At 28.0% G+C, this 116,118-nt stretch overlaps 4 protein-coding genes across 4 annotated transcripts; 2 read left to right on the forward strand and 2 right to left on the reverse strand.

Moving 5' to 3' along the window:
• The first annotated feature begins 14,016 nt into the window (after positions 1–14,016).
• On the forward strand, positions 14,017–53,039 carry LOC113555478 (protein kinase C). Its single transcript, XM_026959801.2, has 16 exons — positions 14,017–15,117; positions 33,886–33,946; positions 34,081–34,240; positions 38,240–38,271; positions 42,680–42,753; positions 43,187–43,328; positions 43,431–43,549; positions 44,852–45,005; positions 45,091–45,236; positions 45,334–45,459; positions 45,554–45,708; positions 47,863–48,001; positions 48,077–48,265; positions 48,387–48,533; positions 48,657–48,875; positions 49,548–53,039. Exons 1-15 carry the CDS (start codon positions 14,713–14,715, stop codon positions 48,840–48,842), a joined length of 2,235 nt encoding a protein of 744 aa, XP_026815602.1. The 5' UTR covers positions 14,017–14,712; the 3' UTR covers positions 48,843–48,875; positions 49,548–53,039.
• Positions 53,040–59,434: 6,395 nt separating this feature from the next.
• Positions 59,435–68,475, reverse strand: LOC113557952 (protein argonaute-2-like). Its single transcript, XM_026963491.1, has 17 exons — positions 68,260–68,475; positions 68,058–68,189; positions 67,796–67,970; positions 67,511–67,733; positions 67,303–67,450; positions 66,459–66,716; positions 66,191–66,336; positions 66,009–66,079; positions 65,832–65,945; positions 65,591–65,757; positions 65,330–65,514; positions 64,973–65,069; positions 63,936–64,042; positions 63,741–63,870; positions 63,473–63,672; positions 61,686–61,755; positions 59,435–59,455 (listed from the first exon to the last, which is right to left on the reverse strand). Exons 1-17 carry the CDS (start codon positions 68,458–68,460, stop codon positions 59,435–59,437), a joined length of 2,445 nt encoding a protein of 814 aa, XP_026819292.1. The 5' UTR covers positions 68,461–68,475.
• Positions 68,476–72,896: 4,421 nt separating this feature from the next.
• On the forward strand, positions 72,897–75,108 carry LOC113558997 (cell wall protein DAN4-like). The gene is made up of 3 exons (XM_026964588.1): positions 72,897–73,024; positions 73,121–73,543; positions 74,974–75,108. Exons 1-3 carry the CDS (start codon positions 72,955–72,957, stop codon positions 75,042–75,044), a joined length of 564 nt encoding a protein of 187 aa, XP_026820389.1. The 5' UTR covers positions 72,897–72,954; the 3' UTR covers positions 75,045–75,108.
• A 9,601-nt stretch (positions 75,109–84,709) lies between these two features.
• Positions 84,710–91,855, reverse strand: LOC113557951 (putative inhibitor of apoptosis). The gene is made up of 7 exons (XM_026963490.1): positions 91,754–91,855; positions 87,822–88,040; positions 87,539–87,761; positions 86,879–87,091; positions 86,619–86,812; positions 86,478–86,554; positions 84,710–85,181 (listed from the first exon to the last, which is right to left on the reverse strand). Exons 1-7 carry the CDS (start codon positions 91,853–91,855, stop codon positions 84,710–84,712), a joined length of 1,500 nt encoding a protein of 499 aa, XP_026819291.1.
• Between the last annotated feature and the right edge of the window lie 24,263 nt (positions 91,856–116,118).

The following is a 116,118-nucleotide window of genomic DNA, read 5'->3' on the forward strand; positions in this document are numbered from 1 at the left end:
ACGTAGACCACGGGATTTTCCTTATTTATTTTAAATTATATTATGTACCGACGGGACGTCAGATGTCCCAATCGACAAGATTCAAAAGTACGCATTTGTCTTGTAAAGTAAAAAAAACACCAATTTAAATTTCTTTCTCGAATAGTCGTTTTATATAGCAAAAATAGCAGTGCCTTAAATAGTGTGTTTACTGTGTTTTAGAGCAGAGCTGCTCAAAGTGAGCAGTACGAAATGTTCATTTTTATGTGTGTTTGTTAAACACGCAACGTTCAATAAGATATTGAAATTATTAGATAAAAGTATAAAACGTCAAGTCTTACAATTTCAATATATTTTTTTAAATTTGTTGTTTTTAAAATGTAGTTATATTCAACCTTCCATTAATATTTGTGACATGATACCTACACGTATGCGTATAGTAATAGTAGATTTTAAGTTAATGGATTTTAGTAACTAGCTATCGGGAGTCCTCGGGGATTTCTATAATTGCGGAGAAAAAACTTTGCTCAGATGTACTAAAAATTCTATTAAAAATTCAAATGTGAAAACTTCTTAATCTAACCGTAGTGTGTATGTATTAATATTTAATTGAATATTTTCATTTAGTGTATGACTGTAGAAGTAGGCTACTAGTAGGCGTATATCCTCGCTCTTCGAGATGCAATTTCACACTAGAACCTAAATAATAATAATTATTTTAATTTCTGTTAATATTTAGAGTAGATCTCCGCGTAAAATTAAAAATATTTACTTATCCAATATACCATTGATTATAAGTATTATTAAAATCAATCCTACGACCATTTGTAGCGGAATTCATATCATTCAACATAGATATGCGTACATAGGTTTAATTATACGAGCAAATAACGCCATTCTGCTAGAAACCATGACAAAATTATCCACCAAGAATGATTTTATGGTCTTTTGATAAAAAAAATATAATGAAAGCCTCTAGTTTTATGATTTAAAAAAAAATACAAAAAGTAATATACTTATACTTATTGCAATATGGTCTATGAAAATGATGACAACAAGTGTAATCAAATTTCTTAATAAAACCTTGCCTATAGTTAGGCAATATTTATGAGTTTTAGTTAAATTAAATTGTTACGAAATATAATAAGTAATATAATTAGGGGGAGCCACAATAATAGAGCAACAATATATAACTATAAACCTATAGCAAAATAGCAAAGTGATGTGCAGTACCTACGAAATTTTTGATATTTTTAGGTATAATGCAAATAATACAACTGAATAGCTGAACGGTGACTGTTTTAACGCACACGAAGTTACAATAATTTAGGCGAGTGTAATAGACATATAGGATCACTTTTTTACTCGCAAATCGTGCACTAGGTCACTTCAAGATGTCGTACCATGTGTTATACATATTATAGACATATATATAGTTACATCTCAAGCGTTATCCGCACTTATCATCGATCACGCTGCAATAAACGTATACGAGTATAATATATGAACATCGGTAATATATATCGTCGAGATCCTTTTTATTTTTACTGCATTTGGGGCAGTGCTTTAAATCTGACAGCCTTTTAAAACCGTTTAAATATGACGTCACTTTGTATATACCGCATATACAGGCAGGATATCATATTTAATAAATGTTTGTAAGACATAGTGCTGTTATATATTAGTACCTATATTTTTTCCCTTTAAACAAGACCAATATTTATTTAGTAATTAACACAGAGTATATCTTGGCCAACAATTTGACGGCGCGCGACGTCTTTGTTGGCCCTTCATAAATTATATAATTATATTGTACACACTACAGTATAAATAATACACATATTATACGATATACCTAAATAGTGCGCCGTCCTTCAAGTACTTCGAGGGTAGAAAAAACTATTCATTCGATGGCCACGTAATAATATATACGTATATTGTACTTAAGTTATATTATCAATATTATATATATATATATTGTGGGGTATAACAATACATTGACGGTAGAAAGGAAAATGGGCGTAAGCGTCAATTTATCAATTTTACAGGAGAGCCAAAAAATCAATTTTTTTCTACTTTTTTTAATTTTGAAGCCGTTTAAAATAATTTCATTGAATTTTCACCAAAACAAATTCTTTAGATATTACTATTCTTAATGAATTGGCATCATATAAAATAGTGGTTGTTATTTTTTTTTACCTAAAAAGTTAGGTTTTATATTTTTTTTGGTGCTTACGCCAAACATTTTTTGAGAATATGGTGCTTACGCATCATTTTTGTTACAAATCTGAATTAGGGTGGTTACAATTATCATATCATAAAATAAAATAATAATTATGATTACACGTTCTACACGATTTTAGTGTAAATATATTAACTAATAACTCATGTGGTAATTAAAATAATTTTCAGATATCAATAAAACTGATAAAACCCATAATATCAATAATTATAAACATCTGTGGTGGTTACGCCCATTTTTAAATTGCTTAAAGTTGTTGGCGCTTACGCTTATTAGTTGGCTCATACGCCTTAATTTAATATTAATTTGTTAGATGGTGCTTACGCCTTAAACTATCGATTATTTTATCATCGATCATAACTATGTCAATAATCAAGATATCGGTAATCGGGTGGGTACAATTGATGTAGAATTATGTCGTTTATGCCTTAGTGCAGAAAACCGATTTTCGTCAAAAATGTCGCTTACGCCATTTTTCCTTTCCACCGTCGATATATATATATATATATATATAGAGAGAGAGAGAGAGAGAGAAAGAGAGTGGCGCGATGAGTAATACGCCTCAGGCTCGTGATTATGCAAAGAGCCCGTCATTTGAAAATATAATCAAAGCGGTTTTAATAATACTTTTAAAAAATGATTATTATTCCATTTTATAGTGTGATTATTTTCTTGTCGTAAGTAATTTAATACAACTAAACTATAACACAATATACTTCAAATTTAAACTTTTCACTGCCTGTTCGTCTTATAGTCATTCAATATAAATAATAATATAGTTATAGTTATAGTCACCAATAGAAAAAATAAAATGTTAACAAATACGGGTGGCTTAGTATTATTTTTAATTGAACCTGAAACAGCTTGGAAGGTGACTTTGAAGAAATCAGTAGAAACAAAAGTTAGAAAAAAGTGATTTTAAAAATATTTCACAATAAACTTTTTTTTTTAGTATTTTAAATTCGAGCGTACCTAGCTTATCACTTAAAACTGATTAGTGATTACCTATACAAAATACAAGAATAACAACGATATGCTTTTTTTGTAAATATTGTATGTGAATGATAAGTAGTTGAAATATCCTTCAATTTCTGACTTAGAGGATGGTTTATGATACGTAGTAAACTGGACCTTTTTTGTACTTTTGAGAGGTAAAAATAAAAAATTTCCAGTATCTTTTAAAATAATAGGAAAATGTAAACAAATTAAGGAAAACGGGAATTTGTCTGCAAAATTAGTTTTTAACAAAATGTTTTTTTTTTCTATAACTAAAAACAAATAACAGTGGATACTTGAATTTTTCATTAAATGTTTATATCAGCGTACATCATACAATTTAAAAAATATTTTAAGTCTTTTTTGGCTATATAAATAGTTCAAATAGGCATGAACATTTTCGATTTATTTTAGATTTTTTTTTTTCAATTACTTGCTTATTTTTAATAAAATATTTGTCTGCATAAAAACTTTTGAATAATGTAAAAAACTTTTTTGTAGTAAAAAATATATAAAATGTTCAGTTTTTATAATTTAAGTTTGGAAAATTAATACAAGATTCCTCATAATAAGTACGAGTAGTTCATACTATAAACATTGATTATATAATAGTCCCCAACCAAAATTTTATATAAAGTATATAAACACAATTATTTATATAGTTCTTTGAAGTAAAATTAGGACGAAATTACATATTTGAACGATGAATAACGATGTTAATTATTTTGTTTTATAATTCTAAAACATTATTCATGGCTCGCGAGTTGTAGGAACTTAAACTTTTACGTTCATCATAAATTTTATTTTATGCAATGACATTTTAAAAGTATGTAGATTAATTATACCTATTTTGATATCACCTATTTATACTGTTAACCAATTCACACTAATTTACCGTATGGTAGCATTGACTTAAAAAATAATAATGATAATACAATAATGGTTTTTAAATATGTATTATTATAATAATCGATTATTATTAATAAAAATAAATGCAATATTATTGGTAAAAATGGAATCAACTTACCGTATAATAAACAACTTTAATAGCTATATCAAAAAACATGTCATGAAATAAATAACTTGGTGAATAGCAATATCTGAAATTCTGAAGATTAACTCACCGTTGTTTTCAGATTTTCGTATACAATATTACAATGATACAACATTTAATTCAAATTTAACACGCCCCTTATACTGCACTAGTGCAGTGACCCATTCTACACTTACTGTGTCTGTACAGCTGAGTGGTACCGAATGGTACCTACCTACTTGACCACCTTTTAAATTTTATTGTATATTTTTGCTATTATAATAAAAAAAAAGAAAGTATCTCATATCATTTTTTGAGAAGGCAAAGTTTATATTAAGAATTCATGAAAAAAATATAGCATACTGATTTTTTTTTATCATGGACATTGTAAATCCTGTAATACGTCACTATATTATATAATTAAAAACTATAATTATGATATTTTGGAATTTCGGCTGTATGTACACATTAAGAAGTTAAGACATATTTTGGTCAACTATGCAAGTGCATATATTTATATACTGAATAATCGATTTATAATTTATCGTTGTATACTCAAAGTGTCATCACTTTATAACGAATTAATGATTTTGCATTATGCAACTTTTCAATTTACAGTTAGATAACTAGGTGAGTATACTATAGGTATGCATTTTACTAGAATGTGATATTAATATATACCTACCAAACATGTTACCTACTAAGTATTAACTAAATTAAATTAATAACTTAAGAAGTGTCTTATGGTGTTAAAACTTTTTTTTAAAATTAAAATAACGCTTCTTGTTGTAAATCATTAAGGAAAATATGTTTTTGAGTCATGGATCTTATTTAAGTACTTATTAAGGATAATTGATTATTAATCGATGATTGCCAATAACCTTAGAAGATATGAAGGCTATTGACTATATTATAATAAATATTTTAAAACTATAGTAGATGAATAGATGATAGTTAATTAATTACTTATAGTTTAGTATATATAGTATAGTTTATTTTTTATTAAAGTATAGTATAAATAACTATAATGACATAGACAGTATAGGTACCTAACTAATATTAATTGTTTAAAATTGTATAACTATAAAAATTATTCGAGTATAATAAATATAGATACCTAATTTACTAAATTGTGCATTTATTTTATATATATTTTTTTTTTATATAAAACCATCATAATATTCTTGAATATTATCATAACTCATAAGCACCAAACGATAAATATTTAAAAAACGAAGAAGTTTAAATTTTGATTTATATCCGTCAACGTTTTCAATAAATTCATCTGATTAACAATTTACAGTAGAAAAAGATATTGAGTGTTGAATAAAAAATAAGCTTATATCACAATCTGACACTCTTTGGGTTGTATAAAAAAAAACCAAAGTATTTAAAAACATGATCTTGAAAATAAATACTAAAATAGTAAAATTCCATAAATTATAATTTTAATAAAGAATAATGAGTAAATAAAATGCTTGGTGAATAACCCTGTATATAATATTGGTAGGTAAACGGAAGTGATTAGAGATAGAGGGTTAACAAAATAAGTGCCTTAGAAAAAAGGCATTGAGTGAACTTTGACAGGGTTATTCCTTTTGTAAACACGAACCATACGTATATACTTAATAGTCAATATAAGTCCTGCGATAATGAGAAATTACTATATTATGATAGATTGATAGCTTCGTAACATAAATAAACCTATTAATTATTTTAATTCTCAGTTTTATTTTGTTTATTTACGAGTACTTATAAAATATTATTTGTGTTACCTAGCTATAATATTATATCGCATTTAGTTTAATGTATGTATAGTGAAACCTTCACTAACGGATACCTCCCAGTAGCGGATGATTTCTTGGGGACGTGGACATTTTCATTATTTTTCAATGTAAAAACCTCCAAATAGCGGACACCTATTAAAAAAAAAAAAAATTATGAATAACGGAATAAGGAAATATCTATGCAAAACCAGTATTTGACAAAATCGATTATTTTTTTTTTTAGTACCATGACTCAAAAACGAATTACCGTAGATACTTGAAATTTTAACAAAATATGTTAGCATTTCCAATATTTGAAATAATTTTATAAATATTTTATTTTTGAGTTTTTTTATAAACATTTGGGGTCTTCAATCTTTTTTCTTCAAATGTTGATAACATTTTTATGTTTCAGGATGGTTAAAAATTGAATATAAGATTCCTTATGACAGTTGTAACTTCTATAAATAGTTAATTTACCAAATTGTCGTATACAATGATTTAACAATGAATTTAAATTAAACACATTTACACGTCATCCATATTACAATGGTCCACTCGACAGTTGCTCGAAGCCCGACTGTTATTGTTTTATCTTTTGAATTCTTTAAAAGAAAACTGGGTGTTGTATTGATATTATATAATGTTTTAAATGTTAACAGTAGTATTTGTTATATTTTATTTTACTAATTTATCAATTTTTAAAACACTATAGGTATTTTAATTTAACATAGTGCATTTTTTTTTCCTTTAATACATTTAACAGTTGTCAAAAATGTACTCCCTCTGAATAGCGGACGCCTCCGAATAGTGGACAAAATTTCAGTTGCCGAGAGTGTCCGCTATCCGGAGATTTCACTGTATATATTTATACTATAAATTTATAGGTGTGTTTTTATATATTGCAATTTATATTTAATTTTATAAATCAGCTCACAATTTTTATTCTGACATATAAATTAATACGTTATTAGTACCAAATAATTACCATAGTTCTACATGTATTATCTATACATACAAATTAAATTACATAAAAGTCCTAAATTGTGGTAAGACTACCGACGAGAGTGATTTATTAATTAATTTATATATTTAATACCTATGGACTACGGTATAGAACTATAGAAGTACGTATAAGTGTATATGATGACTCTATTATTATTATTTTCTATTACTGAAAGTATTTAATAAATAACTCTGTATTTATTAATTTATTTTTTTTATCAATTAATTAAACATGATTACCTAGTATTATCTTAAGTGAATTATCTTTTATAATTTTTCTTATTTTGTTGGAGTTTATAAGGTATTACCCAATAAATGATAAATAATTACCTTTTAAATTATAAGCCTACATGAATAATTATTATTTTATTAACTTAACTAGTTACTTTTATACTTTACCTAAATACTACTTAATCAGATTTATAATGTATAGTTTAATAACCTAAGTTTTTCCAGTTAAAATTATGTTTATCCATATCGATATCTATACCTAGTACCTACTATAACTTACTATCAACTATATGTAAAAAAAGGTAGTATGTTAAAAAAAAATTAAAAGTTGATTTAAAACGCATTTTTAAATAATGACGATAAACAATAGTCTTAAATAAAATAAGGAAAAAATAATTATTGGTTCAATAATAACTTTGTAGATAACATAAAATTAGATTAATTGCTTAAATTGCTTAAACCATTATTACACTACTATGATGTTCAATAAGAAATAAGAATAGTAGGATGAAATTTTTAACAAAATCATTAATTATTTAAAAAATTAGGAGTTACACAGACATTTAACTGATATGTAACCCGTGGGTGGTAATTAAAAATGAATTAACCTTTTTCTAAAGTAAGTTAAATTAATATTTTTCTTAGTATTAACTTTAAACTTTTAGAGTTTAATATTATAATATTATTAACTTATAACTTAACGTTCACAACGTTGACTTCGTAAATATTTTCATTAACTATATAGTTCACATTTACAAATATATTATCGTTCATACACCAGTCACCAGACCATTGCGACAATGCAATCATTTAGATTAGGTAAACTAGGTACATATCTTCCTCCCTAAGTTTCTGTTAGGCAATTGTTCCTCCTGCAAAAAAGTTTGCTAATTGCAATAGTTGCACTGTACACATAACTAATGTATATTTGACTGTAAAGTGCAAGCCGTATGTCGGCAAATTATCAAAATATTATGTTTAAAGAACGGATTTAAATGCTCTAAAAAACAAGAAAAATGTCTTAAAAAAATACGATTTAATGCACTCGTAACAGGCATTTTTTAAAAAAAACATTATTTAATTATTTACATTTTTATTCTTAGGTATTAATTATTCGTATTATTTTCATCATCTTCTAGTTCTCATATCTTCTTTTTACTTTAAAAATTATTTCAAAAAATGAATATACAATTTAGATAAATAATATTTTGTGTTTTATAATAACTTTGTATAATCAGGGCAATCAGGTGCTGCTTAATTTTTATCGAATTTTATCAATTCTTATAAAATGACTTAAAAACATAAAAAAATGCACTAAAAATGTCAAAAACTGCAAAAAAAAAATAAAAAATAAAAGTTACATTTTTTAATTCCTCGATGTACGATATGAACTTTGTGCTTGGAAATCAAAGTTTTCGGACATTCAGAAAAAAGTACACTTTGCATTTAAATCCATTACCTAATTATGTTATTTGTACTTATACAGTTATATACGTATACATTATACTTATACCTATAACTAGAGCAGAGAATTTTAAAATTCTACGATTATCTATGTTCGAAAAAAAATATTATCTGCTATTATACAACTTCACTGTATATATATATTATATATATACGTCGCATACCTACTAATTATGTGTATATTATATTACCTATATATATATATTATGTACCTATATATTACCTGCAGTAATAATTATACGCGAATACTTGATCTATATTTTACATTCAGCCGCAGTGTATAATAATCGTTATAATAAATTGGTCGGTTCGCTGTTGTGGCGGCTGGGGGTATAGCGTTATTTTGTATAGCTGGGTCAATTATTGTCGCAGCAGCTGCTGCAGTGGCATAATAATATTTGGAGCACGACACGGGTGGGCCAATACAATAAGACGTCGATATATATACACGAGAGTATATACAAGTGTGATCTGTGTTTGCTCGCAAATATAAATAGGTGAATTAGGTAACGTGCGCGCGGCGACCCACCCACACGAACTTAAAAAATATTTTCTCGCAGCGGGTTTTATTAATACTATATATATATATATGCTCAAGAAGGTACCTATAATCTATAAATAGGTACACGCAACGTCAATCACCAATAATATCATGTAATATAAATAATTCATAATAATATAATAGGTATTATACATTTTTATTTTATACCTATTGATTATTGTATGCATTGTGCATTATACCTATAAAATAGTAATAAATACCTATAATTTAGCGTCCTGGAATCTGCTTTGTAGTTACATTGACGTGTCATTTTATAAGATTTTTCGCTATTACCGAAAGTATTAGGCATATAGGTAGATATTTGGTTGGGGAGGGTTAGCACTTTTCAAAAATAAAAATGGCCTGCACTCCAATTGGCGATTACTATACTTAGCACTTGCATAATTCACGAATGTACTTTCGTGCATTTTGATTTAAGTTATAGGGGATATGAGTATTCCTGGCGCCAAAGCCAATAGAATGTCTCCGACTCCAGTCTGACTGTGCGTATGTTCACAATGTTAATTTTTAACATACATTAGACGATGAGCAGAGAAAGAGGATACAGCATAGGTTCACATAGAAAAGAGTTAGCTTCCTTGGCCATATTACTATATTAGGTATAACTTATAATATATTAAATGTATTCATCATCTGTGTTCTAATGCTGTATATTAAAAGCATGCGTATTAAAATGCTAAAATGTTTGGATTATAAAAACACTTTCACCGTACAATTATAATAGTGATAATTGAGTTATAAGGTTATAACTTAAAAATCATAGTACAATTATTGCAAAGATTAAAAACGAAAAATAAGGATCTAAATAGATTTTTAAAGGTGGTGACGAAAGATATGAATTGTTGACTATTCTCAAAGTCTCAGACTACGTTATAAGTTTATAATCAAAGTATATAATATATTAATAAGTATATATTTTTGTACTTACACGCAGATGCTATCTAATTATAATAAAGTATATGTCATTAATCGTGTTTAAGGGAAATTTGTATAATCACGTATTACGTATTGCATACATTATTTTTAGGTTTAGGATTTCAATAAGCTTAATTTTGGATGTTATTCTACGCAATATTCGTTTCATAACATATAGGTTTACGCAAATTATGTATTTTAAATCAGGATAAGAAGTTTTATTTTGTATGGTTAGACTATTTTAAATTTTAAGGTAATTTCTTTATTTTATAGAACATTCTAGAGTTTTTGGGACATTTAACACTGAAATCCGTTATTTTTTAAGTTTATTTTCTAAGATTTTTACTTTCAAAAACAAATTATTTCTAACGTACTAACAAGGTGTTTTACCTGATTGAATAGTATTAATCGTATTTTTTTAACGGATTGTATGACATAAAATACTAAAATATAGATTACAAGTGCGATAGAAATAATTAAATAAGAATAATATTTTCTTTTACAGATTAAAAGTACATTCAAAAGATTTGAAATGGAGCAGGGTAGCACCATTTTGAAACAAAACTAAAATTGTTAAAAAAATTAACTATTTAAGCTACATTATTTTAAATTTTTAGGAAATTTTTAGGACATTACATTTAGAGTCATAATATTATCACTTATCTTAGAGCGTAAAACACACAGTAATGTTGGTAAATATACAAGTTCGCGGATTAAGGATCGATTGAGCCCCAGGACACTATAAACTTAGTAGGCCCCTTAAAACTTCAACTTCAATAAAATTGTATGACTACATATTTTTAAAGACTGTTTATTATTGTATAATTTTGTACAATACAAAAAAAATATATATATAAGGCTATATAAATTAATAATTATGTAATAATTATTATACACATATTATATATATATATATATATAAAAACACTGTATTTGTTATTAAAGAATTATAACTTGCATTTTCCCTTTGCTTTTTCTTTTAAAAATTGTTATATAGGTAGTTTCATTGAAATCAATTAATTGCAAAATATCATTGTCTGATTAGGTACAATATCATTAATTATGTTAAATTTTCTTGAGGCTGGATTGTTTAATATTTATTTTTTTTCTTGCTAACTTGGAAAATATTCTTTTGGCCGAACAATTGGCCACTGGAATAGTTAAATATAAGAGCAATTAAAATATTTGGGAATACTTCCTGCAATGATTTTTTGTAAAACTATTTTATTATTATTTATGGGTATAACTCATACGAATATATCAAGAATACTGAATACCTAATAATATCAATTAATAATTATTAGAATACCAATTTAATATTTAGTAATTTTTCGTGATATAAAACTAAGAACATTTTTATTTTATAATTATTAATTACCTATTATCATATCCACTAAAATAACTTTTTTTTAAACTATTTTATACGCATTAAGAAAATATATATTTTGGAGATAAAGATGGGTCCTTAAAATGAATGGGGCCCGGGACCGTACCCCCTTGCGGCCTTGCTCCCCTTAATCTGGGCTTGTAAATATGCTTTTATTACTTTATTATATATATATATTATCAATCAACTTTACTTTTATGAAAAAATAAAAATCACAAAAAAAAAGTATTGATATCGTGAGTTTGTAAACGAAAAATAATGAGAAATCATTAGAAAAAAATAAGTCAAAACAACGAGGAAGGCATATGACACCATCGTCCTCCCTCTCAGGAGCGTGCCCCTGGACTAAGAGCTAGTTACTGCAGGTTTATTGGAATATAAATATTAGTTATTCTTATTTATACTGTGTAGTTAGCGGTGGCGGTAAAACGGGGGCGATGAGGGGATAGATCCCGCCATGAAATTTTATCTTCAATATTTATAATTATAATAATTAAATTTATGTACATTTTACTATAATGTTAATGTATTACATTTTGTAACCTCACCTGACAAAATCATTTGACCGCCACTGGCAGTTAGGTGTATTATAATTTTAGAATTCTTAGACTAATAGCTAAATTTTAAATGTTAAACTGTTGAATCAATTTAACGTAGTAATTAATCTACAATAAGGTGTATCATTATGCGTGTATACTGTAGTAGGTACTGTAATAAAATACATCCATTTTCTAGAAGAGTCGTTATGTTTCTCATATCGGGTTTTAAAAACTTGATAAGCTCATGTCCCCCCCCCAATTGGATTAATTTTCCTGTATTATACTACATTAGTGCCCACTGGAACACCAATGACTTAAACATAGGTCTGACTCGGCCTTGGTCTATCGTGGCAGTTAAATATTGTCGTGCGTATCAGTCGTATCACATCATACGGAGTGAACGCTAGGGCGAAACATTGCGTTTTACACAGAGAGTCTTACTCTAAATTCTAATGAGACCCACGTCGGGCCCTTTGTGCGTTTTTGGACGTTGACCCTACACACACACGTAAACAACACGTCCCCTGCAATTCCTCGTATAATATACGCGACATTAAGACGTAGTATATAATATAGAAGACGTAATTTGCAAGACACACAAATATTTATATTATTTTTATGACATCGCATGCTTTCATAAATATATGTTACATAATAATATTATATATAGCGTATAGGTACACAGGAAACGGGTCGAGTTAAGCGAACTGCACATTTGGTCGTATTTCCTGCTGCCCTGCAATTTGGCCGTACGTATATTATGTAATAATAATAATAATAATAATAATAATAATCTGTAGGTACAGCAGACCGACGACCGTCATAATAGTATATAATATTGAGGGTTTTATAATACACACACGCACACACATATAAGTAGTGTTTGTATTTTTAACGATCCGCGTAGCACAAAATTGCCATTCGCGCCCGCCTAACCTGAGTATAGCGTAAATTTAATATGGGCGTATATATACACGTCAAGTCGGAAGATCGGCGGTCGCGGGATCGGGTTTCTGTTGTGTTTTCGGCTTTTGCGCGCGCGTCTTCGCTAATTGTTTTCCGAGCTCCGAGGCCAAGACGACAATATTATTATGTAGCGACGACGACCTCCCGCAATACATAATGTTGTATACACGCGCGCGCGCACGCACCCGCCCGCCAGCCCGCTCTCGTGCGTCATCGGACGGTCGAAAAATATTACGCAATCCAAACACGGCCGTCGTCGCTAAGTTGTTTGCACAAACCCGATCGTCAAATTTTTTTTCTCCCAAAGGGTGTCTCGCTCGTGCGGCGGCGTTGTTATTATTATCATCATCATCGTCATCATCATTATTATTATTAATATAGGTACACGCGCGTCTTTGTGCAACGTCTGTTCATAATGAAATTGGCGCCATGCGACGTGAATCGGCGTGGCGCCCGCCGCCGTTTCAGACGGACGACGACGGCGGCCCGAGCTTCCGCACCGTCGTCGTGTCGCTAAGCGCGGCGGCGGCGGTGTCGGCGGTGTCGGACCGGCGGTGCGGCCGAAACTCAGCTGTTCGCATTATCAAATTAGAGCGCCGCCCCGAACGCGCGTCCCGCGGCAGTTGTCACTACTGAGGCGGCCGTGGTGTGCGTGCGTGAGCGCGCGGAATCGATACTATCGCCGATAATATGTCTCGTACCCCTCCCGTAGCCGTCGCGCGCGTACGCGGTTTTCGATTGTCCGGGGCGGCGGTGGCGCGGCCGGCGGAGTGACGGCGGCGGAATCGAACATCGAAATCGTCGATTGCCGTGTGGCGCGTCGGCACCGCTTACGCGTAATCCGGCGACCGGGCGGGGAATACCGGAAAAACGTACCGCAAACATCGATAGGCGACGGCGCCCGTAACGCGCGAGTGTGCCGCCGCCGCGGACGAGTGTGTGTGCGGTGAGTAGGAAAAAAAGGATGTGACCGGAGCATTACGAAAATGGGCGCTCGCGGTTGATGTCGGTCGGTCGGTCGGAGCAGCAGCAGCAGCAGCAGCTATTATCAATTCAGTCGCCGCGTTCTTTGTACCACCGCCGCCGCCACCGCTCCTCCAGAGACCGCCGACGTACGTCTACGTACGCGGCCGCCGCGGTTAGTAGTCGGACGGCAGACAATGGTGCGTTACGTCCGCCGCCGCCGTCGTTGAATGTCGCGCGCGATATTTTAATATTATTATTATTATTATAATATTATTAAAAATAAATTATTCTCTCGCGTCGTTTGCCGCCGAGAAGAGGGCCGCGCGCGCCGTCCACAGCACTCTTACAGCAATTCAATCGTAACCGTCGGTCGGGTTTGAAAGCACAGAAGAAAAAAAAAAATAAATAAATAAATAATTAATAACTAAATAACTGCAATTAATTTACACACCGTCTTCGTGTCGTAATATCTATACACCTACCCTGCATATACTGCTGCCCGCCAATACGTTTATTTCTACGACAATAATAATAATATTAAACGTTGTACCCGAAAATATTATTACATTCAAGTATAATATTTCATGGTCGGTTGCGCCTGAGGAGGTAAGGTGTCGTTGGATTTAAATTTATTCTCCCCGTCCGTCGTCGAACCCGCACCATGATCGGCGTCGAGAAGAAGGACGACGGCGACCGTTCGACCGTGTCGATGGACCAGACGTTTACGGGCACCATACGCATCAAGCTCTGCGAGGCGTCCGGCCTGCGGCCCACCGACCTGCAGACCCGTCTCAAGAACATGTCTTTTGTGAAGTCCGAAGATCCGTTGCTGGACGCCTACGTCAGCATCGACGTCGACGACAACATACTGCTCCGGTCGTCTACAGTGCCCAAAACCTATGATCCCGTCTGGAACGAGTATTTCACCCAGGACGTCCAGGACGCCAACCGATTGGGCTTGACAGTGTTCCACGATGCTGTCATCGAAGACTTGTTTGTGGCCAATTGTAAGCTGTCGTTCAGTGAACTCATTCAACGTGAAATTTCAGAGGATCAAGAATTCTGGGTATGTAATTTTCACTTTGTATTATGTTATAATAATTGGGTAGTATGATTTTTGTTTAAATACTTAATAATAATTCATTTGAATAAATTGAATACTGGATCTAATCATAACTTCTATTAGGTTTAGTATTATGTATTTTTATTTCTACAACCAGAAATTATATTTTTTTGTTAGGTATGAGTTGAATTTCAACAATTATAGATAAGTGGAAGAATAGAATGAATTATTTACCGGATTTCTATCAGTGTTGTTGCTTATGCATGCAAGTATTTAAATAACATTGCCATCATCTACTTCATTACCTAATATTATAGAAAAAGTGATGTAACCTATATGATTTCTATAACTTGCCTAATATTTATTTTATAATGTGTATGTAGATTTTGATTTTAATAAATAATATTTTATTACTGTTATGATTTGTCTATTGTTTTGATATTAAAGTATATTAAATTAAAACACTACTAAGAAGTTTTATCTCGAGTTTTATAAAAAATCATTTAGGCCAATATTAATTTTTCTGTATTCTAGAGTTGCATGAAAAACATCTCTTGTATTGTCTATGTGCATTGTGCTTGTTTTTGGTTTAAAAAGTAACTTTAATATATATATATATATATATACTAATATGAATATGTATAAATTAACTTATATACTGATATACAATTTGCTGAATATTAACTAAAAGTGTCATAATAACATGTAGTACTTGTCTGTTAAACCTATAACATAAAAGCTGATAATTAGTTGAATAATAAAAAAAAGTTTTTATGTAAAATATTTTGTCAAAAAAAAAAAGTAATTTAAAACTATCTAAATTTGTTTTATTCCATAAGCCGTATAGGTAAATTTTTACCGTTTTATGATTTAAAAGACCCAAATTTATAGCTGATAAATATATTAATTTTAATCATTTTATTAGTTGTATGAAAATGTATGTGTTTTATTCTCAAAATGTAATACCTCGATATTAATTACCTTGGTCTCTGATACTGTAAACTTATATAATAGTTATAATCAATCATATAATTGTAGAACAAATATCAATTTTTATTTAAAAAACATAACTGATTCATTATTATATTAAAAATAAACTAAATACATTGCTTGAATAAATTAATTTTGGGTGAGCAATTTTTGTTATGTACCTACCAATATTTTTTTTACTTGTCAAGAATGTATCGGATACATTTAAAAAGAGACCGATACTTCAGACATTTCAAAACACATCTATAGGTATTTTGTGTGATGTATAGGTATACATATAGTCTCCAGTTCAATTTTTCACTAATTTTGTTTTTAATAACCAATTTAATATAACTAATAATTCAAGTAGGTACATAATTAATAAAACTTATATTAATAATAATTAACAGTTTTTATATTTAATTACCTTTGTTGCTTTAAAAATTAGAGATTATTAAAACATAATATTTATTGATCTACAATATGTGTTTTACCTACTTATTGTGCCTATTACTTATTTATAAAAAAGGTTAAGTGGATGTCTTGCAATTGGTTTCAATGTTACCCTCTTACATTTAGTAAAATCAATAATAGTTTCTTTAATTTTTAACATAATATACAGTCAGAGAGGTTGCCACTTTAAAATTATAATTTTGGTATTGTAGCTATAACCCCGGCTATTACCATTTGATTAATAAAATAAACAAACACCCATAAAAAAATAGAGCTAGTATACTATTATAGGTTAATATACAAATAATCTTATTTTATAGTTATTATTAATAATTAACTTAAGATGAATTGTATGGTTATTCTTAATTCTGTGACAAAGATTTTTGTTTTATGCATTTGTTTTCTACATAAAATAACTATTTTTTATGAGCTTAAAATCAAAAGTATAATATTATACTAATAATGATTATAAGCTATTTTCAAATGAGTATAGTTGAAAATTGTTAGTAATTACCTCTAATTGGTATCTGATATATTTAATAATTTAATATTATAAGAATATATGTATTCAATTTCCTTGCATACCTACAAAAATTAACACAGATGATTGATTTTTTTTGACATAAGATGATATTTATTTATTAAATACATACAATTATATCCATAGGAATTGTATACTTTTTTTATTGCTCTTTTAAATAATGTTTGTGTTTTTATTTATAATTCTTTATTTTGGTAGACTTTATTATTACTTATAGTTTACTTCTTATTATTAATCGTATCCAATATACGAGTACATCAATTAATAGCTACTCACTAGTGAAATTAGACTTAAATATATATGTATTTAATTATTGTACATTTAATTTAAAATAATAAAATTTGGCTATAAATTCAATTTTTAAAACATAAAAACATATTAAGTTAGAGTACCTATAATTTTCTTTTATTATTTTAGGTTTCAAAATTAGATGAAATGGCCTATAATTTAGGGATACCTAACATATAAACATTTTTCTTATTAAAATCTATCTTTTTTGTTATTTTTGTCATATTTTTAAATTTATAATACTTTTTCTTAGTATATGAGTCAATAATAGTTTTTAATTTAGGAGTTTTGCCAATATTTAATATTTTATGGGTTTCAAAATTTATAAGTAAGAAAAATATTACAAATTGTAAACATTAAACAAAATAAATATTTTAGATGAAATAAAATTATATATCTAGTTATAATGATATTTATATATTATGACTTTTAAGTATGTATACAAATAAGTAAGTACTTATTAATATACTTGTATTTTTAAAATATATCTATATGAAGTTCTAATCAATTAAACACTGTCAACCATGTAAACACTTTTGAACTTCATTAAGGTTGTTGTTGATAATTGATAAATTAAATTAAACAACTTGATTGAGTTATACTTATACCAGTTGTACCAATAAATATACCTATACACAATAATTAATAGTATAAATATCAAAGCTACAAGTGTTTAAGTTAATTGTTTTAATTATAGTATTTTATTACCTAATAACATTAATATGTAATTAATATTACAAAATATGTACTTTGAAACATATGATTTATTAATACTTGCGCCTATCATAATTCATAGCATGTTATTATTTAACGTACCTACCTTCCTATTATTTATTTGTAGTAGATAAAAATATTTTAAAGATGATGATATGATATTATTTTTAAGTAAGTACTAGGTAGGATACATACTATAGGTACTATATGTGTTGAATGTCCAATGTTTAAATACATAGCTGGGCTATCTAAAAATAGTATAGCACTCATTAATTATTTTCATTATTATATGTATATAAATATTGTTTACCCACAATATATTGAATATAAAAAAAAAAATGGATCTATGATTCACTCATAATAGAAAGAACAAATTAAAAATATTTTTTTATTTATATTTTCCTTTCCAAGATGAATTAAATTTATAATTATTTACAATTAATTGAAAAATCATTTTTTTTTTCGTATTTAGTATTTGTTTTAGCTATTAAATAATAACTTTTTAATAATTGCGTGGTCAATTAATTAAATTTGTGTTTGAAAATGACTAACTATTAACTAATTAGGTATTAGTTAACTTAGTATTGGAGTAAACTTGATAAGTATGTACTCATTGATTAAATTATAAATGATAAAAATATCACATTCCTATTATTTATATATAAATAAATAAATAAATACCTAATATATTTACTTATATATAGATAATTGTGTTTCCTTTTTTTAATATTTATTAATAATAATTATTTAATTAAAAATATTTCATAAACTTAGTGTAATCATTAGTAAATGTGTACAATTTAATAATCATCTTTTGTATCGGTTCATTGAAATCAAGAGGGGTTCAAGTTTTAGGATGTATTATTCAAATGTAATTTTTGTAATTACTGGATAGGTACATGCTTTTGAATAAAAGTTCCAAAAGTTGCACTAATTTAGCTCCTTTAAAAATAATTTAAATATGTTTTTTTTAAAGAGGTATTGTTATATATTTAATCATAGTTACCCATTCATCAATACCCATGACATCCTATACATTTGATTAAAAAAAAAAAAATGATAGTTTTATCTTTCCGCTAATATTGTTTCATAAGTTTAACAGCAGTGTCTATCTAAGTTTTTATAAGAAATTTATAAATTTGAATTTATTAAAAATGTGTTTTTTTGATAATATTTGTAGTTTAATTCTACTTATTTGTCTTGTGGTTTTTTTAAGACTTAACTTATAATCGAGTAAACCGATCTCTTTTAAACATTTAAAATATTATTTGAGTTCGATGATTTATCATTCTTTTCATATTATTTAACATGAAAACAACTTGATCTTGAGCGAGGGCCAAGTGTAAAGCGAGACGAATGTCTGGGGATCCTCGTAATCTATATAATAATTACTATCTTTTTTTCAAAGACGATATTTTTGCTGATCGCGTTGAAGTTCGATAAAAAATAACCAAAAAGTTTTTTTTAATTGATATTAAAGATTTGAAAAAAAAAGTTTAATATAATATAACTTATTTAAATGAAGTCAATACAGTTCAATCTTAAAATAATATCGTCTATAAAATTTCTTTTGCTACCCTATTAACAAGAAAAAACAAATTAACTCTTTGCCATAAAATCGTTTGATAGTACATAGTTAGCAAAATGTAGCAAAAGTGTACGACGTACCTATATAATATTATTAGAACCTTCAGAAGAAATTGATACTCAAAATTGAGATAAAAATATGTTATCATGCATAAATATGTTTTACAGTAGGTATTCGATTTTTATTTTTTGTGACATGTATGTTACATATTCAGTTAAAAAAATCGAATGTCTAGAAGCAACAAGGTGATAACTTGTCACTCTATCTATGCCTTTTTCAAATTATTCAAACGCATTTTTGATACGTTTTCTTTTATGTGAGGTATCATTTATTATCAAATAGGATTTATACCTACCTACTTCGATGTATTCAGTTATTTCTACTACAATTTGGGCGTGCCTATTATTATTATCTATTTTGTGTTGGATTTGATTTCATTGAGAAATTTAAAAAAATAAATCCACTTTTAGTAAAAGTGTAAAGCATTTATGTTGCATTACCTATTAATAAGTTCGTTGTTATTATTTTGAAAAATTCATAAAAAAATACTTTCAATGGTTTCTCGAAATTAGTTTTCTTGAAATTAATTATAAACATATTTCATAAGTAATAATGAAATTGAATAAATGAAATGACTGTTTATCGATTTTAACAAAAATTAAATGGCTTCATTCATATTGGTTTTGACAGAATTGATGTTTGAAAAAACTGTTACTTATATTTCAAAAGTAAATGATTAATATGTCGTGAATGCAGAATAAATTTTTCATAGATTTTTTAAATTGTGGTTTTATATAGCTTCGCGTTATTTTATGCGTTGTGCTTTTTATAAATTAATTGCAGTTCCGAGAAATACATTTTTATTTAAAAGAAAACACCTAAACCACTGCTGTGAATAATTTTAAACATCGAAGTATGGCTGTTTAACTTGAATGCAAAATTAGTTGGATGGTTAGGCAGGTATTATAGACTGCAAAATTGAAGATTTCCATTCCGTCGATTTTGATTTTTTTATAACTCCAATAAAAGTTCTCTTTTTTATTTTTTACGATATCTTAATTTTTTTACTCAATATAAAATCCACCCTCTCTTTGACAAAACTTACTTGGACTGAATCTAAAATTATTATTGATCTTTATCAACCGCAATAAAGTATAAACTAACTGCATAATTCATTTACTAAAAAAAAAAAAAAAAAATATGAAAACATGACTGCTTCGTTCCTGGAAAAAAAGTGCGGAAAGATAGGTAAAATCATGGAAATGTCAGGAAAGTTGATTATTTTACTAGAAATTTGAAATAATTCTCAGCATAATTTTGATTTTCTTTTAGGTAGGTAATAATTATTATTATTTTTATGCACGCACGTGTGTGTACTATTTTCTGTAGAATACCACGCTTTTGAATGTATATATATTTTTATATCATTTTTTGTGCTAAGTAAGTAGATACTACTTTATATTATACAATATTATGTATTTATGTATACATAATGATTAGGTTACAATAATAATTTACTAATATATGTTCCTCGGTTCTTATCTTCGCCATAATTGTAAGCATGTTTACGGTGTGTAGCTAAAATATATTATACATAATGCATGATTATAATATGTATGTAGCTAACATGGCATTGTATTACTTTATGTAATAAGTCTACTGTAGGGACTATACACGTAGAATATCTTCATGTTTGGAAGGTTCCTTTGATGCTTATGCGCATGCGGTCAATTCCCAAAAGGTTTGCGTGTAACACGAAAAAGCTATACTTACGAGAAAAATCTTCTGTACATAATTGGGCCTATGATAAAAACAAACGACTAAAAACTCGACATATTATTATATTTATTATTTTGCTTAGATTACCCACTCATACGGATAAAAGTCATCCTCTTATAAAATAGGCCTCTGCACGTACTTGTTACGCTGTTTATATTGCATTCGTGTACAATGTACATAATATACTATAGTGTTTGTCTCGATTGGTATGTTAACACTTATTAAAATATTTGCTCCGAAAAAATTGCGATCTAATTGGGAAATAGCTGGTATTATAAATAGGTGGATTCAAAAGCGTCGAAATTCTGAAAAAGTAATTACAAACAAGTAAAAAGGAAGCGAACTACTACATTCGTTTTGACAGTTGCCTACCTAGTTTTTTGCACGTTATTTACGAGTCCAAGGGCGTACATCATCAGATGGTGGCAAGAAGGGTAGCAATCCATCTCTTATATAGATATATATACATATATAGATAGATCGAAACGTATTTCAGTAATTTCTTCTGTCGCTGTTCTGTTATTTTAAAAGTAAACAATGGAGTTAAAAAAAAAAAAAAAAACAAGCAGTCAATAATATTTGTCTGTCTACACTCAACACTATATATAATGACTATATACATATTAAGTATTATATATATTATATATAGGTACCTACCTATAAGGCTATAAGAAATGTTTAAAGCCGTGAATTTTCGAACACATTTCAGAGTATAATGTAATCAGCAAAATCGTTTGGTAACACATTTTTCTAGGTTTTTTTCGGTGCACTGGAGTTTTATTTTTCGTTATTCTTATTTTATTTACTTGCCACCTCAGATTGGCGACTTGTCCTTAGGTGAATATAGCCGGTTAGGCTATATAATTAATAGGTATAATATATTATTATATTATACCTATTAATTATTATGTAATTATTGAGTTGATCGGTAGAACAAAATTTAAAACAAATTAAAAATTATGTGGTTTTGTTATTTTTTACAAACGATTTTTATGACATTTAAAATTTCTTAAGCGTGCAGTTGTATACAAACAAGAAAATCAATTATATACTTTAACGTCCAGAGCTTTTTTTCTTGTAGGTTATGGTACTTGGTGCTTATTTATTTTTTGAAAATGTCAGTGGTTGAATCATTGAATTCAGTTTACTATACTTAATCAACTTTGGTGCTCTAGCTAATTGTAATGGTCTTTTACTGCAATTTCAACTTCTTTGTACCCTTTAATCGAGAATCTTATATGTAGCAAAAAATAAAATTTTTCACTTATTTTTAGAATATAGATACCTACAAAACTTACTGCTACCTAAGCATTTATTTTAATTTATTAATGAATTTACTGAAATAATTGTAGTACACCAAAGTTCTGCCAACAAAATCCATTATAAAAATAAATCATCATTAAAAAAAATAAAGTTGAATTTTTTTGGTGCAACTATAAGTGCTTGAGACATTTAAATTATCATAAAAAATTTACCATAAGGTAAATAATTACCGTAAAAACAAAGCGGCCTTTTTTCATTTTTTGAAATTCCGATTTATCAATTTGCGTCCATATATATTCATTAAAAATCCATGCACAAGATGTACATAATGTGAAAATATATAATAAACAATTAATATATATATATATTTTGTATGAGAGTATGATGATTGTTTCAACAATATTTGATAACACACATAATTATTGTGACTCAATTGTGAAAAAATAATTGAGGCGTTTTAAAAACAATTAATCAATTGATCTTAAGCAATTTTTAAAATATTTTGGAAAACGTCTGCAAGCACAGAAAATATTTTCATTCAACTGCAGACATAGTTTTTAAATTTCCTGATTGGATAATGTTGATTTGTTGTATTATTAGCTGTAGTAAAGGTATCTGAAAATTTAATTTAAAAATGCTAATAATATATAGCAGTAATTCATTAAGGACAACGACTACTATAGAATGTAGGCCAATAATACGTCTTAAAATAGTGTTTTCATAAAATCAACAATGGTATTATATCGACTCAATTGGTAATTGCGGAAACGAAAGTCACGATTGACAGACTGACGTTACGAGGCGCGGTTTACTCGGTTTATTATAATCATTGCTGTGTTTCAAACGAGAACCCTAAAAGTGCGAAATAATATTTTTCTTTATTTTCCAAACCTGTATAATAATATGTAACCAGCGTCAGACTGCGAATAAAAACTGTTCGTTTTCCGAGATCATTCTGCATGAAAATAATTTTTTCCAAAGTCAACATTAAGATTTTCTCGGAAATCCCGCGGCCGCCGACTGTTACTGAATTAAATTAAATTTGATTGAAATTATGACAACGGGATAAAAATCACCGTATTCGATGAACGATTTTGAACGGAACTATAGGCGAAAAAATCGGGCTTTGCCTGCATTTTTCTTTAAACGTTTTCGTCTTTCCTCGCGCTCGGGTATGTATGCTGTGTGACATTTGAAAAATAACCTCTTCAAAAATATCATTTATACTTGATTTCCGATCGTTTAAGGTGCTTCGTGTAACTTTTTGAATACTCTTAAATGTTCACGGAAAAATAAAATAAAAATAAAAACGGCAGTAAAACCAATACAACAAATATATCGCGTTGTAAAATCAATAACTTCTTTGTTGTGTCCCTTTAATTCAGATTAAAAAAAGGTGCTTTTTGTTCCTTTAAAACGTGTTTTACAATAACGGTTAAACAACTAACAAGAAAAATTATAAATTATTTTGCGTTCCGCTTTTTTTTTTTGCTTAATAGTGGTGTTTTATCATTAAAATTATGTACATACTTACTATTATATTCTTGAACTTAATTTTTTTTTTTTTTACTGCTCTCTAGTTCGAATTAGGTGTTTCTTTATCATATTTTAATCCATTTTTAAGGAAGATCGGTTCATTTTTCCATTAGGCTTAAACGAATCCATGTAAAATTAACTTCAGTGGAAGTGTTGTTTGACATTTAAATCGTTTTTTATATAAAAAATATGCTACTATTTAATTTACATTTTAAATTTTATTTTAGAACAAAAACGTACCTACTTATTTTGATTCGTAGGCAATATACAGGGATTTTATGTTGTCGATATAATTTCATTAATTCCTAAATAAATAACACGATATTGAATCCATGTATTATCTCGTCTATAATTCGTGTATATTATACTTATAGTTTGAGAAGTATAGGTGGTGTGTGTGTGTGTGTGTGTATACATCAAAGTAATTTTGTTTTTAATTCCGTGTTGTATAAAAAAATATCCCTACGAGTGAACTGTAGCCGATTTATAATTAAAATCAAATGCTAAATTTATATCGAAAGGTAAACAAAAGACCATTATTGTATAGGTATATATTATTATCGATGTGTATATTATACCTTTTGTCTCTTCGGAAAAAAATAAATCTCTATCCATTACTGTATGCGTGTACCGTACATACTCCATGCGAACATGGCGAATAAATCGATTGAGACCCAACAGCCTTCAATATCACATCCCAATACAAAAATACTATTTTATCGTTGAATTTGCATTCGTTTACGCTGTCAATCAATGAAGTTTCTATATCCCTTTTGCAAGATTTTTTTAAAAGGTCAATAAAATTTAGTGGCACGCGAATACACACATATTGAAAGGGGTTAACGGTTAAGAATAATGTTTTGAATTGTAAAATGTTTCTTGTGACCTTTATTACTACAAAATATAACAACACAGCGCAGCATCTCGAATACCTTTGGAACGGAACGCATGTAGGTTGTAGGTTGGGGGTAGGTACATTCCATTCCTGCTCGCAAACTTCATAATTTATTGTTTATGTTTTATTCATCGCAATATGAAATATAATATATAATACGAGTTACGGTGTGTAAATATTTAAGAAAAATCTTGTAGATAAATGCAAAGACTAATTTATAATTTTATTTAGAACATTAAATATATTATATATTTGTGAATAAAATAAACGTCGAGTTAAATGATAAAAAAAATTAATAATTTAAAAACAATTCGACACTCGGATAAAATATCTAAGTAATAACTATGTGGAGGATTTGTTATTGGATCTGTCCGTTCGTAATTTTGATGGAACAGTACGCTGTTAATATTGTTAACGGAAAAAAAATTTCTAATTCCAATATATTATTTGAACTTTAAAGTTGATTTTTTTATCTTCATAACAATGAAACATGAAAAAAAATATACATTACAGTTGAAACACGTTTTATGCATATTTTTATCAGTATAGAGTATAATAATATAATTTCTCTTCTCGTAAGTTTTTTTTCTTGTTTTAATAATAATATTTGGAAAATATGATTTTCGTTTTTATTATTTCATGTCATAATATCGTCTATAATTATGTTTCAGCCATGTCATCATAACTGCAGCACGGTAGCAGTAAAATTCACAAATACGTGCTAGCTATATTCTTATATTCGTGGCCAACCAGGCTTTAAAAATGTACATTGTACACTATATTTATAGCCATGTAGAAATAAGAAATGTGGTTTTATATGGTTATTGGACTGAACCACGTACTTTATTTTGTAATAATCAATCTGATACAAAATTAAATTTATTAAAATCGGCCATGCCCCGCTGGGAATATTCCTGGTTTCCCGGCGGCCCAGTTCAATTCAGAATTAAATTTTATTGTATTATCGGGAATCGGGGTATACAGTAATATGATTAAAAATATCGATTCATTATTTTATATATTTTTACAATATTAATTTAAAAACAAATAGCAAGTTTATGAAAATATTAATACTTTTTAGACATAAAACTTTTTAAAATTAGTAATTAGTATAAAAACTTCAGGTTCTGTTGGTATAAGGTATTTATCTTGGTTATAACTTTGCGTTTCAAAGTTTTGACGAATGTTATTAATTTAGTAGAAGTTCCAATAACTATATAATATGGTCTACACTCGTGATCATGTTCTGATTTATATTATTATCCATGTATATCAGCTTGATACTATATTTAAATTTAACTAAGATTAAGTTGCTCATAATTCGTTGAATTTGCAGTGGTTCTAAAAGCTAAAAGTTCAAAATTGCCGGATCAAAACTTTAACCCTTTGCGTTCAAAAACAATGTTTCATTAAAAGTTTTACTTTTAGACCGCGTTTATTCGCAGTCATAATCAAATAGGTCTGTATATGCTTACATGTATATGTATACGACATACTCAAATTTCTGCATTAATTAATATTCATGTTAGGTAACATCTATTATGAGGTGTACGAATATTTTCAAGTGATGTAAGTACTATAATACCTATTATAGAGTTTGAAGTTCGATAGTTGTTTCAAAAATGTCAATTGATTGTGTAGGTTTTGTTTTTAACTGATTCAACTTGATATCTGGGAAAATGGGTATATTATAATCACTCGAACGGACCAGGGGGCAAACGTTATTTCACTAATACACATTTTTACTCTCATTGATAATGTTATATATAAAATTGAACCCAATTTACACTTTGAACCGTGTATCCGTTATATCGATCACTTATCGTGGAAAACTCAAAAGCCGAATAATTGCATATACGTATTATAAACGTTTCGAATGGATTAGTTTTTTAAACGCTTTGGAAAAAAAAAATAAAAATTCACAAAGTTTATTAATTACGACCATAAATATTTAATTTAAATTCGTATAATCAAAATGCTCGAACTTGCCTACCGCTAGCGTATTCGGCGTGGTTTTTCTTCTCGTATATTTCGTGTTTTTCGCAAAATAATAAAAGTTTGACAATTCTGACACGATCAAAGCGTAGAATTTGTACATTAAATTCCAGATCAAAGATCAAGGTTGTACGTGAATACTTTTGGAGAACTTAAACTATAATATTGTATACCGGCACACCGCGGTGTAAATGTACAAAGGGTAGGTAGGTAGGTATATCTATACGTATATTCTGCTAAGAAATAATAAACTGTGCGTAGACACACCCAATTTTATAAAACTAATTAAAATAACAGATTTCAATTTAATCACGTTAAATATATTATAATTTTTAATAATTATTGTTGTTTCGCCGGCGTATATTATGTATTATACTTACGGGATAATATCTCTCATTATTTCGTTTGAATAATGAATTTATTTTTCAGTGTAAACTTATACTATAAGGTCCATATTTTCAATTTGTTACTAAAATATAAATATCAAGGCTAATTATTTATTCTTTAAGAATGGTTTTGCAAAAATACGAAATAGATATATTGTATATTTAGTTGAGCATTTTTAATAGATTAATATTAGTCACTACGATTTGCAAGTCATCGCAGCACCCATATATCTTCTAAAACCCAATACCACCATGAATCTATTGCTTTTATTACACGCATTACGCTATAATTCAAAAACTGTTCATTTAAATTTCGATTTGTATAGATACACAAACATATTCCAAAAAGTCACACTGTAAAAAATGCACAGAAATAAAGTATTATATGATCATTTTTATTCGAAAAAATGTACTTGTTTCGCCGCACTTGTTGTAGGGTGAGCGTTGAATGATGGTGGTTATAAAAAATCCAAATATTTTTAAAGAACGGTCTTATTAATATAGTGTTCTTAAATATTTCAATAACTAGAATTTTAATAAGTGCATTGTTAAAGGAAAAATGGCGGTGGATGTTAGGAAAGGTGAGAGGGGTGAGCATATTTGGCGAAAATAACCCCGTGTACGATATTTTATACACAACTACAGCGACGAACTGCAACCCAATTAGCCGGATCTACGACATGGAAAACGAATCCGCGTTCATTTTACAACGCAGTTTTGCGCGAATTGCGTCTCTGTCGTTTTAACGGCGCGTCGTATATAATACAGTTGTAGTTGTCTGAACGTTTTTATTAAATAATAACCTATAGCCTACGTAAGCTCCGCGCACAAGACTTCGCGCAGAGGTCGACGGCAGCGAGCCGCAGCTTTTCCGAAAAGTTATGTGCGCGCGCTTGCGTCAAAATTAAGGGTAGTTGTTATTATATTATGTACTGCGTTATTTTGTATACCGTTATTAATTATTTTCATCGCGCTCGGCTATGTTTGTTTTATAATTATTATTATTATGATTATGTACAGATTTCGTGCAGGCGAAATTAAATAAGTAAACTGCGTGCAAAACACTAAAAACGGATCGAACGCCGGTCCCGACCGGTATACGAGTAGTCCGCCTATATATTATATATATATAAATTGCACAGCCGTGCAGTGACAAATCATACGGTGACGTATCCAGAAGGGGGTGTAAGGGGTTTACCCCCCCTCTACGGAAAATTGTTAAACAATTAAATAATAGCTAAATGTTCAAATATTGTATAAGAATAAAACACAATAATTTAAAAATCATTACAAACAATAACTGAACTATTGTGTATCGTATGGAATAAAATCTTTTTCAGATAAAATGTGTTGCCCGTACAGCCCTTTTAGATTAAATTCCCAGCGGTCAAAAATATTACTACATAATATTAGATTCCTGTGAAATGTTTGGTATAATATTACGTTTACACTGCCGCGCCTATACCCGTATTGCATGATACATTGATACAGTTTATTTAATAATAATACCCATTGCTGTATCGATATCTTACGATTTCCAATTTATTTAAACTGAGTGTATTTTCGAATTTTGATAGCGTTTTTCATAATGACATTGTCGGTGTTGAAATGTTAACGCAGTCAGTCAGCAGTCCGTAGTGATTATACACCAATCGCGGAATGACTGTTGTAGTGTTGTGATTTGTATTAACGTTTCATTATATTTTATAATTGAATACGTTCAGTAAAATGAGCAAAGAATTAAAGAACAACATTTTAGTAGATGAACTTGCCAAAACGTTGAAACGAAAAATTAATATACATTTATAGTTTTGAAAAAGATAAATATTTACATATTTAAACTTCTACTATAATCGTAAAAAAATAGTAAAAAAAAGTAATAAAATGTATAATTATAATAAAAACCACACAAAATGCAATACAATTTAAAATGATACATTTTTCAACCCCCCTCTCTCCAAAAAAATCTGAATACGCTACTGATATTATATTTATGTACTCGTACATTTCACGATAAAATATTATTATTACGATTATACAATAAACTATATAAAAGCACGCTTTTATTATATGCCCGGAGGCTGCGCCGTATCATATAATAATCTTCCGTTTGTGTATTTATTCGTATAAGTAGGTTTATTCGTTTCGATATGTATATAAAACACGTGATACGGTGGTTATTATTTGTTTAATTAATTGTGTCCGCTATAATTTAAAATCCACTTACCGCAAAGTAAATATACTATCAAGTAGATAATGACGATGGCGGGGTGCAATCGGTTTACCAGCTAATGATAATTATAATATTATTGATATCATTATTATAAATATTGCCTGGTCGAAATACTCTCTACGGGTTATCTTCACGGCCTCGGTATCAGGGGAGAGGGTGTTATCCTCCCCTATTTGTAACCCCCCTTGTTCACACCCTATTCATAGCACAGATTTTTAATATTTAATGCGTGTATCTATCATAATATAAAACGCGTAAAAGATGTTCTATGTGTCCAAATGCGTATATATTATGCGATAAAATTTGAAAAATAAAATGATATCACGCGTGCATGAGGCCTGTCATTATACAAGTTTTTATCGATGCGGGAAATTACAGATTTATTATTGATTGCCTCCATAATGTAGTATAACATTTTTATTTACTTTTTTTATTATTATTATTAGTAATGTGTTATTGCTCGTTCTCAAATTATCAAAACCTTATTTGATGTGTAAAAATGAAATAAAAAATAGTCGTAATTATTTATTTTTAATATTGCCTCTCCGTCCACCCTTAAAATTGAGTTTGACCCTTCCCGACTCTACTGTCTCTACTGAAGATAATATATTAATCGCGGAACGTAGTAAGTTATATATACTATCGAAATAACGCGTGTTTATACCTACGCTATACTCGTGTGCTTTAATTAATTTAATATACATATATCTAAAAGTTTTATGGAGCTACTATGAACTTAACACGGTGAAAAAAAGTCAATTAATTTTGTTTATAATTACCTATTGGGTCACAAGTATAGTGTGTGATTGTGCAGATACTTTCAAATAATTTTTGTTTATTTTTGTTTAAAATCGTGTGTAAAGCATGACGGTCTACCGCAGCAGCATAATCATTAATCATATTATATAATATAGACCAGTATTAGACGAATTATTATTTAACCATCGTTGATTTTAACTTAACATATTAATTTTGAAGTTAACTCAAAAACCCAAGTTATTATGACAATGGTCACTTAAGCTAGTTAAATTAGTAAGTTGATTACAAAATTAACATTAACCAACTATAACTAGGTTAGAACGTTTTAAGCAAACAACTTTTTAACTACCTAGTTAATATATACCCACGTTACCCACGTTTGAGTATTACACCCATGGCCTACGTGTAACGCGCCGATATATTTTAAAAGGTTATTTCGCGTCAAAGTTTTAAATTTAAATTAATAATGAAAAAATACGTCGAGATTACCATTTGTAAATAAATTGTTGAATTAGTTTTGATACGCCTACACGCAGACGGGCGCAGCGCGTGTGGGGTTTACGTTTACTCGCTTTTAGAACACGAGAGAATATATAGGAAATTACATAGCAAATTCTGAACGTACTAAAAAGTTGAATAATTTTGCAGAGGAATGCACATTGCGCGTACCTACATTACATCGTAATATTTACACCCACAGATTTAGTACATATTATTCTAAGTGAATTCAATTCAATTTACTTAAAAATGTAATTGTAACTGTTTTCAACAGGTTAACTAAATTCTTGTTAAATATTGGTACTTAATATTTTAAATTCCAATTCGGTTATTTTGTTCTTGCAAATAAAATTCCAAATGAGTTATTAAGCAAAAAAAGAAAAACTTAATTTGGAACTTAAATAAATATTTTACACAGACAGATGAATTTATTATAAACAGTTTAATAAATTTGTTGGTATTTGTAGTATTTGCTTGCATATTTAGTCTACACGTTTTTTAACTTTATCGCCGTTCACTAAATAAATGATTAAAAATATACTGGCTAGTGATGCTTTTCAATTAAAATTCTGACGTATTGTGTATAAATAAATAATAATGTATTAAAAAAAAAATTATTACAACGTAAATTTGAAAAACGTAGATTTTTAGAAATTGTTCAAAATTGAAATATAAAAATTAAATTATGTCAATCGAATTGTATCGAAATAATAATAATATGACCGACGGGAGTATAAAAAATATCTATAAGTTTATTTAAAGGTTATCGCTCAAAATTTCATAGAAATGTAATATAAAAGTTCGTAAATATTGCGTACCAAACAACTTAAAACGAAAACATTTTTTTTTTTTTTAATTTTATAATATTATGAATATAGCATATAATGTGATGTATATTGTTTATTCGTTTTAAGAAAATTGTTAAATCATTTTTCGTCGGATTGGTCGCCGTAGGTACGTACTATATTAGGTATATATAGGTGCGCATTTTATATCATCATTTTCGATATAATAATATATATTTTGTTGTCGGGAGGGGAGACATCGATTGTACCCACGTATATTCGTTTCGCAGCTGATAATAATGAATATATTTTGTGTCAATAAAAACGTAATCCGTTTAAATGAAATCGACCACTGCAGTTACCGTATATTATGTACATTAGCAGTAAGTATATATATATATTATTTAATCAGACATACCAATGATGCGTGTGTATAGAATATAACATACACGCTGACGTACTACACTGGAGTGGGTGGACTATAATATAGTTGCTCGATGTTATAATTAAATGTACAAGTGACAGAACACAGCTTACGAAAACGATTCTGGGCGGGAATGTTTTTATTGTACTCTGCCAAGCAAGCAAATGGACTTATTCTCTAAATAAAGTCTTCAGATTTTTTCTCTCAAAAATAACCAGGCAAATAATCTACCCCGGCGATCTAATTAAAATTTTTATTTGTTATTTCAAAAATGTCTTTTTTATAGGGGAATAGGGGATTAACGCGTAGTGAAAACGAAAGCCGAATTTGATTACCTACCCAGCAAATCCAAAACACTTAAAACCCTGTCGAGTAAACACTGTCAAATTATAATATTAACCCTTTGACCTGAATTTCAATATATTTTATGGTTATTGCTTTCTGATCTATTGACAGCCATATTATCTTTTATCAGCGTATACGATTTTCGACTGATTAATTCGCTTTAGAAAATAATTGAAGTACACAGCCATATTAAGAATTGACTGATTTAAGATTATTTTCAGATAAAAAAAAAACTAATTATGTAAATTGATTTTGTGAAAAAAAAAATAGCACTGTTGAAAATATAAAAAAAATCAAAATATTTCACCTCGAGAAAAAATACCAAAATCAAATTTAAGTTTTCAACGAGTATTATGTGATCATAAAAATATTTTTTTTAAATTTTTGTTTGTACATTTTTCAAATGACAACAATATAAAATATAATACATTAATTATTGAAAATGAGTTGTTGATTGAAACGTCGCAGAGTATCGATAAAAATGTCGAATTTAAAACATTATTTCGACGTATATTATTAGTTGATATTCGCTGCTTAAAGACATCCGTTAAAAAGAAACGAGATCAATTTGAGGAAAATGTCATTAGAGATTTTGGTCTGACACTATTTTATGTCAGCGATTATGTCACGATTAAATGTTACGTCACGTTGCTTAAATTTTCTTCCATCCGAGAACGAACGACGGAAGATCTTAAATAAACCACAGCCAATCACATCGGTGTATATATCAACTCGGTCTAATATTTTCAATCTCAGTTTTTTCGTACTCGCAAAGTATTTGATCGACGTTTTGAATTCACAGCGTATCATCAATAAATAATATTATTAAAAACCATATAGATGTGTTTTCACTTTTAGTCGTTCTACATATTATGTATGAGCTTTCAGCTACCGTATAGTGTTCTTAAAATTGTGATATTGGGAAATTTGATTTATTGATATTTATGACTAGTATTGTATTAATTTAAGTACTAACTGAATAAGGTTATTCATTTAAAATTAAACAGTTCATAGTTCATACTATATTACTTAAAATAATTTATAATAGAATATATTAACGTTTAATTCGTTATTATATTTTCATAAAATATTGTTTCGTATTTTCGACGGTTTGATCTTGTCTTTTGTTGTTAAAAGTTGAAATACGTTTTAAATTATTGTATAATTAATAAAATATATTAAAAATGAACATATTTAATATACTTTATTACGTTTTTAAATATCTTATCTTATCTTATCGGATACAAATTTTAAATATATTTTTTTTAAGTAAAATTTTTATTTTTTGTTTTTTATATATAATTATTATTTTTGTTATAGGTGCATTTAGAACCTCAAGGAAAATTGCATCTCCGAATAGATCTGAAATGGAATTCAAAAGGTAAACATGTTGTATTAATTAAATCTTTCCAAGTAATTTTTCACACATTTACAAGACATAATTTTTAAATTAAAAAATTTAAATTTAAAATTATTATTAGTCTTCAATACTTATATTAGAAATAAATTTATTAGATTTACCAGTTCGTCCGTTAGAATTCAAAGAACGACAAGGCCTATTGAATCGAAGACGTGGTGCCATGAGGAGACGAGTACATCAAGTGAATGGACATAAGTTTATGGCGACATTCCTCAGACAGCCAACGTTTTGTTCACATTGCAGGAATTTCATATGGTAATTATTGCACTATTTAATAATTTAGGTATTAAAAATGAATATAACGTATAATTACTGTAGGTACTGTCGCGGTAAAATCTTACAAATGATAACCTCTTTTTATTTATGAAATGTGTTTAAACTATAAAAAACATTTTAAAAAAAATTGTTAATAATCACAAATATCTGTCAAAAGAAAAGCATATTTCGATAAATAATTGCTTTGTATCTTAAAATTTTATGAACTTATATGAACGTGCGATTTCAGTAAAATAATGTTAAGTTTCATTAAAATGTCAATATTGTGATGATTGTGTTTTACAAAATAATTGTTTACAATTATTATTCAGACGATAGAATTTTGCGATTTGTAATAGGAATATCTAAATTTAACTCGATAACATATAATTTATTTTAAGTAAAAATAAAATTTGAATTTTATTACTTTCATTTAATTATTTTCTTATTATTCGACGCGTAGGTACTTACTATGGTTTCTGTTGAACAGCAGGTCATCTCTGATTTCTCTGTTCTTTATTTGTATGCTTCATGAATTGCATTTATAAAACTGAATAAAAGTCTAATTTTGCTACATATTTATTTTTTTATAAAATAAATCGTTATTTTAGGTTTTAACCAAATTAAGCCCTTTTTAAGAATATATATGAAAAAAAATATTTATGTAAACACCTGTTTAGATTATTTATAATTCCCAGAAAATAAACTATGATGGACTTATCAATGTCTATATCAACATACATTTTCAATGTATCAAGTATAACTAATGCATCTTAACGTCTATACTATTTCTGCTACACTGTAATTATTATATATTATTATTATATATTTTTAAACTTATATTTTCCATATATATTCATTAAATTTTGTAAGAATCGATATTTAAACTCGCGACGTTTCCATCATATATAATAGGATTTGTACATTAAAAATAAATTCAACTTGATAACCTTTATAAAATGTTTTAAATATTTGTTTTATGTTAAATATATATTTTTAAAATATCATCAAGTACTAAATTGTATTTTCATTATTACAAACGTTTTGTCCACTGCAGAGTTATTTATCGTAAAAACGTTGTTATACACAGCTATCGTATTGCTATCACCTTTGTTTATATATTTTTCGTGAAACTCAATTAAATCGTTCTGTTAAATATAATTGCAGATCAGTCGTGTATCCGCGGTACCATGCATTATACTTATAATTTATCATTTGTAGTTTCTACTTATAAATGGAGAACAGTTATGTGATTAGTTGATTTTTGTATTTAAATTCATTCTTTACTACACATTAGGCGCATCGTTCGTATAATAATAATAATAACAAAAATAGATAAATAAAAAGAAGTAAAAACCAACTTACTATTCATTATTAGCTTGGTGCATATAACTGGGTCACAGGCATTTTTTCATTTAACATCAGTGTCTATTTTATTTACTGATAAATGTAGGTCATAATACTATAACGATCAAACTACAATTTTAAGCTTTTATAAGTATATCAGACTATTATTTAAATGGTATATTCTTCTATATTTTAAAACCATTATGTACAATAATATTAGGGACCATAGACTGTACATTTTAATTTTAATAATATGTAAAATATTTTACGAGCATATAGCATAGATTGTCGTCATGCTTGTGTCGCGATAACAAAGCCATCGAATTAAAACTTAAAATAACATTTTTGAAATTTGTTTGATTCCAAACAATTTATTCCTGGTAGGTACATCCAAAATTACGTTTATGTATATAATATTATGATGATAGGTACAAAAGCATTCTACAAACATAAAAGATAGGTACATAACATTATTATATATGACATTACAGACACACAGTAAAGTGCTTTAATGGCATTCAACGCAAGATAAAGAATAAAAATATGTTAAACAGCCGTCAATTTGTATAATAATATATAAGCTTATAATATACTTTAATTACGAGTTTATATTTTGGTTTTGTTCGTTCGCTATTACTGTACTTAAAATAGGTCAACAGACATATTAGATAATATTAATTATACAGTGGATACCTTGTATTCCAAAAGAACTTATAATATATATAAAATAATAACAGTCTTTTATCAAAAATATGTATTTTGTATTATTGAGTAATTGTTATTGTAAGAATTGGATTTTAATGTCGAGAAACGTAGAAAAATAAAAAATATCACATAAAATAGTATACATTTATTTGAGCGATTTAATAGAAATGTCAACAACATCACTCAATTTTGTTTAAAAATCGTGAAAATAAATATACAGTGAAATTATTAACATATTTCAATACTTTTTAACACGAAAAACTAAACTTAACATTTTGAATAATTAACTGTCTAATTTATACATTTTTTTTTAAACTTTAAGTCAGCGCTATAAAAACCGAAAAAAATGTCACGAATAATATTTGTGTAATCTAACACTGCTCTAAAATTCTAATGAAATTCTTATTCATCGCATTATCATCGCAGTTTTAAATTATTTGTTTTATTATAATTAATGATTTGCCTCTTCTAATAAAAAAAAAAACTTGAAAATACTCAGTTTTTTTTTAAAAATATATTTGTTCAATTCAAAATATAATATTACTGCTCAATTATTACATAGGATAAAAATATATTCTAAATATTTCGAAAATATTTTAATGCGAAAAAATGCAAATAAGTCAGACTGAAACATATAGTTATATTTATACAGAATTATATCACTAGGTACAGAATGATTAAAAAAAAACCTCAGCGCATCAAAATTCCATAGCGCCGATTATTGTTATAAACTAAATTTAAAATCATATATTCCCGTGTCTGGTAAGTCGTAAGTATCATCGATGATCAACGAATAAAAACTAAGTAATAAGACGTATTATAGGTATACACCGATCGCTATAGGTACCTATAAGAAATCTTTATGTTGGGAATAATAGGTATTCACACATCATAAGTATAATCATAATATTATAATAGCTTTTAACTATGGTGATCTGTTATTTGAAATATATATATAAATAGGGTTGTTCCTTTGACAATAAGTTTATTCATACTCTGATTTTCCTAATGAACTTACTTTGATTTTTTTTTTTGTGCGATTTAAAAGTGTCCTCTATGAGCTTCTATTTTGAAAATGTTGACGTATCTAAATTGAAATTTAAACGAGTTGTTTCTGATTTATTATCTCTATCTATGTAGGCACTAACGATTAAAGCCCACAACGGTTTTGCATAAAATAAAAAATAAATGTAATATATTTTACTGTAATACATACATTAAATTGTATAATAATTTACTATAAATTATACATTTTTAATTAACTTATCTTAACTATTATAATTTTAAAATCATCATAGCCTCCATATCTACATATCTACTAAATCAATTACTATAAACTATTATATACTTAGTAATTAAAGTTTAATAACTCTAAAAATATCGTCTGGATTTCGATTTATATACACATAGGTACATTTAAAAATAAGACTATTCTGAAGTTTAAATAAACTTAAAAAATTTAAAAATCATAATTTGAATATATTCATTATTAAAGGAAAAAATAGGAGGGCATAATTGGTGAATCACCCTATATATATTATGTACCTAAATATTATTATTTATTAGTTGTACGCCAAATGACAATAGGTGCAAGTTAAAATAAATGTCTGTTTTGTTTATTAATGGCAAACAATAATGAATAATTCAAGGGATTCCACAGTACGTCAATAAACAGTTCGTCATAATATTTGAATTAATTTTAACCGATATATTTCATTACCTATGTATATTTGCATAGGAAAATGTCGGGAACATCAAAATTGATCATGAAATATTATATGTCATGTCATGTCGACTGATTGAAACCATTTTTACCGAATACTAATAATCCTATTATTTTTTTAACGATGGAAAGTCAAATAAAATTATATTTTTTGGTGAACTGCAAAAGCATTATAATATTTATACTTGTTATTAAAAATTAATTTAAACGTTTTTATTTTTAAGGGGATTTGGCAAACAAGGATATCAATGTCAAGGTGAGTTGAACTTTAAAAATGATAATTTAGAATGTATAATATTTTTTTTTGTAGTTTATATTATTAGTGTTATGTTCTTTTGCATTGAAATTTTTAAATAATTAATAACAATAATAATAATAATAATAATAATAAAAATGTTAATTAAAAAAAGATCAGACATTTTCTTGGCTACCATGGGGTGTTGGTAATGGTGGTGGAGAGTGTTATCGTATTAAATTTCAAAGCAATTATTATTGGGATCCGAACGTTTTTTCCTCGAAATTAAATTTATTAAAAATTATTGCAAATATTATAATATTTAATTAAAAGTAAGAATACTTAAATTAAATATTCCAATATGCATATAGCGCGTTAATTTATACAATTATATATTGGATTATATTACGTAAATTACATATAAATAAAGAATTTGGATGACCAAAAACTAATTATAAACCTCTATGTGTGTAAAAAGCAAACACACAAATTCTACGAATGTTTAATATCGAGATTGGTTCTACAACAACGTGCTTTTTTTATGTATAGGTATACCTATTTACGAACATTTCGGTTAACGCTTTTTCGAGTAATAAAAAGTTGTATGCAGATAATAGATTGGAAACCAAACACAGGTGGTAGATACCAGGTCTAAGCACTATTGATATTGCCAAGACGGCCAAAAGCACAATTTAGAGCAATCACGCCCTAATACAGTAAAAAATAAATGTGTCTTTAGTATAAAAAAAACTATTTTTTTTTTGTCGTTTTATAAGAACAAATTAAAACGAGGTTACATACAGTTAAGGTCCCGCCAGTGACTTTTCGTAAATTTTTTTTATTCCCAACTGTGTTTTCGGACTTATTCACTATTGGCGTTTGAAAACTGTTGTGAGACTTAAAATACTTTTGCAATTATTTTACACAACTCCGAATTTCATCGATTTTTTCACTGTGAGCTTGCTATATTAAGATTATTAAACATTTTCCCTTTCCCTAACTTTATTGGTGTATTGCACGTAATGTTTAAAAAGGCAGGTAGATCGCATTTAGAATCTCAAAAATAAGTGTAGGATCAAACATTTTTGATTACCTATATATAAGTAGCTACCTCCTACTATCGTCTTAAGTTCCAACAAGGCTTTGACGGACATAATATATATTCCATAAATATTAATTTTAGTACAGCAAACTCGATGTATAAAAGTCAACGGCGTTTGAAGTTTTTTCAGATTACCCCAAAGTATGTTTAACATCGAAATTGTGTTTAAAAATATATAATATATATATTATATAATTATATGAGTACCTTATGTTTAACTAATATACAAAATATCTCTGAGAAATTTAATTACAATTACATAAAACAGTTATTATATTTATTCCAATATTACAGCTGATTAATACCCAAATATAATAATAAGTTATTATTATTTTATTAATCAACCAAATAAATTGTCTAAAAATTATTTAATGCTTATAATGGATTTATAGAACACTATACCCTACGATCAATAAACAATTTTGCTGTTAATTTTAATTTTCTATACAAAGATTCCGCAAAAGTAATTTTTCTTGATATCTTATAATAATAATTTTTTTTATTGCAATGAATTAAAATTAATTTTAAATCTTAAAGACGTATCTTAATCTCTTATTATAAGCGGCAGATCAGTTATTAGAGGTGAGTCATAAATAATAATCAAGTAAATCGCATAGTATAAATACATACATATAACGCATAGAATAACTCGGTCTATACATGACTTTATCCATAATTCCCAATAAGTCACTAATTATGACGAATACCGGAATACCTATAACTCTGATGCGGAAACGGATGTAATCGCGTACTATTGAACGATTAATTAATACCTGTTGTAACGCAAACACCGTTTAACATTTTTAGTGTGCTAAACCTCGTTAATCGTTTTCCTAGAATAAAAATCGTTTTATTAGGTAATATTATTTATTTATTTTTCTACACAAAATCCGCATGAGACTATGATTTGCTGACAAGTACATTTTTCGTCGACTTAATAAAATAAAATAAATGTTCATTAGTAGTTATTCATTTTTTTTTTTTGATTTCAAATCCATTCTTTTTTTTACGAAATATATATTGATAATTGAATATAGAAATTTAAAAAACAACAGTAATCACCAGTAGTTCACAGTAGTCTGTAAATGTATTATACAAACTTAAATTTTGTGTTGGTCTATTATTGTTTAATGACATGTACTATATATAATTTAAAAAAAATACTTTTAATCTTATATATTGATTATATTCTATATTCTATTATATATTTATGTATAATAGATTTTAAAAATTTTTACTTATAACTTACAAGTTTGTTAAAACGTTTCGAGTTTGACAAACTAAAAAAAACAACCACCATTATAGGAATAAGCCAAATTGACAACCTAGTTTCAAATTTCGACCCGAACCATTTTTCTATTACCTTAATTTATCTTTGTTTTCTGATCGTTATTGTGATCATGTCAGAATATGCTGGGCTCGATCAAATATTTTTACATTGTTTTTAGGTTATTTTTGTTATTATATATATATATATTAAATTTATTTTTCGAGCTTTAGTCAAACAGTCATTGTCAGTCATTGTTAAAACTTAAAAATGTTTTTCGTTATGTAATAAAATTGTGAACCGTAGTAATTTGTCAAGTAAATTATATCGATGAAAGTTTTCTTATTACGTTGAAACGTATCGTATGCGTTTCCTATTCTACATAACGAGCCAACAAATATACATATATATTATGCAGTCGAAACTCGAGGCAAAACGGTGTTAAAAATGTCGTCTAAACGTCCAATCGTATAATATATATTTTTGAATAATAATAGTAATAATAATACAACACTCGTCGGATGCTGGCGATGAGAACGAATCAAGACTAACATTCAGTAGGATTTATAATTAAAAAAAAAAAAATAGTCTATTCCAGGCGGTGTTTACGAAAATGATTATAAACATAAATTATCTTATCCTCACGAAAATCATCAGCTCACATGTGATTATTTTTAAGCTTTCATCGAATTCAGAATCCACATAATCGGAGTTCGGGATTTATAGCACTGAAAAACATTAAAATACGCATTTTTGTGCTCTTAACAATGTAAAAATATGAGCACAACATTTATTTATTATTACTTATTATTTTTTTTTTTTTCATAATTTAATACAAACTTTATTAATATTACATTTTATATAGCCGTTTGATATACATAAAGAATTTAGTATTTTAAAAATGAGAGGCATTTATATTGTTGGAAAACATTTCTTTTTTTTTTTTAATTGAATTAAACTGAAGCAGACAATTACTCTGAAATAATAAATCTAATCTAAATAATATAAATTCATATTATCTTAACCTACCTTCACATATTTTGATAAATGTGTATATGTTACGATAAATAATGACATTATATAACGTCATTCGCCTGAAAATGTGGGCATTGTCGTGATTTTTTTAGTGAATCACGTATGAAATGGGAAATGTCGATAGAAATAACGAGATTAATCTCGTACGGGATGAATGATGATTAAACTGTTTGTTTGTGACTGAATGCTATAAACGAGTTAACTTTAGGTAAGCCGACAGTCTATATCTATATGAATAAAACTATTCGTTCTCTCGTAGACCGGAGTATAGTATAATATAGGTCGTGTTGCTGGGTCCTCGGGAGTACTAATGCTTCTATGATCTATTGCAAGACGAGTTGTAAACTTGTAACAATAAACATTGTGCTTGCCGCGGGGCTGAAAAGTAGTTTAAATGTCACAAAAGTGTACTTCTCGCAAAAACAAATAAGATATAATATAATAATAAATAGTTTTACATTTTAACCTACGTCATACTACATGTTTCAAATATTATTATTTTTATTATTGGGACTCACGTGGATCTGGCTTTTAACTATAATATTGTCCAAGGATTTTGACGATAACGTTATTTTTCATTTTACGTGATTTACTATAAAATACTGTTTTGGGATTATTACCATATTGTTGTTCTTTTAATGAAATGGAACCTATATTATCGACCAATATTCGTCAAACATCTTCGAAAATATGCAAAACAAGCACAAAAATACTAAAATATTTCCCGACATAATAAAATCCTAAAATATGTAAAAATGCGTAAAATAAAATTTCATGTTTCAATTCACTATGTTAAATACTCTGAAATGTATTTATGTACCATTCTGCAATTTTCAGTTGAATCTGGTAAGGTTATTCAAATCATATAAGTCCCGAACCTTGTACATAATACAATAAAATACATATAGTGCATTTCTGTGAAAATTCAACGGGGGTTTTTTCCGGTGTAAAATATACGATATTTCAGTTTTTACGAGTTATCCGAATGTCCAATAACAAATGATCATGAATGAAATCGTTTTCAGTTTGCACGTGCGTGGTCCACAAACGTTGTCATATGGAAGTGGTGACGATCTGTCCAGGATTCGGAAAGAAAGAGGTTGGTAATTTAATTTTGTCGTATTATATACTAGATTTTAGTAGTATTTTAAAATTATTCTGAAAATTCGAAAAGTGTATAGTTATAAGTCTATAGCAGTTTCTCGTTAAAATATTTAATGCTGTATTCAGAATCCTTTTGATAGTAATCCGAATAGTTTTTATATTTTATATTATTAAAATTTAATTTTTATTGTAATATTTATTGTTATGTTTTAAATCATAAATTAACACAATTTCTGGGTATATTATATACAAATACAAAAGATTTTAATATTGGCTATAATTTTAAACTTTTCCAAAAAATGTATAATTTTTTTTTTATGTTTAAAACGAAAAATATTTTAAAATTTTTTTGCATTTTTACCTAAATCTATTATATATCCACATATATTCTAATCTATAATATACGAGTACGTTTTTCTGTGTTTCAGTTAAGTCAAGGAAACCAATCTCAACGGTTCAGTGTCAATGTTCCTCATAGATTCAAGCCACATACTTATAAAATATTTACATTTTGTGATCATTGTGGTTCACTACTTTACGGAATCTATAGACAAGGACTGCAATGCGAAGGTTTATACTTATTACTTTTTATTTTATGTTTTTTAAACATGATTTCTTTATTATACATAAAAAATTAATTTTTTTTTTTTTTAATTTTATTTTTATTTCCAGTTTGTACTCTAAATGTGCACAGAAGATGTGTGAAAAACGTCGCGAATAATTGTGGCATTAATCCTCGAGAAATGGCGGATACATTACGAAGCTGTGGTTTGAATGTCAGCAAAAATGTTGTAAGAATAAATAATTCCACATTAATTTCAGAGTTATATTCATTGTTAATTTGCAAACAATAATGTTGGACTGGCTAACATTTTATAATTATATAGAGTACAGACTATAATTTAAGTTATTCAAAAAAATCAATTTATATAGGTATCTTTTTATATTGAGGGGGAGGGAGTAGATAACCGCGTTGCTTTACAAAAGGTGTGTCGAGTGTACTTCGTTATTTAGTAAGTCACTATAATGTATATGTTAAATATTAATTGGATAATTAGTTTTTGCATACGAAATATAAACGAAGCCGATCAACCTTAATTTTCACTAAGTAATTTTTTATCATATATTATTATATTGCTTTGTAATTTATATTACTATAGGGTTTATACGGTAGGTTAAATCATTTTTCGCCGAAAATATTGCATTTATTATATTATTAATATTTTATTATTAAAAAAAGTATTTATATTATTATTAGCTTTCGAGTCAATACTGACTTACGGTAGAATGGTGTGAATAGGTCCGTGGTGAAAATAACCTGCAATAGCTTAAAAGTTCAAATAAATTCAAATATTTTAAAAACGTTATTGTACATCTATATAAGATATAATAACATACGTACAAGTTTCATCATTATTCTACAACCAAATACCTAATTTTAAACATTTGTTCCGGTTTGAACTACTTAAAAGGAATTTTGCATTAAATTTTCAAGTCTTATTTATTGCTACAAAAATTATAATATTTTTTACTATAATTGCATCATACATTTCTAACTAAAAAATAATTATTACATTTTCATGATTTTGGCTATTTTTGTTAAAATTTAACTTCAAGTGCTAAAAAAACATCCTACATATATGTCATACATCTTTAATATCTTCGAATAATTAAGTATTATAATAACTGGCAAGACACTTATTTTAAAGATTTTTGACGGAGCAAAAGTTTTTTTTTTATTTACATTTAGTGAAACTAAAAAAAAAACAAAAAAATTGATTATGTCAAATGTATTTTAAAAGCTCACAAAAATTTAAAAGTGTTTGAAAATTGTACCATGTATTGAAAACTATAAAATATTTGATGAAAATATCAAGTATCTACTATGGTATCATAGCTATTTATTTCATAGTAATTAAAGAAAAAATTACTTTAAACTTAAAGTTTAACTTGTGTTAAATTGTTGATGACCAGTTTGTCAGACAAGATTTTTTTGATCTTAATGTAATTTAATGAACAATGAAGTACGCTTAATCATAAAACAAACTAATAAAATGAAATATAAAACTTTCAATTAATATCATTTTACATAGGACTGGCCTGGTGGAAATGGTAGTTTTAGCGTCAGCAGTGTTTCACCAAGTGGTTTGCACCGTGATCTCAGTCAACAATCTACCAATATATTGAACATTATGTCTGATAAGCATTCCTCACAGGACAAACGAAGTAGTGACAAAATGTCCAAATGTAAAAATTAAAAAATAATGCACCATATATATATATATATATATATATATTACAATACAAATATTTTTCTATATTTTAATTACAGTGAACCAAAGCATGAGCTGTTTCAACTTAGGTAATCGAAAAATGAGCGTAACAGATTTTACTTTCATTAAAGTGTTGGGTAAAGGAAGTTTTGGCAAAGTGATGTTGGCTGAAAAACGAGGAACTGATGAAGTCTACGCCGTAAAAGTACGACAAATATTTTATTGTATAACTGTATAAGTGATGATACACAATAACAATGTGAATACAATTTATAATGCGATGATTTGTGTCTGTTGTTCAGGTTTTGAAAAAAGACGTGATTGTGCAGGACGACGACGTCGATTGCACTATGACTGAAAAACGTATTTTAGCTCTCGCAGCTAAACATCCGTTTTTAACGGCTTTACATTCTTCTTTTCAGACTAAAGTACGCCGATAGTCAATTTGATTTTAAATACTTAGCCCGTTTTCGAGTTATTATTTAAATTAATATACATTGACATGATTCTGTTTTCATATAGGATCGTTTATTTTTCGTTATGGAATATGTGAACGGTGGCGATCTAATGTTTCAAATACAGAGGGCTAGGAAGTTCGATGAGTTACGCGCTAGATTTTACGCAGCAGAAGTAACGCTTGCTTTGCAGTTTCTACATCGGCACGGTGTAGTTTATAGGTAAGCGAGTAATTCTGTTCAGGTACCATTATTGATACCTTCAGAATAAATATATAATAATTATAGTTGGTTTAATAATATGGTTATGTTATTATGTGAACACAAACCATATGTGTCTTTCTTGAAAATATATCGTGTTATAAATTACTATTAATATGTATAATAAATAATAATTATACGATATCCAGTTCCGTGCTAGATTATTGGGAAGAATGTTCCCAGCATTTCCGCACGAGGTATAGCAAGTAAACATTACCTATCGATATGCATACGTGCATTCATGCGTTTCTACACGAGAAAAATTATTTCGAATTTAAATTTCCTTCCCATTTTGTTCAAACTTTAGATTGACAACTTAAATTTATAGTTTGTGCCATTAAAATTTATTTGATCTTATGTTGTATAAAAAAAAGTCTTATCTAATTATATATCCATTATATATTTATATATAAGTGAAATGTTGTTCGTTGTTAAGCGCATAACTTGAAAACTGATAGACCAATTGCGCCATTAAAAAAAAATCTATTCATGGAATTCAGAATAAAGGTATTATGAAAAGAAACATTAGAACATTTGACCGGAAAATTAAAAATTTCGGGAAAAAATGAGAGTGATTTTTTGGACAAAAAAACGCTACTCGGCAGAGCAGCTAGTTATTAAATATATATATACGTGTATACGTTTTATACGTCTATAAAATAATACTAATAATTGTAAAATTAAATAATTTACGAGTATTGAATTCAAAATAAATGGTCCCTATACTATTTTGTATCATAGATAATAAATAGGGCTCAGGACTTCTTGCATTTGCAATGTTCTATAGGTGAGTTATAAATTTATTTTATGAAATGGCAAAACTTTATCCTAATAAGTTTAATTTGCATATTTTTGCAAAGGAAAATTGAATATTTGAGCAATTTTATCGTATTTGTGCAAATTTTGCATTTTTTTAACTTGTACGTAAAGTTTCCGGGAAAAATCGTATTTGAAAAAAATTCAAAAATATTTTTTTAAATAAATCAAAATTATTACCTGTATCGTATCTGATTCGTACATCGTACGTCTGTTTACGATAGATTCTTTGTCGCTTAAGAATCAAATTTTTTATCGACAATATCGACATTTGTATACAATATATTGTTATGGTAAAACCTAATATCATTTAGATTCTAAATTGTACAACAAAATTAAAAGCAGTACGTGTTCACGTTAATCACGGTTAATTGATCGTATATCATATCACGTTTGCGTTATTTTTTATTAACTCGGGTTATGTGCTTTTTTTTTTATAAATTATAATCAATTTTTCACGATTTTTATTATGTACCTATCTAATTTTTAAATTTTTATTTTTATAATTATAATATGTGTTTTTAAAAACAAAATAAAATTTAGTTGCATATTTTTAAGCATATTTTAATGATTTTTACTGCGATTACTTCGATTTTATTCGATAATTTTAAGGACTATACAAGTTCCGAACTCTAGTAATAAATATAAGTCTAAATAAATCTGATCATAAATAGTTACATTTATTACTTACACTTGTACTATAGTTGTACTGTATAAAAAATAATGCAATTATAATTTTATTGTTGTACGAAAAAATATATAGGTATTGGTGTATTTTTGTTCGCGTAGGAATATACTAATTGTATACACTTAATTTATGCATATTTACATTATAAAAATGTTATAAAATGTACCCAATATTATTATTTTATACTATTATTATAGTGCAAAACTCGACAAAAACTGTCTCACGTGTTATTTGTGCAGTATTTTAACTTAATCGTATTATACTTTTTAAATACTACTGTTTTTCTATTGATATAGTAATTTATATAATCGCTATTACTTTGAAGTATATCAAATATAAGATTTAAATATCTGCATGTAAGCATTTAAGTAGGTATTCGTTTGATAAGTTCAATATACTTGCTTTAGAAAAAATAAAAAATATAGTTGTTATATGTACTGAAATTTAATTTGACCATGTTGATACACAAGTGTTTTTATTTCATAAAAAAGGTTGATACTATTAACCATTGTCCATCAACATTTTACACTATACATAATTACACTATTAAAATTAAACTCGCTTTATTGTAATGTACCTGCTTACATCATCTGTAATTATTTTATTTGTAGAGATTTGAAGTTAGACAACATATTATTGGACAACGAAGGCCACTGTAAGCTTGCTGATTTTGGAATGTGCAAAGAAGGCATAGTTGACGGAGTAACTACTACCACATTTTGTGGAACCCCTGATTACATAGCTCCTGAAGTATGAAAATACCCAATGTTTTTTTTTAGTCTGTTATCATTGTTTTTAATTTAATTAATTTTAAAATTGTACTAGATTCTTCAAGAATTAAATTACGGTGCGAGTGTCGATTGGTGGGCATTGGGTGTTCTTATGTACGAAATGATGGCCGGTCAACCGCCATTTGAAGCCGACAACGAAGACGATCTTTTTGAATCTATTTTGCACGATGACGTTCTTTATCCGGTCTGGCTCAGTAAAGAAGCAGTATCCATTTTAAAAGGGGTAATTATTACAGCTGTATCATGTTGACGGCCGATTAATATTTGTCAGAATTACAAACTAGATTTATGAATGCATTATAGTTTATACGTAAATGTCAATAAAATTTATATTATCGATTTAGTTCATGACAAAAAATCGTAACAAACGTCTCGGCTGTGTGGTGGCCGATGGCTTAGAATCGGCTATAAGAACTCATTCATTTTTTCGAGATTTGGATTGGGACGCCTTAGAAAACCGTCGTGTCAAACCGCCTTTCAAACCAAAAATTGTAAGTTTTACATTTATATGTGTACCAATAATGTATAATATTGTATAGTAAAACGTCTAGGAATCGCTTGTAGCAAAATGGTCGCTTAATTAACTAATTTTTGTAATTTATTTCTTTTATAAGAAAAATAAAAAAGATGCAATGAACTTCGACGCCGAGTTTACGAAGGAAGAACCAGTCTTGACACCCGTGCCCGTAGATGTAACTTTATCTATTAACCAAGAAGAATTTCAAGGGTTCTCATTCGTCAATTTTGATTTTAATCCGAGCAAATTCATCTCTTCTCAATCTTCAGATTCTTCTAAATAATAATAATCCTACCAGACAAAACATTTAACTCTGGTGAGTACTGAGTATAATATTTTTAAGATTCTTTTTTTTTATAATAAAGAAATTCTTTTGTCACCAAAAATTAACATTTATTATTTCCAAGTCGTATACTGAAAGTATAGCCATATTTTATTATACCTATGTAAAACGAATTTTTTGGGAATTGGTACAAACTGAAAATCTTGTAAATAAAACACAATTTTGATTTATTATAATTTATGACGAATTTCGAACATTTTTATAAAACTTAAAAAGTTCATCAAAAGACATTTTGCAAGTAAATAATTATTATTGCTATAATTTCTAAAAGCCAAATCATTTTTTTTTCGTGAATTTATGAAACATTTTTCAATGATCAAGAGAATAGATTATCGATGTCTTTTTAGTATAAATATTAAAATATACGATATCAATTAAGTAAATCGATATCGTGATTGGACGTCGAGCCGTCACTACAAAAGTTTATTTTATCCTTGCATTTTCCACAAAGAAATATAACAAATATAAATAAACGTGTTTTATGTATCTTTTTGAATAGTTTGCAAGTACCTAGTAATTTGAGAATGGACAAACCTATCAACGGGGATGAATTGTTCATCATAATATTGCTGTTATTATTACTAACGCCCACTGACCCGTATTGTAAATATAATATTTTAATCATCTTATTTATTGTATTTACAGCTGAAAATCGATTCGAAGAGAATTTTAACGAACAATCTGCAATAAACAAAAATGATTGTTATGTGATACGCACAAGTCTACATATTGGTATTATTATTCACGAGTTGCCTCTAATATAGTTTATATATATATATAAATATATATAATAAGATTAACTTCTAATAAGATTATCACTCTTATATTTGTCTAGTCTAGGATCAATTAAGCGAATCGATCGATCCTGCAATATTGATTAGTTTAGCTAAATCTAATAAAGTACCTAATTTATTATTAAAGTATAATATGCGCCCGTATTCGAAATGATCTAGAATTCTATCGTAAATTAAACAGTATTATTTTGCATTTTATTTTATAATCAAACTAGTCACTTATATTATTATCGATCACCTTCGAATATCACTCAATTATTTAATGTGTATATATGTTAATTGAACGTTAATTTACTGCGAATTACGATGATACTTATTATTTTTTACTATACGACGCTATGTATTTTTGTTTACCATCATAAACATCTATACAAAGTGACCATCAAAAATTCGTCAATCTTTATGACATACGATTCCGTGTGATATGATTATTACTATATATCATATAGTAAACACATATTATGTAACGTAAAATTCTAATACTTACCTACGAATTTGTTATGATCTAATTATTATAATATATTATTATATAGAATAACCAACGTCGAAACTTTCAAACTAATTTACAATTATTTTATTGCCTACAACGCGTATAATATAGTCCATTAAATTAAACATCGCGAAACTTTGGACGTATTTATAAAATATATACTTACCCTTAAATAAAATATTTATGTATTATATATTATTATTTTTTATAAATAATAAATACGTCCCGAGGATCTCAAATGCTTTGGCAGCAGCTCGTCCAACAATGGGCTTAGAACTAATGTAATATAAATTATAATTTAAAATTAGTCTCGGGTTACCTGTATCGAACAACAATCATTTTTAGATTTAAATACAAACTCGATTAAGTTATAATATAATATAGGTAATTATATTATATAGATTATAGGTATATTATTATACATTTTATTGTAAACTAGTTTCGTTAAAAAAAAAAAAAAACTATAACAAATTTATTTTTTAAAAAATTTTACTGATTTTTTTCTCAGATTAGATATAAAAGTGTGTTCATTCAAGTGGCCTTTAAATGTTTAATTTTTAGTAAAGTATGCAATATTTAACGAAGACACGGACCATTTAGTAAATAAATATAATATTGAACAAACATAATGTGTTATGTGTTAAAAATAGGATATCATTTTAATTTAAAGGACAATTTATTGAATGGCCATACTCGTAGCCCGTACATAAAAAATGATTACCTATATAATATATAATATACTATAACGTAGAATAATATAATATATGCTACAAACGTTCTTCTGTTTTATCTATTTTTAAACGTGGCCTGCTGAACAGGGTCGTATTGTGGAACGGCGTGTACAATCTCGTATCTTTTTTTTACTGTTTAACGGCATAAATCGACATGACATTATGTTTAAATTATTCGGTTACCACGGCAAACGTGTAGGCACACCACTATTATTGTTTTGTACCGGAACCGCGTGTATGGGATAACGATAGTAAATATTATAACAATAATTATGTAATGCACGCAAACGGCAGGACGATCGGTTCGGCCGCCGTCGACGTAATATTAATATGAAGTAAAAACATATCTTTCGCTTTCCGTCGGAAATGCACACGTCTAGGAGGTGGTGGTCGACGGTATGGAATAGGTACGGCGTGCAATGTCGAATGACGTACTTATGTAATGTTTAGCGAACGCGCAGTGACGCTCGTTGCCTTATTACCCGCATTTAGTATGACGTTATGCATTTGATTAACGATTTCCGGACGATCGTAAAACGTAAACGCGTACGATTTTTCAACCGAACGACGACACTAGGAGTCTCCGCGCGCACACGCGCGACTACAGTGATGTACACCCGGTCGCTTTGCCCACAACTGCGATATTATTATCCCTCGTGCCTTTCAGTTTTGGGCGTTGTCTCCGTTCGTCGCGTTTATAAACGCGTACGACGACGAGATCGTTTATTAATATGAAGACACTCGTACGCACGCGTTGACCACCCTAACCCGGCTCCGTTTTCCTAACCGCCGTGTGGGAGAAACGGTTAAAATCCGATTGATTTTGAATTCGGACCGTCGGAGATATCGGTTGTCGCGCATTATGCGGGTCGACCGGTGCACCGAAAATGCATAATGTCAATATTGTTATTATCACAGTATTTGGATATAGACGCCACAATAACGGACATAATATTAATATTATTGTTTTGATTTTCAGAGTAAAATTCGCTCGATTCGTATACAATATCATGCGTATCACGCAAGTAATCCAAAAACCGTGTAACGTTATGATATTATTATTGACGTTTCACTCGACTCGGTAAACGTTCACAGTTGACGCGACCGGTTCCAGCTTTTACCGACGAATTTGCCGTTGAATTTTAAAACACTCATTATCGTTTTATTTCGTCATAGGCTTATCGCTGATACGACATTCGGGTTTTATTGTTGTCCACATGCCCGCGTGTGCAGGCTGCGTTAAACCGTAAATCTAATATACTACCTACCACCTAGTCACGTGGTGTTAGATTTGAACGGAAAGCGAATACTCTAATCAATGCTAAATAAAAACTTGCCGTCACATTACTGTGCGTATTACACGTTTTTTTTATCGTATCCCGCGAATAATAAAATATAATTTACAACGATTACGAAAGACTAAAAACTATCTCATCGACCCCTGTAAATACATCATAATATAAACACGCACCGTCGAAAGATTTTACGAGAAACATTTATTATATTATTTACCCAATACCTATAATATTATGCTGTAACGACACTATAATATGTATAAAATGTTACGTAACACGACGTGCAGCCCTTCCACCGACACTGTTCTACAACATTTGAAACACAATAATATTTCATATTATTATTATTGCGATTTCCGATATAGATCTGCTTAGTTTTCGTTTACAATAGTAGATTTTAAATGATGATATTTATGCATACGGGTTCGAACGGATCATATTTATATCTGTAGATCACATATTTTTTAAAAGAAAATATGTCTTTTTAACATTTCCTATTTATAATATAATACTATTATTATACTACATACGAATATGCTCATAAAAGCAATTTAATAATATTATTATGTACGATTTATATAGACTTTTTTTTTGTTTTTTTTTTTACAGCTATTGATATAATTAGGCTTATCAATAACGTTAAACGTGTTACCTATAGGTGTTTTCATATTTTGGTCAACGACCGTGGTAGTTTATAGCTTAATTTTTTTTTAACGATTTTGTTCATTTGAATTCTATGAAATCCGAACGACTATACGATTACGACGTACCTATTTTTGAATAATAAAAAAATTAAAAAAAGAAAAAGATAAACAAATATAATATATATATATATATTATAATAAAATATATTATTATAAAAGCTATTAGTGATAATAACTTAGGTTTAATTATAAAAAAAAATTCTAATATATATATACCATTAGTGATTAATTGTCTATATATTTATATACACATATAGAAAGGCGTAAAAATGTGTCTACACAAATTATATTATTTACTTTTAACGTTCAAAACTGCGTCGTTTATGGTATATAATATATATATTATATACTCGTATTATATTATTATGCACAATTATTTACGTTGTCCGAATGGAATATATTATTATTATTATTATTATTATTATTATTATAATTATTATTATTATCATCATTATTATTATCATTATTATTATTATTATTATTATTATAGTGTTAGGAAACACAAAACAAAGCATTACATTTTAATATTACGCAATTATCATTAGTTAAAATGATTACCACTTATATAAAGAACATTAATGCACTTAAATTTAATAATTAATTATAATAATACGTTCATTATATTGTGGGCTTGTCAATTTTATTTCTTTGTTTCAATCTTCTTCTGGGTGCTGAAAACTTCCCAATATTTGTTATTATTATTATTAGTATTATTTATGTTAACCATGATGTTAATTGTTCGTGGCTATGAGAAGTTCACTGATTATTTTCCAAAAGCATTTTTTATTTTATTATATAGCTGTAGGTAGTGTAAAATGTAATATTAATATTACCTTATCGTTTTTTAATCATTTTAATATTATTATAGTTTTTGTGTGCAAATCACGTGTTCTATTAAACTATATTTATGTTTAAATAATTACTTTTATATAATACATTGATTGGAATCAAATATATACCTAGTTATTATTGTTATTCTGTTTAACAAACTTTAAAAATCTCATCCAAAAAGTTATTTATTTAACGTTTATTATTATTATTATTATTATTATTATTATTACTCTAAATAAATGATTATATTATAATATGTATATCTAAATATTATAAGCAAAACGACCTAGTCATCACATATTTGTTATCACCAATAAGGTACTTTTAGTAATTATTATTATTATTAAAGATCATACCTCTATCTATGTTGTGTACGCAGTGTAGTTTTTTTTTAGTTCATGTTTTTTCTATTCAGTATTATTAATTAAGTTTATGTAATTTTATTATATTCTTATATGTTTTAATGATTTTTCCTTTATATGATTTAAAGCCGTTTGTTTTTAAAATGTTTTTCGTTTCAAAACTACTTTGTTATAATAATGTATTATTTTTGATGTTGTTGAATTTGTTTTGAGTCATTACAGTTACGTTATAATTTTGTGCCAAAATGTGTGTTTAAATTAATATTGTATTCAATCGGTATTTGATTTATAATATTTTTTCATTTGTGTCTATTCCTTTAATACCTCGCGCTTTTTAAAATACTAATAATGAGTTATAAAATTAAAAATTTTATGTTATTTATTAATAAAAACAAATTATATTACTTTGATATGTTTTGAAAAAAAAAATAAAAAAAATCATGCTATAGCTTACAGGAAATTGTAATTTTAACAATTACTTTTAACATTTTTTGTTGTTGTTTTTTTTTTTTTTAATAAAATATCAAATGAGTCTTATAATTTCGTCATTATTTTAATTATATATTCTTGTGTTTCTAAACTAAATTATACTGTTTAGTGTGTTTAATTTAAAAATAATAGCAGTTTATATTTTCTGATAAAAACCTCAATCCTCATCGTAAAAAATGCTAGAGATTATCCTATACATAGCTTATATGTAGCTACGACGATATGTGTATACGAATATGGGTGGGTGAGTGTTCAGTTTTAGGTTTGTGTTTAGAATTTGCATAGTTATATCTAGTTATTTTTAAATCAGTGTCACTGGTTTCCGCCAAAAATAAACTTTCCATTTCACAAATTAAAAAAATGTTATCCCTTTTTCCGCCAGTTATAAATTATAAAATTTGATAAAATTATATTTTAAAATTTATAATTACGTAAAGATTGTATAATATTTTATTTTTAGTAACTATAATGTGTGTGTAGGACGTTGATACACAATATAGATTATATACAGTTAAATAATAATTGTACAATCAGTTAAGATGAATCAAATTTGATAAAATCTATAGTCGATACTCGATGTATACTTTATGCATTCTACCTATAATATTTTAAAATGCAATTTTTTGCAATTTTTTACAATTTTATGTGTTTAAATAAACAAAATATTTAACTCAGCTAAATTTATTATTCTATAAATAGGTTAATCAGCAATGGTAATGATCAATAAATTTAATATTTAAAATCGAAATACATACGTAACTTATTTCGTTTATTTTAGGAAAAAGGCATCAGCAAAAAGAAATATATACAGAAAAGAAATACCGAGTATACCTAGTATACCTTTACCTAAAAAAATCAGTTTGGGAAAATCAATTTTATTTTTGTAATACAAAAATAAGCGTAGAGATTTGGAATGCTCAGCAAATATCATATTAGAACTTTCAAGGCATGATATACCATGAGACAGGGAAACCTTCAACAGGAGAATAAATTCATAATACAATATATGCATTTATAATAAACGTAGGTATAGGTCTGAATATCCATACGATATCAATATTGACTTATAAAATTAAAAATAATAATGTATTACCTTTATAAGTTATAATGTAATTGTAAAACAGACCAAAAATTTAATTTTTTTTTAATATGTTATTTTTGTGTACCAATTCATTATTTTATTTTTAGTTACTTACTTCAAAACTATTTTATTTACAATACAACGCTAAAATACCTAAATTTAATTATAAATAATAAAGTCAACAAACATCACCACTACTCTTCCTTTCATAATATTCATTATATATATACTATAGTCATTAGGTGGTTCGAATTACTTGAGGCAGTTTCCATATTCCGAACAAAAACACAGCACTGTAAAAACTGATGGCTTTCTAATAATATTTTTTAAAGTTGTTCATAAATACTTTTCTATAGACTATAGTCTATATTTTAAAGTAAAGTAGATTACTAACTATACTGCGTGCGACTAGTCGGCAACCAAAACTCGTCTTTTATCGAGCTCTTCTACCACTAGGACTAGGTGTACCAGCTTTTGGATTTTAGTCGATGTGTGGTGGGAGAAATTTACTATGAGATGACGGAGCTGGTTCATTTGGGTACATGAGCGAGTTCCGAGTTGTAATCTCTCGATGTAGGACACCTACATCGAGTATGTACCACCTAAGTAAAGTTGTCTTTTGTAAACTATTTAACTGTGAAATATTTTAAGTTACTAATATTTCATCTGGTTCAATTTGTTTATGTGGTAAAAAAGAATGGGTTTAAATTTAACAAATTGGAATCGACATTAATTGTCATGTGCAGTGACTAAATTAAAAGCTAAAAAAATTTGTTCGGACGTCTCAAATTTTTTTCGTAACCACGAAGCTATATCGTAGAGCAGGGGTCAGCAACCCGCGGCCCATGGGCCGCATGTGGCTCACGTAGCAATATGCGGCCCGCGATAATAATTTATAGTTAGTTTAAAAATATTATACAACACGTTATCTTTGCTGATAAAAATTGGGATTTCTCACGAGAAGTTAGTTATACAATTATTGAACAAAAATAGATATTATGTATAGAAACATTGTACACGTTATCTAGTATTTTTGAATTGAAATTCATACAATTTATGAGTATGCAAAAATTACAAAATGAATTTTCAACCAGATTTTCTGATTTTTATTCAATTGACTTCAAAATTAAATTATTTCAGAACCCGTTTGTAGTTGATATTGATGACGTTGAAAGCTGTTTACAAATGGAAATTATTGAGTTGCAAAGTGACGAATGTCTTAAAACCGCTTTTCGTGATTGTAATAATTTAATTCAGTTTTATTCGAGTCTCTGTGAAACAAAATTTAGCAAAATAAAATATTTTGCTAAAAAAATGATGACCATATTTGGAAGCACTTATATTTGTGAACAAACTTTTTCCCTAATGAAATATCGGAAAAGCAAATATGCTTCGCGATTAACCGATGGTCACTTAAACGCTGTATTGAGAATTTCTACATCGAAAATAAAACCTGCTATCAATATACTTGTTGATGCTATTCAAACTCAAAAATCACATTAATTTGTATTTATTTATTTTTTCCAATATTATACTATATTTTACTATGTATTTTTTTATTATTATTATTACGTGTAATTATTATTATAACTTTGTTTGTAGATACCTCGATAATTAATGTACCAATCAGTGATGTACTTAAATAAATTAAATTTTAAATTACTACAATATTTCGTTTAAATAAAATAAGGTGTATTCAAATTATGGCCCGTGAAAAAATTTATTTTTATTTTTTGGCCCTTGACACCAAAAAGGTTGCCGACCCCTGTCGTAGAGTAAAAATCCATTCAAAAAAGGTGAGTATCGATATTGATATTGGTTTTAAATTATTATTATAATTAATAGTTATGAGAATGTCAGCCACAATATTTGTTTTCTCTCTCAGACCGACGCTCAACATATGTTTGTTTGTAACAATGTTTTTTTTCAACAAGCCATTCAATAAAAATCCCTCTTACAAGATTTTAAATATTTAAAATAAATAGTAAATCATATTAAGATTTTTACTTATTTCGGGTTCGAATTTTATAGCACCAAAAATACTAAAATATACACTATAATATTACCAAAAAATCTTAAAATATGCCCTAAAAATATCAAACAATTTGAATCAAAATTTTATTATAATTATTAAATAATTTTATGAAATTATACATTCATAAAAAAAACTAAGACTATCTTCTGTTACAGTTTCAAAAAACTTATATGTACTGATGTACTTGTGTTTTACCTTGAAATTTGAATGATGATATCGTTCGTATGCAACTATTCAAAATTATCTGTGTAAATAATAATAACATTCAAGTAATTACTAAAGTTTATAGTATACGGTATGTCGGTATACCAGTATAAGAACTGGGTACAGTTGAACACTGTGTACACTGCATAGGTACTACAGTACACAAATCATAATTTTTCTAGTACGATTTGATTCATAATAATAATCGTTATTGATATGTCGAATACCTACCGATGTACAATTGTATTGAAAATATTTTTAGATTTGTGTTATTATAATAATATAAATATATAATAGACAATAGTAAAATGTAATATTGTACGTTGTACGAATCGGCTTAATCCGAATGCTGGTGTTGGTATACCTAGTGGTAGGAGAGCTCGATAAAAGACGTTTTGGTCGCTGACTAGTTGCGCGGAATGTATATAGTTAATAATCTACTTTATTATAGTGATAGTCTATAGTCAAGTATTTATGAAAAACTTTTAAACATTTTATTAGAAAGCCATCACCGGTGGTAGACCACCAGGTTGAAACGTATCGTTGACGGTTCGAATGCGGATCTATTATCGCGCCACAACCAGATTAGATAATCTCCCTTGACCGTGCAACATGTGGCGGATCTTCTTTAGCCGGTTTGCCCCTCCCCCCGCGCTCCACCTAAGTTCGCTTCGTACCGTCTGCCGCGAGTGCTGACCTGTAAACCGTGCCGCCAGCCTTTTAAAACTTATTTTACTCTTTTCCAGGCGGTCGAGCCCGACGCACCGTTGCGTTCGCTCGCCGCCTCGCGCTGTGTTGTGCGACCACACCGCGTGTGTGCGGACAACGCGTTTGTTCGTATGTTAATTCGTATTCCATTGTGCCGTTATTGCCGACTTACTTGTACGCGTTATTATTATTCGCAAGCCGCGGTGTGACTTTGACAATGCGTGCCGCCCAAAAGTGCGTGTCCGGACGACGCGTTGTGTATGAAGTCGTCGTGCCCGCGCACTTTTAAGTCGTTCGTTCTGCAGAAGTGCAGAGGTCAGACAACGCATTTGGATACCGACCGTCGTTGTACAATGCGATTGAACCCGACGCAACTATTCGCGTCTATTTGCGTCGCGCTGCCGGACGGGCTCCATCAACATACATATTAATACATCTAAGTGTATACTGTATATTATACAACGTTGTGGCAGCGAGCCCACACCGTTCCACGTTATTCGCCGTCGTCGCCGATTCAGCTGACGACGCCGTCGGTACCTACTTAACTGGCCGCTTAGGCCTAACTGTAATCATCTTGGTCCTGTGTGCCGTCACGGTAATCATCTATTATCACGTATTATATGTGTTATATCTTTTTTTTTTTTTTTTTTTTGATCGAAAAAAAAGAATATACAATAAATTATTTTTAAAGATAACATTTTCGATTATCTATCTCCTTTAAGCAGAGTTTGTGTTGGAGATAGAGGGTTATTGAATTATATAATATGATGAATAATAAAAAAAAAGAAATTAAATTAAATTTTAAATTTTAAAGATTCAATGTAAGATTCTAAATACATATAACAGTAAATAAACAGATATTAATGCAATATTTTTATGAAATTGTACGTGATAAAAAGAAAAAAATTATAAAAATATATCATATTCAAACATATTATACGAATAAAACAAAACATAGATTAAAATATAAAAATAATTCGATTTAAGGTAAATTGCACAATAACCATTCATTCATTATTTATTTTTTTTTGATTTTTGGTTTTGTAGTATAGTAATTTCTGTTTTATATCATAATCCAATGAATTGAATGTAATAGGCCCAAGATAGTCTATGAATTTTTGACCTCACATTGTTTTTGCATACTTTACTACTATATCTAAAGCTCTGTGTTGTCTTTAATTTTTATATAACTCTGTATTGAACCATGTATTCTAACATTATTGATATTTATTTATATTAATTATTTAATTAATATTATTATTATTATTTAATAAAACAGACCTAATAGTAATTAAATGTTATTAAAATACTTTTAAAAAGTATTTAGATAACTTAAAAAATACTTCAACAAATATTCAAATATTTGTATTAGAATACATTACAAGACTGTCAATTGCAATCAAAAAGTTACTAAATAGGTAACATATTTTTTGATTGTACATATATTATATTATATGTACAGGTATAAGCAAATATAACTATATAACAAATTGTTTCATAAAAAATAATCTAAAAGTAATTTGTGCTGTTGAATCACTCAAAAACAAATTGATTATAATATAAGTACAAATTAAATTTTGTTTGTTTTTGAAACGTTTATTATAATCTTAAAAACAATATTTTAAATTAAATCATTTGAAACAAAATTTAAATTATAATGTTAAAATATATATTATAATTTACAACATAATTATAAATAAGTTATATCCCCTTATTTTATTAAAAATTAAAAAAATAACAGAAGTAAATCATAATATATAATAAATGGATATGATAACAATTATTCAAAATTAATCCATGCCATTTTATTATTCCTTTAAAAATAAAATATACTTAAACCGGCTGATCAAAATGCATAAAAAGTATATTTATATAGAAATTGAATACCTACCGAACAACTAAATATAAACCAAAATTTAATTTTTAACAAAGAAGAAAATAATAAAATTGAAATAATGATAATAATTATTAAATAAATGAATATATAAAAAAATATATATATATATTTATAGAAATATAATAATTCAGTTAAAGTAATAATTTATATTAAATATATAATTATTAATTTAAGTATAAAAAATAATATCATTACCTTTGATCAAGATAATCAAAAAACTTTTTATAAAAGAATTTTTATTTTCTAACAAAGATTGATGATATTCATAAGTATCAGGTACAATATGTGATTTTAACTTTCAGGTACAAATGTACAATACAATTATGAAAAATAAAAAACATAAAATAATTTTAAATATTAATGACAGTAAAAGTATATTTATAATATTTATTGAAATGTATAAATTATTACTATTGAAATATTACACAATGACTGGTATCACATTTTCTGTTTAATTGAGTGCCACATTTAACACAAGTTTACACAAACAAAAAAATGGAAAATGACCAACCAGAAAAACTAAATATAATTAAAATTATTTAAGCTTGAATATAGTGGAAACAAAATGAGATAAGGAGAGATAAAATTAGCAAAAAGATTGGAGTATAAACAATTACTAACTATAAACTATAATACATATCTATACTTAAAAATTATATGACAACTATTATGCAATAATTAGATGTATATTAAGAAAGAAATATATTTTTATTACTGCTATTCAAAAATATTTCCTTCAATACATTAGTTAAACTAATATTTTTGCAGAATCAACATACTAGAAGTATGATAGTGATGTCTGATTTTAATTAGAAATACAATTAAGGAAAAACAGATAATACAAATAGCAACAAAAATATTGAACTTTGGAAATGGACTAAAAAGTAAATGAGAATACAAAATTTAAAAATAACATGTAATAATAACAATAATAATAATAATGAATAGGTAGGTACTTAAAACTAATTAATTATCAGCAGTCGAAAAAATAATAATTTTAGACTAAAGGTTCATTTAAACGCAATGATTGGTACCTAATGTAGATCATATTATAATTTATGCCTAATATTAATATAGGTATTATGCTCTGAGATAATTCTCTTTTTTTTCCAATTTTGGTATTTTAAGTAAAATACATAAATTTTTTTATGTTATTATGTACTGCGTTAGCATGTTTCATTACGTTTGATGTTTGATCTTCACTATGGCCAGATTCATGCGATCCTTCAACACTGAAAATAATAAGTTTATTTTTAAAAAAAATTATAATTTTGTAAATGCACAGAAAAACCAATTTAAATAAAAATTCTCAATTCAAAAACCAATTAAGACATGAATAAAGTTGATTATAAGCAATGATAGTTTACACTTTTATACTTGTATATATACATATATTAAAGTAATGAATTATATTATTTGGAATGCTTTTAAAAATAATACAACATTTTTAGATTTAATATATGATTATGGAAAATACTTGGAACTATTTATTTATAAGATAGTTTTGCTCAGAATTTAGGGAAGTCACTCTGCTGTAAGTGAATTGGATATTATCAACATTAAGCTGAAAATATTATTTATAATTGGTGGGTGTTTTTCAATTTTTTAACTGTTACATGAATATTTTTTATTAAATACTCATAAAGAAACAAAAATATATTGTAAAATATGCCGCTTTACATTTAAGTGATTTTGAATTTTAGGACGAATAGTGTCATTATCAGTGTATTAACATTCATAAAATAAAACAATATTGTTATGATTTACACAAAAGATTTTTAAATATTTTTTTTTAATTTTAGAATGCAAAACTTATAAGTTGATATTAAAAATTGTAAACATTAAACTCCAAAATTGTTTACAAATAAATATAGTTCGAACCAGACACGTATACAGGGGGATTCACTCCCCTCCTTGGAAATAATTTCGAGTAATGAGGAAAAAATTGTTTTATTATATTGTGGCACAATTTGTATTGCTATATTTTGTTAACCCCCCTCTCCCCAATGTTTTTTTATATACGTAACTGGTTTGAACTTGGAAATAAAAGATTTATTAACATATTATAATAAAACTAAAATATTTGAGAATTTAAAATACCTATCAAAAGCAGCTCAATAAATGCCATAATTATATGTTATGTCTATTAATGTTTATTCATATAAAAATCACAACTAAAAAGTATACAAACTATTGTACAACCAAGGAAACTTCGTTGCACCATGTTAACTATTGAGTTAGTCATTATAATACTATAACAGATATTGAGTATTTGAGTGATTACGCTTGTAACTTACGAGTATAATAATTTTGACGTACTGTGCAATTATGTGGACATGTTTTGAAAATGCTTTAAAAAATTGTATTGAGTATAGAAAATAATAATGTAAATAATAATGAAAAATTGTAAATCTTTGTGATTTATGTATATTTTGAAAAACGAAAATAAATTAAGGACGAATCATTAATTTTTTTTATCAACATACAATTTCATTAAAATTTCAATATCAATGCATAAAATAAATTTATTTTTAGTGCTCCTAAATAATGCCTAGGACAAAAATAAAAATAGACATACGTTTATGTAAAACCAATGAATTAATAGCCAGGCGCAACTAGAGCTCTATTTCTGGATAGGCTAAATTGATATCAACAACCCGTGGAGGCTTTGTCTCTACATCATTAGTATTGATAACATATAAAACTGGTTGGACTACAGACAAAACTAGGTGAGCTAATCCTACCCAAGACCCCCCCCCCTAGTTGCGCCTATGTAATAATACTTCTTCTCAAAATATTAAACAAACATTGTCCAATATTATAATAACTCCCAACTCTTCATGATATTGAAATAATGCTGGTAAAGTAAACTCTCAAAAAGTCCTCTTCAAACATAATATAGGTTAGTAAATAGTAATAATATAAAATAAGTAAATTCAATAATCATACTTGTCATATTCATCATCGATGATTTGACGTTTAATCCTAGATATAATTAAGTGAGCATAATAAACAGGAGCCGGTATAGATACAGAACGTGTACATCTGACATAAGTATAACATAATTGGTATGTTAAGCTTTGCAATTCATCTGACTCGAAATGGTTGTCGTCCCATAAAACATGATAGTGGCTTGGCCGACTTGTTCCCTGTAAACATTTATTTTTATTATAAAACACGTTTATACAAGTAAAAAACTACTATTACAAATTATTACATGAATTCCTTGATGACTACATAAATAAAAATCAAATTCTGTAGGATGTGTTATTCCAACATCAACTACTGTACCAGCTGGAATATTTCCAGATTTTCCAAATTGTTCTTTTTTATTGGCAGAAAACAGTCTAAAAAATCAATAAAGAAATAATTTATTAAAAAAAATTAAGAATTAAAATACTAAAATGCAGACTTAGTGTGATGATGTTTTTGAACAATAATATAAGTGATTCCTGGTTTGTAATCACTTTCTAACTTCATACATGCCTCTCGAATAGCTGTAAGTTCGTGTAATAAGACCTATCAATAAAAAAAAAATATTTATATAAGAAAACATCAAAAATTAAATAATACTAATAAGAAATGCAACATCTTATAAATAAATATTGATACAATAATCATATATATTTTAAAAACTTTATAATGAAACATCTAGGTATGTTAATATTTTTAACATTTATAGTTTATATATGTAATATAGTATATAGGTATTTCGTAGGCATATAGCCAAATCAGACATTTTACTAAATGCCTAGGCATATAGTCGAAGAATTTAATTTTTATGCAATTTCACTGTTTATGTTTTAAAAAAATTTTTAAATGTTCCAGCAAATGCCACCGAATAACAACATGTAACAACAAATAATAACTAAAAATTAACAAAAATGTTTAATTATAAATATTATAATATAATATAACCTTTTTATTCATTTTTTAAACTCGTACTATCGCATCTAATTAGTAATTACTTATATATATTTATGATTTAAGATTGAAAACAATAGTGACGATGGACATGAAATTAAATATATTTCATATACCTACGTGTTTTACATATTAAAAATAATACATAGTTTATATTTTATATAAAATAGCAATAAATAATTAATAAAAAATAAAGTTAAATTTTTAAAATAATACAAAATATTTTATTTTTATTAATTGCCTGACTTGAAATAGGCATTTAACTAAAATATGTCTAGGTAGATAGTGAATTTGTATAAAAATTAAATTCTCTGTCTATATGCCTACGATAATATTATACAATTATTAAAATTATTTTGGAAAACTAAAATAAGTTATTTTTTATTGACTTTGAATCATATATTTTATATACTTAAATACAAATAAAATATAACACTAAATCCAATTTATTTACAAAAAAGAAATGACAAGCGTACCTAACCTTAGTATCATTATTATACGACATAAGTATAAAATTAAACGTACATGAGAAAACTGTCCTTTGGATACTCCATCACGGTATAATATTATTCTATGTGGTTTAAAACCTCCAGTACACTTATAAAACGCGATTAGATGTTCTCTAAAATAAATTTTTTTCAAATTAGTTATGCAATTTATAAATTTATATATTAAATACTATGTATTACATTTGTACTTGTGTAATTCAGTTATTGGTTTAAAATTAATGTATGAAATTTAATTTAAAATATTGTTAAGTATGACAACGCCTGGGTCTCCCATGAGTTTTTCTCAGTGAAGCCCAGAAATCTATCGATTTCAAAATTAAATAAACAAATAAAACTAAAAATTTCATTGAAAAAAAATTAATGTGCTACACACTTGACCATAGAACATAGCTCTTGAATTTTTTCTTGTCCGTTTGGTTGATGACGTATAGCAGAAGCATAACGAATGGGATGAGCATCCATAGATCCAACTACTGCTGCAAAAGATGATTTGCTAATGTCACCTATAGATGGGCGACTCACATATGCACCCAATACTAATAGAGGTTCATTGAATACCTAGAATATATTGACAAACTATTAATAAAACAAACAAAAAAAAAAAAAAAATGAAGTTTTTTATAAGTTTCTTTACTTTAGGTCGGATACTTGGTACAAGAATATTGTTGATACCACCTAATTTTACATTCATTTTTAAACACAAGTTGGACAATATTGGAGTAGATGGTTTATGAACAGTTCTTGCTTCAACACATTGTGTAGGTATTCCTAGAACACTGTCTCCAACTCTTTTGACTTCAGCTAATGATTACAATTCATAAAACATGTTTTATTTTCAATTTAATCGGTTGTAAACAAAATAAAAATTATAATACCATATACTGGAGTTTTTCCTGGTAAAATAATAACTATGAGTTGTAATCCAATGAATGTTGATTTTAAATAATTGAACATAGGTTCTACTTGGTCAAGCCTTGTGGCATAATTACCTGATAAAAAAAATAAAACTTGGTCATAAAAAATTTAATTTTTCATATATTTTAAATTAATACAAAAACATGGTTGATCAACTATTGGCATGCCAGCATCGATACTTATCCGTCGGAGTCGTGTTATAAATAGTCTATAAAATAAATAATTCACAGTAAATAACAATAAAGAAAACTACAAGGAGTCTTTGAGACTTCTATTTAAATAATACATTGTTAAATAATTTAGAGATTTCTTAAGTTACCTTAGCACATCCTCGAGAAGAACATTCCTGGGCGTGAAACAAGCTATTGCCCAAACACTAATTTTAATACCTATAAAGAACTTTTTGCCTTTCATATCCCAAACTCCATGTTCGGGCAATACTTGCTGCATGACCTTTGATTTTTCCTATGTCAAACATTATTTATAAAAGTAAATATGTACCGTTTAAACAGATGCTTTTTAGGAAGGGTTTCTTATCAGAATGGTCAGCATAATAAAAGTTATACATAGTGGAGATGTATTTATACCTGAATAGGTAGAGTTCCTTCACCGTATTGCAACTTTGGTGGTGGTAAAACACGACCACGTACTTCCGTCATGCTATTTGATACAGTAAGACCAAATTCTTGTAAATATGAATTGTTATTCATATTAGCTTGACGAATTAAAGAATTAATCTGTTGCTCACAATCAGGAGCATATCGTAAAGTCTCCTTAATCATAGATGATGTTTCTGATTCGGTTAATTTTTTGAAACATCTTTGACCCGCAAACAAGTTACAGACCTAATAAAATAAGTTAACATTTTGTATTACTCTACAATGATTAAACACAATATATCTATATAATAACCCTGTCACACTACACATATTATAAATTTGATTGTTTCTGTATCTGTTATAATATATGAATTATTTAAAATATAATAATTATTATATCAGCCACATAATATAGAACAAATTAAACGTCACTTAAATAAAAATATATATGACAGTATATCAAATTCAATAATAATCTTCACTAATTGTAAAACTGTTGTTATCCTCTGTTTCAGTTGTTCCAAATAAGATGATTTTGTAGCTAATGAGCCGCACACCAGTGAGACAGTGTGTTATTCTTATAGCATATAATAATTATGTACAAAAGTAATTTTATTATTTGCACATAGTTTATTTTGATATGAAACAGAGTATAGATTATTTATGTTAAGAGTAATTAACACTACATATATAACACTATAATAATATAAAATGTTAAAAATGATACAATATAATCATTACAGTTTGATTGTTAGATAAATTATAAGTAAAGGTTAGAATTAAATCCTGTTATGATATATTAAAAATGTATTAATCATCCAAATATACAAACCTCAATAGGAAGATATGTTTGTTTATGTTCATCTCCGACTTGAAGACATGGCAAATGTGAATAAAATAGTTTCCTCTTGTATCTTTCTAAGAAATATTTAGCTACTGTGCATTCTACCGTCAGATCATTTTCCAATTGCAATGGAAAACTAAAAATTATTTCAAAGAATATAAAACAATGTAAATACATTTTAAAATAAATTGCTTACGTTTGAAATTGAGCTGATTTTCTGGTAACATCAATAACTCTATATTTTCTTCGAATTTCTCCACAATGTGTAACCTCTACTTTAAGACCTTTAATTTCATTTGCAAATTTAATTCTTTGTGCAACTGATAATGTTTGTCGTTGACTCCTAATACCACTTATATTCAATATTTTAAACATGAAATCTAACACGGGTTGTGCTTTGTAAAAAGGTGATGCTGACACTAAAAAAAAAACAAATACGTAGATAAAAATAAGCTAATTTTATTTTATTTTTATAAATTACCATCAATATTAAGCATCATTTTCCATTGAGATGGTTTGACAGACTGGTAAAAACCATGCCAAACTTCTTTATCATCACCTAATAAATGGCTATTTCCATCAGGAGGAGAAAAAAATGATCGGCCAACAGATGTGTAAGTCATTGATGGAAGATGTTTCATGACTACTTCCAATGCCTATATAAAAAAAATATTGTAAATAAATATAAATTAATAATCATTAGTTATAAGTAATTAAAAGTTAATAGAATAAGATGAGCTAACCAAAATTGTGTTGTATGGTATCTGTCTTGTGTGGCCTTCTAGTGCTTCTTCCAACGCAAAAAATGAAATTTTGTCTAACCACATGACACGGACATGGAATATTCTACAATTTCCTCCCGTTGCCAGTGTAACCTGATATTAAAATAAATACAATTTTATTTTATTATAATATAATTTAAAATAAAAATAAACATATACTTACTTCTAATTCTATTTCATTTTCACTGATAGGCAGTGGATCCCTTGTGTACAAGTTTTTCCGACCATCAAATACTGGTCGAAGACAACCAAAAATGTCTTTAAATGCCGATACCATACTTTGAATAATTTCACGATTGAGCACTCGTGAACATAAATCTGGTTTAATTTCAATTCCATAATGGTGTAAAAAACCTTGTGGCATTGATATTTTAAAATGATTTGCACGAAGTGCGATTGACCGGCCTTCCCGTCCAAAATTTAGTCGGCGGGGACTATTAAATACTATTAAAACATACATTTTTAATAACAAACAGATCATAAATGGCCAGTTTATTTAACAAGACGTTAAGACCACTTAAAAAATTTAAAAAAAATATTAAAACTAACTTTGCTGATTTTAGAACAAACCATTGTTCAAACGAAATAAACTATGAGTATTTAAGAAGTAACTAGGTATTATAAGGAACGACATTTTTTTGTCAATCCATAAACCTCCTACAATTATAGTTTTTTTTAAATTGAGTATTTCAATATAATTTTAGTTACAGACATATGTAGGTATTCTCTTGTATTTAATAAAAATATAATAAGAGTTTATACTCAGTCTAGTAAAAGAACACACCGAAGTCATCATTTAAAGTGAACTGATGCCGCTGAAAGTAATGAGAAACCAAGCTTTAAACATAAATCTATTAAAATGTCATTTTTCACCAATTTTAATGGAACGAAACGATGTTCAGGGGCTACGGTCGTCAGCAGCAACTAAAGTCGAAGAGTTCGTGAACTGTATTGAATTATCATTATTTAATTTTTTTTGTTTAAAACAAATCCAAAATTACAATCATCTAAGGGACTCGATACGAAATCGGAAACCACGAAAAAACTATCCGCAATGACAGTAATCTCGTTACTACGATATTATTCTGGGAATACAGAACATTGTTTCAAAAGCTTCATTGATCAACTAGAAAATAAAGCTATACGAAATGTGTCGTGTGTGTCTATATACCATAGGTTAGGTACTTACATTGACCGACGTGATCCATAGCTTGCTCTAGTTAATATGGCAGCAACGAACTGAAACGTGTATAGTGACAATCTGATATTCTGATGATGATTATACTACGCTATAACAAAAACGTTGATTGAAAGAATAATAATAATGGCCGGTGAAAAATAAACGAAGAAAATCTTAATGGACTGCATTACACACGTTTAATAGACCCAAGGCCGCAACCACGATTGCAGTGTTGCAAACTGGATTTCGTGTCACGTTCACTGGTCGCACTCAGTGGCGGCTCGTGAACTTTGAAAGTGGGAGGACGATATAAAATTTGCTTATTTATGGAAAGTATCAAATACAAATAATATTAATAATAGTTTTTAATTAAATCCATTATACATATATTATGATAATGAAATAATAATTGATTACGAGTTAAGACCGCACAAAGCAAATAATAAACACACGCAAGTTCAAAATCCACGCAGATCGGGCGATTAAAATCATCATCCCGGAGTCAGTATTATTATTGTGTTTCCCTTTCTTAGTTTTTGTATTTCGAACATAGTTATGACGAGTGACTTTTAACATTGCCCAAGCATCGCATGCGCTGCTCGCCGTTCCCGCAAAATTGATATTGGTTATCAATTCTCAGAAATTTTAAACTCCCCTTATCTGATAATGTTTTCATAATATTTATTAGTGTAAACATAGTCATAAAGGAAACACAATTTTTATTGTTGACAATATTACCTATACTACAATATAAATTTGAAATTTGATATTAAACTTATAAAATAGTAATATATGATAATTTTAGAAGGGGGGTGATCGCCCTATCGTCGGTATCTACGAATCGCCACTGATCGCACTGCTCAATCATTATAAACTTGACGGGATAGGAATGTAACACAAAAATATAAAATTACCACGATTTAAGATAAACATATATTATATACATATATATATATATATATATATCTTAAATCGTGATAATAATTAGATAGCTGACCGTCTTCTTATCAATGATGCTGGTAAATATGCACAGCTGGGGCAATGTTTACTAATCGTTAGAAAGATATATGATAATAAACAACATTTCATACATAACAAGCCGGTTGCCCAACTGTCCTTTTTTTGACGATTATTGTATATTTACGATTTGCACAGTTTGTTAAGTCCACTAATTAAAATGTATGAAAATATAATTATATTATTATGATTTATGAATACTAGTTGTAGATAGGTGTATTATACAAATATATTGTACATAGGGTTCATGAATTCCCAATACATGATAGCAATACGATTAAAAAATGATAAGAATTTGTTAACATTGCCCAAGTGATAAATGGCGTTGGGCATCGTGCAATCATAATTTAATTATGATGTTGTACATGGAGTCGGCTATCTAGTTATTATTAATATATATCTGTGGAATATAACAGTTGGCGCGCCGGTGGTCACCGGTCACACCTCCTGCCATACTTAAACGGGCGCAACAGAAACCGTAATTCAAAACCCGGTGGTCCTTGCTCTTGTTTGTGATTCGCGATAACGCAGCAAGATAAACAGGTTAATCACTTTTTTTTTTTTTTAACGCAATGTATAATACCGATACGGACCTTAAGAATCACGCCTAGCCCCAATTAATGTATATGAATATTTTATAAGATTATTAACCGTATATTGAGTAAACAATTTTGTCATGCCTCATTTAATGTGTAGATATAGTATTAAGTATCTATATCGAATATTAGTATAATTGGGATTAGAAAAATATTATGAAAACCATAGAATTCCGATTCTGAACGTGTGTGAATAAACGTGCGCTGTGCCTTAGGTTAGGTACTTACATTGGACGACGGGATGCCTGGCAAGCCACGATCCAGTAATTGCAGCGTCAGCGAGATCAAAGTGCAAAGTGATCGTATAAAATGACGATGGCAGATAAAATTGTAACGATCTTATAAAGCCATCACTAACACTACGCTATAACAAAAACACTGGCTCTGGAAGAATAATAGTAATGGCGGAAAAAAAAATAAATGAAAAAAAACCTTAACGGACTGCACTACGCGCATGTAGTTGACTCAAGGCCGACAACCAGTGTTGAGAAGCTGAAGTCGTTTCATGTTCGCTAGAAGCGTAATCGTTATTAAATTGGTGGGATAGAAAAGCAATGATCGACGCACTAATGGTCACCCCTCCCATTATACCTATATGGTTATAACGAAAACCATAATCCAAAACCCGATGCGCCTCGCTCTTGTTTGTGATTCGTAATATCATGGCAAGATATACAGGTTAATCAACAGAATTTTTTTTTAACGCAGTGTATGAAACTTAACTATAAGTAAATTATTAACTAATTTCATATAATTTAAACTTTTTCACTCAATTGATAACAAATAAAATCGAAAAAAATGTTTCAGTCATAATGAATATTCAGTAAAATTGTGTGTAGTATAAAATTAGCAAATCAAAATTTCCAATTCTAATATAAAATAGTCATTTGAAGAAAAAACTAATTTAAATAATTTTTGCAAAAATCAGGGTATTTTAGGAGTATCCCAGTAAAAATGTATACGTATATATTTAGTTTAAAAATAGTTAAATTATATTATATTTTTGGGTCAAAAGACAGATATTTCACAAATACAGTGCCTGATTAACCAATTCATGAACCTAATACAATTCATAATTTTGGGCCCCAAATTGTCCATTTCTATTTTTTTTAATGCCAAAATAAAATATATGCACAATGTATTTGTATTAATTCATAAATCGTCAGATTTTTTTTTTATATTTGTCTAGAACACTCATTTTTTATAAAATATAAAACATAATATTTAATGTATTAAAATTAAGGTAAGGCGCCGCTGCAGCTGCACCGCCACGAACGCAGTATCCGCGCGACAGTAGGTCACGATGTGCTGCGGGCAGACCGATGCAACGAACAATTGGAACAAACCGTCATTCATCCAAACTAAGCGATGCGTATTGAGCGCGCCACGATCGCTACAGTTGGTTGGTTCACTCTAGTGCCGAACCACTGTTCGTTCTGTGTTTCTCCGGTGTACCGTGTCCCGCTTCCGCCATTGTAGCAGATCGACGTGCGCCTGTTCCGCTAAGGTTACATAATCATTGCTTCGTTTAGCCGAACGTCTGCCAATAACTGTTGATACATTTTTAATCGCCCACGTCGATTTTCATAACCGTTTAATAACCGTGCGTATAACGATCGGATCTGTACGCAAACGATTTCGGTGTCCGTAATTACGCTGGTGTTTGTAGACATGTATAACCATCAACCTTCGAGTGGGTCAGACGACGGGGACTCTTCAAGTGACTGTAGCAATAAAGGCACGTCATGGAAGCACGAGTTGTCGACTTCCTCGTCTTCGTCTTCGTCTTCGGCTTCGTTTTGGTCTTCGTCTTCGTCTTGGTCTTCGTCTTGGTCTTCGTCTTCGTCCTCGTCATCGTCCTCGTCTTCGTCCTCATCTTCGTCCTCATCTTCGTCCTCGTCTTCGTTTTCATCTTCGTTTTCATCTTCGTCCTCGTCTTCGTCCCCGTTGAAATTCACTGTTGACGACAGCGATGCCAATAAGAATATCGAATTTCCTCGCTTGTTTCAACGCTATAATCCTAGTGCCTTCATTGTCAATAGAAACGTACAATTAGGCCTCTTAAATGATAACAATTTTTTTCGCGTATATACCCCCGAAATTCGTAAAGACCGCAGGAAAAATTCCCACTCGAGGTAAGATCAAAATTCTAAAACCAAATCAAGAAGGTTATTTTAAATTTTAATATATTTCTAATGTCTTAATTCTAAAATAGCATAATCTATGCATAGAAAACAAACAACATTATGTCATACTTCTCCGGTTCACCATGAAACCGATAACGTTGGCGACGTCCCAGAAGCCGACGACGACATCAACGCCAAGGCAGTCCTCAGACAACAGTTGTCATTACCGGACGTCCCAGAAGCCGACGACGACATCAACGCCAAGGCAGTCCTCAGACAACAGTTGTCATTACCGGACGTCCCAGAAGCCGACGACGACATCAACGCCAAGGCAGTCCTCAGACAACAGTTGTCATTACCGGACGTCCCAGAAGCCGACGACGACATCAACGCCAAGGCAGTCCTCAGACAACAGTTGTCATTACCAGACGTCCACTACAAAACCGACAACGTTGGTGACGTCCCAGAAGCCGACGACGACATCAACGCCAAGGCAGTCCTCAGACAACAATTGTCATTACCCAACAAGTGTGTATTCAACATATCTACAGTTAGTGCGCGAAATAAGTAGTTATTTACAGTTAGATCATATACTATGGATGGAGTCATAGTCCCGATAATTGAAGCACATATAAGCGACAAGTCTCTTCTTGACATTCATTATCTGCGCATGCGCAAGTATACTTGTCGCATATTCATTGTAATGTTTTTACCTAACCTAACCTACCACTGCGTCAGTTCCGAATAAATATGCGACGAATACACTCGTGCATGCGCAGATAATGAATATCAAGAGTCCGTCGCTAATATGTGCTTCAAACATAGAGCTCATAGGGTCTATGGCCTCAAATTGTTTACACAGGCGTGATGATAGGCCATGGCTCCATCCATAGTATATTATGATCTAAGAAACACGCTATTTGCCCGTTTACCGCGCGATATTTTGCTATCAAGCCACGCCACGCCGTTATCATTTATTGTTGTTGTTTACTCACCTGAGTGTTGTTATCACGGTCGGTGGATGAAACGCAATTTTTGCGTAAGTCCTGCAAAAAAACAAAACAATAAGCGGCAAATGGCGTGAAAAAAATGTCTCTTTGTAATAAACTAACAAAGTATCGTTCGCTCTGAAATATATCCCATCGATTGATTCGCTATACTCGCCCGCACAGCAGATCACACTTGTCTAGCTAATAATGGTTTTGTTTGTTATCAATTTTCAAATGATAGTTAAATTGTTGTACTAAAAAAAAATAATTGGACTGGTTAATACAATAGGTAGGTGTAATCGTCCGCCACTATACAATTTTTATTATACAATTTGGAATTGTAATAATTGTACATTCTACTTACTTTAATTTTCTTATCATATTTTTGAACATTTTTTTTTAACTTGTGTCAGTTCAGGTTATATCCGATGTGTTCAAACATTTTATCCATGGTTGATTAGTGGGAATAGTCTACTCATTTAAAATACAAATAAACAATGCTTTGGATATTGTAGAAAAATCAACCACTCATAATCAGTTATATAAATATATTTTGTAATAATGTATTAAAATGATTTTAACTTAAATTATTATTTTTCAAATTACTTAGTAAAAGTTAAGTTGTGAAGATGGATATTTTAATTAGCCAGGAAATTAGTCAAATTTTTATTGGTTAATATCCACCTTTGTAAATATGATCAAAGTAATGAAAATAGATGTTCCAAGTCACTCTAGTGGTACCATTAAATTAGTTAAATAGTTTGGAATATTATATTTATAACTTTTACATTCAATAAGTTTTCATATGATATATTTATTTCTATTTAGTTATTAATATACCAGTAAAATCTTGTTATAATAATATTTTCTATTCTACGAGTTCTATGGTTTTAAATTATAATTGTGAATTTTTACTTAAATTATTTGTAATAGGTATATTAATTATTAAATACATTTTTTGTTTAATAGTTCTGAGTCAATCAAAGATGTCCACCATCAGCCACAGACTCCATAATTATTTTTCAAAGAGAAATAGTTGATAGGGATCCAAAAGATTCTATGTATGGTGATAGATTTGAAATTGACGAAATGTTTGGTCTTATGATAATAATTCATAATTCATTACCATCTCAAATGGCGAAAAAGCATTCACTCTGGTGTAGGCATACTTGATGTTACTACTACTTATAAAAAATGGCCTAATATAGTGCTCATGTTTTACCGGAAATATTATGGAGAAATCTGATACATAATCCATATGTAAATAAATAAATAATGTATCTGATATATAAGTCTATAATTAACTTATGAGCACTAATTACGTTAGTACATGCCTAATGTACCAATACTTTTATATTTTATTATTTATCATAAAACATTTTTTTTTTGTTTACTCTGCTTAGAGTCATAATGTATTTTTGTGACAAATATTGTTTAAGATTTTAATCAATTTTTTATAACTAATAATAATTATTAATTAATTAAAACTAATACTTAACACTAATAATAAATTATTGATTATGGTTTAATGACAAATTTATACTGGCACATTCAATTTAATTAGATGTTTATGAATAGAGATAGGATGTTGATGATCTAAAAAAATATCAAAAATTATCTTAAGAATATGAAACTGTTTGAAAAAAAATTTAGTAAACATTTAAATTGTTAATTAAATGTACTATAAAAAAATATATGTATAATTATTGAAAAAAAATTAAAATTAAAATTAAAAAAATATTTCAGCTTTCATTGTTTGAAAAAAATTCCCCACGTTGAATAAAAACTACTAAAAGTGAAAAAATATGAAAAAATGACCTACACATATATAAAATGAAGTAAAAAATTCAAAAAATGTATTTATAGCTAAAAATGCAAAAATAAATTAATATATATTGAATCAAGGATATATAAAACAAATTTATAGATTAGATAACTATTTATAGGATCAAAGGAAAAAAAATGCTTAAGTTATGAACACCCTAGTTATGACTATAAGGAAATGTTTAAAGAAACTATTACTAGTTTTCTAAATACACACGAATGAGTATGGACGTGTAAACATAGACCTGTAAAAACTTTGGTAGAGGTGCATAGCGCATAAGCTATAAGAAAAATATATTTTTATGTTTTAATAATACCATACTAATACTAAAAATTCCCATAAATTAAGCATTTATGAAGATTTGTGATTCCTGTATTTATAGCAGATATTAAGATTTTAGACTCCACCTTTAGCAAAAAAGTTAAACCATTAATTAGAAATAATAAAAAGGTGTATTATGGACAATTAGAATATTTTAGATATATCCATAGATATTACAGATAATTATCATAAGTAATAATCATAGATTCATAGATATATTCAGTATAATTATAAATCTGTGGTAGTAATAAAAGTGTCAATACATATATTTCAATATTTGTATGATATGTCGATATATCAAATACCCTCTATTCGATCTCCAATTTATAGTATTATTGTTTAAAAAATGATAATAACTATGTCAACAATTACCATAAAGACATTGTCTTATACTTTTATTTTTATGTATTTTGGCCTTTTTAATATGAATTGCTTATTATTTATTGTTTTATGTTAAAATTACAATTTTTTTTTTAATTTTACAAGTAATTAGACATGTTTACTTTCAATTTATAAAGGTGTGGTATCAAAAGATACAATATCATGTATAAACATATATAGGCATCAATGTTTCAATTTGGTAGGTAGTATTGTCTATTAATGTTATTGGTGTGTAAAATTGTTTACTTTCAAGTGAGATAATAAATGTAATCATGGTTTTTTTTTTAAAAAAAATAATGGTTTTATTTCTTTGTAAATTGTTATAACATTGTAATTTTTAGTCACAACTCACAGTGATTTATTTCGGTAATTTTCTATCAAATTTTTTACCTGCAAGTATTATAAATGAGTAGTTATGAATCTTCTCCATCATTGTGATCTACTGTTAACAACAACATTAATACAATGTTTTATAACAATATCTGCTAATAATTTTGAATATCTGTAGTAAATAATGGTAATATTACTTTTTAACTTGGTTAAATATTGGTAATTTTAGTAATTCGTAAGATTTTTACTTGATTATATTCACTTTAGTACTAAACTTGAAAATATTGTATCAAAAAGTAGTACCTAACTGATAGAGATATTTGTTATCGTTAAAAGTGCCTTCTATAGGAGTGAATTAAAACTTGTAATGTAGATAATATTGGGGCAGTAATGGTCTAAAATATACTAGTATGTAACTTTGACGAATACAAATTAACTTTAAAATAAACTTAAATTTATTGTGAATAGTTCTTAGAATTTATTATGAAACCCTAGTTAACATGTACTTATAAACAATGCTCAAATTGGGAAAAATTAAGTAGAAGAGCTCAATCCGATGATTTAAAAACTGCGTTCCAAGTGTACAATTACTTAACACAGACCCATGGGGGGGCTTCGCTCGTTGACAACCTTAATAATATTTTAAATACCACTTTTTAACTACATAGATATTTTAATTCTACATTCATACTAGTTCACAGAATAGATATGTACAATAAATTATAGGCAAAGAACAGTATAATATTATAATTAATTAATAAGCAAACTACAAAAAAATATAGAGGGCCATAGAAATGATGATAATAATAATAATGAATTAAATTAATAAATAAACTATTATCAAAAATAATTTTGGTACTAAGTATAACTACACAGTTCACAAGAAATATTTTTTGTTTTTATTAATTAATCCTCCAATTAGAATTTAAGTTTAAATTTTGTTCTTAAGCTACTGCATAATATACTTTATAATGTATCTATTGTATTTGGCTAGACTAATATTAGAAACAATGTATTCTAATAAAATTTTTTTTATGTATATAAATTGTTTAAAATATCACCAAAAAACACAAAAAAAAACTGTTTTATTTTCAACCTTGATTACACTGCTGCTATTACTATGAATGCTTAGGCACTAGAAACACATAGGTACATGCCTGTAATAGACTACATGCAGTTAGAAAATTTCCTATAATGAAATTCTTAAAAACGGTCGGTATTGATTGCCCGAAAGTCACGATTTTTTTGTGTCACTAACTCTTGTATTTCTTTCCGTGTGCTTATTTTTGAATAGTAAACGAATCAGTGTATAATACTAAACGGTCTGAAAGTATGTAACATTTACCTAAGTTAATTATCTATCTAATAATTATTATTCATTACAAATAATAACAAAAAAAAGACAATCATAAGATGGAGAGATTGTTACATTCTAATATTAGCAATGCGTTCTAGTGGATGGTGTTACTATTGCACACGACGCGATGAGCCACTCGGGCAAAGCGTATGTAAAGGTTGGCCAACAGACAGCACTGCAGAATACAATTTACACGGTTATTTCAATATATTTTATTATTTATTATCCACATCGTATTATTATACGTTAAAATTATATTTTTCGTTTTGTCCGTTTGTTCATGTCTTAGTAGGTAACAATTCATTGGAGATGACAGATTTTTATGGGTATTTTCCACCGTGTGACGGGTAAATCAGTACCGGTATTATAAAATATTTGGGACCCTAGGGTGAATAATACTTTGCATCAAAAATTATTATTATTTATTATAGTTTATGAAAAAAAATCTTAATCTTACCCGTTTAAAAATAATTATTTAAAATGCCACTTAATCGTACAAAATAAATACATTTTTGTAATTTTTCCCATGACAAGTAGGATTAGAATATATTAGAAATGAAATAGCCAGGTTATTTCTGAATACCCGAAAAGAGAATCTATAGCAATCAATTTTTTCATGCTTTACTGGTTATTAATTTATTTTATTAACACAGGATACGTTATTAGGTAACCATTTAGAAGATATTGGGAGTATCGCAATCCAAGTGTTATAATTAAATGATTTAAATGTTTTATAATTCTAGCATAGTAGCATTACTGCATTAGTATAGCATTATAGCAGGGGTGGCCAACATGACTATGTACGCGAGCTACATATAATTATGCAATTATATCAATAGCCAAATTATCTAATCTGTACTTTTATACCACAAAAATAATAAAGATAACTAACATCCGATAAACAAATTAAATTATAAAATAATAATAAAAACATTTTTTTTTTTTATAAATGTATGCAAAAAAAATTAAAATTTTGGTTTTTGTAAATCAGACCACGAGCCGCATATGTCGGTGAAGAGAGCTGCAATTTGGCCACCCATGCATTATAGTATATAGTTTTAGACTAGCACAAACAACAGACAAGAACGACAAGAGCAGTGTCTACAGTAACGACTAATAATTATTACTCCTCGAACTCGTCGTACAAATGTTAGGGCTCAAATTGATTGGAGCACAGTAAGTGAAATGATTAATTTAACGTCTCCGCCATTTAGCCCAGCTCCTACAATGCAACAAAATACTGTTATCCACCTTAATACCTTATTATTACCAAGGAATCGCAAAGTTGGAAAGAGATGGTATATGACTCATCAAAAACTGGTGAATATTGTTTCTAATTATAAGGTTGGCTGTAAATGTGCAGACCATAAAAAAAAAAATAATATTCAATTTTCACAGCTTTATAAATATTAATATTTGATACTGTTATATATTTTCTACTCCAAAATAAGTAGTAAACAATAAATGTACATAAACTCCTTTAATAGTTTAACATGCATAAAATAAAAGTATAAGTACTTGAAAAATGATTACACTTTTGCCTAGTAATTATGTAGTTGATAGCTTAACTAACCTGTACTAAATTAATAACTTACTTTGCTATTCTGATATATTGTGAAATAACTATCAATGGATGTAACCTATAATATATTTAATAATTGATAGTTTTTCACATTTTGTGGTTATTGAATTTTAGGGCACGGTAATAGTACCTCAGGGCAACATGCAATCCAACATTACTTCATTAAGTCATTTGATAATAAATTATAATATTTATTACGTTAATGCTAGGTTAGACCAAACGCAAAATTAGTTTATCATTCTATTGTAAAATAAAGTTAAAGATATATTATCTGGATAAAGATGAAAAAAAACTATTTTGTCCACATTTCATAAATTTTAAACGTCATTTAAATGAAACGCTAAAATAACTTTTTCTAAATACGATGGGTCTTTGTTTTGTTTGCGACGAATAATTGAAAGGTGATGATTATGTACGGTTATCTACAACCCGTACACCATATGGTAAAACATTATTTCCAGAAAAGATTGCCGGGGTTCTCGGAGAAGGTATTACCTATAGTTATTATTAACAATGATGATCACGCTTGCGAAAAATGTGTGACACATTTGAACCAAATTGACAAGTTGGAAATAGCTCTGAAACTTTTTAAAAATGTCATGTTGCCATATATAAGATAAAAGTATGGAATGTTAGTAGCCGATGAGGATGTTGAGGTATTTATTATACTAAAAATAATTTATCCGCGCTGTTATAAAATACATTATTTTTATTTTTAACTTAGGCTGTCAAAGTGAAGAAGTGTGACGAACCACTGAAAGTATCAAAGTCTTTGAAACTAAGTGAACCTCGTAACATCCTTATTAATCAGGTTAAGAAGCCAATTCGATTTTTAAATATATACGACATAAACCATAATACAAACACCTACACCGCATCATCGCAACAAGTACTGAGGCATTAACGAGTACTGAGGCCACAACCACTAGAGAAGCGGTTACGAGTAATGATTCCACAATTTATTAGAATTAATAATATTGGTATAACTTTCATTTATTTTTAAAAACCACATACCTACCCATTGAAATAAAATAGAAACTGAAAAATCTATTATTAATCAAGACGCTAATAAAATATTAACTCCTGCAGAAATAAGAAAAAAATGTGTTTTTTCTATGTATTTAATAAGCAATTGATGAATATTTTTGTGGTACTTATATGTTTTTATTTTGTTTGATTTTACCAAAGTGTCCTTTAAACACTAATATCTAAGTAGGACCTAGAATTGAATTAATGTGTTTTTTACTTAATAGACCAAAAAAATAGTAACTCGGCTACAAATTTGAATTACAAATACATATCAAAATACAAAATTATATTATATATGTAATTACATAATTTGAGGTTTTTTATTTCGGTGCAAATATGTACTTGCATCCAAGATTATTATTAGTAAGCAATTTGCGTCACACGAAAAAAGATTCAAATGGGTCATACCCTATTTGCGCCCAATAGTATCTTTTTAGACAACATAGTTGCGTCCCAGCATAGGCTATATTTGCGTCCAAGAATAACTTATTAGACAGCCTTGTTGCGTCACATAAATAAAGTATAATCATAGCCTAAATTAATTATTACAAATTTTTTTATAATAGAACAGATTAATTGCATATAATTCCATTAGGTAAATTTATTTATAATTATACATTACATTATCGCATCACATTTAAATAAATATAAAATTATACAAACTATTTACGTTTAATATTTATTTAAGCAATATATTATATTATTATTATAATATATAAAAGTTAAAATTAAAGAAATCAAGACTAATCCTGATTAAATTAAGTCGAATTATTTTTAAAATATGTCCATAGAACATAGGCTTTTATATAAGTTTGTATCAAGTCAATGTTTTTATATTTTAGCTCAATCAAAAATTGTGGGAACTTTAAATTAAATTTACATATTGCATAAAATTTAACTTTTTAAAAATTTATCATGTTTCTATTGAAACAATTTTATAATAATTATGATAATTAAAAAAATTATGTTAAGTATAAGATTAAATCTTATTTGTGAAAATCTATATCTATCAATATTGAACTGTACTCAAGCACTGTTTTCATATAAATTATTATTTATTTATTTGTTTAAATACTATTAATAATTAATTATAGTTTAATAAAAATGTATTAATATAACTATCTTAAAAATATATGTACTCACCTTAAAATTAAGAACCATAGTTTCTTATAAAAGCCTAGGCTTTTGGAGACAAACATTTGTAAACTTATTAAAAAAGTATTTGTATATAGTATTTTTTAAATGCAAAAAATACAAATTATTATTATCAAAGAAATAAAAAGTAAAATTATTCATAAGTAAGAAATTATAATATTTTTATTCATTTCCTAATTGTTTGCTATTATATTCTAGATGTGTAAGTAAAACAGTGAATTATTAATGTGTTAACTTAAAACTGTATTTCATATTTGTGTGCTTTTTGTTAAACAAATTTATTTTGAAATTTTCCATTTGAAATTCCATAAAACAAAGTATCAGCGTAAAACTTTGATAGTATGTCAAAAAATTTTCTAAGACAGTTTTTAAGACCAATAATAAAACTCTAATTTTTAGTATTTGTAACTTAGCAGTTATATCAGTGTCATATTTTTTTGCACTTTTTGTTGCATATTTTTAATAAACCAAATGCATATTTGACTGTTTTGTATTACATATTATATAAATCCTAGTGCTAAATAACGCATGCAAGTGATATTATTAGGCAGGAGCGTTTTGGCAGAGAAAACGGTTTACTGAAAATCGTTTTGGTAATTATTTTGTGTCAAAACCACGGATACTTATATTATACAACACGTATCTTGCACTAATAGTATGACGTGTTATGATGTGGTTTGTGGTGATCATCATAATTTACTGATGAATTTTTTGCCCAGACAAGTCGAAACTTAAAATCACGACATTCCGCGTCCAACCGCGGACCACCTGTTCGCAGCTCAACAAGTGTCGCGTCGCGTGCCGCATTATGACTGTTGCCGCCGACGATCCCAACCATGTCGCGCCATCACTTAGTCGTTGTTCGCACCGCGCGAGAGCACTATACCTGACACGGCTACGGCGGTAGGTGCTCGGTGAGTCCGCGGTGAGCCGGTCAGTATAAAAGAACAACACGAATTTCACTATTTGTACGGTGTATTTTTATTGATGATAAACAACGACTACACAATAGCTAGTTGTCAACAAATGTCACTATGTCAGGTTATGCTTTACGCGGTCTTACGACTGGGCGACGTTGTCACCGTTGTCGGTAAGACGGTTCACGCAAGAGAGCGAGACCGCCGGCGGCCGGTACTCGACCGGACCGACTTGTCTTCCCGTCACACCCTGTGCTTTTGCAGCGCGGCGGAAGAGTCGACGGTGTCGTGTTGTCGCTGCCCGTGGTGGCGGTTGATAAGGCGTAGACCGGTCGCTATGGTGCCTGTACTTTGTACCGGCGACCGTTGCGTACCGTGTCAAACCAGCTCCTCATCCCTGACGTTTCTCGCTGTTCACTCCTATCGTCAAAGAGCGATTTTGTCATAGATTTCTGCACGACCTAGGAAAAGTTTCCAATCCCGTACACGGCAATCTGCTTCCTTACAGTCCACCGGTAAACGCATTAAATCTCTTGGACACGTCACACGTGATTTGCGTGACTGTAATGGTGTGATTTGTCGACCCATGTCCGTGCGTTGACGACCGTCGTCACCGTATACATAATATGCCGCGCCATATACGTATCATGTATGTATGTACTAGTGATGGGTCGAACTCAGTATGAAAAAAATTCGAACCGAACTATCAAACATCTTTTACTGTTCGAAAATTGAATTTGAAAATATTTTTCAAGCTAGACATACTGGCCACAATAGCTCAAAGACCAAATATTTGTTCAATTCTTCAAAACTTATTTAAAAAAAATAAAAATTGATAATCATTATTTATAAATAATTAGCCTATTAGTGATAGAAAGTTATAAGCTGTAACGGGCACTTTATATAACATTTATAATAATAATGATAAAATGTATTAGGTCCGAGTTCGAGTTCGACTTAAAATGATTCTAGATTTGGTTCGGTAGAAAATATGAAGGTGCGGTTCGGTTCGAGTTCAAAAAAATAATTTAAAGTTCGGTTCGATTTAAAAAATCAGGGTTCGACCCATCACTAGTATGCACCTATAGATCGGTACGCGCACTCAAGTCGCCAGGTAAAAAATGTAGTATTCATTTGATAATCGCGCCGTTCACCGTCCAAATACCAACCAAGGGTTATATCGAAAAATATGACCTAAATACAACCCAAAAGCGCAAAAAAATAACCTTTTTAACAAACCATAAACCCAAATATTAAGAGTATTTTATCAAAAGACATATTTATTTTGAATCGTATGTATTTTAAAAGAAAGACAATTATATGAAACGATTTACAAGTTTCGTGTTTCATAAAAAACTAACAATTAGTATTAAATCATTCATGTTAAATACTGCGGACTATTTGCAGAGTAGATATCATGTAGCCGCAAAGAAAATACGTCCGATCGAGTTATCTACATGTTATTATCACTGACGCTTTATTTATTGTTATATCTTTATTCTATAAATATAAAATATTATGCATGTATGCACATTCAATGACAACATGGTAATAACCATTAACCTCCATTATTTTTTATTTTATCATAAACATAATTTTAATAGTACACGTTGAATAAAAATATTAAAAAATAAAGCTATATAAGTAACTGACTTGTGCATTGAATATAAACACTAGTTAGTATTCAATTTTTTATTTAATTACAAACAAAAATTTAATAATACATTTATTTAATTAGTATACTTGTATTTAATGTATAAGAACATAATTATTAATTACATAATAGTATACTATGTAAACTGTAAAGCTTAAAAATATAATTGAATGAAGGAAAAAACATCTTCTCTACATATTGGACATTCATCTATTCCTTCTGCACATTTGCCACAGGTGTAGACATGTCTGCAGGGTAAAAATACTGTTGTCATTTCTTCTTTATAACAAACTTTGCAAAGCATTGGGTTCAATGTACTGTTGGATGACGTTTTAGAACTGCTTAGTACCAGTTTGAGATATTTGTCTTTTTTTATATCCTTGCATAAATATATTCTCATTAACCTAAAGCATATATTTCTACATATAGCGCACCGTATGAATGTTAAAGAGCATTGAATGCAAGCAATGGCATGGCCGCAAGGAATAATAGCAACTTCGATTTCTTCCTTACAGCAAATTTTGCATAACATACTATCTGGTAGTATATTAGGGCCTAGCTTTTGAAAAAGATGCTCCTGGATTTTATTAGATGAAAGTTTGGTAGCTTGTATCCTATTAAAATGCCTATAAAAACCAACAAAAACGTTTTAAATTTAAAAAATAATTACAAAACTAAATTTTTTATGGTATCTTCAAATGTTAAATACATTTTACACAGTGTGATGATCAAGTAATGACATCTGGTATAATTAATAACACATACTAAGTAATAAAGAAAATTAGCATGTGGATAATGCGCAGAGAGTTAAGACTTTAAAACAGAGTTTAATACAATGTACTATTGTAGGAGATATAGATGAGTGTGTTTTATATCTTACAAATTCAAACTGTATTTTTCTCCTAACATAAACCCATTTTTATTTTCATTGCATTTAAATTAATCAAAATAATTAGTTAATGATGTTACACCATAGACGTGTCCAAGGGGGGGTACAGGGTATGCAATTTCAGGTAGCACCATAAATTAAGAAAAACTACCCAAAAAAGGAGGCTAAAGTTCCTTAGCCTCCTGGGTACACATCAGGTTGCATTCAAGATCTGGACACGTCTATGTGTTACACATTAATGTATATAAAACAATCACCCAAAAGATGATATTCATAACTCCTATTCAACATTTACAGTTAGATTAGCCAATACTATCTTTGCCGGAATCTAAATCTTCTATACTAGTATACTACCTATGTTCAACAAACCATGCAGTGCCAACTAGTACTGGTTTAAAACATCGCAAGTGTAATCCTGTAAACGCGCAATACAGCATAATATAATTATTTATTTATTATAGAATAAAACCATTTTCAATAATAAGTATAAACTAAAACTTTAATCATTTATCTAATCTTAGTATGACATAAATATTTAATGAATTTATATTTAAAAAAATGTTATCAATTACAATAAATTACTCTTATTTAGAAGTGTTTATCCCTTAAATAAAAATATGATATTATAAGTAATATTAAATATTGTACCTAATAGAAGAATGTTACAACATGCAATAACAATATACTGTGGGCTTTGCTTAAATGATTGAAATCATTTTAATGTATTGACATTTTTAATTATATAACTACAAAAGCGTAAAAATAGAAATTTTATGGTATAATACTTCAGATTATGATTTTTCTGCCAATAAGATAATACAAATCTTGATTAAAACAAATAAAGAAAAATTGTAATCAGTGTTGTGGTAATACAACGTAAGAATAAAATACAATTATGTTTTTCGATGTTTTAAAATAAATTCTAAGTTCTAATTATTGTTAGATTTATTGAACAAATAGCAATTATATATTATAATTGAAATTAAAATATGTATTTTTTATTAAATAGTTACACTGATTCAATGAAACATACTTTTTTGTTGACCGTATTTTAATATTATATCCAATAGTAAGTGAATTTTTCTTTGCAGCAATCAAATTGAATAATTCCTACAAATAAAGTATAAAGTAAATTTCTAATATTGTTACTGATGTAAAAGAATTATTAAATTACTAGTTGATTAGATTTTATTATATCGCTTTTCACAGCATGTATCATATCACCAAAGCTTTTGCCTTTCTTTAATAACAAATAACTACAAGTTTTCGACCATTTGGCGTGTGCTACCCATGGTTCTAGGCTTTCATTCCAGTCACTTCGAGTATCGCTACAGTAGAAACAAGTTATAGTATCAGAATGACCATTGCCTAAAAACATATTTAAACATTTAAGTGAAAGGTCAATTATAATTATAAATATCATTATCATTTAACCCGAATAAAAAAATCCAGCTTCGCATAGGGTATGAATATCGTGTTGCAATGGTATCAAACATCTATTAAATGAATTGAGCCGTTTATCAAAGTCAATCATTTTTTCATGAAATAGCGGCTTTAAGAATATAATAATACCCTCATAATCTAACCGATCTTCAATATTTTTTTCCTCTATGCTAGATCGGTTAATAGCAGCCTTAACAAAATAACCTAAAAATATGAATAAATTATATAATTATTTCAAAAATGAATATAACATATTTTTTAACAGACCCAAGTCTATTTAAATCGCAAGATTATAGAATGTCCTTAAAATTTTACTATATTATTATTATTAAAATTAAAATTAAATAAAGTTTGTAATTACAATTTTATAATATTGTGTTAAAATATTTTTCAAAAAAAAATTAATTTATAAGTAGAATATTAAATAATGATACCTAGTACTCGTACTAACTGATTTTAATATCCGATTTATAATAATATTGAAATTTGTTGGAATTAATTTCAAATAATTATTTAATTAATGCATTAGTTCTCTATGTATGATGATTTTTTAGTTATAATCATGTTATTACACAAAAAATATTAATCTCAAAATCTATTACTTTAATTACACACCAAGTTATACAAATATTAAATTTATTTGTTATTTACTTTCGTGTGCAGTAACAAATGGACATCGTGGAGCATGAAAAGCATGTTTATCAAATGGAATATCATGTTGCTGCCAATTACCAAATTCTATCATGCATATTAAACATTTTACACGATCTTGAACCCCTGTGTAAAAATAACCAGCTTCGGCCATTTCACGAGGTCTTAAAAAGTCGACGGGCCAACCATGAAATGTTAACAAGCGACCTTTAATGAACATTATCTGTAAAGTAAAATAAGGATTAATTACAAAATATATTAAATTTATTTGATATTTACTTACAGTGAACATAACAAATGGACATTCTCGTGAGAGACGAACATGTTCACGTAGCGGATCATCGCTTGGTTGCCAATCAAAAAAATCTTTGTAACAATCAGTACATATCACTCGATCTCCAATGCCAGTGTAGCGAAAATTAGCTTGGGCCATTTCAAAAGGTGATAAAAAAGTTAAAGTCCATCTTTCATTAAAAGTTTCCAATAGAGCTTCAATAGACATCTATAAAGAAAAACATAAATATTAATTAGTCAGCATTTAAATAATAAATGCTGCTCTTCATAGGTATGAAGAGTAGGTCACTGGTCACTATAATGGATGTGTTAAATTTGAATGCGATGACAGATATCATTGTATAAGAAAAACGATTCTGAACGGAGATGATTTGTCAGTCAATGATAATTAGTAGGATATATTATTTTATTTCCTATATTTAAATTGTAATATATCGTTATTTTACACGATTTCGTAAATAATTAAATTTCATACGCTCATTAAATGTTTTCTATATTGACGCTGTAATTTTTTTTTACAGTTACTTGAAGGAAAACTTATGGATAACCTTGTACAGTCGACTCTCGATAATTCAAATCCTCAATAATTCGAAACCTTCGGTAATTCGAAGTAAATACTCGGTCCCTTGAAAATCACGCGGTAATTCGAACAAAAACAATGGAATTAAGTACACTCAGTAATTCGAAATTAAATTTTGGGAAAATTGGCCACTAACACTTGACAATTAGAATTATCATTCGTTCAACGCTCGGAAATTCGAAGTATATATATTCAAAAATGAAACTAAATTCAATGAAGCGGAAAATCATTACAGATTTCTTCAAAAAATAATAATCTTTTATAATAATAATCAAATTTACATAATATAATTATTATATAGTTTAATTTAAAATTTAAAAACAATAAATAACTCAAATATGTACCACTTAATTTACTGAAATAATTAATATGTACTATAAAAAAAAACAAAATTTTTTTCTTAACTCTATAATTTGAATTTTTTTTGCCCTCTCGTTATTTCGAACTACTCAACAATTCGAAGTTTTTCAACAGTCCCGTCAACTACGAATTATCGAGAGTCGACTGAATTGAGTTTTTTAACCTTAGGTATAAATCACAAAAATTTTATGAATTTTCAACTTTAAAATTCCTTTCAAATTTTCGCGATTTTGACATATTTCGTAACTATTTGAACTTTCAATGCTTATACATAAAAACTGTGAATAACAATTTTTGATTTTTTTTCTACGATAAGTACAACTTATAATGGACCTTGTATTAAATTTTAAAGATTTTTTGAAAAGCCAAATTTTTTTATCGGCATTTCAAGAAAAAAAAATTAGAAAAATCGAAAATTTCAACAGTTTCTAAATAGTTTAAAAAAATTCTAAATATTTTGAAAATTTAATCGTAAATAGGTAATGCTTATATAAATATTTGGTGAAAATTTCAAGTATTTACAATAATTTGTTTATGAATTACAGTAAAATCAAAAAATCGATTTTGTCGAAAAGTAGTTATGCATGAAAATTCTCGTTTTTCCGTTATTTTTTCAAGGTTTTTCCTGACGCTTTTGAAAACTACTTGAAATTTTTTACTTTTGACCCACCCAAAGTACTAACTTGATAAATTATCCTTTTCAAAAAGGGGTTGAAGTCAAAAATCAAAGCATTATAATTACTTCAAAACGTGATGACAGACACAAAAAAAAAAAATCACACATCATTGTGGAATCAATACATTCATCACTTCGCTCAGAATCTAAAATACATAAATATATATAATTTTAAATTTTAAAAATATAAATGTGTGTATACCTACATAGTTATACCTGTTATTATTAATTTTACTTATTATATTATATTATGTTAAAGCCTTAAAGGTAGGATTAAAAAATGTATATGTATATTGTATATATATTTAAGCTAAATAATAATTATCAATATATAAATAAATAGTATTTGTTTAGAAAAACAAAAACATAATTAAGAATAGATCAAATTATAAATAAATAAATGGATATTTGTTAAAATATTAATTACAAGGTGCACATCTTCCACCCATTTTTTTTTATAAAACATTTAATATTTCCAAACATTACATATACTCGTAATATGATTGTTGATTTCAATTAAAAAATGAAACTAAATAATTCATAATTGGTATCCTACTGTTGTAGTCCGTAACACGAAAAGTGGTCAGCGACCATCACGAACGGCACTAGTGCCAAGTGGCCGTTTCACATTAGTGGATAACAAAAACACATATGCCATGCGCCTATTGTGTAAACATAGCAACGGCGCGGTGCAGTTTGAGAGCCCATGGTTGACGTCGACCGGTGTTGGTCGATGGCGCCACCGTTCAGTTTTCGTATTGCGGATTTTAATAATATGTATGTAAATCATATTATAAAATACTTAATCAGGGGCAGCGCTACATGGGGACAAGGGCGAGCAAGTGCCCCTCCCCCAGCATTTGACTTTACACTCCATTGCCCCCTTATAATTTAATATTAATAATATGTAAATACATAAAAAAATTGTAAATCATTATTTAATGTATAAAATAGTATTAATTGCTTTAGAGTTTTTAGATTTAAGTTTTATTATTTTAAGTTTAACTGTTTTATTCAAATTAAATATGATTTTTTGCACATCTACAAATAAAAATACTCAATAAAGTTAATGCTAACTGCACATTTTCTAAAATCTCATACATTAAAAAATAAAAAAATATGGGCAAGTGTATCTCGCTATGCTGTATAGTAGAGGTGGAGAGTAGGTCACTATAATAGATGTGTTAAATTTAAATTTGATTGCAATGACAGGTAGCATTGTATACAAAAAACGATTCTGAACGGAGATGATTTGTCAGTTTAGGATATATTATATTATTACCTATATTAAAATAGTAATTTATTTTTATTAAATACTAGTGAAAGTTTCAAGTTTCTACGACTTAAACTTTTTGAATAACAACAAATATTTTAAACATTTTAGGATACATCGTTATTTCACGAGATTTTGTAAAAATTAAATTTCATGCGCTCATAATTTTTTTCCATATTGACACTGGAGTTTTTTTTACAGTTATTTAAAGAAAAAGTTATGGAGAACCTTGTATTGGGGTTTTTAACCTTAGATATAAATCATAAAAATTTTCGAATTTAAAATTCCTTGCAAATTTTCGTGGTTTGACATATTTCGTAAACATTTGAACTTTAAATGCTTATAAACAATGTGAATATAAACCTGTGAATAATGATTTTTGATTTTTTTTACTGTGATAAGTACAACTTATTATAAAGTTTGTATTAAATTTTAAAGATTTTTTGGAATGCCAAATTTTTTTTATCGGCATTTAAAAAAAAAAAATTTAGAAAAATCGAATATTTCAATTGTCAAAATATTTTGAAAATTTAATCGTAAATATATACATTTGGTGAAAATTTCAAGTATTATTTACAATGATTCGTTTTTGAGTTACGGTGAAATAAAAATAATGGGTGATAGAGTAGCCATAAATACCCCACCAGAAAAAAAATTGCCCGCGGTCCCATAAAAAATATCTGGCGCCGCCACTGTACTTAATTCTGTTTTAATTAAAAACTTTTTACACACAATAATGATTAATGCTCTGTTTTAGTTATATATTAATAATAGTATATATATATATATATATATTAATAGGTAATATTACCTATTAGGTATATATAAATTATATAATTTATCAAACATTAAAAATATTTGATGTAAATAACAAGCACGGCGAAATGTACATATAAATCAAGACAATCGAAGAACATAATCTAAAACTGTTATAAATTATTTTAAAACAAATAAAATAATAGAAGAATACCTTATCTTGTAAACGGCACAAGCTGTTCTGTATTTGGGGGCGCAAAGACGTCGTCGACGTACAAATAAAAGTGTTGAAGAACAATCTCGTGTGTTGGGAGCGCCGAACGAAATCTGACTGTAAAATATCGAAGACATATCTTTTCGAAACGCCGAATACCACATATTGCCCCCTCTCTCACAGCGCTGATTGGAGTTAGTAGACGCTCTTGGAATTATATATACTGCTGATAAAATGTTTACTACAGGTTTACAAAAATATGGCTTAATATGAGCAAGTCTCCTTTGCACCTCCTTTGGCCTGTGTTGACGTGTTGTAGGCGTTGTAGCTATCCAATTTCGATTGATCGATTTATTAAAATAATGTAAGTCAACAAGAAGTTAAAAATTGCTATATAGGTGAAATGAAGTTGAAATGAAATTATTTTGAGCGGGGTATCAAAAAAAAAAAAAACAATGGTCATAGTGCAATATAACGATTTATAAAAAAAACAAGTTAAGCGTTGGCATTGAGATTAATACAAGACTACTTGATCACATTTATACGTTAATACATTCATTAGTTTATAAATTATAATTTAATAATTATTATTTATAAGTTTCAAACAGAAATTAAAATTATATTCGTCTCTTCATCTTCGTAGTCCACTTATTTAGGTGTGTTTTTTTTTATTTTCGAAAAAAATCATCGTGATCACTTTACAAATATTTTGATTTAACAGTTACTACAGTTCATTTAATGATACTATATTGACAAAGTTTTTAAAGATTTATTCTTTTTATGCTTATTTATGTTAAAATGTTATGAATGTTTTTTTACGCATCGATATTAATTTGTTACAATAATCATTTTATATAATAAATTATTATTATTAAAATCAAACATTTATAAACAAGTTTAATATACAATGTTGATACCTACTCCCTGTAAATAATGTTTGTGGTGGGAGTAGGGAGTCTCACTTTACTTTTTGATTACAATGATACATATGTAAAACAAGTAAACAACACAATCATAATTATAATTATAATGTAATATAAATTAAGAAATAACCTAATTTCTCTTTTTGACATAATCAATATACACATAATATTTTTGAAAGATATGAAAAATTAAAGTATACAATTAAACTAATTAATAACTTTTTATAATAAATACATCAATATTCCTAGTAGGCAACTGTTTTTTTTTATATACCCAATGCATAAATGCATAATAATACGAAACTATAGGTTTATAATTATCCGATCATGATTATTGTAATATTGTATAATTTATCAAGCATTAAAAATATTTTATGTAAATAACAATCACAGCGAAATGTAAATATTGATCAAAGCGAGTTATAATGCCCTAGATAATATTCTCACCTTTAAATTTGATGATAGGTAAATTTACTCTAATATTAAAGCTAACATCACAAAATGTGTTCTGCTGAACGAAAATTTGCTATAATCTACATTAGTAAGACAGAGACAACACATGCGGGTATAACGTCCCCTTAACATTATTATTAACTATCGTCATATAAATACTAAATCATAGTATATTGTATTAATATAATTTAATAGTTATTTATATTTATAATTTATTTAAATATTTTATATATATATATATATCAAAAATCTTTAATATGTTATACTTTGTTAATAATATTCAAATAATTGTAATTATAAGAAAACTTTAAATTTGAACAAAAAAATAAAAACAAATATTTAATACCTTATACACTATACAGTAAAATATTATAAAACAAAGCCCTCTATTTAATATTAAAAAGTATTTTATAAATTAAGCAATTTCTCATACAAAAAGTACCTTTTAATATAAATATTAGTAAAAATTATTTACTATTTGAGGTTTTAGCTAATAAAATTGACGATTGATAAAATTAAGTTTTGAAAATGTAATACAAGCTTTATTTCATAGTAATATAATATTAATTGTTACCTATACAAATCATTCAAAATATTTCTGAAAATTTTGTTTTTATTAAACATTTAATTAAAATACATATGAAACTCGTATTTTAATTCACTCATTTTGTTTGCAATTATGAATATGACAAAACATATTTTTATTTGGTTTTCTACTTAGCTACGTATACTACTGTATAATTGTCGGAGAAGTCGAACAAATGGCATTGAAACTTTATCCGTGTATTTTACTCGTATACTAAATTAATAAATAATTTATAATTTTACTGAAAATAAATATCCTACACACAGAGACAGTAATTATTATACTATTAAATGTATATTGTATACTACACGTCTACACAAACCACTACAGATTGAAATGTCTACTCGTTTAAAATATGTATAATCGAATAATACATCTGTAAAATTTAAACAAAATAACCGATATTTATATTTTTGTATTAAGAATGTAGTGGAATTAATTAATAAATATATTATCCAACTCCAAGGTTTATGATTATTATTAATTTTTAGTCTGTAGTCACGAATATTATTACTTCATGATGACCGTCTGTAGTTGTGTAGCTACACCGCAGTACCGCACCAACTAGTTGATTGTTATTGTTCGCAAACCATAACTATTATAGGGAAAGTACACCCTTTTATTGAAAGCTGATTACTATCTACACACATCAATATGTGTGATGTACCCAATGAATTATGAAGCTGCATGTGTACGTATAACATTATACGTTCAATAGATAAAGAAAGAAAACACAAATAAATATCGATTCACCAACGGGCAACGATCCACAGTAAGCAAACATCGTACAACACGATTGAGAAAAATCCGCGGGGAAAAATAAACAAAAATAAATTTTAACTTTGTACCGACATTTAAATATTACACTCAATTCAGACTTTATTGTATGATACAGTAGGACACTATAATTGTGTAGTAGAAAATAACAAATATGCTGTTGAAGTGTTGACTAAACGAAAATGTGCACTAGAGAAATATATAAAATATTAAAAAAATTTTGTTGTATTAGACCTATTTGTTATAATGATTGTAAAAAAAACAAAGGTAATCTCTAAAATAAAAATAAACTTCAAGGTATTAAAATTGTTATTCATTATTACATCGAATATAAACTATTATAGTAATAGTCAGAGCAGTGCCCAGGGCAAAATAAAAAATATTCACTCCCTATTTTATTCATCATATATATTATGAAAAAATTTTTGGCGCCCTTTGAAAACAATACGCCTGGGGCGCATGCCCCCTAGTTCCCTAGCCCCCCTCACGGCACGGCTCTGGTAATAGTATAAGACATAGGTATAAGTATAACTCATCAGTCAGTTAATATAAAATTCATCGTGACAAGTCATAACTTGGAAATGAAAATAGAGTATAGTTTACTATTTAGAATAGTACGCACTTAGAATAATTAATTTAAAGATATATTTTCGTATTCCTAGCTCGTATATGTACTTTTGGGGGGGGGGGGGTTATGGTGAAAAGCCCCCTATATAAAATCACTATAACATTAATTTATTATTTGTGCAGTTGAAAAAATTTTTGTAATAAAACCCGATTCAATCATACATAAGATCACAAATAAAAGATACAATGTGCAAATGTTGTATACAAGTTTGATGCTATTACGAATAATCTAGGAGGAAACGAGGAATATAATTAAAACATTTCTTGACAAACGTATAATATGCTTCATGAAAGTACACTTTGGTTTTGAATTTTAACCGTACGTTTTTAAACATTATATTATAATATATACGAAAAAAGTATATGTATAAATAGTATCGTTACAATATCATGACGTTTTAACGGGTGTTTTCGTGTCACCAGAAAATATGAGTATCTATACCAATCGACGAAGAATTTAAGTCTATTATGTTGTTTGACATCATTGTAAAGAAGAAAAATTAATGATGTTTTACAACACGCGTACCCTCTCGCTGCCACACATAATCTTTATTCTTATAATTATAATAACAATAAAATGCAATGTAAGAGTATTTTTTTTTATCCCTCTAAATTTTATGGACAAATGAACAATCTCCAGTGAACATCGACTCGAGGTTTACGTCTGGCGTCGGCCAGTACAATGGGGTCAGGAGCCTATAATAATAAAGAGCGCACTCCTATTACTTAAATATTCCGAAGATTCATTTTAAATAAATTATTTATGCCACGATAATAGTAGGTTGACCGATAATGTGCGGACGGAAGGCGTATTTCCGAACCCTATAACTGGGCTGGGGAGCTAATTCCCGAATTCGGTTAGACTCCGTAGATACTCCGTAGTGCGCATCTTCATTAGTATTAAATTACTAACATTATTATTATTATTTATTTACTTTTATATGTTTTTACCTACGTCAATGCGATTTTTTTAATTGCCTTTATTATCGTCAATATTGCTATAGCTAGATTTATTTTTATTTTTTTGTTTGATGTTACATTTTTAGTAGGCCTGCCTGCTTTCACAGCGATAGCGTAAATGGTAAATGTGTTACAATATGTGTAATATGGCACAATCATCCATAAATAAGATAATTTTATAGACACTTAAAAATAGCTTCGGTGGCAAAAGACTTATTATATGACCGACAGTATACCTACCTACTTTTTAACTTGGAAATTAGTATCATTAAAGTCTAAAAATATTAAAAGAAATCTAGCAATAGCAGTATTGACGATAATAAATGTAATTCAAAATCTCATTGACGTACCAAAAAAGTGAATAAATAATAATTATAATAATGTAAATATTTTAATATATTATTACGGAATTAACTATAGTATAAATGATTGTTATAAACATATAGGTACATTTGTTTTTAATTTGACTCAATTCAACCCAATGTAGGTGCCTAATGTTAAACTATATATTAATTATTCATTATAAATCATAATAATATATATTGTATGGAATGTAAATAAAAGTATTAGTTTTATAAGTATAACTGATTATCATACATGAATCGGCTAATTTGATTAACACACTCATTTATTTCGCACTACACAAAATTGTAACGGTTGACTAAGTTAACATTATGAGTTTATGACCTTTTTATTTTCTAGGATTTATTAGAAATCAATTGTTAAACAAAAATCGAGAAACATTCATAAAATATGGTTTAAACTAAAACGGGTTTTTAGTTTTGTATAAGTTATTTCAAACAGCCTTTTTTGGAACAAAGTAGAGACATCTATTTGAGCATAAAGCTGCAAGATTATTACAAGAATTCACGGACTCACGGTATCTGAGTATTTGGTTAAAGTATTACGATATATGAAAGAAGAAGAAATAATTAAAAAAAAAATATATAGGTAAGTAACTCAATGTATCAAAACTACAATAATACAAATGATAGCTTAAATTGTATTTAGTATAATATGGAAACTAAGAAAATGCCATTTTTAATATTACAAATACCTATAACGACAACTAAGATCAATTATTGTAAAGTTAAACGTTTATTAATAATATCAATTATTAATATCAAATGTACTGTAGATCAGCTACCAACAGAAACAAATTCTGACAATTGTTTATCACCACCAATTTTTGAAAACAATAATGAATGTTATTTATTATTTTCATATGAAAATGATTTTAGGATGTCCTCTAAAATTAATAAATAAACTGAGATAATATGCTTGGCAATATGCGTACAATTCGAAACATATTTAGTTACTTTAGACTTATTATTTATATTTAAAAAAACTTAATATTTGGATAGGAATATATTTAATGGATGTTGAGCGGAGCAGGAATGTATTGATATTACAATGATATAATGTAATTATTTTTTTTTGTGTCTGGGGACACATTTTGAGGCAGTAAAAATGTTTTGATTTTCAATTTCAGCAAATTGTCTGGTAGGAAAGTAAATCTAGTTGGTACTTTGAGGGGGTCAAAAGTAAAAAATTCCCAATATTTTTCTTAATAATTAGGATAAACAAACAAAAACCATTTAAAGACTATTTAAATTCTTTAATAAGCACGACCAATGATTGAGGTTCTAAGTATATTTCTATTTAATACAAATATTTTTACATATAATTTGAATAAATTATTGGAAATTTTTCTCTTAAATTACTTTTATTGATTTGATTTATTTTATATATTTCTCAATAATTTAACAATAAATGTAAATAATATTACAAAAATAAAAAAATAATTTAATTATATTTTATCATAGAACTGTTCTGCTTCTATATCTAATGATCCACCATATAATCTAAGAACACTGAAATATTTAACACTACTAGAAAGATAATTGTATCAATGTAGTCCATGTTTAACTCCAGTGTACGTTTAGGTTCCTAATAATCTATTATATTCTATATAAAATTCAAAATTGTATTTATATCACAGTTTTTTGCTTTTTCTTCACCTTTCAATACTTTTAAATCATAATTGTTACCTATAATAAAATTCTTCACTTCATAAACATAATTTTTAAATAATCATGTTCCAATATTTTTATTGATTTTTTTGTTTCTTTTTGAAATAGTTTCTGAACAAAAGCTACAAAAATTCTTAGTTATCGATTCAATTTTAAATATTCTTTATATTTTTCCTTTTTAGATCTATTTTGACAAGATAATAATATACAGATGATCACAACTACTACTACAATCTTGTTGATACAGCTATATGGTGTAATCAATTCAAGTTATTTTGAGTACATAAAAAGATTATGGATTCAGAAACTCCTCCCCAACTGAGAACATTGTATATAAGCGTATGTATCAACAATGAAATACAAACAGAATTGATAACTTATGATCTCATTGTATCTTTTTTAAGATTTTAATCATATATATCAATTAATAGTTTTAAATAAATGTATATTATACAAAAGTATTTGCTTTGCTCACATTCATTAAGAGGCTCTTTATTTAGGAATATTTTTGCTGATGGTCGAACTCTAGATTGAATTGACAAATTGGGTTTGATCAAGGTATGATAGAATTTTATTAGTATATTATTATATTATAATATTGCAGATGCTTGGACCAAATTATATTGTTGAATAATTTGTCAAAAATGTTTTACTAAAAACTTTGCCAACTTTTTGAACATTTTTTATATGGCATTTTTTGCAATAATAAATAAATAAAATAAAACAAACCAATCTATTATTATTAAAATTAAATAAATTTACTAACTTTCTAATATTTTTTTTTAAGAATTGAACCAGATTTCAATACTCTTCATAATTAGTTGTGTATCTATAAGCATCAAGCCAGTTGCAATGTATTACTAGAGCTGATGTAATTGTAACTATAAGCTTGATTGTTATAAAACATATTAAAGTACACATGAATATATTATAAATTGTATATACTGTAACAATAATTACGTATACAATTTAATTTCATCTGCTGTAATAAACTGGACTCAAAATTCTATGAAAATATAAATCTTGTTGCATCTCTGGCTATTGGCTAGCATTTGGTCGGGATGACTAAATATAACAAGTGTGATGTCAACGTGAGGGTTACCGATTCAATATAAAATATATGAAATACAGCAAATATTAAGCACAGTGTGTAAAATAATGTACCTAATGATTGATAAACAAATAACATTTGAGAAAAGTACACAGTACATTTTATATAATTTATAATAATAAATAAATATTTAAAAAAAAATGTGCACCCACTACTATAATATTATGACTATACGTAGGTATGCATGACAATAATATTCTATGTTTACCAAATAATGCAAATGTTATTAAAACATTGATACATTCTGTCAACATTGGGATATTTTTATTTTTGTAACATATACCATCATGGAAGGAGATAAATTTGGTAATTTTAAGTATTGTATTTCACTCGTACTTCATAATATTATAATATGAAAATCAAGTGCAAATAAATACATTAAATAATATGTAATATTTTTCTGTGGTACAAGATTTATATTATGTAAATTAATTAGGCTTCTAGAGTGTAATAGTAAGGTATCCAACACTCAACTAATAAAAATCAATATATTAACGTTATAATGTATTTTTTTTAATAATATGCATTATTAAACAATAGTAATCATTAGAGATACCACGTGTTCGTTAAATTTTGCTCAAGATTAATTAAATTATTTAATAATTAATAATAATAATGAAATTAATAATCATCAATAAGTTTTAATTTATGGCCTCAATTTTTTATATTCGTATTGCCTATATTAAATATTCGAGTACAATTCTACAGGTTTTAAATTTAAATAATTATATTCTTATATTGCTGAAAAAATAGGTACCTACCTAATGAAACACAATATATGTATTAATATTTAAAATATGTATTGAAATTATACAGATCACGTATGAGCAACGAGCATTATGCATTAATATTTAATTCTTTAAATAAATTGGGTACATTCAAATAGTATATTATAATACATTAGGTATTCATATTAGGAATAATACACATAATCGGTAATTGTTGACCATATGCATTATAAAGACAATAAGAATATTCGAGTTTCATTACATCGAATCATATGAGTGAGACAGTGCTGGGCGCAAAATTCGTCGAGGCTGAGAAACGATTTTAGTTATCGAGATTCGGCACTGTAAATACATATTAATTCAACTATCAAATATTATAATATATGTACGATATGTTATATACTATAACAAGTGTTAGTATAAGAACTTTATACTACCTCCTCGAAGTTCGAGTTTATACAAATTTTGATTTCACTTGCTACGCGTACATCATCCGCGATACCTGCAATGATACAATATTGTATCTTGTATCCGTTACATTATAAGTTTAATTTTAATTAAATATATAGTATTATTATAATTCAAAAATACATCAACAGTGATCGAGTTCAGTTGAAGTTTAGTATTATCGTATCGTATTTATTTTTATCGTATAACAAATTGCGGTGACGGTTGATAATCATCCAACATTTTGACGGAAAACGAAAATATATTTCATAATCACAATACTGTACAAAATAGGTTTATTCAGCGATAAATAATTCGTAATAATTGTAAACGAGAAAGGCGACTGGATTCATTTCTGAGCGACCAAATTAATGATTAATCCTCGTGAACTAATGGAAGTTGAAAATATACTATTACAAAACCCGTGTTTAGAGAATGTCAGAAAATAATTTCTGCAGCACCTATTTCATTAAACGAACTCATCCAACAATTAAAAATCAATAATTTAACTACACATCGTAATGTAAAAAATTTCCATGTTAATCAAGAATTGAAAAGCCGTAATTTTGATTTATTTTATGTTTTTCCTTTTATCAAGGATATATTGACCAATAGATACACACACGTATCTTCGCTATACATTAAAACACTATCTGTAACCTGTTGACCGCTGTCTGCTGTGCGAGACACATGTATCGAATGAAATTTTGCATTAATTACTTGATTTTAGTTTTAACTTTTTTTTTATTATAAGGCATTATTCAATATCTGAAAGAATAAGCTGATACATACGGCTCTTTATAATACATTTGTGACAAAATGATGTTAAAAAAATTTCAATTGCAAGTTAAAAAGAAGTGTTCTCAAACAAAAAAACAACAACTTGTTATTGACTTGTTTGTCAAAATATAAATAGCATAAATATTATAAGTCACATTAAATTGATTTTTAAATAAAAATAAAAGGGGTTCTTAATTCATTTTCCTTAAATACTATATAAAATTACTGGATATTATTATAATTTTTTAATAAAATAATTATTGAATTGTCATTTCAATTTGAATTTAGCGGATTATCCGCAAAATTCACTAATCCGTGGATGGCAGATCAGTACGTCACTCTATTACGCCGGTAATCGAGATTACACTTACACTGTACGTATAGGTAATACAATCAATATAACAAAAGTTAATAATTAATTAAAATTTGCGATGATTAAATGATTATAAGTGAAAAGTGTTAATTGCTACAAATATAATAGAAAATTCTATGACTGATAATTAATTTATTGACATTTTTATGAGATTTATCATCATATACATATTTCATTCATTTTATACTTTCTTGGTTATTGTGTATATTAAAATTGATCTGTAATGGATACAAATTATCTTTTTTATATTTAAATAATTTGTATTATTAACTGAAACAATTTACTATTTATTTATTATTTATTTATACTTATAAAAATAAAATGTATAAATTGGTTATAATTGAATTATTTCTTTAATTTGGCTGTAGAAGTGTAGAATCTGCAAAAAAAAAGTAATTTTGAAGGTATAAATATTATAATAGTCATAGTATAATATTATAAATAATAATATACTCTTTATAATTTTATTTAACTTGCTTCCTAGCAAGTTATTTTATAAAATTGTGAATATTTGTTTATTTACAAATGTATGTTTTTACTATTTAATTTAACTTGTTTATTAGCAAGTTTTGTTATATATAGTTTTATTTGTTTCTTATAGCAAATTATGTTATATGATTTTTTTATTATTTTATTTAACTTGTTTCTCAGCAAGTTATTTTATAGATTTATGGATATTTGTTTATTAGCAAATATTATATAATTTTTTTTTTTTTTTCATTACGGTAAATTGAATTTATTTTTGCTTATAAAAAATGAACACATATAAAATTTACAAATTGTTAAAAATATAACATTGGATGAGCTACTGGATGATTGAGCGACGTGTTGATTGTCGTGTGGGCTTTTATAAATGTTGATAGCCGCCTTGTACTCGACTTTGCGACTTCGGACCTTACTTATTTCCGTGATACCATGAATGAATTGTTATAATATGTACTAGATAATTTATGTTTATACAGCTGCAAAGATTATGATTATTTACTGTCCAAAATCTAAGAGTGAGTTAATTAATAGTAATTTATTTAATGTTTATACAGTTGTATAAATAATATTCTATTTATTTTCTTTAATCTAAAATTATTTAATAACTAAAGATATTTTATTTTCTGATTTTATTTGTGCAGCTGTATTGACATTTTATTATAATTCTAAATAATGATATATCATAATGTATATATCATTACAGTTCAAAATCTTGTAAAGAATCTCCTATTAAATTTTCAAATAGATGTAAAAAGAAATGTTTTGTAAATTTCTTATTACAAAATAGTAGAATCTTATAATAATTATACTACTTATATTCTAAATTTAAACGTTTATAAAAAATATTGTGACTATACTTACATTTTTGATATTTTTTAATTAATGAATGAACAACTTTTGATGGACCTTTTAAATAAGTTTTAAACAGTTATAAACTTTTTATCAGCATTTAAAAAAAGAACTTAAAACAATCAAAATTTTACAAAAATTTTATGTCTAATAAAATTAGCTGAAAAAGAGCCAATATATTTTAAAAATTATAATATGTTTAGAAAACTACCATATAAATATTTGATGAAAATTTCAAGTTTTTGCGGATATTAATATTCAAATTACATAAAAAAAAAAAAATAATCGATTGCGTCAAAAACTAGATTTGCGTAAAAATAATTCTTGTTTTCTTTAATTTTTAATTTTTATTTTTCATAACTATTTTGAAAAATGCTGCTAATTTTGAGGACTCTTGTGCCTCCCTGCTCACTGAAAAATAATATAAGCCTATAGTTTAATAAATATATTACTATGATATTATTAGCTAATAACTTACAGCAGATATCATCAAATAAATTGTTATTTAACTATTTTAGGATGAAATTAATGAAACGAAGAAATGTGCCGCTCTTATTTATCGGTACCGAATAATACATTTGATTACATATATGTAATATGTAGATATATATACATATATCTATATATGTATATATTTTTTTCTGTAGGTATCTAATTATTAAAATTTATTTTAACTAACTGCAGCAGTAATACTTTAATACAAAAATAAATTATAATTATACAAGTAATAGCATATTTATATTTATATACCTATAGGTATTGAAAAAACATAACGCCTTTGTATTTAGCTTAAATTTATGATTTTGTATTCACCCTTCCACCCTTAAAATATTACCTATTGGCCCTCTTGAACTAGGTAGTCTATAATATGTTAACATTTCTTTTTATATCTAATAAAATTCATTGATGCACATTGTAACTATACGTTTATTACACATATATAGTAAAATGCACATACGGTGTATATGTATATATATATATATATATATTATATGCTACACACTACAGTCGCTCCATAATATAATATTGTGAGTACCAAATTATTGTGTCGTCAGAAAATTATACGTGCGTGGCAGTCGGCAGCACTTTCTTGAACGCAAACCGAATAACGTTTACAAAGCATTATAACGCGCGTTTTGACTGTTTAGAGGCGCTTGAAGAATTCTGACGAATACTTTGAGCGCACTTATTTTAAACACTTCGAGAGAGGTGCTATTTTCGTAGTATAGGCACTTGTAGCTACTGCGACTGTGTCAGCAGTATCCAATATAAATAAAATAAAGTATTACACGCGCTCTAGAAATATACGATGGTTTTAATTTAGGTATGCATATATATTACAACAATAATATCCCTCAATTATATAAAAAAAAAAGTTGTGTGATTTTTTTATGGTACTCGACTATTGCGACTGTCAATGATAATCGAACAAGTAATAAAATATAATGTAATATTGATTAAAATTTAAATAAAATTGATAAAATTGATAAAATTAATAATTTATACGAGGTGGAATAAGATGTCGTTAAGTATTTCGACGAAAGGATCATCCTGCAATTAGTTATGTTAAAAATTAATTGGATAAGTTACTTTTACACGTAGGTATATATTATACTATATATTGGTTGTTTATTTATTCCATTATTTAAACAGTTAAAAATCGTTTTATAGTGATATAGTGTAAGTATTGTATATAATGATGAACCTACCTATGGCTAATAGGTCACCAAATAAATAATAAGGCCGTATGTAAACTGCGACAAAATTACACCTTTTCTAAAAGTTGATATTTTATGTAAACCGTGGCAAAAAAAATTAACATTATACAATCTGCGTCAAAACCGATAAGATACATTGTACAAATCGATGTACATTTCGATATGATAACATATATAGGTATATACATGCATCATATATAATACCTATGTGTATTATGTACATAATAATATATATCGTTTTTTTAATATGTTATGTTGGATACAAATTTTGTAAAGAAAATCCAAATTTATTTTTAAGTTTTAACGCAATATGCTAAGTATCGGCTACTTGAGCTCCTTCACAAGTAAAAGATTATAATAAGTGATAATTCTACTTAGTACGTGCTGTATTGTTTAATATTTTATTTAATATGGAACTTACAAAAATGTTTAGCCAAAACGGCAAATAATTTATAGTGCTAAACAATATTTTAAATTTAAATTTAAATATAATTCAAAAATAAGTGGTTATTCAACATGAAATAAATATTATATATATAAAATAAATTGCCGCAGTTTACATATAAACTTTTAAAAAAGGTGTAATTTTGTTGTATTTTACCATCTCTCATAAATAATAGATATATAGGTACTTACGATTTACCTACATATGCTTTATGCTAGTATTGCTAGGAGTATAACTTCTATATTATATTATTATGTATTAATCAATTTAATTAATAATTAATTATTTAAAAAATAATAATCAATTATGGTTTACCAATGATAATTTAGAATTCCGAAGTAGCTACCAATTATTATTATTTATTATTTTTTTCTAATATGTTAATACTACTGAATCTTCTATTTTTACTAAATCGCAAATAATAGTTATAACTGATCTGAGGTGAATAGTATGGTGATGAAACGGCCTCGGAAAAATTGTCCAAGACCCGGCATTTTATAGTATTATAAATTATAAAAATGTACTAAATCACAAAAATAAAATTATTTTACAAAAAGTGTTAAAAATTGCTCATCTTAGTGGGAAAAAAGTAGCGAAAATATTTGTTTCCACTATCTATTGTACTTATAATATTGTGTATCACACCCATCACTTGTGATTCATTTCGAAAGTGTTGATGTGAATAATATTTAAATGTTATTTTACATAGTAAAATAAAATATAATAAATTATTATTATTAATAATAAACGTAAACATTTCAATTTCTAATAATATTTGTGAATTAATAATTATAAATAAAACGAGTATTTTAAAGTCTGAATATTTTACATAATTATAACTCACTTAAAAATTAAGATATCAATAAAAGCTTATAAGATAATATTATTATCTTTAAGTTTGATAAACTTAAACTAGGAACTTTTTAGTTTTTTATATACTTTAAGAAGTAAGAATGTAAGCATTTATTTTTTCTTGGACTTTTTTGTTTTTATAAAACAATAACACAATAAGAATAACACTATCTGTTGTGTCTGATGTTCATAAAACATTAAATGATATGATTTCATTACTTCTAAAAACGAAGATTTTTTATTAATTAATGATGAATTATCTAACATAATTATATTTACTTGCTACGAAAATTTAAAATTTTTATGTAAATCATAAACAATATACATTGATGGAACTTATTCGTACTGCCCAAAATATTTTACACAATTTTTTGTAATTCATGGATTTATCAATGAATTTTATGTACCATTAGTATTTTGTATTTTAAATAATAAATCTACAAAAACATATGAATGTGCTTTATTATATGTCAAAAATAAAGCAATGCAAAATTTCGGTTTAATGTTTAAACCAAAATATGTCACTGTTGATTTTGAATTAGATATACATCTCGCTGTGAAATCAGTATGGCCATTATCCAAAATTATAGGCTGTCGTTTTCACTTGACTCAAGCCTGGTACAGGAAAATTCAAGCACTAGGGTTAACTTCAGCTCATAAGGATAACAAGTGGTTAAAATTTACATTTGGTTTAACTTTTCTCGATCCAAATGAAGTTTTCGATTGTTTTGTTGAAGATTTCATGCATGAAATTCCTGATGATCCAAAATACCGGGAGTATGTGGATTATTTAGTAGATAACTACATCGGAGAAAATTCAAATTTCCCTCCAAACATTTACAATCACATACTCATATATAAAATTACTTTCGTCACAAATCATAGAACATAGGAAATGTTTATAAAAGAGAATATTACAATTAGGTTATATTATATAATAATAAGATTGTTAGCTCCCATCACATATTTTATTCGGATTTATCGTAGTTGTAACAATATAATTTATTAAATATTCTAAAATCAATCATTTAAAATTAAAATAACGTAACTACAATTTTTTTATATTTTTGTATTATTCAAATTTATAATTACGACTGTCACAAGAGAAAATTATACATTTATTTTATATCTATTGTATACTAGCTATCTATGTTCTATACGTAATACGTATATGATATAATGTCATTTAATTGCGTATAGGTATAATCGTTACAACTCATTAGCAAGACCGGATCTAGGGGAGGGAAGTCGGGGCATATATTTTACGTAGGCGTATTTTAAAGGTTTTAAATTTTAAAATTAACTTTGAAATAAAAGTCATAACTGCAAAATAATGTTTTAAAAGAAATGTATTAACAATAAATTATTTACCACAAATTATTTGAACGATTTTAGCTTAAAAATAAAAAAAATTTTAATTTTTAACTAATCTAATTATATTTTTGGTGTATTTAATACATGTAATAAAGTTACTTTACTTTTCAAATAGAAAAGTAACTACGTTACTTTCTCGTTACAATTTTTTTTTAAAATTTCTTAGCAATTATCATTTGGTCAAGCAATAGCACAGCTATAAACACGGAAAACGCGGCGGAATACGCCCTGTATAGCCCCGGCTTTATTTAAACATTTTATATTTTATTATTAGATCGGCAGCGACAGTCAGTCCCGCCGGCAGTCGCGGACGGGTAATTCCACTGCAATGCGTACCTATTTGTCCATTTTAAAACTATGTTACTTGTTAAAATTAAAAATAAAATAATATTATTTTATTCACATACCCATTATTACACATTTATTTAAAAATATTATTTTGCAGTTATGACTTTTATTTCAAAGTTAATTTTAAAATTTAAAACCTTTAAAATACGCCCACGTAAATTATACGCCCGGGGATAAATCCCCGACTTCCCTCCCCTAGATCTGGCCCTGATGTACTTATATAATTAGTGCTCATTAGTTAATTACAGACTTATATATCAGGCACATTATTTATTTGTATCATTTTTCTCCATAATGTTTCTGGTAAAACGTGAGCGCTTCATTAGGCCATTTATCATAAATAATAGTAGCCTCAAGTATTCCTACACCAGAGTGGATGCCTTTTCGCCATTGGAGATGATAATAAAGTACCTCTTCTATTAATAAGGGACCAAATACTCGATCTATTTCAAATCCTTCACCATACGTAGGATCTTTTGGATCCTTATTAACGATTTCTCTTTGAAAAATAATTTTGGAGTTTGTGGTTGATGGTGGTTGATGATTTACTTCTTTGTTTGACTCATAACTATAAAACAATAAATGAACAAAATAATTAATATACTTATTACAAATAATTTAAGTAAAAATTCATAATTGTGATTTAAAACCATAGATTTCGTAGAATAGAAAATATTATTACAACGATATTCTACTTGTATATTAATAACTAAATAGAAATAAATGTATCATTTATTCATATGAAAGTTTATTGAATGTAAAAGACATACATGTAATATTATTTTTTTTTTCAATGCAACAATTTAACTATGTTGTAGGTATTATTGCTTTCGAAATTGATAGTAAACAAAACCACCATTAGCTGGGCACGCACGATCTGCTGTGTGTGGACGAGTATAGCGAACCTATCGATGGGATATATTTCAGAGTAAACGATACTTTATTACAAAGAGGCCTTTTTTTTACGCGATTTATCGCTTATTGTTGTTTTTTTTTTCTACAAATTTGGCAAAAACGCGTGTTATCGTGTTATCGTGTTATCGCGTCCACCGACCGCGATAACTGTTGAAATATACAATTGATATTAGTATGCATAGATTGTAAGCACGCGGGTTCACATATCAATATATTATGCATCATAGTTTAACTTTCTATTGTAATGTGAAGCAAATGCTTATTAAAACCACACACACACACACACATAGGTACGATTATGTGACGTCAATGACGCGTATATATAGGGCTCATTTTGTGTACAAGACTCACTCTCTCTGGGTCACTCTCGGATACTCATTGATACAGTGGTACGTTGTACGACGTGTGTCTTTATCTAGTTGTATGTTACATTTATATTATACTGTTATTAAAATCATTAAATCGTGTTATCATTTGTGTTGAATACCTCAATACTCAAGTTCACTCAGACTTCAATTTCAACAATAACAACACACTGGTGGGTTAACAACAACAATAAATGATAACGGCACGGCGCGCGCGAGATAGCACCGAATTGCGCGGCAAATGAGTAGGCGACGTGTTTACTTCGCGCGCTAACCATAGAAATACAATTGAATACAAACTTGTTGGATAATGGCAACTGTTGTCTGAGAACGGCATTGGCGTTGATGTTGTCGTCGGCTTCCGGGACGTCGCCAACGTTATCATAGTGGACGTCGGCTACTGACAACTGTTGTCTGAGGACGGCATTGGCGTTGATGTTGTCGTCAGCTTCCGGGACGTCGCCAACATTATCGGTTTCATGGTGGACGTCGGGTAATGACAACTGTTGTCTGAGGAGTGCCTTGGCGTTGATGTCGTCGTCGGCTTCTGGGACGTCACCAACGTTATCGTAGTGGACGTCGGCTACTGACAACTGTTGTCTGAGGACGGCATTGGCGTTGATGTTGTCGTCAGCTTCCGGGACGTCGCCAACATTATCGGTTTCATGGTGGACGTCGGGTAATGACAACTGTTGTCTGAGGAGTGCCTTGGCGTTGATGTCATCGTCGGCTTCTGGAACGTCACCAACGTTATCATAGTGGACGTCACCAACGTTATCGTAGTGGACGTCGGGTAATGACAACTGTTGTCTGAGGAGTGCCTTGGCGTTGATGTCATCGTCGGCTTCTGGAACGTCACCAACGTTATCATAGTGGACGTCACCAACGTTATCATAGTGGACGTCACCAACGTTATCGTAGTGGACGTCGGCTACTGACAACTGTTGTCTGAGGACGGCATTGGCGTTGATGTTGTCGTCAGCTTCCGGGACGTCGCCAACATTATCGGTTTCATGGTGGACGTCGGGTAATGACAACTGTTGTCTGAGGAGTGCCTTGGCGTTGATGTCATCGTCGGCTTCTGGAACGTCACCAACGTTATCATAGTGGACGTCACCAACGTTATCGTAGTGGACGTCGGGTAATGACAACTGTTGTCTGAGGAGTGCCTTGGCGTTGATGTCATCGTCGGCTTCTGGAACGTCACCAACGTTATCATAGTGGACGTCACCAACGTTATCGTAGTGGACGTCGGGTAATGACAACTGTTGTCTGAGGACTGCCTTGGCGTTGATGTTGTCGTCAGCTGCCGGGACGTCGCCAACGTTATCGGTTTCGTGGTGGACGTCGGGTAATGACAACTGTTGTCTGAGGAGTGCCTTGGCGTTGATGTCATCGTCGACTTCTGGAACGTCACCAACGTTATCATAGTGGACGTCACCAACGTTATCATAGTGGACGTCACCAACGTTATCGTAGTGGACGTCGGGTAATGATAACTGTTGTCTGAGGACAGCCTTGGCGTTGATGTCGTCGTCGGCTTCTGGGACGTCACCAACGTTATCATAGTGGACGTCACCAACGTTATCATAGTGGACGTCGGGCAATGACAACTGTTGTCTGAGGACGGCCTTGGCGTTGATGTCGTCGTCGGCGGCTTCCGGAACGTCGCAGACATTATCGAATCCGTAGTGAATATTGGCGTCGGTGTCCCTTTCCGTGTGGACATAGGCGTCCGTCTGGCTGTAGACATTATCGATTTCATAGAAACCGTTGGCGTCAAAGTCGGAGTCGGAATCGGAGTCGGCGACCATATCGTCTCTGATGGTGTGAGGAATATTGTGAATAGGTATTGCGGCAGGTACATCGCGAATACCGACTGCGGCAGGTACATCGCGAATAGGAACCGCGACAGGAATATTGTGAATAGATACCGCGGCAGGTACATCGTGAATAGTGAATGCGTTAGGAACATTACAAATAGGAATCGCGACAGGAATATTGTGAATAGATACCGCGGCAGGTACATCGCGAATAGTGAATGCGTCAGAAACATTACAAATAGGAAACGCAGCAGGAATATTGTGAATAGGAATTGCGGCAGGAACATCGCGATAAGGAATTGCGGCAGGAACATTGCGATAAGGAATTGCGGCAGGAACATCGCGAGTAGAGATAGCAACAGTAACATCGTCGATTTGGTGAGCAGTACATGCATCGTTGATAGGGATGGCGGCAGGAACTCGCATGTTTTTATTTATAGCGATAGCGTCAGTACCTCGGGTCTTCAACTTGATGCGCTTAGAGCGGCGACAGCCATCACGGGTTTCTTCGTTCATATCGTTATTTCTGATAGATTCCAAAATCATATTGTCATCGATGTCGTCAAAAATGGATTTGGACGAAGTCAAAGATGAGGCCGAGGAAGTCGACGACTTGTGCTTCCGTGACGTGCCTGATATGCTACAGTCACTTGAAGAGTCCCCGCCGTCTGACCCACTCGAAGGTGGACGGCCATACTTGCCATACATGTCTACAAACACCGACGTAATTACGGACACCGAAATCGTTTGCGCACAGATCCGATCGTTATACGCGCGGTTATTAAACGGTTATGAAAATCGACGTGGGCGATTAAAAATGTATCAACAGGTATTGGCGGACGACCGGCTAAACAAAGCATTGACTATATAACCTTAGCAAAACACGCGCACGTCGATCTGCTACAATGGCGGAGATGAGACACGGTACACCGGAGAAACACTAAATGAACAGCTGTTTCGGCACCAGAGTGAACCAACCACCTGTGGGTTGGCAACCGTGGCGATCCCAATACGCGTCGCTTGGCTTGGAAGACAGACGGTTTGTTTTACGTGTCTGTTGCATTGGCCTGCCCGCAACACGTCGCCGACCTAGTCCAGTGTTGCCAGTATTTCAAAAGAAAAAGGTCGTATAAGACCTTCAAAATTATCGTATTTTCAACGAAAAGATAGTATAAAAAATTTAGCTTAAGTCATCGCTATAATATCACTATCTAACCATGATGACAACAATACGCACGAGATAAGCCTTATCTGTATTTTTATTGTTATTACAAAATAACATAAAAAAAAAAAACGATATACCTAATTATTTTCAAATAAAATAATTATTGAACAAATAAATACTAAATTATATTACAAACAAAATAAAGCAATTTAAGCATTTTAAAAATCAGACCTCAATAAACATTATCTCATCATTATCGTCATTATCATTATCGTTTCTATTAAAATTAATATAAAAATTGCTAGTTGTCATTAAATTATACATATTTTGAGAAGGTTCAAATTTACAAGTACTTTCTTACATACATTGACTAGCCATAAGAAGACCATGTGTTTGCATACGGTTACGATGTTTTGTTTAAATTAAACTAATTTTGGAAAACATACGTTCACAAGAAACGTTTGATTCTGGTAAAGATAAAACTGTAAGAACAAAATTAGATACAACACGAAATGGGTATTCATTTTCAACTCCTATTTTTTTAAGATTTACCCAAAATTCATCGACATTAAGTGCTTTAAGATTAATAATATGTTCAGGTTCTAATTCAACAGTATTAAATTTAAAATAAAAACCTACTGTCGCGCCCGTCGCGTTGACGGTCGCCGTCAACCGTGCTGTGCAATTGTTATATATACCTAAACAAACCCTGTGGCTGGATAAATTATTATTCAAAATTAAACCAATTTCATAATTGTTTATTTTTCTCCATAATACAAATAAATAACTATAAAATAGCTATTTTTGAATAAATAAAAAAAAAATTTAAATGGTTTTTAATCTTAATTCATTAAAAAAGTGGGCTATTACTTAAAAGCCATACCCCGTACAACTCGTTTATTTCATTGAAAAAACACTGTACTCCAATATCTACTTTATTTTTCGCAATACCGCCATTGATTTTTCAATTAATTTAAATATACTATAAATATATTTATTATAATATAACATATATTATATTATAATCTATAATATACACAAATAAAATCCACTAGTCAGCATTAAAACAGTCCAGAACTCTAGAACAACATAAAATTAGCTCAAGATCTTTTGATTATTTTAATACATTATTCGTCACTATGTTTTATATTTTATAAAAATGAGTGTTTTAAATAAATATAAAAAATTTATTTGACGATTTATGTGGATAAAATATTTTTTTTTTATCTTTATCTAGATAATGTATCTTTAACTTTATTATCTTTATTATAAAATTGTAATTATCTGGAATCATACGCTGTTAATGTAAGAGTAGCTAAACTATGGCAATTTGTTTTCATTCGATTCGGTCGATTATATCCCTAAGTAAATCGGTTTATATCAACTTTTGTTTCTAACAATCTGCCACGGTAAAAATTGGTTAACCGTGTTTCTTATTGACCAAATGATAGTTTTTGAATAAGGGAGCTCAGACGGTCGGTATTATTATATACGATATCGGATAATCGGTATTTTATTACAATATTTTTATTGTAAATTTATTATTATGTATAAAAGAAAAAATCTAAATCTAAATGATAAATTGATATCGAAAATTGTGGTTTATTTGCAAAACTACTTTTGCTCAATGTTATATAAATATAACCAGTCGATTCGTATGATTAATGTGTATTTATAAATAAACAATGTACTATTTAACAAATAATATTTTCACTTATATTTACCATTTAATGTTTGAACACTATCTGCAAAATGCAAACATTCGTAAAAACGTCCAACTTCCAGCATTTGAGACAAATAATCACGTATTTTTATTTTGTTCGCCAAAAACACCGTACCTGAGTAGTCAAATAAATAAACACCTAAATGGCTAAACATGATTTTAATTAATTATAATGAAAACAATTACATAGAAAAAATGTATAATAATAATTATATTATATTATTTATTATTATTATTTATATAATATAATATTATGTACATAATGTATCGGCATATTGTTTAACAAGCATGAAGTGGTCCCAAAGACACTGTATTTTCGAAATTCTATTTTTCTGTTCATTGACACTAGCATCGAAAACTGACATAATGTTGTTTTCTACTATGATAGATATAGGTGCGATTTGGGAGCTGCTTGGGGGTGCTTAGTACCCTTAAATTTCATATAAGCACCCCCAAACTTTCAATCAAATAATCGAATTTTTGACAAATTTGTCAGTTATTAATATTGAAAGAGATCTAAGCAATACAATTAATAAAGATAGAATAATAAATCATTTTGCTATGTCTAAAAGACGTATATCCTTAATATAATATTTAAATAAAAATGCAAAATATATTTACCTGTACACTTAAATGTTTTTTTTTTTTTACTTTCTTGATTTCTAATCAAGTAATTATGGTAATTGAAATGAAAAAAGTTTAAATTTTTAAAACTGAGTATTTTTGTTAAATAGGAAAATGATAAAAATATATCACATTATACATACATACTGCATACAATTAATAAATTTCTAAAAATTGAAAGTCAAGAAAGTTTACATGCCGATCTATGATTTAGCAATCTTTTTTTTTTTTTTGTGTTATTTTATTATAAACTATTATTAATTATAGACAATAAGTTAATAAGATGAATGCATGAATAATGTTGCAAAGGGGATGTGGGGGGCAAAGCCCCCCACAGTTCACTTTGGTCAATATAAATTATAAATTTAGCCCAAATTGCGCCTATGATGACATTACAAAATATATTTTTTTAGGCTAAATAAAACAATTAATAGTTTATCAATTAAAAGACCTTTTTGCATCTCCCTAGTCGCGTCACTATGAATAGGCAGATCAACTTGAAGACAGAGAAGGAGAAATGCAATATTTTCAATAAATTCAGTTGTGAAATTGTTATGAAGCAACAAAACACGGATTACCAAAAACAAATAACTCTATTGAAGTTAATCATCAGAAACTAGTTAATAATTTACATTCATATATACTATATATACATGGTTACATATACATATGCGTAAATTAGGGGGCTTAGCACCCTACATTTGTTTAAAGTTTTTCAAGAAATTTAAGGTTATATATTAGAGAAAATTATAAAATGTAAAATTTTTAATAAGGATATCCGATACGTGTATGTGTTATGTGAACATTTAAGCTTCATGTATGCATTTTGTATTGTAAATTTATAATAAAATTAAAACGATTGATCTATACGTTAATATTTTATAACGACAACGATAAAAAGTTATGTATTGTATGCCATTAATTAAATAATTTTGAAGTTTTTATATACATTTAATATAATAAATGTTACAATAAAATTGTAAAATATATATTTAGGGCTGTGGGGGGCGAAGCCCTCCATGAGCCTGTTCTATGTTTTTAATTTAAGCCCCCCTTTTAACATTGCAAATTTATAACTATGGTTACAATATATTTAATTGTTTTAGGATAGAATAGAGGATTCAATAATGTCTATTAGGGTCGTCTAATCTAACAATCTGGAAGTTGATAAAAGGCCTTTAAAATCAATAGACGTTAGTGGATACGCAGTTATATCAAATTAAGAGTGGCATATGTTCGTACAATAAAAAAAATAAAACGATTCTGCAGGTAAATTAACAAAATATATACTAATATATAAATAAATATTTAATATATTTTCAATATTTAAAAAATATCGCGTGTAATTTTTCATTAAAGATATGATAAATAGTATTTATTTTATTTTATTATATTTTATACACGTATAAATTTATTAATGTACCTATATTAATTCAATATTTGGTTTTTATATTTTAATAATATAATAACAAACTCGCGTACTCAGAAATTACTAATTAACATAAGAAAAGTATCGCTCTCATAAGAAAAAAAATATTATATATATTTTTATTAGATTATTTGGTTCCAATGTAAAATACTTATAAGGAACCTTTTAAGAAATTTTTACTAATAATTATTGATTTGTAATAAAAAAACTTAACTACAAATTTTTAACTATAAAATAATTCGCAAATGTTCTTAATTTTGACAACATTTGAACTTTAAATGATTATAAAAAATTCTGTCTATGTATCCTTAATGTTTTAAAATAACTTTATTAGTAAGTTTCAAGGGACCTTGGATCACATTTTAAAGTTATTTAACCAAAAACAAATTTTTTTTTATCAACTTCTTTATATAAATGTTATATGTCTGTAAACAGCTGAAAAAGTATAATTATTTTATTTTGAAAATTATAATACCATGCACTGAAATGTTAAAATAAACAGTTGGTGAAAAT

The sequence above is a fragment of the Rhopalosiphum maidis genome, chromosome 3 (assembly GCF_003676215.2).
Source record: "Rhopalosiphum maidis isolate BTI-1 chromosome 3, ASM367621v3, whole genome shotgun sequence".
Classification (NCBI taxonomy): Eukaryota; Metazoa; Arthropoda; class Insecta; order Hemiptera; family Aphididae; genus Rhopalosiphum; species Rhopalosiphum maidis.

Bases quoted from the DNA above. Each gene is read 5' to 3' on its own strand.
- LOC113555478 (XM_026959801.2), top strand. From the start codon at position 14,713: ATGATCGGCGTCGAGAAGAAGGACGACGGCGACCGTTCGACCGTGTCG. The intron at 15,118-33,885 runs GTATGTAATTTT...TTTTTGTTATAG, and splicing joins CAGAGGATCAAGAATTCTGG to GTGCATTTAGAACCTCAAGG. The intron at 43,329-43,430 runs GTTTATACTTAT...TTTTATTTCCAG, and splicing joins ACAAGGACTGCAATGCGAAG to TTTGTACTCTAAATGTGCAC.
- LOC113557952 (XM_026963491.1), bottom strand. From the start codon at position 68,460: ATGCCACAAGGTTTTTTACACCATTATGGAATTGAAATTAAACCAGAT. The intron at 68,190-68,259 runs GTAAGTATATGT...TTTTAATATCAG, and splicing joins AAAATGAAATAGAATTAGAA to GTTACACTGGCAACGGGAGG. The intron at 61,756-63,472 runs GTATGATTATTG...TATTATTTTCAG, and splicing joins ATCGATGATGAATATGACAA to TGTTGAAGGATCGCATGAAT.
- LOC113558997 (XM_026964588.1), top strand. From the start codon at position 72,955: ATGATAACAATTTTTTTCGCGTATATACCCCCGAAATTCGTAAAGACC. The intron at 73,025-73,120 runs GTAAGATCAAAA...ATCTATGCATAG, and splicing joins AGGAAAAATTCCCACTCGAG to AAAACAAACAACATTATGTC. The intron at 73,544-74,973 runs GTGTGTATTCAA...TTTGTTTAATAG, and splicing joins CAATTGTCATTACCCAACAA to TTCTGAGTCAATCAAAGATG.
- LOC113557951 (XM_026963490.1), bottom strand. From the start codon at position 91,855: ATGTGGTATTCGGCGTTTCGAAAAGATATGTCTTCGATATTTTACAGT. The intron at 87,762-87,821 runs GTAAGTAAATAT...TTTACTTTACAG, and splicing joins GTCCATTTGTTATGTTCACT to ATAATGTTCATTAAAGGTCG. The intron at 86,555-86,618 runs GTAATTTAATAA...CTTTATTTGTAG, and splicing joins TAATAAAATCTAATCAACTA to GAATTATTCAATTTGATTGC.